Source organism: Argopecten irradians, chromosome 3 (genome assembly GCF_041381155.1).
Source record: "Argopecten irradians isolate NY chromosome 3, Ai_NY, whole genome shotgun sequence".
Classification (NCBI taxonomy): Eukaryota; Metazoa; Mollusca; class Bivalvia; order Pectinida; family Pectinidae; genus Argopecten; species Argopecten irradians.
In genome coordinates, this window is record NC_091136.1 from 67,974,664 (window position 1) to 68,106,182 (window position 131,519).

Below are 131,519 nucleotides of genomic sequence, written 5' to 3' on the forward strand. Positions count from 1 at the left end.
TATCTGAAAAAACTTGACACATGTCATCTACATTACCTGTTTGAGAAAAAAGTTCAGTCCAGTCAGTCGTCTCTAATTTATTGTTAAAAAGATCAAAATTTGCATCATTATAACACCAAATTTTACGCTTAAAGTTTTTAGTTATCGTTGTGCCTACAGTCAATTCGACACAAGTCGCCTGATGATCAGAGATATCACGATCTATATCAATAGTGTCCGCAAAGGTGTGACTACACGTGTCAGATAGAAGAATAACGTCAAGGAGTGTGTCGCACGTGCGCCCGATTCTAGTCGGTCGGTCTATTACATTGGTGAGGTGAAAGTGATTTATTATGCTTATGAAAGGATGATTTCTGTCTGCTGTAAGAAGGTCTACATTGATATCGCCTACAATGAGGATTCAAGGGAGAACCGGAAGGAATTCCAAAAAGCGTGTATGCAATTTGGAGGTCTGTATACTGTGCAGAGAAGGTATTTTTTATTTGGAAACTGGATCTCAGTCCACACAACTTCACCTATGTGGAATTCTAAGTCGGCTCTACGACTAGTGCACAGGACATTGGAAGTATATACAATAATCCCCCCACCCGGAGCCCCACGGTCTTTACGGAACATATCATACCTATCTAGAAGCATGTCGTCGTCTGCTATCGATATATCGAGGTGAGTCTCAGTAACACATATTATATCACAATCAGATGCTAAATTCTCTAGATATGCTAGCTTATTTCTAAGACTCCGAATGTTAAGATGAAATAAAGATATATCGTTAAAATGTGGGATGGGGCCTGGATTTGGATGAACATCGTTACAGGTGATCAACAATATCTGTATAATCAAGAAGAAGCATGGATTGTCGACAAGGGCAGATAAAGATAACTGAACCATAAGTGTTAATTTGATAGCATAGTACTTTAAATTAGAACATATTCCACTTAATAATCTATAAAGATTCATATGTAAAAGGTACTGACTATGTGTTAAAACATAATGTGTACACATGTAAAAACAACCAATCGCCGCTCGGTATGACTCTAGATCATTACCCATTATCAAAAACAAACACAGTTATATGTTGTGAGCGGCGAAAGGTCATGTTATATAAAATATACAAAAATAATATGATTAATACACACTCAGCAGGCAAAGTAGCTACATATAAATGGAAAGGAGAGAGAGAGAAGGGGAGAGAGAGGAGAGAGAGAAGGAGAGAGAGGGGTATAGAAAATGGTAGAGTATCTGAGGTTGAGTAAGAGATGGAAGGTGCAATTGCGAAGGGTTTTAACATTAAATGATACAGGTAATATGATAAATAATGTGATATCTATATTGTGTGAATAACACATAATAGCCAATTTCCATATTATACATATTGGCATGAACACAAACACAACATATATCAACATATATTATTGCTTATAGCTCATTACAAGCAGTGAAACTGTGCACATCTTATACATGATTAAGTAGAATTTCATCTACTAAATTATAAATAATTGATATGCTAAGAAATATTAATATAATATACAAGGAATTTAAAGTGTCTACTTTGTTTATAAATGCAGCTCATGTTTACAGTTTTCATATACTTTTTAAATGCTTTCTTATCTACAAAAAGAGATTCATAAAAAAGAAAAAAAAAACCTTTAATTTGAATGCAATGAATACCAGTAGACATGGAGTCTATATTTAAACAGATACATGTACATATATTCAACACATTGGACTACATCTTGTGTTCACAATTAATATATAGTCTGCATGTAGAATACCAGTTATTGATTTTGTACTTGAAATATATATATTTTCTATGGTTGAAGTTAAATTTGCTGGTGTTTACACATAAACAACACCTCATTTACCTGTTCTGAGTTTTACATACATATTCATCAATAAGTATTTACATCTGGCACATACATAGCACAAAGCCAAAGTCACTTTGAATCTTCATTAAATATCTTAGTATACTTGAACACTTGCAGATAACTTTGAATTTAATGTATACAAAACATTTTTAGCTTGGATCAACTTATATAATTGTAAGGCAAAATTACTTACACACATTACAGGTGTTTTTCTATAATACAATGTGTAAACACTAATATAAACTACATGTAATGTTAATGATAGGGAAAATATTGTATTAGGAACTTTTATAATATTAAACATGGACAAAGTACTTATGTTGTGAACAGCACATTGTTGATTTGCTGAACAATTTCTTATAAGATTACATTGTAGCTATAGTACAATAATTTTTCGATAAAAAAAAAATAAAAAAAATAAAAAATATTCAACAACAACTTACAACTCTAAATTCAAATGTAAATGTAGATCATATCTGCTATTTTAAATCAGAGTCTTCAAGTTCATGTTAAGTTCATTTAAGTATATCTTCAAATTCTAACTGAAATGCCTAAATTTTGGTAAAAGGTGCAAATATGAAACATATCAAGCATTTCCTGAAGAAAATGATCACAAGTAACATTGCATATCATCTTAATCATAAACAACTGAGTGTAAGCAATTTTTATAACCATAATTTTGTGAAAATTGTGGGTTACGTGTACAATTTTTTAATAAGAAACTACAATTGGAAATTCTACAAATTTCAAAGTTGGAGTTCTGATCCAAGCTTTAAACGTATACATTGGATGTTTACATAGTATTACAATTGTGAAGGGATGAGTGAATGTACTTGTATAGACTTATAATTGTCTTTTCATACCAACCCTTATAGATACTATTGTACATGTAGTATTACCTTAATATGTGGAGTTCAATGCAAATAACTCCAAATTTAACAAACAGTAAGCTATCAAATTTAATTTGAGTATCTTAATTGGATAAAAATAAAAACATATTTTTATATTCTATACTTGTATATATATATAAATGCCTTTTTTTTAACTCTTAAAGGTAGGTTTCGCCCAACCAAATAAATATTTTTTTGTGAAATGCGATAAGCGGAAGAAAAGATGAAAAAACATATCAAAATATCTCAATTTAATTTCTTTATGTGTTTGAGATTGAACAAATGTGTCTTGAATACAAAATTGAAGGAAATCCTTGATTTATTACGGTGTCCGTCAGACAAAATAATATGCAAATGAAGCTGCGATGGATTGTGTTGTCGAAGTTTGGCGCATGCGCATTGTCACGCACTAAAAGTAAACAAAATGGCTGAACGAAAGTGTGTGCGATGAAAAAAATATATCTGAATCGGCAACAAAGTGGAGGAAATTATAATGGATTCGGTAGCACCCTAGGATATCTATAGGGAATTAAATTCAGAAATGGCATGTAGCAATAAAAGAAACAGAAGCCACATTACTCGTGTAACGGCATTGCACGTGGTGAGTTAAATTTCAACACATATGCCAGCGCACAAACAGCCGCAGACTAACTACATGTATATTTGGTGTACAAAGTTAGCGAGCGTATGTAAGTAACATGGAGTGTTTTAGATTATATGATATGTATAAACAGTCCCTCGCACTTCGATTTGTTGTTGTTGTTTTTTAACTAAACATGCCGTGGCAAGACTGTCACTTCTATCTGACATTTTGTTGCACGCTTCCGTATGTTGCTGCGGCCTCGTTTTGGAAAAAATACGTCATGTTCTATGTACAGCTTGACTTCGCTCTATTTTTAGAGGAGTATTTTCCTGGTCAAGCTAGGCAACTGACCACCCATATTGTTCGCTGTATGCATTGAAAATGATCTGAAGATTATATCTATGTATAGGATAAATTTCAATTTCGTAGTCTTTATATTTCATTGGGCGAAACCTACCTTTAAGATTGCAATATTTACATAATTTACACACTAATAAAGGGTAATGACCAAAGATAAATAATAACTTCTTGAAATCTTATTTATCAATTTTCTTTGATTAAATATGATATAAATATACCAATTTTAATCCTATAACTTTGAGAATTCGAACTAATTTCAAATTCAAACTTTAGATTTTCAAGTCGAGATTTATTTTTCCTTTTTATTTATTTTTGATAGAAGAGAGAAAAATATTTATGAATATATACATTGTACATGTATGTTTGTATAATTGCATGAACCATTTACAGTACATGTTCTGATAATATATATACACTTTTACAGGGGGTGGGGGTGGGGGGTGGGGGGGGGGGGTGGGGGGTAATTGAAGTACTTTTGAACATGTAGTCCTTCACTTTTTGGTTTTAATACTACATACAATATGGTTTTTAATTACAATTGGTGAAAAATAATTACATGTACAATTATACACGTATAGCTTATGTATTTCATGTGTTTAGACTAAGTCAGAATAGATTTATTTGTACACATTCCTGAGACAGTTATGGTTCCATAGTATATTTATGAATTCAATATTTGTGCGATTTAAATGAAGTACATTATACACTGAAGGAGATAGTGTACACATTCACTTCAAGTTCGTGGTTTGGATTCAGTTCACAACACTAACTACACATCTGGGCGTAGGGATGGGATTACATCATACATGTGACCACGTGATTTGAGGAGGATTTTCCGTTCCTCGCTGCCTCGTTTGATGAAGATTCTTCCATCACTCGACCAATAGGAAATGATGTCACCTGATGATTTTGCTACTGAGAGGTCTTTCATAATAGCTTGCCTAACTCGCGTGAGATCTTCAGTGATAAATATACGATCTGGATTATCTTTCAGTTGTCTTTTACTTCTGAAGATCTTGTCTTTGATTTTCCAGTTTTTGAACCTGCATATGATTTGGTATTTGTTGTTTCTGGGTGTACCAATAATATGAGAGCGAAATATGTCATCTTCGTCAATATTGACCTTCAGGTGAGTTTTGCAAATATTAACAATAGCTGGATCAGTGTTGGAAATTCCCTCCCCTTCAAGATTCACATTATGAAACCGGAGTGAATTTCTCCTACCATATTGCTCCAATTGCTCAATCTGCCCCTCTAGGTTTCCAACCACATTTTCTAAGTAGTCACACCTATTGGTAAGAGTTTCATTATTTTTCTGAAGTTGTTCTATTTTGTTACATTGCTGTTCAACAGTATCTTTGAGGGGAGCAACGAGATCCTCAACGATTTTCCGAAAGGAATCTTGTAATAGAGGAGTTAAGGCCTTCGCTAAAGGTGAGGCTAAGGCAGGGGCCACGGAATCAGCGAAATCTGGGTTTATAAGAGTACTTTTAATAAGGGTGTTCAAGTCCACTTGTTTACCCTTACCAAGATGGAGTTGGAAAGTGGACGTACATGTAGACTCCGGGTCAGCCATGTCGGAAACAGATTGTCGACGTCTATGGGTAGGACGATTATCACTAGGACTTGGGGTATTGTTATCTGGCTGTAATCTTTTCCTAGAAGGGGTCTCTTCAGATGGTTTAGTAGGATTGGACATCGGTAAACAGCGATGGGCAGAATTGATATGTCAAAATGGCGGCCACGTTCATGTACACACAAAGGAATCCAGGTATACAATACGGAAAACAGTTCAAAAATAAACCTTAATCAGTTCATCATTGGTTTTTTGGGTTGTCACTATCAATATTCGGTGGAAAATGGTGACTTCATTCTATAGACACATCAAATAGTATAAAAACACAAACCCTTACTGCTGAGCCGATCACATATCACCTGGTCTCAATGGCGCCATCTTGATTCCCCTAGTTATAATGTCTATCCGTCTAATGGACATTCCCCTCTATAGCTACATGTCACGAGTTATATAACCTTTTTCCATCTGATTTACTGAAGATGCTCCACCGCCGACAGAGCATAAATGATATTTATCATTTGAACAATAAATGGTGTTCAATCCTTTACAAATGTCTAATTAACACAAAAATAGTATAAACTGATTTCTTTTGCCTTTGGTGCATGCGCAACCAGTGCTTAATTCCATATAAAATATAGTGCCACGGATTTTTCTCGGGATGCAATCAATTATTTTTCATATTTTTAACTTGAAGTAAAATTAGAAGCTCAAACTTTTCAATGGTGGTAATTGTGTAAAGTAAGCAACTTTTGTAACTGAAGAAAAACACTAAATCGTCTGCTCCTGTTTTTGATAGTGAAAAAATACCATTTGTCAGCGACGGAGCGTCTTTAAAAAATCAACCGAATTGTATATCTTCAAAGCAAAATATACCTTACATATACATATACATTGTAGACCTATGTAAAATGTATATGTTTGCTTAATAAAGTACATGTATACCTGTATATATATACATAATTAACGGGTGAAAATACCTTTCACTTCTTGTCATATTTTCATCACATACTCTAAAGTATCGGCTGTTTCACCGAATCAGGCCAATATAACCGATAAGATATAAGTGGACTCTTATAGTGGTGTTATTATATCTATATCCATTAGCCGGATGAGATTTTCAGCGATCCCGATTTTGAACTCAAAGCTGCACTCGGTTCTTTCCGTTATAAACAGCCAATGCCGACAGATACAGTTTCTTGTTGTGTTTGGCGATATTTTAACGTTGATAAACATTGCCAATATTTCAAATCAGATGTTGTAATTTTGAAAACTTTCTAATTTCAGGTATAAGATCGTTTGTAGGAAGTCAAAACCCCTAAGAAATGTTTGTAAATCTAATGATTTAGTATCTTTTATATATATAGATAATGGTAATTATAGTTATATTAGCTATATCTGCCGTAATTTTCATACTCACGAATCAAGACGAGTTTTTTAATATTTTATTCACCATGAAAAATTACCAATGTTTTGAGAATTATAAGTGATTTATGCAGGTAAGTTTCCATTGTTAAACCATATACAAACGCATGAAAACAAGACTTTTACCGTGCTGTTGTTACTTAGTGTTAAGGCATCACACATGTTGGTCTGTCTTTTTGAATGCTTTTCACAGCTTAATTGATTAAACCTGGTTGTTTTCAATATATCACTGAAGAAAAATAGCATGTCAAAATTCAATTTCGCCCATTTACGGCTTAGACAAGCGAATGCTCTATTATCCATTTATTAAAAAAAACCCAAGTGGATATGTCGCCTGTACAGCAGTTTAAAACATCACAAAAATATTTATTTACAGTTGAATATATTGTTAATAATTATGTGAAGTTATCAAGTCCTCTTGCAAATATACATAATTTGGTCGAAATCGGATAATAAAAACAAAAGTTATCGCCAAAAAGAAACCAAGACTTTATCTGTTTTGACGATTTTAAAGTCCCGTAAATATAAAGGGATTTTGACCATTATGAAACCAATCCGAGATCTCATTGGTGTAAAGCAAAATGGGAAAGGGAGATATAAGTTTGCAAGAGTTTAAAATCGTCAAAACTGATAAATCCATGGTTTCCGCCCAATAACATTAGTTATCGTCCGATTTCTACCAAATTTTGACGATTTTAAACTCTTGCAAATACCCCCCCCCCTTCCCCATTGTACAACAGCGAAGGACGACGCGTAAGACGTCATCGCAAATTTAGAGTAGCGAAACGTGAATTTTCGGTATAATAAACAATTTATGTCCCCGGTGGCAGTGTGATATGAAGGTTTATTTACCCTCAGATGTAATATTTCCCTCGGGTAAGCCCTCAGGAAATATCACACCTTCGGGTATATTAATTTACATTAATGAAATGACTGTATATACATTATTTAAGCAAATGGAAGTCCATAGCACGCGTTAGGAGTACACTAAGTCATTGTTTGAAGAAACTTTAATACATCTCCACAAGCTAGCCTCAGCTAGTTACCAGTGATGGCAACTGAGCGAATAAACCTTCATATCACACTGCCACCGGGGCCATATAAATGCATAAAGTTATTGAGCGGAAACCCCGAGTTTATCAGTTTTGACGATTTTAAAATCCCGTAACTCTTGCAAATAATAACAGATTTTGACCAGTAATAAAGCAACATACGAAATTTGGTTGAAATCGGACAAGAAATACAAAGATAAAGTGGGAGCTCAGGTCACGAGATGAACGAAGAACGAATCATTTAGGGGGCAAAGACGGGGCATGGACCGTAGAATGGGAACAGGAACAACAGAGAAAAAGAGAGGTGTACAGTTCCGATACAGTCACCATGTCTTTCTCGAACAGGCGTGTTACAGACATGCCCACGTGTCGTCGGATTGTTCCTCCCAGACCCTTACCTCAGCAAAAGGCAGTTGTACTCAACAACTTGAAGATCGAGCTAAGGAATACCACGCAGGATTACATAAACAAAAAATGTGATAAAAATGGTAGACCTAGGAGCTCGAATCTGACACAAGAGGAGCAGTCTGGGATAAAATCACTGAGGGATCGTGTCAAAAGTAAGGAGGTGGTAGTTATGCCGTCAGACAAAAGTGGGCGTATGACCATGAACAGTATGAGCAATTTCATTGAACTCATGCAGCCCCATCTCGATGATGATCCTACTATCAGCCATGAGGAACACGACAAACTCGAGAAGGAGATTGGAGCTCACGCTTTGCAATGGGGGAGGTTCCTCACAATGGGGGAAAGGTGGGATGACCCAGATGGTATTCAACACCGACATTGGGACAGGGTAAAACAGGCACTTCGCACTACAAATTGCATTGCACCGCCCTTGTATGGTTTACCGAAAGACCATAAAACCGCCAGTGAACGTGGTCATCCCCTAAGACCGGTATGCGGAGCTAACGAGAGCATCAATGGTCCTCTTTCGGACACTCTCTCTGAGATAATCTCAACGTTGGGAGACGTTGCCGACGACATCGGAGTCATCAGTCGATCCACAGAGGATGTACTTGAAGCGGTGACATCGTACAATAACAACACGGCTCATGGTGCCAGAGAACCAGTAGCCCTATCAATGGATGTTGCCGCCATGTATCCGAGCCTCAATGCCTTCGCCGTTGCGAAGGAAGTGAGAGAGGAGTTCCTTCGATCTGACCTGGAGGTAGTTGTGGATTCCGTTGAACTTGGTCTTTATCTTGCGATCATTTATCAGAATAAACGCAAGGACTTAGACGTGCTTGGCCTTGATGATAAGATACCCAAACGCAGGAGTCGTGGCAAAGACATCAAGATCACAACGGATGAAGTTACTTCAGCTAGGAGGAGGGGAGAAAGACCACCAGGCTCCGACAAGAGTCTATTTAGAGAACGTGAAAGTGTACCTAGGTCAGATGAGACACGTCTCATGTTCGCGTTGGCCTTGGAAGAGGGGATCAAAATAGTAATGAACCACCATACTTACACGTTTCAGGGAGACTTATACCACCAACAGAAAGGAGGTCCCATTGGTCTTAAATTATCTGGAGCGTTAGCCAAGATCCATATGATTTTCTGGTGCCGACAGTTCAGGCAGAAAATGGCAGCAGCCACGGTGTCAACCTTACTTAACCACCAGGTATACGTACACAAAGTTTATGTGGATGACCAGAACCTTGTTGTGGAGGCGTTACCACCAGGTAGTAGGTTTGTTGAGAGCAAGATCGTGATTGTGGATGAATTGGTGGAGAGGGATAGAATAAGACCAGCAGATGAGAGGACGGCGCAGATAATTAAAGAGGTTGCCAACTCAGTATGCCCCTATACAAGAATGGAGGTTGACTATCCATCGGCCCATGATTCTGGATGGATGCCGTTGCTGGACATTCAGGTCCCAAATTCGCGACGCGGATGGGTCTGTGGACTGGAAGTTCTACAAGAAAGAGGTTTCCAGCTCACAATTCATCCTCAATCGCAGTGCACTCCCTGTGTCCGTGAAACGCCAATCCCTAATTCAGGACGGCATACGCCGATTGCGTAACACCAGACCATCTTTGGTACCAGAACTGCGCCAAGAGCTTATGGAGGATCTTGCAGAGATGATGCTGATCTCGGGATACCCAGAGTCTTTTAGGGCCAATGTAATCATTGCTGCCCTCAAGAGGCTATGCCAATCAGGTATCCGCGAGCGAGCGTGGTAATACGCCACTATATCGGCATAGATCTTGGAAGGAGAATGAGCGCAGGTCTAGGAAGAACGTGAAAAAGGCTTCGTGGTTTCGACCAGCTGACACCGTAATTTTCGTACCATCAACTCCTGGTGCAGAACTTGCCAGACGTGTACGAGGGGTGACGGGTGACAGCGGTACAGGGGCCCAGACTTGACGTGAATATCAGGGTGGTTGAAACTGGTGGGCAGACGATCAAGCAGCAACTTGTTCGTACCGACACAAAATTTGGTGATGAGTGTCAACGAGGAGAGTGTGTGCTGTGTCAGAGCAACCCTGGTTCTGGTTGTGGGTCATTACATTTCCGGTCCGGTGCGCTGTACAAAGCCACATGCAAAATATGTGCCAAGCACAACACAGTGGCAGAGTACATTGGTGAAACCGGCCGAAATGCCTATACCCGGTTCCAGGAACACAGGCGCCAAGTAGAGAGTGGTAATCTCTCTAATGCTCTGGCTAAGCACTTGCTCGAAGAACACCCAGGAGACGAAGGTGACATTAGAAACTTCAGGTGTGAAGTCCTCAAGACCTTCTCCAAGCCACTCGAACGACAAGTTTCAGAGGCGGTCGCTATACACGGATCAGTTGCTGACAAGCTCCTCAATTCTAAGTCAGAATGGGAGCAACCTGCCGTAGAGAGATTGGTGGTCACTAGGGAACCACGACTGTGAACAGCAATATGTGATAGAGAATCTGATTAAAATACAGATCCTTATGACCACTCCGGTGATTAGAGGATCTGACAGCGTCCCATGGGGGGTCATGTCATGTTCAGGTGACCTTTATACCACGTGTAGTCACGACCACGTGTAGGTTCTGCACCTTGCTGCATCAAGTGTAAACAACATTTCGTCCCAGTATACATATACGGTAAGCTATGTTGTTCTTTTAGGGCGAGATGACCTTACGTGTGAAAGTTTTGGGGGCAGCAAATTTTTTTTTTTTTTTTTTAGGGGGGGGGGGCAGCAATTTGACTGGTCTTTATCAAGGATCACGTGGACGTGGCCCCTAGTGGGATTTTCTCTGATCCTTTTTATCTAACGTAATGATAATAGGAATCTGTGTTTTATTTTATTAGATTTGATGTAATAGGCACTGTCTTCAGAATAGTGTGAGGTACGAGTTGTCTCAAAACAATAACATACCCATAGTCGATTGTCAAACTTTTCTTTCGATTGCCACCTCGAAAAGCTGGTATGTCTGACGTTTCGACCGTGCATGTGATTGCATATAATATCCCCTTTTTGATACGTCAGTGTTATGTTTATGGCTACATGAGTCTATCTGATAAAGTATCATGCGGTCATAACCATTGTTCATAGCATGTTGGGTCGAAATAACCCGCCGTATACATCAAACGGGCCGAGACATTTCGTACCTGCACACAATAGATGTAAACAAACATGTAGACGAACACGTTGTGTTAGTGTTATTTCGGACTGAAGAAGGCCCTATAGTGGCTGAATATATATTCCATAGAAATGATTTTGATTTTACTTTGAATTTATTTTGGCCTTTTATTTCGGATTATTAATATACTAGCTTTATACCGTTTTTCCTCATTATGAATACTAAAGTTATCGCCCGGAAACTTTTCCCGGCACCTATGTCGCACGAGCATCTGCATACGTCCCAAAATGTCCCTTTTTCTATTTCGGGCTCGTGTTTTAGAACTTTACATACATGTTTTTTAGAGTTACAAAACAGAACATTGTTGGTAACCAGATTACGTAATATAGATCCGTAGGTATCTCATCATGGAAATGAGGAGAAGGTCGTGGTCCTCGATACGTGTTGTTAATTCGATGCCAGTTATTTATGGTATCAAACAACAAAGATGAAAGTACGACCATTACACTATGATTCTAGATTGGTTGCGAAATAATAATGATAATATTATATTTCTAATGATAATGAAAAAAATAAATAAATAAATGAACTAGGTCAGAATACCCTAGACATAGAATTTGAAAACAATGCAAGAGAAAGTGAGCAATTTGGTACAGAATGACGCACCATCGATTGTAAAACATGAGGGGAATGGCCACTAGTGAACGTGGTGCGTGCGATTATCTTGGGAACACCGAATACTGAAAATTGTGAAAACGGTACACTGATGTCCATAATAAAGATTGCCTATAACACTAACAAAGTTCACTGAAACCTATCTTTGTCGTGGACGGTGTATATTTCCATCAGATTCTACATTTCGTGAATGAGCTTCAGGTTAGCTCGATTCCGGTCCCTGTCCAAATCCAAACGATTCCAAAGTTTACCTTAACCTTGCACAGGCCAAATCGAGCATCTTTGTTTGCGCTGTGTAAACCATGCCAACTGTACCAGCAGTCCCATGTTTTAGTCTAAACCAATCCAAAGTACCTATAAGATATAGTCTAATCCATAAGTAACATGTGATGTTACAGGTACGAGTATCACAATACTAAGTTTAGTTCCTCGGAACTAAGTAAAGTTACTGAAGAGAGAAAAAACAAGAGGCCCATGGGCCTTAAAGATGCTCCACCGCCGATAGAGCATAAACGATGTTCATCATTTGAGCAATAATTTGTGTTTAATCGTGTGTATATACGTATGTCAAATTAACACAAATAGAAATATAGAATAATTTATATTGATTTTGGTGCATGCGCAATCAGTCGTTCATTCCATATAGGACATAGTGTCACGGATTTTTTTCGGGATGCAATTAATTATTCTTAATATTTTTATCTCGAAGTAAAATTAGAAGCTCAAACTTTTCAAATGTGGTAATGGTGCAAAGTAAGTAACTTTTGCAACTGAAGAAAAATACTAAATCGTTTGCTCCTGTTTTTGATAGAGAAAAAATACCATTTGTCAGCGTGGATCATCTTTAACGGTCACATGGGTTCGGAATAGAAATTAAACAAAGACACGTTTATTTACAAACACTATATACTGGCCCTTGAAGTCAGTCAGTGATTTTATAGATTTGACTTTTTAATCTGTGAAGAGTATTTGCCTCCATCAAACCTGAGAACTCAGAAGATTTTTTGAAATTTAGTCATTTTGACCCTATTTGCCCCCGCCCCTCTGGTCCCCAGGGGTCAGCAAGGACCGATATGCATGTTAAAAAGCTATATCTCAGGCATATAATTCAATTTTCTAAAGATAAAATCTTCAGTACTCAAAATTCATTTTGGGACTCTTGTCTATGAAATCATTCCGCCGTCATATCATCCGATCATAATCAAGCAACATCACAAACGGCGACACCATTTTTTTCCTTTATGGGCTGATAAAGTAAATTTTTAAGCCAATGGAAACGCTCGAAACAAGCAAAATTGAATTATTAAGAAATATCATTACAGAAGACCAAGTGTTTTTGAATTAGTTAAATTCTTAAGTGTGAACAACGTTAAAGAATTACAAAATGCTGGTAAATTTATTCATTTTGCTTTTAAGACAAGGTTTTCTAGTTTAAAAGTTGAGACATTTGGCTGGAAATTTGATATCTATTGTAATATCAATTTTATATTTTACACGATGTAATTTGTACTTATGGACCGTAAGGTCCACGGAATAAAATGAATTGAATTGACGTTGTATCTGTGAGTTTCAGTATTGATCAGTTACATCGTTGAGTTATTCAGGTTAGTTGGCTTGTGTACCATTATATAGACTTGTAGTTGTTGTAAGAACGTTATAATTAGTAAAAGTATTAGCCAGTGATAAACTAGTCTGTAGAAGATCTACCACAGCTACCAGGTGAGAGGGACTATTGTGAAGGTTTATAACGTGACGAATCTAATTCTATACAGCTACAGTTTGTGTGAGGTTACGTAAGTGGGTGTGATAATTGGATATGTACGACTCTTCCTCCTCATCAATATCGGCTTGCTGACTTAAACATTAGCCATTATGACACAGTGGCTTCACAGAAAATCTTACACTGAGACTATCGTATGCTCACGTTATCAGGTTATGGGCAGTGTGTTGGTGTCAAGCCCCTGTGTCTGTGGGGTCTTGGCCTCTCCGTACATTTCTAGATAGTTACTTTTGTAGACGATATAAATTAAGTGGAACCAATATATTATCTTCTGTATAATAACTACTCCTTGTCCCGAGTTATCGGCAATACTTCCTTGTATGGATATAATTCCTCGTACGTATGTGAACCAAGCATCCTACTCTACAGAAACAACTATTTTAAAACGTTCACAAAAACATACCCATTTTGTATGGATGTAATTCCAAAGGGTTAGATGCAAACACGTGAGTTTGGTGCAATTTTGGGGAATAAACTGAGAACATAATGGTGCTATTTACTGCTGTATATTTATAATCTGATGATAAGTTTCCGTATGACAAATAGATAACTCCTGGTAATGGACTACGGACTCCGTACATCCGTCTGTTTATCTAGGCCGTCATAGAGCAGGTAAGTCTTGTTTCTGTGTAACGTTCACACATTTTATTATTGGGAGTTTTACATAATCCCTATCATTTATGAAATTATTCAGAAAAAATATGAGAGAAGTAAAGCCTGGCGGAAAGTTTGTATGACAAGATAACTAAGATAGTTACTGTATTAGACTCATTAAGAGGTTGAAAAACATTGCTATTAATATATCATAAAATGTTACCCAGATCTTCTGGGGGTTACACTAAATCACTGTCTGTAAGTCCTAGACAAATGTTGTCAGGCCCAGATCTTCTGGGGGTTATACTAAATCAGTCTGTAAGTCCTAGACAAATGTTGTCAGGCACAGATCTTCTGGGGGTTACACTAAATCACTGTCTGTAAGTCCTAGACAAATGTTGTCAGGCCCAGATCTTCTGGGGGTTACACTAAGTAATCACTGTCTGTGAGTCCTAGACAAATGTTGTCAGGCCCAGATCTTCTGGGGGTTACACTAAGTAATCACTGTCTGTGAGTCCTAGACAGATGTTGCCAGGCCTAGATCTTCTGGGGGTTACACTGAATCACTGTCTGTAAGTCCTAGACAAATGTTGTCAGGCCCAGATCTTCTGGGGGTTACACTCAATTACTGTCTGTAAGTCCTAGACAAATGTTGTCAGGCCCAGATCTTCTGGGGGTTACACTAAATCACTATTTGTAAGTCCTAGACAGATGTTGTCAGGAAAACTAATCCTAAACAACTGTACATGTAGATATACAAGAAGACTTCATTCTTATTTTCAAAAAGGAAAAAATGTTGTCATGGTAATCCAAGTAAACATATCATCATTCATATTTTGTAAAATGGTTAACTGAAGTAACATATAGTTGCCTATCATTTACCACACATCACACGGTTTGATAACGGTTACCATAGCAATATAACAGGAATATGAATGGTCAAACTCTAGATATTATCCGATTATGATAAAAATTGATATATAGAGTTTTTACTGTCAGTAAAGGATGACAAACAGAATGGTTATGGTTTTCAAAATATGTATCAATTTGGTGATTTGAGTTGCCATAGTAACCAGGTAACTTTCAGTTTCTAAACATTTTGTGAAAAGGCCAATAACTCATTTGCCTTTGGATCAATTATGCCAAGGATTGACAAATATAAGATCCTATTGATTTGAATTTAACACATGCCATTTGGTTGCCATAATTTCAAATGTGGGCTGCTGGGGTATTAGTTGTAGGAAATAAAGCTATTGGCTTACAGTTGAAGTTAAACCTCTGTAGTTAGAAGATGACCTCTTACTGGTGCTGTAGTTGTACTGAGAACAACATATATACATTGTACCATGTATGGGCATTTTATAATTTCAGATTTCATAAGCAACATCAACAAAAATGGTAAGTTTCAATATTTATATTAAAAAACATGTCAATTTTAAGTCCTCTATTTGAGGTACTGAATCCCATTAGTATTTACAAATCCAAATGTCCCTCTCATTTCCTGATATTTTTCCACAAGACAGACCATTGTATGACCATTACAATAAAAGATGTCAGTTCACTAATATACATTAAGGTCAAAGGTCATTGATATTAAATCAAAGTTTACACCATTTAAGTGCCATACTTAAATGGTGTAAACTGTTGTGAAATTATGAATAAAAGTTGTTCAGAATGAAGCAATTAATAAATAGACCAATGATCAAGTTTGGTCACTGGGGCAAAGTTCAAATATGTAGATCTTCAATGGGAAGTTTTTTCTAACCAAAATTGGTAACAATTAAGTAAGGAATCAACAAGTCAAAAGTCAAGATTAAAACATCAAATTATTCAGTATTATGTTTGTTGTTCCAGTGACCCGAAGGTTGATTATAATCATTATAAATGATATGTTCTGTTTTTATTTAGGTTGAAAAGCTGACAGACTCTCAACTACGAGGTAAAGGAGGAAGGCTCACTTGAAAAGCTGGGGTTTTGTGTAAAATTGAAAGAAAGATAATTACATATGCCTAGAATATTTTCAATATCATTATTTGAAACTTTGAGCCCTAGGTTATAATATCTAACAAGTGCTTAATTGTACTAAGGTTCTGATAACTCACAAGATATTAATACCAAATGAATGACATAAAATGCAAAACGTATCAGATTAATATTAGTGGAGAACTCTATAGTAAACACAGACTACTAAGTTAGGTGTCCTGTTACAGAGGTAAAGGAAGCCTTCAGTCTGTTTGACTTGAATGGGGATGGTCGAGTCACAACCAAGGATTTGGGCTCACTAGTCAGGTCCTTAGGGATCAATCCATCTGAAGTGGAGGTTAAACAAATGGCAAGGGAAGCAGACATTGATGGTAAGATGTAGCTAGATATATGGACCATGAAAGGTGTAGCTAGATATCTGGTCGATGACAGGTGTAGCTAGATATCTGGGCCATGACAGGTATAGCTAGATATCTGGTCAGTGACAGGTATAGCTAGATATCTGGTCAATGACAGGTGTAGCTAGATATCTGGACCATGACAGGTGTAGCTAGATATCTGGGCCATGGAAGGTGTAGCTAGATATCTGGACCATGAAAGGTATAGCTAGATATCTGAACCATGACAGGTATAGCTAGATATCTGAACCATGAAAGGTATAGCTAGATATCTGAACCATGACAGGTATAGCTAGATATCTGAACCATGACAGGTATAGCTAGATATCTGAACCATGACAGGTATAGCTAGATATCTGGTCTATGACAGGTGAAGCTAGATATCTGATCTATGACAGGTGTAGCTAGATATATGGTCAATGGAAGGTGCAGCTAGATATCTGGACCATGAACGGTGTAGCTAGATATCTGGGCCATTGAAGGTGTAGATAGATATCTGAACCATGAAAGGTGAAGCTAGATATCTGGACCATGACGGGTGTAGCTAGATATCTGAACCATGACAAGTGTATCTAGATATCTGGTCAATGACAGGTGTATCTAGATATCTGGACCATGACAGGTGTAGCTAGATATCTGGGCCATGAAAGCTGTAGCTAGATATCTGGTCTATGACAGGTGTAGCTAGATATCTGATCTACGACAGGTGTAGCTAGATATATGGTCAATGGAAGGTGCAGCTAGATATCTGGACCATGAACGGTGTAGATAGATATTTGGGCCATTGATGGTGTAGATAGATATCTGAACCATGAAAGGTGAAGCTAGATATCTGGACCATGACGGGTGAAGCTAGATATCTGAACCATGACAAGTGTAGCTAGATATCTAGTCAATGACAGGTGTATCTAGATATCTGGACCATGACAGGTGTAGCTAGATATCTGGGCCATGAAAGCTGTAGCTAGATATCTGGTCAATAACAGGTGTAGCTAGATATCTGGGCCATGACAGGTGTAGCTAGATATCTGGGCCATGACAGGTGTAGCTAGATATCTGGGCCATGAAAGCTGTAGCTAGATATCTGGTCAATAACAGCTCTAGCTAGATATCTGGGCCATGACAGGTGTAGCTAGATATCTGGGCCATGACAGGTGTAGCTAGATATCTGGGCCATGACAGGTGTAGCTAGATATCTGGGCCATGACAGGTGTAGCTAGATATCTGGGCCATGGAAGGTGTAGCTAGATATCTGAACCATGAAAGGTGAATCTAGATATCTGGACCATGACGGGTGTAGCTAGATGTCTGAACCATGACAGGTATAGCTAGATATCTGGTCAATGACAGGTGTAGCTAGATATCTGGACAGGTGTAGCTAGATATCTGGGCCATGGAAGCTGTAGCTAGATATCTGGTCAATAACAGGTGTAGCTAGATATCTGGACCATGACAGGTGTAGCTAGATATCTGGCCATGAAAAGTGTAGCCAGATACCAAGGTGAAGGCCTGGTGTAATAAGATACCAGGGTGAAGGTCAGGTGTAATAAGATACCAGGGTGAAGGTCTGGTGTAACAAGATATCAGGGTGAAGGTCAGGTGTTACAAGATATCAGGGTGAAGGTCAGGTGTTATAAGATACCAGGGTGAAGGTCTGGTGTAATAAGATACCAGGGTGAAGGTCTGGTGTAACAAGATACCAGGGTGAAGGTCTGGTGTAACAAGATACCAGGGTGAAGGTCTGGTGTAACAAGATACCAGGGTGAAGGTCTGGTGTAACAAGATACATGGGTGAAGGTCTGGTGTTATAAGATACCAGGGTGAAGGTCATGTGTTACAAGATACCGGGGTGAAGGTCAGGTTATTCAAGATATCAGGATTCAGGTCAGGAGTTCCAAGATACCAGAGTGAATGTCAAGTGTATTAATAGTCAATTTACAAGAGTGACATACTGTAGTCTCCCAAAACACGCACCTGACACTAAAAACATGCTACACACCGCTTACATGACCCTGGCTGTTAATAGGAAGTTAATTAATGAAACAAACAAACTAGGGTCATATGAATGTGTAGTAGGTTTAAATATAGAAGACCATTACCATTATCAAATACACATACTGTGTTTCTAAATTTCAGCTATATTAAATGAGATCTGATTGATATGTCTTTTGAAAAATTCTCAGGAATGCTGTTACTGTTATTTTTGATGTTTTAATGCTTTTTAACATATTGAAACTGTTCTTTCAAGAGTTACAAAAATTTAAGAATCTTTGTTTTGACAGGGACTGGTAAGATTGAGTACCGTGAGTTTGTTGCCATGTTCACCAGACATGCCAACAATGTGAGTACAGAGGAAGAGATCATTGATGCGTTTAGAGTGTTTGACAAAGAAGGAAATGGCTACATCAGCGCAGCTGAACTACGGCATGTTATGTTAAATCTAGGAGAAAAGCTACAAGAGGAGGAAGTAAATGATATGATACGTGAGGCAGACCTTAGTGGAGACGGACATATTAATTACCAAGGTAATAGTACTAGTCTACTACCAAAGTAACAGTACTAGTCTACTAGTAAGGTAACAGTACTAGTCTACTAGCAAGGTAACAGTACTAGTCTACTAGCAAGGTAACAGTACTAGTCTACTAGCAAGGTGACAGTACTAGTCTACTAGCAAGGTGACAGTACTAGTCTACTACCAAGGTGACAGTACTAGTCTACTACCAAGGTGACAGTACTAGTCTACTACCAAGGTAACAGTACTAGTCTACTAGCAAGGTACCAGTACTAGTCTACTACCAAGGTAACAGTACTTGTCTACTAGCAAGGTACCAGTACTAGTCTACTACCAAGGTAACAGTACTAGTCTCCTACCTAGGTAACAGTACTAGTCTACTACCAAGGTAACAGTACTAGTCTACTAGCAAGGTACCATTACTAGTCTACTACCAAGGTAACAGTACTAGTCTACTACCAAGGTAACAGTACTAGTCTACTAGCAAGGTACCATTACTAGTCTACTACCAAGGTAACAGTACTAGTCTACTACCAAGGTACCAGTACTAGTCTACTAGCAAGGTAACAGTACTAGTCTACTAGCAAGGTACCATTACTAGTCTACTACCAAGGTACCAGTGCTAGTCTACTACCAAGGTAACAGTGCTAGTCTACTAGCAAGGTACCATTACTAGTCTACTACCAAGGTAACAGTACTAGTCTACTAGCAAGGTAACAGTACTAGTCTACTACCAAGGTAACAGTACTAGTCTACTACCTAGGTACCAGTACTAGTCTACTACCAAGGTAACAGTACTAGTCTACTACCAAGGTACCAGTACTAGTCTACTACCAAGGTACCAGTACTAGTCTACTACCAAGGTACCAGTACTAGTCTACTACCAAGGTACAGTACTAGTCTACTACCAAGGTACCAGTACTAGTCTACTACCAAGGTAACAGTACTAGTCTACTACTACCAGTAACATACCAAGGTACAGTCTAGACTACCAAGGTACAGTACTAGTCTACTACCAAGGTAACAGTACTAGTCTACTACCAAGGTAACCAGTACTAGTCTACTACCAAGGTAACAGTACTAGTCTACTACCTAGGTAACAGTACTAGTCTACTACTACCAGGTAACTACAGTCTATACCAAGTACAGGTAACAGTACTAGTCTACACAGTAACCATACTAGTCTACTACAAGGTACTATTACTAGTCTACTACCTAGGTACCATTACTAGTCTACTACCAAGGTACCATTACTAGTCTACTACCAAGGTACCATTACTAGTCTACTACCTAGATACCATTACTAGTCTACTACCAAGGTACCATTACTAGTCTCTACTACCAAGGTACCATTACTAGTCTACTACCAAGGTACCAGTACTAGTCTACTACCAAGGTACCATTACTAGTCTACTACCTAGGTACCATTACTAGTCTACTACCAAGGTACCAGTACTAGTCTACTACCAAGGTACCATTACTAGTCTACTACCTAGGTACCATTACTAGTCTACTACCTAGGTACCAGTACTAGTCTACTACCTAGGTACCATTACTAGTCTACTACCAAGGTACCAGTACTAGTCTACTACCAAGGTACCATTACTAGTCTACTACCTAGGTACCAGTACTAGTCTACTACCTAGGTACCAGTACTAGTCTACTACCAAGGTAACCGGGTACTACTTATATATTTATATGACTGACACTATTAACAACCCATTTGTTTTTGTTTCAGAATTTGCCAAAGTATTAATAGCCAAATGAACCAAGGGATCACTATCTACAGATTTTACTTTTTGTTGAAAATGTTTAGTTTTAATAAAAACTCAATACTCATTTGTTCAGTATTAAAATTATACATCATAACTGACCAGTTGGTAGAAGACTGGGCTTTACTCGACGATTTTCTGTATTAACCTGTATCAATCAACAGTTTGATCTCAGAAAGCTTTCTTTCGATTCAACCCTGTAACCTGCCACCAAGTATACCTTTATATATGTACTTTTCTAGAAGAGGTTGCTGCAACACTTGTTTGTCCTCAAAAGAAGTTCAAAGACATTGTTTCTTGTTCCATGCAAAAGTACATGAACCAACACAGACTGTCTATAGGCACAAACTATCTATACTTTAAATTATGTATAAAACAAGAGGCCCATGGGCCAGGCCCACTACCTTTCCGAGACGGTTTTTGATTTTTAAAATGGGAATGTAAAAAGGGATTAATAATTTTGTAGAGTGGCAAAAGTTATTAACTTAACGTTAATACTACAATTATTATCAATTCCTAAACAATTTAATCAAAATAAATAAAATGTTAATTTTCATAACATGGGTCGTCTTATGTTTTCCCTCGTCGTCCTAAATACCGTGGGGTAGTTGACTATCACTGCGGCAGACGGTAAAACAGCAAGAATGACTCTCCATTGTTATCATGTATTACGCAGGAAATCTTGCATATGTTTGGTGTTGTAACCTCATCTTAGGCCATCGGTATATATTTTCTGATATGTTTTTAAGAAATATTTACATTTTGCTCCAGAAAGGTACTGGGCCTTTAACGGTCACCTGATATTTGATTCAAATTAGTTATGTCATTTCTAGCCAACTGATGTCTTTTGTTCATGAAATAGGAACATCGATCTAATAGGTATACATACTAAATTCCATTAAGACTGGTGCATATTTACTCCCCTTATCATGTTCACAAGGTTCAATAATTATTATCGCAAAGGGCAATAACTCCGTAATTAAATTAAAGTCAAATCAAGCTGATTTTCGAACTTGTTCGAGATCTTTCTTTTATTAGTCTACATACAAAGTTTAAATTAAGCTGGCTGCATATTTACACAAGTTATCGTATTCACAGGGTCCACTAATAATTATTAATGCAAAGGGCAATAACTCTGTTAGTTACAATTAAATCAAGCTGATTTTCGAATTTATCCAAGATCTTTCCAATTTTAGACTAGTCTACATACAACATTTTATTAAGCTCGGTTCATATTTACTCAAGTAATCGCGTTCACAATGTCCCATAATAATTATTAGTGCAAAGGGCAATAACTCCGCAAATTACTGTCGAATCAAGCTGATTTTCAAACTCGTCAGAGATCTTTCCGATGTTAGTCTACATACAAAGTTTCATTAAGCTTGGTTCATATTTACTCAAGTTATGGCGTTCAAAATGTTAAATAATCATTATTAGTGCAAAGGGCACTAACTTTGTAGATTACAATTGAATCATGCTGATTTTCAAACTTGTCCGAGATCTTTTGAATGTTAGTCTACATATAAAGTTTCATTAAGCTCGGTTTATATTTATTCAAGTTATTGGGTTCACAATTTCCAAAAATAAATATTAGTGCAAAGGGCAACAACTCTGTAAAGTACAATCAAATCACACTGATTTTCGAACTCGTCCGAGATCTTTCCAATGTTAGTCTACATACAAATTTTCATTAAGCTTGGTTTATATTTATTCAAGTTTACACAAAGAAATGTTAACGGAAGGTGATGGACAAAAGACTATTGCAATAGGTCACCATGAACTATGATCAGGTGACCTAATAAAAAATAACTCAAGCACTGACATTAATAATACAAAGTTTTTTTGTGAATCTGTATCAAGAACACACTTATGTCTTGACCAGATCAAAATCTTTCTTTTAATGTTTTAATCACATGTACATTGTGTATGTTTACTGATTCATACCAAAAAGGTGTTTAGATCAAAACCCCCTTTGACTTCACAAAATTAATGAAATTCAAAAGTTATATGTGCCGCAAGTGGGCAAAAATTTTACATACTAATTTTCCCAATTTTTTCAGTGGACTAACTTGATATCATTGAGTTCTAGACAAGAAGTGTACAGATAGCACCCAAACCAACATTATCTTTATATCTACAACAAGAGGTCCATGGACCTTTACCTTCACCTTATCATGACCACAGAAATATGATGTACCAGTGTACCAGTATATCAATTTAATCCATCAGATAAGGTCAAGGTCATTCATTTGAACAAACTATGTAGCTCTTCATATCAGCATACTACAGGCCAAAAATAAGTGCCCTGGGCCTTCTGGTTATTGAGAAGAAGTCGTTTGAATGAAAAGTTTACACGTAGAATATCTGCTATGTATTTCCTCATGCCATGTAACCTTCCATCATTGGCCTTGTAAATCTGCTATGTATTTCCTCATGAAATGAAACCTTCCATCATTTGCCTAATATATCTGCTATGTATTTCCTCATGCCGTGAAACCTTCCATCGTTGGCCTAGTATATCTACTATGTATTTCCTCATACCGTGAAACCTTTCATCGTTAGCCTAGTATATCTGCTATGTATTTCCTCATACCGTGAAACCTTTCATCGTTAACCTAGTATATCTGCTATGTATTTCCTCATGCCGTGAAACCTTCCATCGTTAGCCTAGTATATCTGCTATGTATTTCCTCATACCATGAAACCTTCCATCGTTAGCCTAATATATCTGCTATGTATTTCCTCATACCGTGAAACCTCCCATCGTTTGCCTACTATATCTGCTATGTATTTCCTCATACCGTGAAACCTTCCATCGTTAGCCTTGTATATCTGCTATGTATTTCCTCATGCCGTGAAACCTTCCATCGTTTGCCTACTATATCTGCTATGTATTTTCTCATACCGTGAAACCTTCCATCGTTAGCCTCCTATATCTGCTATGTATTTTCTCATACCGTGAAACCTTCCATCGTTAGCCTAATATATCTGCTATGTATTTTCTCATACCGTGAAACCTTCCATCGTTAGCTTAATATATCTGCTATGTATTTTCTCATACCGTGAAACCTTCCATCGTTTGCCTACTATATCTGCTATGTATTTCCTCATACCGTGAAACCTTCTATCGTTAGCCTAGTATATCTGCTATGTATTTCCTCATGCCGTGAAACCTTCCATCGTTAGCCTTGTATATCTGCTATGTATTTCCTCATACCGTGAAACCTTCCATCGTTAGCCTAGTATATCTGCTATGTATTTCCTCATACCATGAAACCTTCCATCGTTAGCCTTGTATATCTGCTATGTATTTTCTCATACTGTGAAACCTTCCATCGTTAGCCTAGTATATCTGCTATGTATTTCCTCATGCCGTGAAACCTTCCATCGTTTGCCTACTATATCTGCTATGTAATTTCTCATACCGTGAAACCTTCCATCGTTAGCCTAGTATATCTGCTATGTATTTCCTCATACCGTGAAACCTTCCATCATTAGCCTAGTATATCTGCTATGTATTTCCTCATATCGTGAAACCTTCCATCGTTGGCCTAGTATATCTGCTATGTATTTCCTTATACCATGAAACCTTCCATCGTTAGCCTAGTATATCTGTTATGTATTTCCTCATGCCGAAACCTTCCATGAAACCTTCCATCGTTAGCCTAGTATATCTGCTATGTATTTCCTCATGCCGTGAAACCTTCCATCGTTAGCCTAGTATATCTGTTATGTATTTCCTCATACCGTGAAACCTCCCATCGTTAGCCTTGTATATCTGTTATGTATTTCCTCATACCGTGAAACCTTCCATCGTTGGCCTAGTATATCTGTTATGTATTTCCTCATACCGTGAAACCTCCCATCGTTAGCCTAGTATATCTGTTATGTATTTCCTCATACCGTGAAACCTTCCATCGTTAGCCTAGTATATCTGCTATGTATTTCCTCATACCGTGAAACCTTCCATCGTTAGCCTAGTATATCTGTTATGTATTTCCTCATACCGTGAAACCTTCCATCGTTGGCCTAGTATATCTGCTATGTATTTCCTCATACCGTGAAACCTTCCATCGTTAGCCTAGTATATCTGCTATGTATTTCCTCATACTGTGAAACCTTCCATCGTTAGCCTTGTATATCTGTTATGTATTTCCTCATACCGTGAAACCTTCCATCGTTAGCCTAGTATATCTGCTATGTATTTCCTCCCGCCATGATCTCCTCAACCTCACCGTGGTCTAACCCTGTGACCTCCATGTAGATTTTGATGAGCATCTCTGGTAACAATACCTTCATCACATAGTCTAAGAACTACAACACAGAACAAACACACTAGTATCATACAGCGTATAATCTAACACATAACCTATTGTTTGTTCTCTTGAACCCTTTTCTTATTCCTTTAACTTAGTTCTGAAATATGTCACAGTATAAAGCACATTACAGAAGCTGTTGAGTACAATATTCATCTCAAATTTACACATTTTGTAACCTAAAGCCTTCAAAATATGCAACTTTTACTTACCCCATGATTTTTCTTACAAAATATTGACATCAATGCTTCCATGACGACATCCTGCTGCTCGTCAGTGAATAGACTCAAATAAATCTGGTAGTTCAAACGATCTGTGAACAAAGATGGACATATGATAGGACTTGTGTGATAGATGTGTGATAGGACATGTGTGATAGAAAATGTGTGAGGACATGTGTGATAGGACATGTGTGATAGGACATGTGTGATATAAAATGTGTGATAGGACATGTGATAGGACATGTATGATATAACATGTGTGATAGGACATGTGTGATAGGACATGTGATAGGACATCTGTGATATAAAATGTGTGATAGGACATCTGTGATATAAAATGTGTGATAGGACATGTGTGATAGGACATGTGTGATATAACATGTGTGATAGGACATCTGTGATATAAAATGTGTGATAGGACATGTGTGTTAGGACATGAGTGATATAACATGTGTGATAGGACATGTGTGACATGCATGTCCTGTGTGATAGGACATGTGTGACATGCATGTCCTGTGTGATAGGACATGTGTGACATGTATGTCCTGTGTGATATAACATGTGTGATAGGACATCTGTGATAGGACATGTGTGATATAACATGTGTGATAGGACATCTGTGATAGGACATGTGTGATAGAACATGTGTGATAAGACATGTGTGATATAACATGTGTGATAGGAGGACATGTGTGATAGGACATGTGTGATAGGACATGTGTGATAGGACATGTGTGATAGGACATGTGTGATAGGACATGTGTGATAGGACATGTGTGATAGGACATGTGATAGGACATGTGATAGGACATCTGTGATATAACATGTGTGATAGGACATGTGTGATAGGACATGTGTGATAGGACATGTGTGATAGGACATGTGTGATAGGACATGTGTGATAGGACATGTGTGATAGGACATGTGATAGGACATGTGTGATAGGACATGTGTGATAGGACATGTGTGATAGGACATGTGTGATATAACATGTGTGATAGGACATGTGTGATATAACATGTGTGATAGGACATGTGTGATAGGACATGTGTGATATAACATGTGTGATAGGACATCTGTGATAGGACATGTGTGATAAGACATGTGTGATAGGACATGTGTGATAGGACATGTGTGATAGGACATGTGTGATAGGACATGTGTGATGACATGTGTGATAGGACATGTGTGATAGGACATGTGTGATAGGACATGTGTGATAGGACATGTGTGATATGACATGTGTGATAGGACATGTGTGATAGGACATGTGTGATAGGACATGTGTGATAGGACATGTGTGATAGGACATGTGATGACATAGGACATGTGTGTGATAAGACATGTGTATAAATGTTATAGGACATCTGTGATTGGACATGTGTGATATAGACATGTGTGATAGGACATGTGTGATAGACATGTGTGATATAACATGTGTGATAGGACATGTGTGATAGAACATGTGTGATAAGACATGTGTGATAGGACATGTGTGATAGGACATGTGTGATGTGTGATAGGACATGTTGATAGAACATGTGTGATAGACATGTGTGATAGGACAGTGTGATAGGACATGTGTGATATAACATGTGTGATAGGACATGTGTGATAGGACATGTGTGATAGGACATGTGTGATAGGACATGTGTGATAGGACATCTGTGATATAAAATGTGTGATAGGACATGTGATAGGACATGTGTGATAGGACATGTGTGATAGGACATGTGTGATAGTGATAGGACATGTGTGATAGGACATGTGTGATAGGACATGTGTGATAGGACATGTGTGATAGGACATCTGTGATATAACATGTGTGATAGGACATGTGTGATAGGACATGTGTGATAGGACATGTGTGATAGGAACATGTGATGATAAGACATGTGTGATATAACATGTATGATAGGACATGTGTGATAGGACATGTGTGATAGACATGTGTGTGATAGGACATGTGTGATAGACATGTGTGATAAACATGTGTGATAGGACATGTGTGATAGGACATGTGATGATAAACATGTGTGTGATAGACATGTGATAGGACATGTGTGATAGGACATGTGTGATAGGACATGTGTGATATAGACAGTGTGATAGGACACTGTGATATAAACATGTGTGATAGGACATGTGTGATAGGACATGTGTGATAGGACATGTGTGATAGGACATGTGTGATATGACATGTGTGATAGGACCATGTGTGATATGGACATGTGTGATAAAATGTGTGAAACATGTGTGATAGGACATGTGTGATATAACATGTGTGATAGGACATGTGTAAAGGACATGTGTGATAGGACATGTGTGATAGGACATGTGATAGGACATGTGTGATATAACATGTGTGATAGGACATGTGTGATAGGACATGTGTGATAGGACATGTGTGATAGAACATGTGTGATAGAACATGTGTGATAGGACATGTGTGATAGGACATGTGTGATAGGACATGTGTGATAGGACATGTGTGATAGGACATGTGTGATAGGACATGTGTGATAGGACATGTGTGATAGAACATGTGTGATATAACATGTGTGATAGGACATGTGTGATAGGACATGTGTGATATAACATGTGTGATAGGACATGTGTGATAGGACATGTGTGATAGGACATGTGTGATAGGACATGTGTGATAAGACATGTGTGATATAACATGTGTGATAAAGATAGACATGTGTGATATAAACATGTGTGATAGGACATGTGTGATAGGACATGTGATAGGACATGTGTGATATAACATGTGTGATAGGACATGTGATAGACATGTGTGATAGGACATGTGATATAGGACATGTGTGATATAAATGTGTGATAGGACATGTGTGATAGGACATGTGTGATAGGACATGTGTGATAGACATGTGTGATAGGACATGTGTGATATAACATGTGTGATAGGACATGTGTGATATAAGACATGTGTGATAGGACATGTGTGATAGGACATGTGTGATAGGACATGTGTGATAAGACATGTGTGATAGGACATGTGTGATAGGACATGTGTGATATAACATGTGTGATAGGACATGTGTGATAGGACATGTGTGATAGGACATGTGTGATAGGACATGTGATAGGACATTGTGATATAACATGTGTGATAGGACATGTGTGATAGGAATGTGTGATAGGACATGTGTGGTGATAGGACATGTGTGATAGGACATGTGTGATATAACATGTGTGATAGACATGGTGATAGACATGTGTGATAGGACATGTGTATAGGACATGTGTGATAGGACATGTGTGATAGGACATGTGTGATAGGACATGTGTGATATAACATGTGTGATAGGACATGTGTGATATAACATGTGTATAGGACATGTGTGATAGGACATGTGTGATAGGACAGTTTGATATGTGTGATATAACATGTGTGATAGGACATGTGTGATAGGACATGTGTGATAGGACATGTGGATGTGAACATGTGATAGGACATGTGTGATATAACATGTGTGATAGGACATGTGTGATAGGACATGTGTGATAGGACATGTGTGATAGGAACATGTGTGATATAAATGTGTGATAGGATATGTGAATGTGTGATAGGACATGTGTGATAGGACATGTGTGATAGGACATGTGTGATAGGACATGTGTGATATAACATGTGTGATAGGACATGTGTGATGATAGGACATGTGTGATAGGACATGTGTGATATAACATGTGTGATGATAGGACATGTGTGATAGGACATGTGTGATAAACATGTGTGATAGGACATGTGTGATAGGACATGTGTGATAGGACATGTGTGATATAAACATGTGTGATAGGACATGTGTGATAGGACATGTGTGATAGGACATGTGTGATATAAACATGTGTGATATAACATGTGTGATAGAACATGTGTGATACGGACATGTGTGTGATAGGACATGTGTGATAGAACATGTGTGATAGACATGTGTGATAGGACATGTGTGATATAACATGTGTGATAGGACATGTGTGATAGGACATGTGTGATAGGACATGTGTGATAGGACATCTGTGATAAAATGTGTGATGTGTGTGATAGGACATGTGTGATAGAACATGTGTGATAGGACATGTGTGATAGGACATGTGTGATAGACATGTGTGATAGGACATGTGTGATAGACATGTGTGATAGGACATGTGTGATAGGACATGTGTGATAGGACATGTGTGATAGGACATGTGTGATAGGACATGTGTGATAAGAACATGTGTGATAGGACATGTGTGATATAACATGTGTGATAGGGACATGTGATTAACATGTGTGATAGGACATGTGTGATAGAACATGTGTGATAGGACATGTGTGATAGGACATGTGTGATAAGACATGTATGATATGACATGTGTGATAAGACATGTGTGATATAACATGTGTGATAGGACATGTGATAGGACATGTGTGATAGGACATGTGTGATAGGACATGTGTGATAGGACATGTGTGATAGGACATGTGTGATAGGACATGTGTGATAGGACATGTGTGATAGGACATGTGTGATAGGACATGTGTGATAGGACATGTGTGATAGGACATGTGTGATATAACATGTGTGATAGGACATGTGTGATAGGACATGTGTGATAGGACATGTGTGATAGGACATGTGTGATAGGACATGTGTGATAGGACATGTGTGATAGGACATGTGTGACATAGGACATGTGTGATATAACATGTGTGATAGGACATGTGTGACATATAACATGTGTGATAGGACATGTGTGATATAACATGTGTGATAGGACATGTGTGATAGAACATGTGTGATAGGACATGTGTGATAGAACATGTGTGATAAGACATGTGTGATAGGACATGTGTGATAGGACATGTGTGATAGGACATGTGTGATAGGACATGTGTGATGACATGTGTGATAGGACATGTGTGATAGGACATGTGTGATAGGAACATGTATGTGATAGGACATGTGTGATAGGACATGTGTGATAGGACATGTTGCATGACATGTGTGATAGGACATGTGTGATAGAAACATGTGTGATAGGACATGTGTGATAGGACATGTGTGATAGGACACTGTGTGATAGGACATGTGTGATATAAAATGTGTGAGGACATGTGTGATAGGACATGTGTGATAGGACATAGTTGACATGTGTGATAGGACATGTGTGATAGGACATGTGTGATAGGAACATGTGTGATATAGACATGTGTGATAGGATAACATGTGTGATAGGACATGTGTGATAGGACATGTGTGATAGGACATGTGTGATAGGACATGTGTGATAGGACATGTGTGATATAGGACATGTGTGATAGGACATGTGTGATAGGACATGTGTGATAGAACATGTGTGTGTGATAGGACATGTGTGATAGGACATGTGTGATAGGACATGTGTGATAGGACATGTGTGATAGGACATGTGTGATAGAACATGTGTGATAGAACATGTGTGATATAACATGTGATATAGGTACATGTGATGATATAAGAATGTGTGATAGGACATGTGTGATATAGGACATGATGTGATAGAAATGTGTGTGATAGGACATGTGTGATAGGACATGTGATGATCATGTGTGTGATAGGACATGTGTGATAGACATGTGTGATAGGACATGTGTGATAGAACATGTGTGATAGGACATGTGTGATAGGACATGTGATAGAACATGTGTGATAGGACATGTGATAGAACATGTGTGATATAACATGTGTGATAGGACATGTGATAGGACATGTGTGATAGGACATGTGTGATAGGACATCTGTGATATAAAATGTGTGATATGTGTGATAGGACATGTGATAGGACATGTGTGATAGGACATGTGATAGAACATGTGTGATAGGACATGTGATATAACATGTGTGATAGGAACATGTGTGATAGGACATGTGATAGAACATGTGTGATAGTGTTATAGGACATGTGATAGGACATGTGTGATAGGACATGTGATAGGACATGTGTGATAGACATGTTGTGATAGGATAGTGATAGGAACAACATGTGTGATAGGACATGTGATAGAACATGTGTGATAGGACATGTGTGATAGGACATGTGTGATAGACATGTGTGATAGAACATAGGTGTGATGACATGTGTGATAGGACATGTGTGATAGAACATGTGTGATAGGACATGTGTGATAGGACATGTGTGATAGGACATGTGTGATAGGACATGTGTGATAGGACATGTGTGATAGGACATGTGTGATAGGACATGTGTGATAGGACATGTGATAGAACATGTGTGATAGGACATGTGATAGAACATGTGTGATAGAACATGTGTGATAGGACATGTGTGATAGGACATGTGTGATAGGACATGTGTGATAGGACATGTGTGATAGAACATGTGTGATAGGACATGTGTGATAGGACATGTGTGATAGGACATGTGTGATAGGACATGTGTGATAAGACATGTGTGATATAACATGTGTGATAGGACATGTGTGATAGGACATGTGTGATAGGACATGTGTGATAGGACATGTGTGATATAACATGTGTGATAGGACATCTGTGATATAAAATGTGTGATAGGACATGTGATAGGACATGTGTGATAGGACATGTGTGATAGGACATGTGTGATAGGACATGTGTGATAGGACATGTGTGATAGGACATGTGTGATAGGACATGTGTGATATAACATGTGTGATAGGACATGTGTGATATAACATGTGTGATAGGACATGTGTGATATAACATGTGTGATAGGACATGTGTGATAGGACATGTGTGATAGGACATGTGTGATAGAACATGTGTGATAGGACATGTGTGATAGGACATGTGTGATAGGACATGTGTGATAAGGACATGTGTGATAGGACATGTGTGATAGGACATGTGTGATAGGACATGTGTGATATAACATGTGTGATAGGACATGTGTGATATAACATGTGTGATAGGACATGTGTGATAGGACATGTGTGATAGGACATGTGTGATAGAACATGTGTGATAGGACATGTGTGATAGGACATGTGTGATAGAACATGTGTGATAGGACATGTGTGATAGAACATGTGTGATAGAACATGTGTGATAGGACATGTGTGATATAACATGTGTGATAGGACATGTGTGATAGAACATGTGTGATAGGACATGTGTGATAGGACATGTGTGATAAATGTAGATGATTTATCTTAAATTAATGATACCGTGCAGTTTTGGAAGTCTGGAAATGGAAACTTGAAGTTGTATCCATTTATTACAATCAAACATACGCGTTCTAGGTGCTTAGTACTTGTGTTGTTTGGTGCGTTAATATGAAGAAGACATAATTAACGACAAGATGGCTTTTTCAAGCTTAAACCAAAAGACACGCAAAGTCAAAGGACGACAGATGAAATATCGAAAAGTGACACCTCGCAAATTATAGTGAAATAGAGTAGATTCTACTTGGATAGTCCGATAAAACCTGCCTATATTAGGCTCTTTTTTTCTTTTTTTTTTCTCCCCCCCCCCCTAATATTAAGTCTACATATTAGGCAAAAAAAGCTCCCAAAAAACAGCAACAGCCTAATGATATAGGCAGGTTTAGGGGACTAGATTCTATTCAGTCATCTAAATAGGAATAGGCCATCTTATCTAGATATAGGATTATTGTTCCAAAATCCCAACCTAGAGTAAATGCACAATCTACTGACACACACTCTTGTTGGAACGATATGGGGGTGGTAAGGGGGGGATGTGTTTGCCCCCCTGAGCCTAGGCGGCCCCCAGACCCCTCGCCTGGGCTTGCACATATAAAAGCCTCTAGCTACGTCCCTGTCGATTAATAAAACAGCAGTAAAATATATGTGCAGTTACCTTTTCAATGGCTATAACACATAACACATTACCCCAGCTCTCTTATATGACTTTGTTACTTAACAGGGATTGAAGAAGATTGTATCACAGTGGTGTTAAATAAACAGATTGATACTACCAATTAAATATCTACTTAAATACCTATACATTACTTTTACTCTTAATTATTCTAGACATTACTTTTAAAACATCTCTTCATCATAGTTAACCTTTTCCAACTTGAGCTGTGAAAAAGACTTCTGTTCCAAGCATTCTGACTGTCTCCCACCACACAAAATATTGTGTACAATCAATCAAACTTATGTCTGTACTTTAGGTGAGAAACATGTAGGAAATATCAGGGTTTCACAGTAAAATTCCATCAGTGACTCACCTTGCCTTCAAAGATGTCTTTCAAGTAGCGTTTATTTTCTTTAACAAGATACCATACATGCTGTTCATTTAAATCCCTTACATTCCTGAAAAAAACAAAGATTCAAACAACAGTGAAGATAGTGTATCATCAACTCTTTAAGTCTAGGTAATGGACATTAACGCCAACAATGTAGTAGTTCAGCATCCTTACAGAATTCAGACATCTGTAATACTGATATATATTTAGCATCCTTACAGAATTCAGACATCTGTAATACTGATATATATATTCAACATCCTTACAGAATTCAGACATCTGTAATACTGATATATATATTCAACATCCTTACAGAATTCAGACATCTGTAATATTGATATATATTCAAATTCCTTACAGAATTCAGACATCTGTAATACTAATATATATATTCAGCATTCTTGCAGAATTCAGACATCTGTAATACTGATATATATTCAGCATCCTTACAGAATTCAGACATCTGTAATACTGATCTATATTCAGCATCCTTACAGAATTCAGACATTTATAATACTGATATATATTCAGCATTCTTACAGAATTCAGATATCTGTAATACTGATATATATATTCAACATCCTTACAGAATTCAGACATCTGTAATATTGATATATATTCAACATCCTTACAGAATTCAGACATCTGTAATACCAATATATATATTCAGCATTCTTACAGAATTCAGACATCTGTAATACTGATATATATTCAGCATCTTTACAGAATTCAGACATCTATTATACTGATTTATATTCAGAATTCTTACAGAATTCAGACATCTATAATACTGATATATATTCAGCATTCTTACAGAGTTCAGACATCTGTAATACTGATATATATTCAGCATTCTTACAGAATTCAGACATCTAAAATACTGATATATATTCAGCATTCTTACAGAATTCAGACATCTGTAATACTGATATATATTCATCATTCTTACAGAATTCAGACATCTTTAATAATGATATATATTCAGCATTCTTACATAATTCAGACATCTGTAATACTGATAAATATTCATCATTCTTAGAGAATTCAGACATCTATAATACTGATATATATTCAGCATCCTTACAGAATTCAGACATCTGTAATATTGATATATATTCAACAACCTTACAGAATTCAGACATCTATAATACTGATATATGTTCAGCATCCTTACAGAATTCAGACATCTGTAATAATGATACATATTCAGCATCCGTATAGAATTCAAACATCTGTAATACTGATAAATATTCATCATTCTTAGAGAATTCAGACATCTGTAATACTGATATATATTCATCATTCTTAGAGAATTCAGACATCTATAATACTGATATATATTCAGCATCCTTACAGAATTCAGACATCTGTAATATTGATATATATTCAACATCCTTACAGAATTCAGACATCTGTAATATTGATATATATTCAGCATTCTTACAGAATTCAGACCTCTGTAATACTGATATATATTCAGCATCCTTACATAATTCAGACACCTGTAATACTGATCTATATTCAGCATTCTTACAGATTTCAAACATCTGTAATACTGATATATATTCAGCATCCTTACAGAATTCAGACATCTGTGATATTGATATATATTCAGCATTCTTACAGAATTCAGATGTCTGTAATACTGATATATATTCAGCATCCTTACATAATTCAGACATCTGTAATACTGATCTATATTCAGCATCCTTACATAATTCAGACATCTACAATACTGATATATATTCAGCATCCTTACCAGACATCTGTAATACTGATCTATATTCAGCATCCTTACAGATTTCAAACATCTGTAATACTGATATATATTCAGCATCCTTACAGAATTCAGACATCTGTGATATTGATATATATTCAGCATCCTTACATAATTCAGACATCTACAATACTGATATATATTCAGCATCCTTACCAGACATCTGTAATACTGATCTATATTCAGCATCCTTACAGAATTCAGACATCTGTAATACTGATATATATTTAGCATTCTTACAGAATTCAGACATCTGTAATAATGATACATATTCAGCATCCGTATAGAATTCAATCTGTAATACTGATATATATTCAACATCTTTTCAGAATTCAGACATCTGTAATACTGATATATATTCAGCATCCTTACAGAATTCAGACATCTGTAATACTGATATATATTCAACATCCTTAGAGAATTCAGACATCTGTAATACTGATCTATATTCAGCATCCTTACAGAATTCAGACATCTATAATACTGATATATATTCAACATCCTTACAGAATTCAGACCTTTGTAATACTGATATGTATTCAGCATTCTTACAGAATTCAGACATCTGTAATATTGATCTATATTCAACATCCTTACAGAATTCAGACATCTATAATACTGATATATATATTCAGCATTTTTACAGAATTCAGACATCTGTAATACTGATATATATTCAGCATTCTTACAGAATTCAGACATCTGTAATTCTGATCTACATTCAGCATTCTTACCAGACATCTGTAATATTGATATATATTCAGCATCCTTACAGAATTCAGACATCTATAATACTGATCTATATTCAACATCCTTACAGGCCAATTCAGACATTTGTAATACTAATATGTATTCAGCATCCTTACAGAATTCAGGCATCTATAATACTGATATATATTCAACATCCTCACAGAATTCAGACCTCTGTAATACTGATCTATATTCAACATCCTCACAGAATTCAGACCTCTGTAATACTGATCTATATTCAACATCCTTACAGAATTCAGACATCTGTAATACTGATCTATATTCAACATTCTTACAAGACATCTGTAATACTGATATAATAACATTTGTAATACTGATATATATTCAGCATCCTTACATAATTCAGACATCTATAATACTGATCTATATTCAACATCCTTACAGAATTCAGACCTCTGTAATACTGATGTATATTCAGCATCCTTACAGAATTCAGGCATCTATAATACTGATGTATATTCAACATCCTTACAGAATTCAGACATCTGTAATACTGATCTATATTCAGCATCCTTACATAATTGAGACATCTACAATACTGATATATATTCAACATCCTTACAGAATTCAGACATCTGTAATATTGATATATATTCAACATCCTTACAGAGTTCAGACATCTGTAATACTGATCTATATTCAGCATCCTTACAGAATTCATACATCTATAACACTGATATATATTCAGCATCCTTATAGAATTCAGACATCTGAAATACTGATCTATATTCAGCATCCTTACAGAATTCAGACATCTATAATACTTATATATATTCATCATTCTTTCAGAATTCAGACATCTGTAATACCAATATATTACATATTCAGCATCCTTACAGAATTCAGACATCTGTGATATGTATGTCTTGCAGTATTAACCAATAACTGTTAGTCTGTTGTTAATTTATCTTGAAGTATATTGAAGTATCATTTTGTAATTCTTTTGACCTCTATACACTCACTCAGCATGTATGATTTCCCGTCGGAGATCTGAGCGAAGTTGTTTAGATTCTTCATCCTCTAGCATCATGAAGTCTACATCATCATCATCCTTCTGTGATGACTGTAGGGATTGTTTTTTTTTCACAGACAAATTCCCTCCCTGTAACGTCAGGGTGGCCTGTTTAAACTTTCGTGGAGAACGACACACATATTTACATCTCTTCAGCAATGGCAGGTCATCAATTGGTGGAGATATGGAAGCTGTTTGTACAGAACCTGATTCTCCTGGTGGCTCACATTTTGTTTCTTTGGCAGTCTTTTGACTTTTTGGCGAAACTTCTTCATCAGACTTTGTGTCATCTGGAAAATTTGGCAACAATCTTTTCCTGGACAAACGTTGCTTCAAAGCCATAAGACAAACTGTGCTATCCGAGTCATTCACAGAGCTATTATGTGGCTGTATGTTATCCTGCCTTCTATATTCCGTTCCAGGAGATTCACTTCTCCAAGCTTTGGATGAAACATCCTCATCACCAGAGGAATCTGAGTTACTAAATCCTATGTTGTTGACACAGACGTCGTCATAGTGATGAAACAGAGGATCAGTGTCTATGTCTGAATCCAGCTCACCATTGTCCTCACACACAGACCCACCATCTGTTTTCTGTTGTATAAAACTATAGGAAGGCAAAACACTGTCATTGGAGTCATCATTGATAGAATCAGACGGGCTGGGAGGCACATCCATCGGGGTGGGGATGGAGGGACTGGGGGCAATGTCTGCAGGGTTGAGGATGGAGTGGCTGGGGGCAATGTCTGCAGGGTTGGGGATGGAGGGACTGAGGACAATGTCTGACGAGGTGGGGATGGAGTGTGAGGGGCTGTGGACAGTCGTCACATTGATATCACAGTCAGAGGTCTGGTCCAGTAAGTTCAGCTCCTGTACCTGTTCAGCACTATACACAGTGATACTAGGCTCAGTAGAAGGGAAGCAGTCCAGGGATGATGAAGTATGACAAAGAGTTATGGTTCCTAAAGCACTTCTACCAGAGATACCCTTATCCTCTTCATCATGTGGTGTAGGGAGACTTTCTCCACTGATGTTTGCGGCCATGATGTTCTTTTTGTTAGTATCATTTTCCTTGGTTTTATGTTTAGTATCATTTTTCTTGGTTTTGTGTTTATTATTAGCACCACAGGAATCCAGTATGGCCAAGTTTCCTTCCGTACACTTAGTGTCCACACTAGCAGAGGTCTGAGGCGATGTACTACCACCACACTGTGATGTCTTTTTTCCTTTTAATGTGTTGGTTGCTGAGTCTCGCTTTGTCTTGACAGTATAGTTTTGTTTGAAAGTAGTGTCCGTGTCTTTATTTTCAGCTTCTGACTTCTTTTTCTTGCTATGTTTTGACATTTTTCCTCGTTTCATTCTGTCAATATTAAAAAGAATGACAGTTATTGGTTATTTATAAAATTCTAAAACTGTGAAAAGTTAGTTTGTATCAAGGCTTGATTAATATAGGAGTATGAACTTTAACCTTTTGCCTATTTTCCCAATATAACTTTGAATAAAGGTCAATATCAATCATTTCAACAAAATATTCACATCTTACATAATCTCATTAAACAGATAAACCACTGTCTGGGGGATGGCAATGGTAGAATGGTTAAAGTCTTACAAATATCACAGCAGCGGTGGCCTATTAGGTAAGGTGTCTGACATTTCACCACTGTTTGATTCTAGGTGGGCTAGTCTATTCACCTGCCTGTATTTCTGCATAGAGTCATTTACCTGAACTATTCACGCTGGCCTGTTATTTTTCTGTAGATGATCTGTTAATAGATGACTCATGTTACAATGTTATTCCCTGCCTGTTATTTTTCTGTAGATAGTCACTTGCTGGCCTGTTATTTTTCTGTAAGATGAGTCAATGTTACCATGAACTATTCACCTTGGCCTGTTATTTTCCTGTAAGATGACTCAATGTTACCATGAACTATTCACCCTGGCCTGTTATTTTTCTGTAAGATGAGTCAATGTTACCTTGAACTATTCACCTTGGCCTGTTATTTTTCTGTAAGATGACTCAATGTTACCATGAACTATTCACGCTGGCCTGTTATTTTCCTGTAAGATGACTCAATGTTACCATGAACTATTCACCCTGGCCTGTTATTTTCCTGTAAGATGAGTCAATGTTACCATGAACTATTCACCTGGCCTGTTATTTTCCTGTAAGATGAGTCAATGTTACCTTGAACTATTCACCCTGGCCTGTTATTTTCTGTAAGATGACTCAATGTTACCATGAACTATTCACCCTGGCCTGTTATTTTTCTGTAAGATGATCAATGTTACCATGAACTATTCACCCTGGCCTGTTATTTTCCTGTAAGATGTTCATGTTCATGAGTCAATGTTACCATGAACTATTCACCTGGCCTGTTATTTTCTGTAAGATGAGTCAATGTTACCATGAACTATTCACCTGGCCTGTTATTTTTCCTGTAAGATGACTCAATGTTACCATGAACTATTCACCCTGGCCTGTTATTTTTCTGTAAGATGAGTCAATGTTACCATGAACTATTCACCCTGGTCAATGTTTGAACTATTCACCCTGGCCTGTTATTTTCCTGTAAGATGAGTCAATGTTACCATGAATTTTCCTATTCATGAACTATTCACCCTGGCCTGTTATTTTCCTGTAAGATGAGTCAATGTTACCATGAACTATTCACCCTGGCCTGTTATTTTCCTGTAAGATGAGTCAATGTTACCATGAACTATTCACCCTGGCCTGTTATTTTCCTGTAAGATGAGTCAATGTTACCATGAACTATTCACCCTGGCCTGTTATTTTCCTGTAAGATGAGTCAATGTTACCATGAACTATTCACCCTGGCCTGTTATTTTTCTGTAAGATGAGTCAATGTTACCATGAACTATTCACCCTGGCCTGTTATTTTTCTGTAAGATGAGTCAATGTTACCATGAACTATTCACCCTGGCCTGTTATTTTCCTGTAAGATGACTCAATGTTACCATGAACTATTCACCCTGGCCTGTTATTTTCCTGTAAGATGAGTCAATGTTACCATGAACTATTCACCCTGGCCTGTTATTTTCCTGTAAGATGACTCAATGTTACCATGAACTATTCACCTGGCCTGTTATTTTCCTGTAAATAGAGTCAATTAATGAACTTTCACCTGCCTGAATGATCAATGTTACCTATTCACCCTGGCCTGTTATTTTCCTGTAAGATGAGTCAATGTTACCATGAACTATTCACCCTGGCCTGTTATTTTCCTGTAAGATGACTCAATGTTACCATGAACTATTCACCCTGGCCTGTTATTTTCCTGTAAGATGAGTCAATGTTACCATGAACTATTCACCCTGGCCTGTTATTTTCCTGTAAATAGAGTCAATGTTACCATGAACTATTCACCCTGGCCTGTTATTTTCCTGTAAGATGAGTCAATGTTACCATGAACTATTCACCTTGGCCTGTTATTTTCCTGTAAATAGAGTCAATGTTACCATGAACTATTCACCCTGGCCTGTTATTTTCCTGTAAGATGAGTCAATGTTACCATGAACTATTCACCCTGGCCTGTTATTTTCCTGTAAGATGAGTCAATGTTACCTTGAACTATTCACACCCTGGCCTGTTATTTTTCTGTAAGATGAGTCAATGTTACCTTGAACTATTCACCCTGGCCTGTTATTTTTCTGTAAGATGAGTCAATGTTACCATGAACTATTCACCCTGGCCTGTTATTTTCCTGTAAGATGAGTCAATGTTACCATGAACTATTCACCCTGGCCTGTTATTTTCCTGTAAGATGAGTCAATGTTACCATGAACTATTCACCCTGGCCTGTTATTTTCCTGTAAGATGAGTCAATGTTACCATGAACTATTCACCCTGGCCTGTTATTTTCCTGTAAGATAGAGTCAATGTTACCATGAACTATTCACCCTGGCCTGTTATTTTCCTGTAAGATGAGTCAATGTTACCATGAACTATTCACCCTGGCCTGTTATTTTTCTGTAAGATGACTCAATGTTACCATGAACTATTCACCCTGGCCTGTTATTTTCCTGTAAGATGAGTCAATGTTACCATGAACTATTCACCCTGGCCTGTTATTTTCCTGTAAGATGAGTCAATGTTACCATGAACTATTCACCCTGGCCTGTTATTTTCCTGTAAATAGAGTCAATGTTACCATGAACTATTCACCCTGGCCTGTTATTTTCCTGTAAGATGACTCAATGTTACCATGAACTATTCACCCTGGCCTGTTATTTTCCTGTAAGATGAGTCAATGTTACCATGAACTATTCACCCTGGCCTGTTATTTTCCTGTAAGATGAGTCAATGTTACCATGAACTATTCACCCTGGCCTGTTATTTTCCTGTAAGATGAGTCAATGTTACCATGAACTATTCACCCTGGCCTGTTATTTTCCTGTAAGATGAGTCAATGTTACCATGAACTATTCACCTTGGCCTGTTATTTTCCTGTAAATAGAGTCAATGTTACCATGAACTATTCACCCTGGCCTGTTATTTTCCTGTAAGATGAGTCAATGTTACCATGAACTATTCACCCTGGCCTGTTATTTTCCTGTAAGATGAGTCAATGTTACCATGAACTATTCACCCTGGCCTGTTATTTTCCTGTAAGATGAGTCAATGTTACCATGAACTATTCACCCTGGCCTGTTATTTTTCCTGTAAGATGAGTCAATGTTACCATGAACTATTCACCCTTGGCCTGTTATTTTCCTGTAAAATAGAGTCAATGTTACCATGAACTATTCACCCTGGCCTGTTATTTTCCTGTAAGATGAGTCAATGTTACCATGAACTATTCACCTTGGCCTGTTATTTTCCTGTAAATAGAGTCAATGTTACCATGAACTATTCACCCTGGCCTGTTATTTTCCTGTAAGATGACTCAATGTTACCATGAACTATTCACCCTGGCCTGTTATTTTCCTGTAAGATGAGTCAATGTTACCATGAACTATTCACCCTGGCCTGTTATTTTCCTGTAAGATGAGTCAATGTTACCATGAACTATTCACCCTGGCCTGTTATTTTCCTGTAAATAGAGTCAATGTTACCATGAACTATTCACCCTGGCCTGTTATTTTCCTGTTAATAGAGTCAATGTTACCATGAACTATTCACCCTGGCCTGTTATTTTCCTGTAAGATGAGTCAATGTTACCATGAACTATTCACCCTGGCCTGTTATTTTCCTGTAAATAGAGTCAATGTTACCATGAACTATTCACCCTGGCCTGTTATTTTCCTGTAAGATGAGTCAATGTTACCATGAACTATTCACCCTGGCCTGTGTTATTTTCCTGTAAATAGAGTCAATGTTACCATGAACTATTCACCCTGGCCTGTTATTTTTCTGTAAGATGAGTCAATGTTACCATGAACTATTCACCTTGGCCTGTTATTTTCCTGTAAATAGAGTCAATGTTACCATGAACTATTCACCCTGGCCTGTTATTTTCCTGTAAATAGAGTCAATGTTACCATGAACTATTCACCCTGGCCTGTTATTTTCCTGTAAGATGAGTCAATGTTACCTTGAACTATTCACCCTGGCCTGTTATTTTCCTGTAAGATGACTCAATGTTACCATGAACTATTCACCCTGGCCTGTTATTTTTCTGTAAGATGAGTCAATGTTACCATGAACTATTCACCCTGGCCTGTTATTTTTCTGTAAGATGAGTCAATGTTACCATGAACTATTCACCCTGGCCTGTTATTTTCCTGTAAGATGAGTCAATGTTACCATGAACTATTCACCCTGGCCTGTTATTTTTCTGTAAGATGAGTCAATGTTACCATGAACTATTCACCTTGGCCTGTTATTTTCCTGTAAGATGAGTCAATGTTACCATGAACTATTCACCCTGGCCTGTTATTTTCCTGTAAGATGAGTCAATGTTACCATGAACTATTCACCTTGGCCTGTTATTTTCCTGTTAATAGAGTCAATGTTACCATGAACTATTCACCCTGGCCTGTTATTTTCCTGTAAGACGAGTCAATGTTACCATGAACTATTCACCCTGGCCTGTTATTTTCCTGTAAGATGAGTCAATGTTACCATGAACTCACATGTTCCTGATGACATCTTTATGGTCCTGAGATGAGGATGCAGACGATGATGTAGAAGATGATGTAGAGACAGATGTGGCAGAGGACGGACAGGACTTAGCGTAAGATGTTGATGATGATGATGTTGATGTTGAAGTAGAGGAGGATGAGACCCCATTAGTAGACTGGCCTTGAGATCCTTCTGTCTTACTAAAGTACGAACTGATCTTCATCATCTTACCGCCACTCTCACTCCTGGTCATCGCCCTATGTAGCTGTAGACAAGGATAGTAAAGCTGAATGACTATAGGTATGTAGTTTGTAATAACAAATCTCTGTGTGTTTCAGCTATTACATAAAAGTTATAGTTAGATATTGTTAGGATTATGTATCAGTCTGGAAAACAATGACTAAAACTTTTGATTAAAGATGCTCCACCGCCGACAGAGCATAAATGATGTTAATCATTTGAACAATAATTGGTGTTTAATCGTGTATATATATGTCTAATTAACACAAAAAATAATATAAAATAATTTATTTCGCCTTTGGTGCATGCGCAATCAGTACTTTATTCCATAAAGGATATAGTGTCACAGAATTTTTTCAGGATGCAAATAATTATTTTTCATATTTTTAACTTGAAGTAAAATAAGAAGCTTCAATTTTTCAATGGTGGTAATGGTGTTAAATAAGTAACTTTTGTAACTGAAGAAAAATATTAATTTGTCTGCTCCTGTTTTTTATAGTGAAAAAATACCATTTGTCAGCGGTGGAGCATCTTTAACATCTTTTTTACTTTTAGTTGAAAGTAAAAATAAAACTTTTATACTACCTCTATTCCACAGTCTGGACTCCCTGGCTCAATAGGACATACATATACTATCAGTTTCAGTCCATACAACGATCTGGACGGAGATTCTAAATAAAAACAAGAGGTACAAGGGCTTGAACAGTCATCTCATTATTGGTACAATACAAAACAAGAGGTACAAGGGCTTGAACAGACATCTCATTATTGGTACAATACAAAACAAGTGACACAAGGGCTTGAACAGACATCTCATTATTGGTACAATACAAAACAAGAGGCACAAGGGCTTGAACAGACATCTCATTATTGGTATAACACAAAACAAGTGGCACAAGGGCTTGAACAGACATCTCATTATTGGTACAACACAAAACAAGAGGTACAAGGGCTTGAACAGGCATCTCATTATTGGTACAACACAAAACAAGAGGCACAAGGGCTTGAACAGACATCTCATTATTGGTACAACACAAAACAAGAGGCACAAGGGCTTGAACAGGCATCTCATTATTGGTACAACACAAAACAAGTGGTACAAGGGCTTGAACAGACATCTCATTATTGGTACAATACAAAACAAGTGGTACAAGGGCTTGAACAGACATCTCATTATTGGTACAACACAAAACAAGAGGTACAAGGGCTTGAACAGACATCTCATTATTGGTACAATACAAAACAAGTGACACAAGGGCTTGAACAGACATCTCATTATTGGTACAACACAAAACAAGAGGCCCAAGGGCTTGAACAGACATCTCATTATTGGTACAATACAAAACAAGAGGCACAAGGGCTTGAACAGGCATCTCATTATTGGTACAACACAAAACAAGTGGTACAAGGGCTTGAACAGACATCTCATTATTGGTACAATACAAAACAAGTGGTACAAGGGCTTGAACAGACATCTCATTATTGGTACAACACAAAACAAGAGGTACAAGGGCTTGAACAGACATCTCATTATTGGTACAATACAAAACAAGAGGTACAAGGGCTTGAACAGACATCTCATTATTGGTACAATACAAAACAAGTGGCCCAAGGGCTTGAACAGACATCTCATTATTGGTACAATACAAAACAAGTGACACAAGGGCTTGAACAGACATCTCATTATTGGTACAATACAAAACAAGTGGCCCAAGGGCTTGAACAAACATCTCATTATTGGTACAACACAAAACAAGTGGCCCAAGGGCTTGAACAGACATCTCATTATTGGTACAATACAAAACAAGAGGCCCAAGGGCTTGAACAAGACATCATTAGGTACAACAAACAGCCCATCATTATTGGTACAATACAAAACAAGTGGCCCAAGGGCTTGAACAGACATCTCATTATTGGTACAATACAAAACAAGTGGCCCAAGGGCTTGAACAGACATCTCATTATTGGTACAATACAAAACAAGTGGCACAAGGGCTTGAACAGACATCTCATTATTGGTACAATACAAAACAAGTGACACAAGGGCTTGAACAGACATCTCATTATTGGTACAATACAAAACAAGTGGTACAAGGGCTTGAACAGACATCTCATTATTGGTACAATACAAAACAAGTGGCACAAGGGCTTGAACAGACATCTCATTATTGGTACAATACAAAACAAGTGGTACAAGGGCTTGAACAGACATCTCATTATTGGTACAATACAAAACAAGAGGTACAAGGGTTTGAACAGACATCTCAGTCATTATTGGTACAATACAAAACAAGTGGTACAAGGGCTTGAACAGACATCTCATTATTGGTACAATACAAAACAAGTGACACAAGGGCTTGAACAGACATCTCATTATTGGTACAATACAAAACAAGTGGTACAAGGGCTTGAACAGACATCTCATTATTGGTACAATACAAAACAAGTGACACAAGGGCTTGAACAGACATCTCATTATTGGTACAATACAAAACAAGTGGTACAAGGGCTTGAACAGACATCTCATTATTGGTACAATACAAAACAAGTGGTACAAGGGCTTGAACAGACATCTCATTATTGGTACAATACAAAACAAGTGACACAAGGGCTTGAACAGACATCTCAATATTGGTACAATAAAAAACAAGTGGTACAAGGGCTTGAACAGACATCTCATTATTGGTACAATACAAAACAAGAGGTACAAGGGCTTGAACAGACATCTCATTATTGGTACAATACAAAACAAGTGACACAAGGGCTTGAACAGACATCTCATTATTGGTACAATACAAAACAAGTGGTACAAGGGCTTGAACAGACATCTCATTATTGGTACAATACACAAAACAAGAGGTACAAGGGCTTGAACAGACATCTCATTATTGGTACAACACAAAACAAGAGGTACAAGGGCTTGAACAGACATCTCATTATTGGTACAATACAAAACAAGTGACACAAGGGCTTGAACAGACATCTCATTATTGGTACAACACAAAACAAGAGGTACAAGGGCTTGAACAGACATCTCATTATTGGTACAATACAAAACAAGAGGTACAAGGGCTTGAACAGGCATCTCATTATTGGTACAATACAAAACAAGTGGTACAAGGGCTTGAACAGACATCTCATTATTGGTACAATACAAAACAAGTGGTACAAGGGCTTGAACAGACATCTCATTATTGGTACAATACAAAACAAGTGGTACAAGGGCTTGAACAGACATCTCATTATTGGTACAATACAAAACAAGAGGTACAAGGGCTTGAACAGACATCTCATTATTGGTACAATACAAAACAAGTGACACAAGGGCTTGAACAGACATCTCATTATTGGTACAATACAAAACAAGAGGTACAAGGGCTTGAACAGACATCTCATTATTGGTACAATACAAAACAAGTGGTACAAGGGCTTGAACAGACATCTCATTATTGGTACAATACAAAACAAGTGGTACAAGGGCTTGAACAGACATCTCATTATTGGTACAATACAAAACAAGTGGTACAAGGGCTTGAACAGACATCTCATTATTGGTACAATACAAAACAAGAGGTACAAGGGCTTGAACAGACATCTCATTATTGGTACAATACAAAACAAGAGGTACAAGGGCTTGAACAGACATCTCATTATTGGTACAATACAAAACAAGAGGCCCAAGGGCTTGAACAGACATCTCATTATTGGTACAATACAAAACAAGTGACACAAGGGCTTGAACAGACATCTCATTATTGGTACAACACAAAACAAGTGGCCCAAGGGCTTGAACAGACATCTCATTATTGGTACAACACAAAACAAGTGGCCCAAGGGCTTGAACAGACATCTCATTATTGGTACAATACAAAACAAGTGGCCCAAGGGCTTGAACAGACATCTCATTATTGGTACAATACAAAACAAGTGACACAAGGGCTTGAACAGACATCTCATTATTGGTACAATACAAAACAAGAGGCACAAGGGCTTGAACAAACATCTCATTATTGGTACAATACAAAACAAGTGGCACAAGGGCTTGAACAGACATCTCATTATTGGTACCATATACAAAACAAGTGACACAAGGGCTTGAACAGACATCTCATTATTGGTACAATACAAAACAAGTGGTACAAGGGCTTGAACAGACATCTCATTATTGGTACAATACAAAACAAGTGGCACAAGGGCTTGAACAGACATCTCATTATTGGTACAATACAAAACATGAGGTACAAGGGCTTGAACAGACATCTCATTATTGGTACAATACAAAACAAGAGGTACAAGGGTTTGAACAGACATCTCATTATTGGTACAATACAAAACAAGTGGTACAAGGGCTTGAACAGACATCTCATTATTGGTACAATACAAAACAAGTGACACAAGGGCTTGAACAGACATCTCATTATTGGTACAATACAAAACAAGAGGCACAAGGGCTTGAACAGACATCTCATTATTGGTACAATACAAAACAAGTGACACAAGGGCTTGAACAGACATCTCATTATTGGTACAATACAAAACAAGTGGCACAAGGGCTTGAACAGACATCTCATTATTGGTACAATACAAAACAAGAGGTACAAGGGCTTGAGCAGACATCTTATTATTGGTACAATACAAAACAAGTGACACAAGGGCTTGAACAGACATCTCATTATTGGTACAATACAAAACAAGTGGTACAAAGGCTTGAACAGACATCTCATTATTGGTACAATACAAAACAAGAGGTACAAGGGCTTGAACAGACATCTCATTATTGGTACAATACAAAACAAGTGATCAAGTACAAGGGCTTGAACAGACATCTCATTATTGGTACAATACAAAACAAGTGGTACAAGGGCTTGAACAGACATCTCATTATTGGTACAATACAAAACAAGTGGTACAAGGGGATTGAACAGACATCTCATTATTGGTACAATACAAAACAAGTGGACACAAGGGCTTGAACAGACATCTCATTATTGGTACAATACAGTGTAAACAAGTGGTACAATCAACAAGAGGTACAAGGGCTTGAACAGACATCTCATTATTGGTACAATACAAAACAAGATGGTACACAAGGCTTGGACATCTCATTATTGGTACAATACAAAACAAGCTTGGTACAAGGGCTTGAACAGACATCTCATTATTGGTACAATACAAAACAAGTGACACAAGGGCTTGAACAGACATCTCATTATTGGTACAATACAAAACAAGTGGCACAAGGGCTTGAACAGACATCTCATTATTGGTACAATACAAAACAAGTGGCCCAAGGGCTTGAACAGACATCTCATTATTGGTACAATACAAAACAAGTGACACAAGGGCTTGAACAGACATCTCATTATTGGTACAAAACAACACAACTGGGCTCTTGAACAGACATCTCATTATATGGTACAATACAAAACAAGAGGTACAAGGGCTTGAACAGACATCTCATTATTGGTACAATACAAAACAAGTGGCACAAGGGCTTGAACAGACATCTCATTATTGGTACAATACAAAACAAGTGACACAAGGGCTTGAACAGACATCGTCATTATAGGTACAACATACGAAAACAAAACAAGGGCTTGAACAGACATCTCATTATTGGTACAATACAAAACAAGTGGCCAAGGTCTAGAACATACATCTCATTATATTGGTTACAATACAAAACAATTGACATCGCATAGGGCTTGAACAGACATCTCATTATTGGTACAGACATACACAAAACAAGAGGTACAAAACACAAGGGCTTGAACAGACATCTCAATAATGGTACAATTACAAAAAACAACAAGGGCTTGTTACAAGACGGCATTAGAACAGACATCTCATTGGTACAAAACAGGCACAATGGCATGGAACAGACAACACATTATTGGTACAACATACAAACAAGCCTTAGGACACAAGGGCTTGAACAGACATCTCATTATTGGTACACAATACAAAACAAGAGGTACAAGGGCTTGAACAGACATCTCATTATTGGTTACAATACAAAACAAGTGACAACAAGGGCTTGAACAGACATCTCATTATTGGTACAACACACAAAACAAGAGGTACAAGGGCTTGGAACAGACATCTCATTATTGGTACAACGACACAAAACAAGAGGTACAAGGGCTTGAACAGACATCTCATTATTGGTACAATACAAAACAAGAGGCCCAAGGGCTTGAACAGACATCTCATTATTGGTACAATACAAAACAAGTGGTACAAGGGCTGAAACAGACATCTCATTATTGGTACAATACCAAAACAAGTGGGTACAAGGGCTTGATCTTTACATTACATCTCAGTATAAGGTGAACACAATATTTGTAAAAAAACTAGTGGTACAAGGGATTGAACAGACATCCCTAATTACTGGTTACAATACAAAACAAGAGGTAAAAGGGCTTTGAACAACATCTCATTATTGGTACAATACAAAACAAGAGGCCCAAGGGCTTGAACAGACATCTCATTATTGGTACAATACAAAAACAAGTGTTACACAGGTGGTACTTGAACAGACATTCTCATTATTGGTACAATACAAAACAAGAGGCACAACCATTGGGGGCTTGAACATGGACATCTCATTATTGGTACAATACAAAAACAAGTGGTACAAGGGCTTGAACAGACATCTCATTATTGGTACAATACAAAACAACGTGACCACAAGGGCTTGAACAGACATCTCATTATTGGTACAATACAAAACAAGTGGTACAAGGGCTTGAACAGACATCTCATTATTGGTAAAATACAAAACAAGAGGACACAAGGGCTTGAAACAGGACATCTCATTATTGGTACAATACAAAACAAGTGACTAGAGGTACAAGGGCTTGAACAGACATCTCATTATTGGTACACATACAAAAAACAAGAGGTACAATGGGCCTTGAACAGACATCTCACTCTATAGGTACAATACAAAACAAAGTGGCTCAAGGGCTTGTAACAGGACATCTCATATTATTGGTACAATACAAAACAAGTGGTACAAGGGCTTGAACAGACATCTCATTATTGGTATACAATACAAAAACAAGTGGTACAAGGGCTTGACCAGACATCTCATTATTTGGTACAATACAAAACAAGTGGTAACAAGGGCTTGAACAGACATCTCCTTATTGGTACAACACAAAAACAAGAGGCCCAAGTGGCTTGAACAGACATCTCATTATTTGGTACAATACAAAACAAGTGACACAAGGGGCTTGAACAGGCACTCCTCATTTATTGGTACTATAAACAAGAACAAGGGCTTGAAACAGACATATTCAATTGGTTACAATACAAAACAAGAGGCACAAGGGCTTGAACAGACATCTCATTATTTGGTACAAACCAAATACAAAGGGCTTGATACAAGAGGTACACATACAAGGTCTTGAACAGACATCGACATTATTGGTACAAAACAACAAGGGCTGAACAGACATAACAAACATACAAAACAAGTTGTACCAGGGCTTGAACAGACATCCTCATTATTTGTACAATACAAATACAAGTGGTCCAAGGGACTTTGAAAAGAAATCTCATTATTGGTACAATACAAAACAGGGTACAGGGCTCTTGAACAGTCCATTCTCATTATTTTTACAATATCAAACACAAAGTGTAAACAAGGGCGTGAACAGACATCCTCATTACTGGTACATAGACAAAACAAGAGTGGTACAAGGGCTTGAACAAACATCTCATTATTGGTCACAACACAAAACAAGAGGTATCCCTAGGCCTTGAACAGACATCTCATTATTGGTACAATAACAAAAAACAAGTGACACAAGGGCTTGAACAGTACATGCTCATTATTGTTGTACTATAACAATACAAGAGGCACAAGGGCTGGAATAGACTATCTCATTATTGGTACAATACAAAAAACAAGAGCCCAAGGGCCTTGAACAGTACATATCATTATTAGGTACAATACAAAACAAGTGGTCACAAGGGCTTGAACAGACCAGTACTCATTATTTGTTATGGTAACAATACAAGTAGGTACAAGGGCTTGAAAGACATTCATTTTGGTACAATAAAAAACAAGTGGACACAAGGGCTCATGAACTGACATCTCATTATTGTACAATACAAAACACGAGGCCCAAGGGCTTGAAGAACAGTACATCCTCAGTATTGGTACAACACAAAACAAGAGTGGCCCAATGGCCGCTTGAACAGACATCTCATTATTTGTACAATACAAAACAAGAGGGCCACAGGGCATTGAACAGAACATCTAATATTGTACAATACAAAAAATGTGGCCCATAGGGCCTTGAACACAACAAGAGGTACAAAGGCTTGATCAGACATCTCATTTATTCATTGGTACCATACAAAACAAGAGTTACAAGGCTTGAACAGACTTCTTTCTATTGGTACAATACAATACATGAGACACAGGGCGCTTGAACAGACATCGCATTATTGGTTACAATACAAAACATTGAGGTTACAAGGGCTTGGAACAAACATTCTCACGATTGGTTACAATACAAAACATGAGTGACACAAGAGATCCCTGAACATGCATCTCTCATTATTGGTATACAACACAAACAAGAGGTACAAGGCTCTGAACAGACCATCTCATTATTGGTACAACACAAAACAATAGGTACAGGGCTTGAACAGACATCCTCATGATGTGTACAACACAAAAAACAAGTGAGGCCCAAGGCTTCTTGAACAAAACATCTCATTATTATGTACACAACAAAAACAAGGTGGTCACGGGCTTGAAAAGACATCTCATTTATTTTGTACTATACCAAACAAAAGTGGGGTACAAGGGCTTGAAAAGACATTCTCATTTTTGGTAGACAATACAAAACAAGTGGTACAAGGGCTTGAACAGACATCTCATTAATTTGTCAATACGTCACAAGTGGTTTACAAGCTTGAAACAACATCCCTTTACTGGTACAAATCACAAAACAAGAGGTACAAGGGCTTGAAACAAACATCTCATTATTGGTACATACAAAAAGAGGCCATGGGCTTGAACAGACATATCATTATTGGTACAATACAAAACAAGAGACCAACAAGGGCTTGAAAACCAGACTATCTCAATATGGGTTACAATACCACAAAACGAGGCACAAGGGATTGACATAGACCTCTCATTTAAATTGGTACAACACAAAACATAGAGGTACAAGGGTTGAACTGACTCTCTTTATTGGTTACAATACAAAACATAGAGGCACACAAGGGCTTGAATAGACATCTCATTATTTGTACAAAACAAAACAAGAGGTTACACGGTCTTGAACAGACATCTCCATAATTGTTACAACACAAAACAAGTGACACAAGGGCTTGTTGAACAGAACATCTCATTCTTTGTACACGATACAGAACAAGTGGTACACAGGGCTGGAACAGACATCTCATTATTGGTACATACAAAACAAGTGGGACCAAGGGCTGAACAGGCATCTCATTATTGGTACAATACACACCAAGTGGCCCAAGGGCTTGAACAGGACATCTCAATATTGGTACATATACAAAACAAGAGGCCCAAGGGCTTGATCAGACATTCATTATTGGTTTACATACAAAACAAGAGGCAAAGGGCTTTGAACAGGAATCTATTATTTGGTACAACAGAAAACAAGTGGTACAAGGGCTTGAAAAGACAGTCGCATTATTGGTAAAAGACAAAACAGACAGGCGCCAGTGGCACAAGGGCTTGAACAGTACACTCTCATTAATGGTACAAATACAAAACTAAGAGGTTTACAAGTGGCTTGAATAGACATCGATCGTATTATTGGTACAATTATCAAAAACAAAGGTGGTACAAGTGCTTTGAACATACATACTCATTAGTGGTAACCAGCACAAATGCAAACAAGAGGCCAGGGCTTGTAACAGACATCGTCATTATTGGTAAAATAGCTAAAACATGTGAGTATCCTAGTACAGCAGTGAAAACAATATTGTGGATTAATATACGACATATAAATATAAACTTAAAATCAAAACATTCTATACTAATGAACTCTTCAGGAAAAAGTTAAGTTGCCAGAAAATATCATTTTATCAAGTTAAATTCTACAATTATTTAAATATGGGTTAAATTACTGATGTTGCCATTATCTAATATTGAAAAGTACATGATATGAGATGATCATTGAACCTTACATACCATCGCATGTCATCCCCCAGTAAAGGTCATTGAACTTGACTCGTCTTAACACATATCCGATCTTCACAGTGCTTCCTAACAATATCAATTTAATCATGATTAAAGCCCAATACACTATTTTATAAAACTATATTAATGAACTGGCACAGATTAAACTGGATTCCTGGACCAAACTTTAGTAAAACTAGATTGATAACTGGCAGGGAGATTCCTACTGGATCCTGGACCAAACTTTGTAAAACTATATTCTAATGAACTGCAGGGAGATTCCACTGGATTCCTGGACCAAACTTGTAAACTATAATGATGAACTCGGCAGGAGATTCCAAACTGAATCCTGACCAAACTTGAAACTAGTATGATGAACTGGCAGAGATTCAGACAGGATTCCTGGGTCCACAAACCTTGTAAAACTATATTGATGAACTGGCAGGAGTTCCACTTGATTCCTGGACCCAACTTGTAAAACTATATTGATGAACTGGCAGGAGATTCCACTGGATTCCTGGACCAAACTTGTAAAACTATATTGATGAACTGGCAGGAGATTCCACTGGATTCCTGGACCAAACTTGTAAAACTATATTGATGAACTGGCAGGAGATTTCTACTGGATTCCTGGGACCAAACTTTACTGTCATTGTAGGAGTATGATTTAAAATCTGCGTTGGGGGATGACGGGAGGACTGCTAAAAGTAGATTCTTGAAGTTTTATGGTAGATGACATGAATATTGCACACCTGCTTTTGCTAAATTCTCATCAAGATATCAACTTTACCATCTGCCAACTTTGAATTAGAGAGATAGTCTTTGTGGAAAAATATCCTTTTGTGGACAAAGGGACAGAGAAATATTACCCCATTTCAGTAGTGAGAGTTGGAATTAGCCCATCCTCAATACTCGAACTCCCAGGGGTCACTATCACCGACATTATTTCCTCCCCTGGACTATCTCCTAGTAAACTAAAGGCTATAGTTCAAGAAGTTATTAAATGTGATTCTTTGATGAACATCACAAGGTATAATGGTACACTTATGGTTGACTGTGGCTCAACCGTTGCATATCACTTCTCTGTAATATTCAAAGGGAGTCTTTCCAGGCCTGTCATATGTCTTCATGAATTGCCTGCCAGTAGTCCGGGGTGGATATAAAGTCAGTGATAGTAACCCCCTGGTCCTGGAGTATCGAAGATGGAATTAGCCAGTATTTTCTATAAATAGCAGATTGTTTCAGATTTTGCCAGGAACTTAACAAATTGTTACACCCTGATATTATCCTTCGATGTAAAGTGATTAAAAATGTATTATAATCAACAACACAACTCATTGTATTGGGTTAATTGCTCTGGAAGGGTGGAAAACTAAAGGAACCTTCATAAAAATGACTACATATTATGAACCTGGCTATTCCTCACACGGCTTGGTCAAATGCAAGTTCTGCCCAGCTATTATAACTTGTCTCGTTTCCGACTCTCTCTCTCTCAGCTATATTTACTAATTAACTATTATAATGCTGGCTCTATGGCTAACCAAACTATCATAGTGTGTTTTCTATAACATGATTTCTGTTATATTTTCTCTACAGCACAATGAAACCAAAGTTATTAAAATATCTTTATATCTACGGCATAGAAACTGTTGTAATGTCTTTCTTGATCTCATTTCACCATAGCTCCCCCTCTCTGTCATGTCACCATAGCTCCCCCAATGTCATGTCACCATAGCTCCCCGCAATGTCATGTCACCATAGCTCCCCCACTGTCATGTCACCATAGCTCCCCCAATGTCATGTCACCATAGCTCCCCCACTGTCATGTCACCATAGCTCCCCCTCTGTCATGTCACCATAGCTCCCCTCTGTCATGTCACCATAGCTCCCCCACTGTCATGTCACCATAGCTCCCCCACCTGTCATGTCACCATAGCTCCCCCCTCTGTCATGTCACCATAGCTCCCCCACTGTCATGTCACCATAGCTCCCCCACTGTCCATGTCACCATAGCTCCCCCTCTGTCATGTCACCATAGCTCCCCCTCTGTCATGTCACCATAGCTCCCCCACTGTCATGTCACCATAGCTCCCCCTCTGTCATGTCACCATAGCTCCCCACTGTCATGTCACCATAGCTCCCCCACTGTCATGTCACCATAGCTCCCCCACTGTCATGTCACCATAGCTCCCCCACTGTCATGTCACCATAGCTCCCCCACTGTCATGTCACCATAGCTCCCCTCACTGTCATGTCACCATAGCTCCCCCCCCACTGTCATGTCACCATAGCTCCCCCACTGTCATGTCACCATAGCTCCCCCACTGTCATGATGTCACCATAGCTCCCCCCACTGTCATGTCACCATAGCTCTCCCCCCCCACTGTCATGTCACCATAGCTCCCCCACTGTCATGTCACCATAGCTCCCCCACTGTCATGTCACCATAGCTCCCCCTACTGTCATGTCACCATAGCTCCCCCCACTGTCATGTCACCATAGCTCCCCCACTGTCATGTCACCATAGCTCCCCCTACTGTCATGTCACCATAGCTCCCCCACTGTCATGTCACCATAGCTCCCCCACTGTCATGTCACCATAGCTCCCCCTCTGTCATGTCACCATAGCTCCCTCACTGTCATGTCACCATAGCTCCCTCACTGTCATGTCACCATAGCTCCCTACTGTCATGTCATCATAGCTCCCCCACTGTCATGTCACCATAGCTCCCCCACTGTCATGTCACCATAGCTCCCCCTCTGTCATGTCACCATAGCTCCCCCACTGTCATGTCACCATAGCTCCCCCACTGTCATGTCACCATAGCTCCCCCACTGTCATGTCACCATAGCTCCCCCACTGTCATGTCACCATAGCTCCCCCACTGTCATGTCACCATAGCTCCCCCACTGTCATGTCACCATAGCTCCCCCACTGTCATGTCACCATAGCTCCCCCACTGTCATGTCACCATAGCTCCCCCACTGTCATGTCACCATAGCTCCCTACTGTCATGTCACCATAGCTCCCCCACTGTCATGTCACCATAGCTCCCCACTGTCATGTCACCATAGCTCCCCCCACTGTCATGTCACCATAGCTCCCCCACTGTCATGTCACCATAGCTCCCCCTCTGTCATGTCACCATAGCTCCCCCACTGTCATGTCACCATAGCTCCCCCCACTGTCATGTCACCATAGCTCCCCCACTGTCATGTCACCATAGCTCCCCACTGTCATGTCACCATAGCTCCCCCACTGTCATGTCATCACCATAGCTCCCCCACTGTCATGTCACCATAGCTCTCCCCCACTGTCATGTCACCATAGCTCCCCCTCTGTCATGTCACCATAGCTCCCCCACTGTCATGTCACCATAGCTCCCCCACTGTCATGTCACCATAGCTCCCCCACTGTCATGTCACCATAGCTCCCCCACTGTCATGCTCACCATAGCTCCCCCACTGTCATGTCACCATAGCTCCCCCACTGTCATGTCACCATAGCTCCCCCTCTGTCATGTCACCATAGCTCCCCCTCTGTCATGTCACCATAGCTCCCCCACTGTCATGTCACCATAGCTCCCCCACTGTCATGTCACCATAGCTCCCCCACTGTCATGTCACCATAGCTCCCCCACTGTCATGTCACCATAGCTCCCCCACTGTCATGTCACCATAGCTCCCCCACTGTCATGTCACCATAGCTCCCCCACTGTCATGTCACCATAGCTCCCCACTGTCATGTCACCATAGCTCCCCCACTGTCATGTCACCATAGCTCCCCCACTGTCATGTCACCATAGCTCCCCCACTGTCATGTCACCATAGCTCCCCCACTGTCATGTCACCATAGCTCCCCCACTGTCATGTCACCATAGCTCCCCCACTGTCATGTCACCATAGCTCCCCCACTGTCATGTCACCATAGCTCCCCCACTGTCATGTCACCATAGCTCCCGACTGTCATGTCACCATAGCTCCCCCACTGTCATGTCACCATAGCTCCCCCACTGTCATGTCACCATAGCTCCCCCAATGTCATGTCACCATAGCTCCCCCTACTGTCATGTCACCATAGCTCCCCCACTGTCATGTCACCATAGCTCTCCCCACTGTCATGTCACCATAGCTCCCCCACTGTCATGTCACCATAGCTCCCCCACTGTCATGTCACCATAGCTCCCCCACTGTCATGTCACCATAGCTCCCCCACTGTCATGTCACCATAGCTCCCCCACTGTCATGTCACCATAGCTCCCCCTCTGTCATGTCACCATAGCTCCCCCTCTGTCATGTCACCATAGCTCCCCCACTGTCATGTCACCATAGCTCCCCCACTGTCATGTCACCATAGCTCCCCCACTGTCATGTCACCATAGCTCCCCCTCTGTCATGTCACCATAGCTCCCCCTCTGTCATGTCACCATAGCTCCCCCACTGTCATGTCACCATAGCTCCCCCACTGTCATGTCACCATAGCTCCCCACTGTCATGTCACCATAGCTCCCCCACTGTCATGTCACCATAGCTCCCCCACTGTCATGTCACCTAGCTCCCCCACTGTCATGTCACCATAGCTCCCCCACTGTCATTCACCATAGCTCCCCCACTGTCATGTCACCATAGCTCCCCCACTGTCATGTCACCATAGCTCCCCCACTGTCATGTCACCATAGCTCCCCCACTGTCATGTCACCATAGCTCCCCCACTGTCATGTCACCATAGCTCCCCCACTGTCATGTCACCATAGCTCCCCCACTGTCATGTCACCATAGCTCCCCCACTGTCATGTCACCATAGCTCCCCCACTGTCATGTCACCATAGCTCCCCCACTGTCATGTCACCATAGCTCCCCACTGTCATGTCACCATAGCTCCCCCACTGTCATGTCACCATAGCTCCCCCACTGTCATGTCACCATAGCTCCCCACTGTCATGTCACCATAGCTCCCCCACTGTCATGTCACCATAGCTCCCCCACTGTCATGTCACCATAGCTCCCCCACTGTCATGTCACCATAGCTCCCCCACTGTCATGTCACCATAGCTCCCCACTGTCATGTCACCATAGCTCCCCCCACTGTCATGTCACCATAGCTCCCCCACTGTCATGTCACCATAGCTCCCCCACTGTCATGTCACCATAGCTCCCCCACTGTCATGTCACCATAGCTCCCCCACTGTCATGTCACCATAGCTCCCCCACTGTCATGTCACCATAGCTCCCCCACTGTCATGTCACCATAGCTCCCCCACTGTCATGTCACCATAGCTCCCCCACTGTCATGTCACCATAGCTCCCCCACTGTCATGTCACCATAGCTCCCCCACTGTCATGTCACCATAGCTCCCCCACTGTCATGTCACCATAGCTCCCCCACTGTCATGTCACCATAGCTCCCCCACTGTCATGTCACCATAGCTCCCCCACTGTCATGTCACCATAGCTCCCCCACTGTCATGTCACCATAGCTCCCCCACTGTCATGTCACCATAGCTCCCCCACTGTCATGTCACCATAGCTCCCCCACTGTCATGTCACCATAGCTCCCCCACTGTCATGTCACCATAGCTCCCCCACTGTCATGTCACCATAGCTCCCCCACTGTCATGTCACCATAGCTCCCCCACTGTCATGTCACCATAGCTCCCCACTGTCATGTCACCATAGCTCCCCCACTGTCATGTCACCATAGCTCCCCACTGTCATGTCACCATAGCTCCCCCACTGTCATGTCACCATAGCTCCCCACTGTCATGTCACCATAGCTCCCCCACTGTCATGTCACCATAGCTCCCCCCAGTCATGTCATGTCACCATAGCTCCCCACTGTCATGTCACCATGTCCCCATGTCCATAGCTCCCCCACTGTCATGTCACCATAGCTCCCCCACTGTCATGTCACCATAGCTCCCCCACTGTCATGTCACCATAGCTCCCCCACTGTCATGTCACCATAGCTCCCCCACTGTCATGTCACCACCATCATGTCACTCCCCCACTGTCATGTCACCATAGCTCCCCACTGTCATGTCACCATAGCTCCCCCACTGTCATGTCACCATAGCTCCCCCCACTGTCATGTCATCACCATAGCTCCCCCATGTCACATGTCCCATGTCACCATAGCTCCCCCACTGTCATGTCACCATAGCTCCCCCACTGTCATGTCACCATAGCTCCCCCACTGTCATGTCACCATAGCTCCCCCACTGTCATGTCACCATAGCTCCCCCACTGTCATGTCACCATAGCTCCCCCACTGTCATGTCACCATAGCTCCCCCACTGTCATGTCACCATAGCTCCCCCACTGTCATGTCACCATAGCTCCCCCACTGTCATGTCACCATAGCTCCCCCACTGTCATGTCACCATAGCTCCCCCACTGTCATGTCACCATAGCTCCCCCACTGTCATGTCACCATAGCTCCCCCACTGTCATGTCACCATAGCTCCCCCACTGTCATGTCACCATAGCTCCCCCACTGTCATGTCACCATAGCTCCCCCACTGTCATGTCACCATAGCTCCCCCACTGTCATGTCACCATAGCTCCCCCACTGTCATGTCACCATAGCTCCCCCACTGTCATGTCACCATAGCTCCCCCACTGTCATGTCACCATAGCTCCCCCACTGTCATGTCACCATAGCTCCCCCACTGTCATGTCACCATAGCTCCCCCACTGTCATGTCACCATAGCTCCCCCACTGTCATGTCACCATAGCTCCCCCACTGTCATGTCACCATAGCTCCCCACTGTCATGTCACCATAGCTCCCCCACTGTCATGTCACCATAGCTCCCCCACTGTCATGTCACCATAGCTCCCCCACTGTCATGTCACATAGCTCCCCCACTGTCATGTCATCATAGCTCCCCCACTGTCATGTCACATAGCTCCCCACTGTCATGTCACCATAGCTCCCCCACTGTCATGTCTCATAGCTCCCCCACTGTCATGTCACCATAGCTCCCCCACTGTCATGTCACCATAGCTCCCCCACTGTAATGTCACCATAGCTCCCCGACTGCCATATCACCATAACTCCCCCACTGTCATGTCACCATAGCTCCCCCACTGTCATGTCATCATAGCTCCCGACTGTCATGTCACCATAGCTCCCCCACTGTCATGTCACCATAGCTCCCCCACTGTCATGTCACCATAGCTCCCCCACTGTCATGTCACCATAGCTCCCTACTGTCATGTCACCATAGCTCCCGACTGTCATGTCACCATAGCTCCCCCACTGTCATGTCACCATAGCTCCCCCACTGTCATGTCACCATAGCTCCCCCACGGTCATGTCATCATAGCTCCCCCACTGTCATGTCACCATAGCTCCCCCACTGTCATGTCACCCATAGCTCCCCAACTGTCATGTCAACATAGCTCCCCCACTGTCATGTCACCATAGCTCCCCCACTGTCATGTCACAATAGCTCCCCACTGTCATGTCACCATAGCTCCCCCTATGTCATGTCACCATAGCTCCCCCACTGTCATGTCACCATAGCTCCCCCACTGTCATGTCACCATAGCTCCCGCAATGTCATGTCACCATAGCTCCCCAACTGTCATGTCACCATAGCTCCCGACTGTCATGTCACCATAGCTCCCTCACTGTCCTGTCATCATAGCTCCCCCACTGTCATGTCACCATAGCTCCCCCTCTGTCATGTCACCATAGCTCCCGACTGTCATGTCACCATAGCTCCCGACTGTCATGTCACCATAGCTCCCCCTCTGTCATGTCACCATAGTTCCCCTACTGTCATGTCACCATAGTTCCCCCACTGTCATGTCACCATAGCTCCCTACTGTCATGTCACCATAGCTCCGCCATTGTCATGTCACCATAGCTCCCCCAATGTCATGTCACCATAACTCCCCCACTGTCATGTCACCATAGCTCCCCGACTGTCATGTCACCATAGCTCCCCCACTGTCATGTCCCTATAGCTCCCCCACTGTCATGTCACCATAGCTCCCCCACTGTCATGTCACCATAGCTCCGCCATTGTCATGTCACCATAGCTCCCCCACTGTCATGTCTCACTCTTTCTCATTGGCTACCAAACTGTCATGTCTCACTCTTTTTCATTGACTACTAAACTGTCCTGTATCACTCTTGCTCATTAGCTTCCAAACTGTCATGTCTCACTCTTTCTCATTGGCTACCAAACTGTCATGTCTCACTCTTTCTCATTGGCTACAGAACTGTCATGCCTCACTCTTGCTCATTAGCTACCAAACTGTCATGTCTGTCTCACTCTTTCTCATTGACTACCAAACTGTCATGTCTCACTCTTTCGCATTAGCTACAGAACTGTCATGTCTCACTCTTTCTCATTGGCTACCAAACTGTCATGTTTCACTATTTCTCATTGGCTACAAAACTGTCATGTATCACTCTTTCTCATTAGCTACCAAACTGTCATGTCTCACTCTTTCTCATTGGATAACAAACTGTCATGCCTCACTCTTTCTCATTGGCTACCAAGCTGTCATGTCTCACTCTTTCTCATTGGCTACTAAACTGCCATGTATCACTCTTTCTCATTAGCTACCAAACTGTCATGTCTCACTCTTTCTCATTGGCTACAGAACTGTCATGTCTCACTCTTTCTCATTGGATAACAAACTGTCATGCCTCACTCTTTCTTATTAGCTACCAAACTGTCATGTCTCACTCTTTCTCATTAGCTACCAAACTGTCATGTCTCAGTCTTTCTCATTAGCTACCAAACTGTCATGTCTCACTCTTTCTCATTGGCTACAGAACTGTCATGTCTTACTCTTTCTCATTGGCTACCAAACTGTCATGTCTCACTCTTTCTCATTGGCAACCAAACTGTCATGTCTCACTCTTTCTCATTAGCTACCAAACTGTCATGTCTCACTCTTTCTCATTGGCAACCAAACTGTCATGTCTCACTCTTTCTCATTGCCTACCAAACTGTCATGTCTCATTCTTTCTCATTGGCTACCAAACTGTCATGTATCACTCTTTCTCATTGGCTAAACTGTTTCTCCTAGTTGTAATCTCTCTCTCCAAGGCTTCAAACAGTTGATATGATAACCATAGCTTCATGATCTCTTACCGGTTATAATCTGACTAGACTTTTCTGTCTTCTTCTCTGTCTTCTCTTTGTCAGTCATGCATTTCTGAATGACATCATGTAATAAATCTTTAATTTCCTGGAAAAGAAAACAAAAGAATAAATAAATGCTGCTATGACAAAACAAAGAAGACAATAGTTACTACCCTTTATAGTAAATCCAAATAGGGGAGTTAACAAGAGAATAGTATAAATCTATATTCTGTTCAGCGCTCAGCAGTTAGATTTGAGGGAGTTGGATGACTGTTTCGTCCTTTGTCAGTATAATGGGTGGTGTATGTTGCTTGGTGTCTTCAGCAGCATTCTTCAGTGATATTATCACCTTAAACAAGAGGCCCATGGGCCTTAGGACAGTCATCTGACTATTGGCACAATCCAACACCTAAAAGTATATAGTAGTGGCAAACAATTATGGCGATACAAAAAACCTCTTTTAATTGAAGGTCCCTTGCAATGGATCCCCACCATGTTACAAGTTCCAATATCCAGTCTCTAGGCCTCTTAGTTATTCACCAAAAGATTTTAGCCTTTTTAACCCCTGTGTCCTTGAATGAAGGTCATTCAATCGAACCAACTTGATAGTCCTTCATCGCAGCATGCTATAGGCCAAATAATATCAGTACCCTGGGCCTTTCAATTATTGAGAAAAAGTCGTTTGAATGAAAAGTTTACACATGGTGGACAGGGCATAGCGCACGACGCATGGCGCACGACAACGTATGATGCATGATGACAATAGGTCATCCTGTCCTAAAAAGACAAGTGCCCCATTATACAAGAAGACAAAACATAAATAAACCAGTCTCTAACAAGAGATCCTAGAGGGATCTTGGCGCCCACCAAAGAATGATCTAAGTCTGACAAAGGAAAGAGGGATCTTTTCTCTGCTTTTCAAACTTTTACTACATACGGAATTTGAGAATGATCCTTTAAGTACTTTCTGAGATATATAACAGTAACAAACTTCAATAATCAAAAAACAAGATGGCTACCTGTCGGCCATCTTTTTGACCAATCTGAATATGCAATATGCACAACTAAGGTCCTAGGGGAACTTACATATAAAATTTTAGACGGATCATGTCAGTACTTTTCTGAGAAAAAATGTAACAATTTTAAACAAGAGATCCCAGAGGGATCTTGGCGCCCACCAAAGAATGATCTATGTCTGACAATAGAAAGAGAGATCTTTCCTCTGCTTTTCAAACTTTTACTACATATTACTACATATGAAATTTGAGAAAGATCCTTTCAGTACTTTCTGAGATATATAACACTAACAAACTTCAATAATCAAAATCAAAGATGGCTACCTGTCGGCCATCTTGTTGACCGATCGGTCCCAATATGCAATATGCAGGTCCTAGGAGAACCTACATATAAAATTTGAGACAGATCGCTTCAGTACTTTCTGAGAAATATAGCGGTAACAAACTTCAATTATCAAAATTCAAAATGGTGGCCTGTCGGCCATCTTATTGACCGATCGGACCCAAAATGTAATATGCATAACTAGGGACCTAAAGGAACCTGCACATGAAATTTGACACATATTTCTTCAGTACTTTCTGAGAAATAGCGGTAACAAACTTAAACTATCAAAATCCAAGATGGCGGCCATCTTGTTGACTGAACGGTCCCAAAATGCAATATGCACAACTAAGGCCCTAGTGGAACCTACATATGATATTTGAGAGAGATCCCTTCAGTACTTTCTGAGAAATAGCAGTAACAAACTTTAAATATCAAAATCCAAGATGGCGGCCATCTTGTTGACCGATCGGTTCAAAAATGAAATATGCACAACAAGGGCCCTAGGGGAATCAACATGTGAAATTTGGGAGAGATCCCTTCAGGACTTTCTGAGAAATACCGGTAACAAACTTTAACTATCAAAACCCAAGATGGCGGCCTGGCGGCCATCTTGTTAACCGATCGGTCCTAAAATGCAATATGCACAACTACGGCCCTAGGGGAACCTACATATGAAATTTGAGAAAGATCCCTTAAGCCCTTTCCGAGAAATAGCGATAACAAGAAATGTTAACGGACGGAAGGACGGAAGGACGGATGGAAGGACGGACCACGGACCACGGACAAAAAGCGATTTGAATAGCCCACCATCTGATGATGGTGGGCTAATTAAGCTTCAACTATCAAAATCCAAATGGCGGCCTGTCGGCCATCTTGTTCACCTTTCGGTCCGAAAATGCGATATGCACAACTAGACACTTTGGGGAACCTGCACATGCAATTTGACACAGATCCCTTCAGTACTTTCTGAGAAATAGCAGTAACAAAATTCTATTGTCAAAATCAAAGATGGCGTCCTGTCAGCCATCTTGTTCATCGATTGGTACCAAAATGCAATATGCATAACCAGGGACCTAGGGGACCATGCACATGCAATTTGAGACAGATCCCTTCAGTACTTTCTGAGAAATAGCAGTAACAAACTTTAAATATCAAAATCCAAGATGGCGGCCATCTTGTTGACCGATCGGTTCAAAAATGAAATATGCACAACAAGGGCCCTAGGGGAATCTACATGTGAAATTTGGGAGAGATCCCTTCAGTACTTTCTGAGAAATAGCGGTAACAAACTTTAACTATCAAAATCCAAGATGGCGGCCTGGCGGCCATCTTGTTAACCGATCGGTCCTAAAATGTAATATGCACAACTAAGGCCCTAGGGGAACCTACATGTGAAATTTGAGAGAGATCCCTTCAGGAGTTTCTGAGAAATAGCGGTAACAAACTTTAACTATCAAAATCCAAGATGGCGGCCTGGCGGCCATCTTGTTAACCAATCGGTCCTAAAATGTAATATGCACAACTAAGGCCCTAGGGGAATCTACATGTGAAATTTGAGAGAGATCACTTCAGGACTGATGATGGTGGGCTAAAAATATGCACCTCACAAATCAATCATGTAATACACCAAATATACAGGAGACTGTCATTAACTGACCTTGGCTGTTAATAGGACGCAAATATAATAAATCAAACCAAGTATCACATGTATGGTGTGCTACTCAAAGACAACTGACTGTTGTATTATGTGTACTACTCAGTGACAACTGACTGTTGTATTAAGTGTACTACTCAAAGACAACTGACTGTTGTATTATGTGTATAACACAGTGACAACTGACTGTTGTATTACGTGTATAACACAGTGACAACTGACTGTTGTATTATGTGTATAACACAGTGACAACTGACTGTTGTATTATGTGTATAACAGTGACAACTGACTGTTGTATTATGTGTATAACACAGTGACAACTGACTTGTATTATGTGTATAACACAGTGACAACTGACTGTTGTATTATGTGTATAACACAGTGACAACTGACTGTTGTATTACGTGTATAACAGTGACAACTGACTGTTGTATTATGTGTATAACACAGTGACAACTGACTGTTGTATTATGTGTACTACTCAGTGACAACTGACTGTTGTATTATGTGTATAACACAGTGACAACTGACTGTTGTATTATGTGTATAACACAGTGACAACTGACTGTTGTATTATGTGTATAACACAGTGACAACTGACTGTTGTATTATGTGTATAACACAGTGACAACTGACTGTTGTATTATGTGTATAACACAGTGACAACTGACTGTTGTATTATGTGTATAACACAGTGACAACTGACTGTTGTATTATGTGTATAACACAGTGACAACTGACTGTTGTATTATGTGTATAACACAGTGACAACTGACTGTTGTATTATGTGTATAACACAGTGACAACTGACTGTTGTATTATGTGTATAACACAGTGACAACTGACTGTTGTATTATGTGTATAAACAGTGACAACTGACTGTTGTATTATGTGTATAACACAGTGACAACTGACTGTTGTATTATGTGTATAACACAGTGACAACTGACTGTGTTGTATTAGTGTAACACAGTGACAACTGACTGTTGTATTATGTGTATAACACAGTGACAACTGACTGTTGTATTATGTGTATAACACAGTGACAACTGACTGTTGTATTATGTGTATAACACAGTGACAACTGACTGTTGTATTATGTGTATAACACAGTGACAACTGACTGTTGTATTATGTGTATAACACAGTGACAACTGACTGTTGTATTATGTGTATAACACAGTGACAACTGACTGTTGTATTACGTGTATAACAGTGACAACTGACTGTTGTATTATGTGTATAACACAGTGACAACTGACTGTTGTATTACGTGTATAACAGTGACAACTGACTGTTGTATTATGTGTATAACACAGTGACAACTGACTGTTGTATTATGTGTATAACACAGTGACAACTGACTGTTGTATTATGTGTATAACACAGTGACAACTGACTGTTGTATTATGTGTATAACACAGTGACAACTGACTGTTGTATTATGTGTATAACACAGTGACAACTGACTGTTGTATTATGTGTATAACAGTGACAACTGACTGTTGTATTATGTGTATAACACAGTGACAACTGACTGTTGTATTACGTGTATAGTGACAACTGACTGTTGTATTATGTGTATAACACAGTGACAACTGACTGTTGTATTATGTGTACTACTCAGTGACAACTGACTGTTGTATTATGTGTATAACACAGTGACAACTGACTGTTGTATTATGTGTATAACACAGTGACAACTGACTGTTGTATTATGTGTATAACACAGTGACAACTGACTGTTGTATTATGTGTATAACACAGTGACAACTGACTGTTGTATTATGTGTATAACACAGTGACAACTGACTGTTGTATTATGTGTATAACACAGTGACAACTGACTGTTGTATTATGTGTATAACACAGTGACAACTGACTGTTGTATTATGTGTATAACACAGTGACAACTGACTGTTGTATTATGTGTATAACACAGTGACAACTGACTGTTGTATTATGTGTATAACACAGTGACAACTGACTGTTGTATTATGTGTATAACACAGTGACAACTGACTGTTGTATTATGTGTATAACACAGTGACAACTGACTTGTATTATGTGTATAACAGTGACAACTGACTGTTGTATTATGTGTATAACACAGTGACAACTGACTGTTGTATTATGTGTATAACACAGTGACAACTGACTGTTGTATTATGTGTATAACACAGTGACAACTGACTGTTGTATTATGTGTATAACACAGTGACAACTGACTGTTGTATTGTATTATAACACAGTGACAACTGACTGTTGTATTATGTGTATAACACAGTGACAACTGACTGTTGTATTATGTGTATAACACAGTGACAACTGACTGTTGTATTATGTGTATAACACAGTGACAACTGACTGTTGTATTATGTGTATAACACAGTGACAACTGACTGTTGTATTATGTGTATAACACAGTGACAACTGACTGTTGTATTATGTGTATAACACAGTGACAACTGACTGTTGTATTATGTGTATAACACAGTGACAACTGACTGTTGTATTATGTGTATAACACAGTGACAACTGACTGTTGTATTATGTGTATAACACAGTGACAACTGACTGTTGTATTATGTGTATAACACAGTGACAACTGACTGTTGTATTATGTGTATAACACAGTGACAACTGACTGTTGTATTATGTGTATAACACAGTGACAACTGACTGTTGTATTATGTGTATAACACAGTGACAACTGACCTTTGTATTGTATTATGTGTATAACAGTGACAACTGACTGTTGTATTATGTGTATAACACAGTGACAACTGACTGTTGTATTATGTGTATAACACAGTGACAACTGACTGTTGTATTATGTGTATAACACAGTGACAACTGACTGTTGTATTATGTGTACTACTTCAGTGACAACTGACTGTTGTATTATGTGTATAACACAGTGACAACTGACTGTTGTATTATGTGTATAACACAGTGACAACTGACTGTTGTATTATGTGTATAACACAGTGACAACTGACTGTTGTATTATGTGTATAACACAGTGACAACTGACTGTTGTATTATGTGTATAACACAGTGACAACTGACTGTTGTATTATGTGTATAACACAGTGACAACTGACTGTTGTATTATGTGTATAACACAGTGACAACTGACTGTTGTATTATGTGTATAACACAGTGACAACTGACTGTTGTATTATGTGTATACACAGTGACAACTGACTGTTGTATTATGTGTATAACACAGTGACAACTGACTGTTGTATTATGTGTATAACACAGTGACAACTGACTGTTGTATTATGTGTATAACACAGTGACAACTGACTGTTGTATTATGTGTATAACACAGTGACAACTGACTGTTGTATTATGTGTATAACACAGTGACAACTGACTGTTGTATTATGTGTATAACACAGTGAAACAGTGGTGTATTACTTAGTGACAACTGACTGTTGTATTATGTGTATAACACAGTGACAACTGACTGTTGTATTATGTGTATAACACAGTGACAACTGACTGTTGTATTATGTGTATAACAGTGACAACTGACTGTTGTATTATGTGTATAACACAGTGACAACTGACTGTTGTATTATGTGTATAACACAGTGACAACTGACTGTTGTATTATGTGTATAACACAGTGACAACTGACTGTTGTATTATGTGTATAACACAGTGACAACTGACTGTTGTATTATGTGTATAACACAGTGACAACTGACTGTTGTATTATGTGTATAACACAGTGACAACTGACTGTTGTATTATGTGTATAACACAGTGACAACTGACTGTTGTATTATGTGTATAACACAGTGACAACTGACTGTTGTATTAACAGTGACAACTGACTGTTGTATTATGTGTATAACACAGTGACAACTGACTGTTGTATTATGTGTATAACACAGTGACAACTGACTGTTGTATTATGTGTATAACACATGTGACAAAGTGACAACTGACTGTTGTATTATGTGTACTACTCAGTGACAACTGACTGTTGTATTATGTGTATAACACAGTGACAACTGACTGTTGTATTATGTGTATACTACACAGTGACAACTGACTGTTGTATTATGTGTATAACACAGTGACAACTGACTGTTGTATTATGTGTATAACACAGTGACAACTGACTGTTGTATTATGTGTATAACACAAGTGACAACTGACTGTTGTATTATGTGTATAACACAGTGACAACTGACTGTTGTATTATGTGTATAACACAGTGACAACTGACTGTTGTATTATGTGTATAACACAGTGACAACTGACTGTTGTATTATGTGTATAACACAGTGACAACTGACTGTTGTATTATGTGTATAACACAGTGACAACTGACTGTTGTATTATGTGTATAACACAGTGACAACTGACTGTTGTATTATGTGTATAACACAGTGACAACTGACTGTTGTATTATGTGTATAACACAGTGACAACTGACTGTTGTATTATGTGTATAACACAGTGACAACTGACCTTTGTATTGTATTATGTGTATAACAGTGACAACTGACTGTTGTATTATGTGTATAACACAGTGACAACTGACTGTTGTATTATGTGTATAACACAGTGACAACTGACTGTTGTATTATGTGTATAACACAGTGACAACTGACTGTTGTATTATGTGTATAACACAGTGACAACTGACTGTTGTATTATGTGTATAACACAGTGACAACTGACTGTTGTATTATGTGTATAACACAGTGACAACTGACTGTTGTATTATGTGTATAACACAGTGACAACTGACTGTTGTATTATGTGTATACACAGTGACAACTGACTGTTGTATTATGTGTATACACAGTGACAACTGACTGTTGTATTATGTGTATACACAGTGACAACTGACTGTTGTATTATGTGTATAACACAGTGACAACTGACTGTTGTATTATGTGTATAACACAGTGACAACTGACTGTTGTATTATGTGTACTACACAGTGACAACTGACTGTTGTATTATGTGTACTAACAGTGACAACTGACTGTTGTATTATGTGTATAACACAGTGACAACTGACTGTTGTATTATGTGTATACACAGTGACAACTGACTGTTGTATTATGTGTATAACACAGTGACAACTGACTGTTGTATTATGTGTGTATAACAGTGACAACTGACTGTTGTATTATGTGTACTACTCAGTGACAACTGACTGTTGTATTATGTGTATAACACAGTGACAACTGACTGTTGTATTATGTGTATAACACAGTGACAACTGACTGTTGTATTATGTGTATAACACAGTGACAACTGACTGTTGTATTATGTGTATAACACAGTGACAACTGACTGTTGTATTATGTGTATAACACAGTGACAACTGACTGTTGTATTATGTGTATAACACAGTGACAACTGACTGTTGTATTATGTGTATAACACAGTGACAACTGACTGTTGTATTATGTGTACTACTCAGTGACAACTGACTGTTGTATTATGTGTATAACAGTGACAACTGACTGTTGTATTATGTGTATAACACAGTGACAACTGACTGTTGTATTATGTGTATAACACAGTGACAACTGACTGTTGTATTATGTGTATATACAGTGACAACTGACTGTTGTATTATGTGTATAACACAGTGACAACTGACTGTTGTATTATGTGTACTACACAGTGACAACTGACTGTTGTATTATGTGTACTACACAGTGTGACAACTGACTGTTGTATTATGTGTATAACACAGTGACAACTGACTGTTGTATTATGTGTATAACACAGTGACAACTGACTGTTGTATTATGTGTATAACACAGTGACAACTGACTGTTGTATTATGTGTATAACACATGACAACTGACTGTTGTATTAGTGTATACACAGTGACTGACTGTTGTATTATGTGTATAACACAGTGACAACTGACTGTTGTATTATGTGTATAACACAGTGACAACTGACTGTTGTATTATGTGTACTACACAGTGACAACTGACTGTTGTATTATGTGTATAACACAGTGACAACTGACTGTTGTATTATGTGAGTGACAACTGACTGTTGTATTATGTGTATAACACAGTGACAACTGACTGTTGTATTATGTGTAGTAACTACACAGTGACAACTGACTGTTGTATTATGTGTATAACACAGTGACAACTGACTGTTGTATTATGTATAACACAGTGACAACTGACTGTTGTATTATGTATATAACACAGTGACAACTGACTGTTGTATTATGTGTATAACACAGTGACAACTGACTGTTGTATTATGTGTATAACACAGTGACAACTGACTGTTGTATTATGTGTATAACACAGTGACAACTGACTGTTGTATTATGTGTATAACACAGTGACAACTGACTGTTGTATTATGTGTATAACACAGTGACAACTGACTGTTGTATTATGTGTATAACACAGTGACAACTGACTGTTGTATTATGTATAACACAGTGACAACTGACTGTTGTATTATGTGTATAACACAGTGACAACTGACTGTTGTATTATGTGTATAACACAGTGACAACTGACTGTTGTATTATGTATAACACAGTGACAACTGACTGTTGTATTATGTGTATAAACACAGTGACAACTGACTGTTGTATTATGTGTATAACACAGTGACAACTGACTGTTGTATTATGTGTATAACACAGTGACAACTGACTGTTGTATTATGTGTATAACACAGTGACAACTGACTGTTGTATTATGTGTATAACACAGTGACAACTGACTGTTGTATTATGTGTATAACACAGTGACAACTGACTGTTGTATTATGTGTATAACACAGTGACAACTGACTGTTGTATTATGTGTATAACACAGTGACAACTGACTGTTGTATTATGTGTACTACTCAGTGACAACTGACTGTTGTATTATGTGTATAACACAGTGACAACTGACTGTTGTATTATGTGTATAACACAGTGACAACTGACTGTTGTATTATGTGTATAACACAGTGACAACTGACTGTTGTATTATGTGTATAACACAGTGACAACTGACTGTTGTATTATGTGTATAACACAGTGACAACTGACTGTTGTATTATGTGTACTACTCAGTGACAACTGACTGTTGTATTATGTGTATAACACAGTGACAACTGACTGTTGTATTATGTGTATAACACAGTGACAACTGACTGTTGTATTATGTGTATAACACAGTGACAACTGACTGTTGTATTATGTGTATAACACAGTGACAACTGACTGTTGTATTATGTGTATAACACAGTGACAACTGACTGTTGTATTATGTGTATAACACAGTGACAACTGACTGTTGTATTATGTGTATAACATGACAATGTGTGACACTGTTGTATTATGTGTATAACACAGTGACAACTGACTGTTGTATTATGTGTACTAGTCAGTGACAACTGACTGTTGTATTATGTGTATAGTCAGTGACAACTGACTGTTGTATTATGTGTATAACAGTGACAACTGACTGTTGTATTATGTGTATATAACAGTGACAACTGACTGTTGTATTATGTGTATAATAACAGTGACAACTGACTGTTGTATTATGTGTATAACTCAGTGACAACTGACTGTTGTATTATGTGTACTACTCAGTGACAACTGACTGTTGTATTATGTGTATACACAGTGACAACTGACTGTTGTATTATGTGTATAACACAGTGACAACTGACTGTTGTATTATGTGTAACACAGTGACAACTGACTGTTGTATTATGTGTACTACTCAGTGACAAAAGACTATTGTGTTATGGTGAAGTTTAACTTACAGAGAGCTGTTCTTCTAGGAGCCACTTTCTAGGGCCTTTCTTTGTGTTTGAACCTACTGGATGGAACTCTACCTGAAGCGCTTTTTTCTCATCAAGCTGAAAAGGAAAGATTACAACATTTTCAAAGACATCAAAAAATAGTATTTTGTCAGACCACATGAGTTTGACCTTCTGTTAATAAGATATAGTAAAAATATATAAAAAATACCCCTATATAGTATATAAGAATATATAGGGTTAGTTTTTATATATTTTACAATATATTATTGACAGAACGTCAAACTCTCGTGGTCAGACCACAGGAGTTTGACGTTCTGTCAATAGTATAAATTATATAACTATATAAAATACCCCTATATACTATATAAAAACATAGTATATTGGGGTATTTTACATATATATGTAGCGTGGAAATTTATGTCACGCTTATTTTTTATTAGTTGTTAAAGTTAAAGGGACAATTTAGTCTAAGAGAACATTAAAATGTGTACATATATCGGAAACAAACCAGTTCTAATGGAGATTAGATCAGTCTTTTTTTCTGTGATATGCCAGAAAAGCCCATGGTTGTGAAATGCGTGTGAAATGTTCAAACTCGCTCGCTGTCCGCCATTACATGTTGTGGTCGAACATCTTGTATGCCGATACCTGTCCCTTGCCCGTAGAGTAATGCAACTTTTGTCTAGACCTGCTCAAATCGCTCTGAGAGTAGTGTGTTTACCTTATTAAGTGAATTGTCTTGCCTAAAAAATCATTTTATCGCCTCCTCAGTGGTTATGTAGTTCGTTTGTTTAACGTACGTGACTTTGGCTCGGGTATGGGTACAGCGTACATGGATGGAAGTAGGTAGAAATACGTAATCGTAGTAAGATTCAGCCAATGAACATGAGAATGAAGATGGAATGAGTGAGGTTTTAGCCAATTAGAGGATAGTATGAAAGTGGTATAAAAGGGGGTGCACGTGACGAAACGACAGATTACATGAAATTTTGGGACTTACTCCACGCATCTCAGGGTCAGTTATTTCAATTCGGATTACTTTACTACACTTAGTGTGTTTGTGACTATGGAATTTATACTTGGGATGTACTGTACGGATATTTCCTACATGTATCAGTGATGTGATATATACGGATTACTATATCATTCTTAGTGTTTGTGACTATGGGATTTATACTTGGGATGTACTGAATACTTTGCCATTATGGATATTTACTAAGAGTGAACCTAAGTGAAACAGTGTACCAGTGTGTGCGTTCCTGATGGATTAGCTACTGTTGTAGCGGAAAAGATATCACCTTCTGACTGACTTTTCAGAAGGTGATATCTTTTCCGCTACAACAGTAGCTACTGATGGATATATTGTGAACTATATTACGTGGATGTTAATGTGAATAAATAGTGTGTGCGTTCCTGATGGATTTATTGTGAGCCATATTACGTGGATGTTTATGTGAATAAATTATGTGAATTTTAAAGTGATGTTTTCTAGTTTTCCCTGCCGTAGTCACCTTCCATCACGGACTTACGATATACAATAGCGTCTCGTCATAGCCTAAGTGCTATCATATTTTGGAGAAACGCTACATATATATGTATATATATACTATATATTTTGGGACAAGGAAGTAATTCCAACCGTACGGACAAAAAAATTGTCAAATTTTCGAGGCGATCTGCCCCTTTATTATTGACAGAACGTCAAACTCCTGTGGTCAGACGATGCCCTATGATGATAAAGCTTTCATATTTGCTTTGTTAAATATTCACATATAGGCCTACTGGAGAAATTTGGCGGATAGACTAGTTAACGTTGTTAAGATGAAGCAAAAATACCTTGAAGAACTTTGATATTATTCTTCTCAGCACCATAACGTCAACTTATGTTTAGCGGCAAACTTACTCGGAATGCCTCGGATATTATTATGAACGATGGGAATACCGAAAATAAACAAGAGCCAGCAAACGCTTCTCCATATAATGGAATTCGAGCGTAATATTAAGATTTTCTGTAACATTGAGGAACACACGACTAGCAGATTGCGTTCAAGGTGAGAACATATATATACAGTAGAACAAGATAGGCCTTTATGTCCTTCCAAGCACAATACATTTAGTGCAACTTACAAATAAAAAATCGTCTTACTATTCAGAATCAGAGGATCCCCTGACTGTATATTTACTTTACTTGTTTGGTGATCCGATTTGGTACTTACTACTAAGGGCATGTTTCATAATTGCTGAATATTTACTCCAACAATGTTTGAGGTACTAAAGCACAACGAGACACTTTTGATCATTACGTGTCTCGATATTTCCCATCAGAAGTTTCTCAATATCGACGTTTAATATTATTGGAATAGGCCAAGTTTCATAATGTGAAGTCTACACACCCGCTCTACACTGTTGCAGGTTGGGCACAACCCTGCATATGGGTAATAGTCCTGCATAATCAATAAGTTACCCAAATGCAGGATTCTGTAAAAGAAACATGCACGGAGTTGTTTTAATCATTTTTATCAAAAAAGGGCGTCATAACTTTTACATTGCAACATTACTTACATAACTTAGTACATTAATGTGACTGAAGGCAAGGCCTTAAAACGGCGCAGCCAGATGTTTCAGTAACCATTAATTATGCAATGTTAAAAAGTTTAATTTATGGAAATAATGAAGCCAAATTTTCTGTTTATTTTTTATTCATATATCTCACTCTATCCTTGTTCCAAAACGCCCATTTGAGAAGGAAATCCACATAAGAGAAAGAAGAAATTTTTATTTCCGTAACAGATATTCCGTTTTGGGTCTTCAAAGCATCGCATTCGCGCAGATGGGATTTTTTACAGTGGGTAAAAAAATGGTGACTGCAAACTGAAGCTGTCAGTGTGTAGGATTGAATTTTGAAGATTGCAGGTTTTTTTATATTTCCATGTATGCATTACCTTAGAAGTGCTTTGCACTTCAGGCACGAAGGGCTGGGGCCGTATTTATCAAAATGGGACAAATTTCCTTGTCTCAATTTTGGTAAAAGTGACAAACTAACTCAACTCCATTGCTTACTATGGGGCTAAAATAGAACACAGGTAAAACTCATTCAACCATGATATTACTTTACACTGTAGTCAATGGAGAACACTTAAATTGTCATCTTACAACAAAGCTAGACTACAGAATTTAATAGTTCATGTGCAGAAATATAGAGTCTTAGATCAGTTTTAATGCATTCTAAAAATTATGACATCCCTTTTTGATAAAAAAATTTTAAAACAACATTATTTGTTTACATTTCACAGAATCCTGCATTTGGGTAACTAAATGATTACTCAAATGGGTAACTGTTACTCAAATTGGAAACTGTTACCCATATGCAGGGTTGTGCCCAACCAGTGTAGAGCAGGTGTCCATATTTCGCCATTTTTTACATGTTTTTCCAAGAGTAGATTTTTATTGTTTGTAATATGAATAACTGTAACATTCTCACAAGCAAAAAGTGTTTGTCCATATCCAAATATCATTATCATTACAAACTTTTTCTAGTAACACCACTGCAAGGAAAAATGCTTGTTTCTTAAACAGTCCCTCAGTAAAACTCTTTACCATCAGAAACCAACTATTTCCTTCTTTGAATCTACTAATTGTTCTCTCAGCCAGTGCACACACATATCTTAATCTTGTACATGTATCTATATATATAAACTTATGATCATCTTTCATGATGTTGGTGGTAGAATTAGGCAGACTACTTAGTGGTAGAATTAGGCAGACTACTTAGTGGTAGAATTAGGCAGACTACTTAGTGGTAGAATTAGGCAGACTACTTAGTGGTAGAATCAGGCAGACTACTTAGTGGTAGAATTAGAGCAGACTAAATACTGGAACTTGAGGTCAGGACTCGGGAGTGACTTTAATTGATGTTTTACTTTATTTTAAAGGGACAGAAAGTCTGATTATTCCAGTATGAAAGAGGCAAAGACAGTCAAACCTTTATTGAAATCAGCAAGAAGCAAGAACGAGCGTATTCTCCTGGCTTATGGTTTGTTTGTGGGTGTTGGATTATATGCTATATTCAAACATGGCCAAGAGTGGTTTGGAACTCCTAAAGAGTATGAAGAAGTGCTAGAACTACAGAAAAGAGTTGATGCAAAAAGAAGGAAAGAACGACAAGAACAAGCTGAAAAGAATTTATGAATGCTGAAAGGAGTCAACTTTACAATGTAAACTTGTACATTTATTATTTAGTGTTCCTAATTAGTCAGTGTTGATTCTGGCTCATTGCACATATATATTTAAACAGAGACTTTAAAAGTGTCTGTCAAAGTTATTCCTTCAAATAACTCTTTTTTTTCAAATTGTCTTTCACCTGTTGTTCGTCCATCCTTCTGTAAACAAAGTACTCATGATATAACTGACATAGGTTCCCTTTTGACAAGTTGTGCATATTTGCATTTAGGACTGCATGATAAGTTAAAAAGATGACTGACAGACAGCCATCTTGAATTTGAACGTTCACAGAAAGTACTGGTCATTATCAGTGCATTAGTGTGTAGCCACATGGTACGGTTTGATCAACGCGCATGTCTGTGTTGTAGTTTTTGAACGCCATGATTAAATGTCTTAATGTTACCTGCAGTGGTGCGTGTTCTTTTACCCTGAATTACCCACAAAAAACACAACAGTGGCGACGAGGATCAACATAAAATTACATCGGAACAACGCCTGAAACAGAAAAACTGCAAGGTATGGCTGTAAAACACGGAAACATCGAAGAATTTGACATAAATTCTCATAACTGGGACGAGTACGTCGAACGCTTAGAACACTATTTTGTAGCTAACGAAGTCGACGAGGAAAATCAACAACGTGCTATATTACTAACCGTCTGTGGTAGTAAGACGTACGGGTTGATAAGGAACATTGTTAGTCCGGCCAAGCCCAGTGACAAAATCTACGATGAGCTGATAACTGCGATTCGCAGTCATTTGAAGCCCAAACCATTAATAATCGCCGAAAGGTTCAAGTTTCATCAGCGGAAACAGAAGGAGGGAGAAACGGTGAGTCAATTTTTGGCTGAACTTCGAAAACTTAGTGAACATTGTAATTTTGAAGGGTTTTTGAATGATGCCCTACGTGATAGATTCGTGTGTGGGCTGACGTCAGCTGCTACTCAGCGTAAATTACTATCCGAGGCTGATCTAACATTGAAAAGAGCGATGGACATTGCCGTCGGTATGGAGTTGGCAGATTGTGAATCCCGCAAACTTAAGGAAAGCTACACCGTAGATGAAAGTAAAAATGAGGAAAGGGCACACAAGGTATTTTCACAATGCTTCCGTTGTGGGAAAAGCAACCACAGTGAAGAGAAGTGTTATTACAAGAACAGTAAATGTCATAAGTGCAAGGAAACGGGTCATCTTAGCAAAATGTGCAAGTCTCGTCATCATGTAAACAAACAGCGCGGACATCAAAGTACTGAAAGTACTGTCAGCAAAAAGGGACACAAAGTAAAGAAAAAGAATCCGAAAGTGAACTTTGTAGACTCCGACACAGATACTACTGATATTCAGGAAACAGAACTGAAATATGCATGGCCGTTGTTTTCTATTAAATCTGGCCGACAAAAGGAAATCAAAATTGATTTGATTATCGACAACAAGCCATTGAAAATGGAGTTGGACACAGGTGCTTCAGTAACCTTAATGTCAGAGAAGGAGTATAAACAGAAGTTTGGTGGAAAGTTAAACAAAACATCCACAGTTCTAAGGACTTACACTGGTCAGATATTACCAGTAGTGGGTGAGAAGTTGGTGACTGTGAATTATGAAGGACAAAAGTTGCCTTTATCATTACTAGTTGTCAAAGCGGACGGACCAGCACTGTTGGGAAGGAACTGGTTGAGTCAATTGAAACTAAATTGGCAGTCTATCAAGTACACCATTGATGGAAACTTAGAGGATGAACTATTCCAGAAATATGAGGTCTTCAACGAGGAACTGGGTACTGTCAAAGGGGTAACTGCTACGCTCAGACTACAAGAAAAGGTCACACCCAAGTTTTTCAAGCCAAGGCCAGTGCCTTTTGCACTTAGGGACAAAATCAGCAATGAGCTTGAACGACTAGAAAAGGCAGGAATCCTGAAACGTGTGGATAGCTCTGATTGGGGCACACCGATTGTACCTGTTTTGAAACCCGATGGGTCTGTGAGGATCTGTGGTGACTATAAGGTCACACTAAACCCGTACCTGGATGTTCCGGAGTATCCATTACCAACAAGTGAAGAGTTGTTTACCAAGTTAAATGGTGGTGAGAAGTTTTCTAAACTTGACCTGACTAGTGCTTACCAGCAAGTACTGTTGGATGAGGATTCACAAAAGTTGGTAACCATTAACACTCACCAGGGATTATACCGATACACTCGCCTTCCGTTCGGAGTGGCCGCAGCCCCCGCTATTTTTCAGCGGACCATGGATCAGGTCCTGCAAGGAATTGTGGGAGTAGGATGTATTTTGGATGATATCCTAATCACAGGAAAATCAGAAACGGAACACCGAAAAAACCTGAATACAACGCTTCAGCGACTCGAAGATTTCGGTATTCGCCTGAGGAAAGACAAGTGCTACTTCCTCCGCGATGAAGTTGAATATTTCGCTTTCAAGGTAAACAAGGACGGCATTCACCCTTCACCTAAGAAAGTTGAAGCTATTCTGAAACTTGCTGATCCAGAAAACAAACGCGAGCTCCAATCTTGGCTTGGAATCGTAAACTATTATCGGAAATTTATTCCGAACATGGCTACTGTACTGGAGCCGCGCGCACTCATTTGCTGTCCAACGATGTGGAGTGGAAGTGGACTCCAGCATGTGCACGTGCTTGTGAGGAAATCAAGGAACTTTTAGTTTCGTCTGAAATCATGGTTCATTATGATCCCCAAAAACCATTGACATTGGCAGTAGATGCTTCAGCTTATGGACTCGGCGCTGTTATTTCGCACACCATCGAGTCAAGCGACAAGCCGATTGCATACGTCTCGCGTACTCTTACATCTGCAGAGCGGAATTATTCGCAAATCGAAAAGGAAGCATTAGCTATAATTTTCGGAATACAGAAATTTCATCAGTACCTATATGGGAGGCGTTTCACGTTATTGACGGATCACAAACCATTGACCACCATTTTAGGACCAAAGAAAGGAATTCCTGTTTTGGCCGCGTCGCGACTGCAGCGATGGGCTATACAATTGTCCGCATATCAATTTGATATCAAATTTCGTTCTACAAGCAAGAACGGAAACGCTGATGCATTATCACGTTTTCCAGTAAAAGGGGAGGAAAATGAAGCTGATGACCATTATGTGTTCTATGAAGAAGCACAACAAGTGAATAGGATGCAGGTAAACAGTTTACCTGTCACTGCGTCGCGCATCGCAGCAGCGACCAAGAATGACCCAGTGTTGGCGAGAGTAGTGCAGTTTACAAGGAGTGGATGGCCAAAGGTTCAGGATGGGGATGATTTGCATCCATATTACAAACTCCGCGATGAACTGACTACTGAGGAGGGATGCTTACTCCGAGGAGTTCGGGTAATTGTACCTGATCAATTTCGTAAGGAAATCTTGGATGAGCTACACCTCAACCACCCTGGCATGGTAAGGATGAAATCTTTAGCAAGGTTGCATGCCTGGTGGCCTCGCATCGATGTTGATATTGAGCAGAGAGTGTCAACCTGTGAAGATTGTAGGAAGGTTCTACCGAATGCACCCAAATCACCTGCCAATCCTTGGAGGTGGCCGTCATCACCATGGGACCGTATACACATTGACTTCGCCGGCCCATTCATGGGTGAGATGTTTATGATCGTGGTTGACGCACACTCAAAATGGTTAGAGGTAGTACGCATGTCATCCACAACCACGACATCAACCATTAGTGCTTTGAGATACATATTCTCTTCCTATGGATTGCCACGTGAACTCGTGTCTGACAACGGACCACAGTTTACAGCGGCTGAGTTTTCAACATTTCTACGTGAAAATGGCATTCGTCACATTCGATCTGCCGCGTATCACCCCAGCTCTAATGGCGAGGCAGAGAGAGCTGTACGTACTTTTAAGCAAGCGATGAAATCAGTGTCAAGTGAGGTAGGAAATTTAAATCAGAAACTGGCTTCTTTTCTCTTAACCTACCGTACAACACCGCATACGTTGACAAAAATGACGCCCAGTGAACTGTTCCTCGGACGGAAATTAAGGACGCGACTGGATGTCATGCGCCCAGACCTATCTGGACATATACAGAGGAAAACTACACCAACAAGGTTTGAAACTCGTGTGTTCGAAATAGGCGATGTAGTTATTACTCGTGATTATCGCAGTAACCCAAAGAAACCTTCTTGGATCAAGGGTATAGTTGTCCGAAAACTTGGACCAATGACCTATATTATTCAGGTGGACGAACTGAATTGGAAACGACATGTGGATCAAATACGCGCATGTAATCCAAACTGTAACATTGAACCACCAGAAACCAATACTTCTGGTGTACCATTCTTTGTCAGTGCGCCATCTGTAACTTCCGTTGTACCAAATCCTGTTGTTACCACCGAGAGAATGACCAACCCCGGTATTAACTCTAGTCCAATTGATGGTACAAGTACACCAAAGACTCTCAGTGTACCACCAACGCCCACCAAATCCATGTCCAACACGACTAGTGATCGTCGCTATCCGCGTCGCAATATCGTGAAACCATCGCGTCTTATTGAGAACTGTTAAATGTGTTAAATTGTGTTCAGATAATAGTTCAGTTTTATTATCCTATTGACATTTTATAAGTGGACAATAACTTTAATTCAGTGTTTCTGAGCTAAGAAAGCTTTATTGATAAGGTAAAAGTTAACCATTTTTTCTGAGAGAGGGGAAAAGTGTTATGTTCATGTCAGATCTGGTCATTATCAGTGCATTAGTGTGTAGCCACATGGTACGGTTTGATCAACGCGCATGTCTGTGTTGTAGTTTTTGAACACAAAGTACTCATGATATAACTGACATAGGTTCCCTTTTGACAAGTTGTGCATATTTGCATTTAGGACTGCATGATAAGTTAAAAAGATGACTGACAGACAGCCATCTTGAATTTGAACGTTCACAGAAAGTACTGAAGAGGTCCTCCTCCAGTTAAACTTGTAGGATTTGCTTGGTCCTTATTTTTGCATGCATACATGTATAAATCCATTTGGGGGAAAAAACTTGGCCATATTAAATTTGACAGTGGAAGGATATTGCTGCTTACAGACTTTATGTGAAGTTTTGCTAAGTGTATTCAATATTTTCAATGAACGAGGGCAAAGACTGACATAGATAATTTATTATGGGGAACATCAACATCTCTCTCAGAGCTCTTGTAATTGACATAGATCATTCTTGGTGAACACCAAGATCTCACTGGAAGCTCTTGTCATTGATGTAGATCATTCTATGGTGAACATCAAGATCTCTCTGTGAGCTCTTCTAATTGACATAGATCATTCTTGGTAAACACCAAGATCTCACTGGTAGCTCTTGTCAATGACATACATAGATCATTCTATGGTGAACGCCAAGATCTCACTGGTAGCTCTTGTCAATGACATACATAGATCATTCTATGGTGAACGCCAAGATCTCACTGGTAGCTCTTGTCAATGGCATACATAGATCATTCTATGGTGAACGCCAAGATCTCACTGGGAGCTCTTGTCATTGACATACATAGATCATTCTATGGTGAACGCCAAGATCTCACTGGTAGCTCTTGTCAATGGCATACATAGATCATTCTATGGTGAACGCCAAGATCTCACTGGGAGCTCTTGTCATTGACATACATAGATCATTCTATGGTGAAGACGAAGATTACTCTGGGATCTCTTGTCATTGACATATGTAGATCATTCTATGGTGAATGCCAAGATCTTACTGGGAGCTCTTGTCATTGACATAGGTAGATCATTCTATGGTGAATGCCAAGATCTTACTGGGAGCTCTTATCATTGACATATGTAGCTCATTCTATGGTGAATGCCAAGATCTTACTGGGAGCTTTGGTCATTGACATACCTAGATCATTCTATGGTGAACACCAAGATCTCTCTGGGAGCTCTTGTCATTGACATACGTAGATCATTCTATGTTGAACACCAAGATCTCTCTGGGAGCTCTTGTCATTGACATACGTAGATCATTCTATGTTGAACACCAAGATCTCTCTGGGAGCTCTTGTCATTGCCATATGTAGATCATTCTATGGTGAACGCCACGATCTCTCTTGGAGCTCTTGTCATTGCCATATGTAGATCATTCTATGGTGAACGCCAAGATCTCTCTGGGAGCTCTTGTCATTGACATACATAGATCATTCTATGGTGAACGCCAAGATCTCACTGGGAGCTCTTGTCATTGACATACATAGATCATTCTATGGTGAAGATGAAGATTACTCTGGGAGCTCTTGTCATTGACATACATAGATCATTCTATGGTGAACGCCAAGATCTCACTGGGAGCTCGTGTCATTGACATACATAGATCATTCTATGGTGAAGACGAAGATTACTCTGGGAGCTCTTGTCATTGACATATGTAGATCATTCTATGGTGAATGCCAAGATCTTACTGGGAGCTCTTGTCATTGACATAGGTAGATCATTCTATGGTGAATGCCAAGATCTTACTGGGAGCTTTTGTCAATGACATACCTAGATCATTCTATGGTGAACACCAAGATCTCTCTGGGAGCTCTTGTCATTGACATAGGTAGATCATTCTATGGTGAACACCAAGATCTCTCTGGGAGCTCTTGTCATTGACATACGTAGATCATTCTATGGTGAACACCAAGATCTTACTGGGAGCTCTTGTCATTGACATACGTAGATCATTCTATGGTGAACACCAAGATCTCTCTGGGAGCTCTTTTCATTGACATGGAGATCATTCTATGGTGACGCCAAGATCTCTACTGGGAGCTCTTGTCATTGACATACGTATATCATTCTATGGTGAACGCCAAAATCTTTCTGGGAGCTCTTGTCATTGACATAGTAGATCATCTTGTGACGCCAAGATCTTACTGGAGCTCTGTCATTGCATACTATATCATTCTATGGTGAACGCCAAATCTTTCTGGGAGCTCTTGTCATTGACATAGTAGATCATTCTATGGTGAACGCCAAGATCTCTCTGGGAGCTCTTGTCATTGACATACGTAGATCATTCTATGGTGAACACCAAGATCTCTCTGGGAGCTCTTTTCATTGACATAGGTAGATCATTCTATGGTGAACCCCAAGATCTTACTGGGAGCTCTTGTCATTGACATACGTATATCATTCTATGGTGAACGCCAAAATCTTTCTGGGAGCTCTTGTCATTGACATAGGTAGATCGTTCTATGGTGAACACCAAGATCTCACTGGGAGCTCTTGTCATTGACATATGTAGATCATTCTTGGTTAACACCAAGATCTCACTGGGAGCTCTTGTCATTGACATATGTAGATCATTCTTGGTTAACACCAAGATCTCACTGGGAGCTCTTGTCATTGACATAGGTAGATCATTCTATGGTGAACACCAAGATCTCTCTAGGAGCTCGTGTCATTGACATACATAGATCATTCTATGGTGAACACCAAGATCTTACTGGGAGCTCTTGTCATTGACATAGGTAGATCATTCTATGGTGAACACCAAGATCTTTCTGGGAGCTCTTGTCATTGACATAGGTAGATCATTCTATGGTGAACGCCAAGATCTTACTGGGAGCTCTTGTCATTGACATACGTAGATCATTCTATGGTGAACCCCAAGATCCTACTGGGAGCTCTTGTCATTGACATAGGTAGATCATTCTATGGTGAACGCCAAGATCTTACTGGGAGCTCTTGTCATTGACATAGGTAGATCATTCTATGGTGAACGCCAAGATCTCTCTGGGAGCTCTTGTCATTGACATAGGTAGATCATTCTATGGTGAACGCCAAGATCTCTCTGGGAGCTCTTGTCATTGACATAGGTAGATAATTCTATGGTGAACGCCAAGATCTTACTGGGAGCTCTTGTCAATGACATACATAGATCATTCTATGGTGAACACCAAGATCTCACTTGGAGCTCTTGTTTTATCTATTGTTTCTTAGTAAACCAGATACACAACTTCCTCTCAGAAAGAAAAATCTGAAATACTATAACAGACACGATACCAGGATAAAAGGCTGCTTGTAATGATAATTGATATACCATTCTATACTTCTTAGTTCTAATCCAGGTTACAATTAATTGCCTATTATTCTCATTTTCTCTTTTGTTGCAGTTGACATGAGTGAATGAGGTTATAATTGTTAAATCAAATTATCATCAAACAAGTTTTCATCAAAATGCAGTCACATTTAGAGACGACATCCCGTTTGGATGCTAAGAAACAGGCCTGTATAAATCATCTTACACTGGAGAATGACCAGATATTGAGAGCTTTAGTTCTAATGGAACAGATGATATCTTCTTCAAGAGGACCTTTCGGTAAAATCAAAATGGTACAAAACTCACATGGAGGTCATTTGACTATGACCTCTACATCATCAAGGTTACTCAGTTCAATGTCCTTCTCTAATCCTATTGCGAAATTGGTTGTTAGTTCAGCACAAGGACATTTACAGACTTTCAGTGATGGTGGACATTTGTTGATGTCTTTTAGTCTAAATTTGATTTTGGGATCATTAAGACTAGACATCAGCAGGAGAATACTAACTGATCTCTACGAAATCTTTCTGACAATGTGTGTAGAATATCTCACCAATTTTAGTAACATTGTCTCGTTTTCTGATTTAAAACAAATGTCATCAATGGTTATGAGTATACTAACATCCAAGCCGTTATGCCGCTTCACACTGAAGCACGTGAGACTTTATAGTAGCCTTATTCTGGAGTGTTTCTTGTCATCCCTACCAGATGGGAATGCCATGGGGGGACAGGTGACGGATGGTGTCACCATAGTGACTGTGGAGGGCGAATCAATGGAGAAATCCACTCTCCTTCAGGGTCTCCTCCTTCAGTGCCCAGAAGTAGCATCACATTCCAAACAGAACATGATTACATTAAGGACTAAAGCCCCTTACATTCTGGTTGCCTTGGTAGCAATGTCAATGTCTGGTGATACAGAGGAAACTGGTAGCATGCAGTTTGAATCTGACATTTCTGTAGACACGGAAAACATTTTTCTGCAGAGTTTGGAAGAGTTTTGTGACAAACTGGTCGTAGCTAATGTCAGACTTTTACTATGTCAAAAAGTGGTCCATCCTTGGCTGAAGCAGTATCTACGGGAAAGGTCTGTTGTTGTGGTGGAGAGGCTCGGTGCTACCATGATACCCTATATCCAGGATGTGTCAGGTAAAAACCTCATATGGTTCTCATAATTACATATAGCGATCTTATTTACTATACAAAATGAAATATTCTATAGTTCTTTCTTTCACAGTTTGGAACTTGCCTACCAATAATTATTTTGTTTGTAGAAATATTCATGGCTCATCTTTGTAGCAATGATTCCACTTTAATTGTATAAAACAATAAAAATCTACAGAAACATAATATAGATATATAGCAAGCAACAAAAATGTCCATAAACATTGTTTTGTGAAGGAAATTAAATGTATGCAATATCCTTATTTAGTTTAATATGATCTTGTTTGAAAATATTGTTATTTAGGTGCTGTGCCTATCCGATGCATTGGGGCTGTGGATGTGGATTGGTTAGGGAAAGTGGCACATGTGGAACATCGGATAATACAAGAGAAGAGTTACCTGCTCCTGACTCCATTAGCAGAACAGCATGTGATGACCCTCGTCCTTTATAGTCCAGACGAGGAACAGCTGTCGGAGCTCAAGGTAAGAGACACCATTCACATCAGAAATGTTATATATTTCTACATATATTGCATTTTTAAATCTTCATGATTTTAAATAAAATATCTGATTAACCCATTTTTCTTTTAGGACACCATCAGGTCATTTTTCATAACATCTCTCTCCAATTGAAGAACCAATGTAATTCGTTTCTGTACAAGGTTGTTATCAATTACATTCACTATCTTGGAAGGATATATACTTGCTAAAGCAGACAGAGTACTTGTGAGAAGCCATTCTTTATATGTATAAAAGTGTTCTGCTAATATTATTTGACAAAATTGAGAAATGCATGTATCTACCTACCTTAAAAGTATTATCTTCTTACAGAGTCTGTGCTCTACATGTCTGATGTCGCTGCGGCACCTACTCCGTTCACCTCATGTCCTGTTTGGTGGTGGATGCTGGCAGACACGCCTGTCCGCTCTTCTCAAAAACAAGGTAATTAAATCTACTAAAGTAACACAGAAAACCACAGACACAGATCAAAATACCTGTGTCAACTTTGTTGTCTCCAGGATGAATATAATGTCAGTGATAGTAACCCCTGGAGTATTTAGGATGCTTGTGAAATGGTTTAGGATAATTATTTCACAAATACTTGAACCAAGGACATTATATCTATATAACAGAGGCGAAATCAGACCTGTCTTCCTGGACACTCTTGCAATTTTGATTGACACCATTATTACACTTTATCACGAGTGTTATTACCAATGTGTCTTACAATATTTATGACACAGCTGAGACCAGGGCCGTTTTCGTTTATTCGGAACAACCGGTTCAACCGTTTTTAAAGGCCCACTACCTTTCCGAAACGGCTTTGAATTTTTAAAATGGGAAAGTAAAACAAGAACGATAATTTTGTAGAGTCGCAAAAATTATTAACTTACCGTTAATACTACATTTATCATCAACTTCTGAACGATTTGCTTAAAATAGATAAAATGTTTATTTTTATATTGCGGGTCGTATTATGTTTCCCGCCGTCGTCCTAAATACCGGGCGGTAGTTGACTTTCACTGCGCCAGACGGCAAAACAGCGAATTGACTCTCCACTGTTTTCATATATTACGCAGGAAATCTTGCATATATTTGGTGTCGTAACCTTATTTTAGGTCATCGGTACGCATTTTCTGATGTTATTAATGTTTTTTTAAGAAACCTTTATATTTTGCTCCGGAAAGGTAATGGGCCTTTAAAAGTCCTTATTTTAAGTATTAATCCTGACGGACCTGCAGTTTATGATACAGGCCTGTGAAGGCTTTGTCAAGACTCGTCTGAAAACTATATAAAATCACCAGGTCCGTTTTTAGTTCATAAATGAACAACTAGGTCCAACCAGTCAAATCGCATAATTGAAAAAGGCCCAGTTAAATAAGCTTACTCCTTTGTGATAGGTCTACATCATTATTAAACATTATCACTATAGTGTTATTACACGTGTCGTACAATATTTATAACACGGCTGAGACTAGTTAAATAAGCTTACTGCTGTGTGATAGGTCTACGTCATTATTAAACATTATCACAATAGTGTTATTACACGTGTCGTACAATATTTATAACACGACTGAGACTAGTTAAATAAGCTTACTGCTGTGTGATGGGTCTATAACATATTGTTGTTAGTGTTATTACACGTGTCGTACAATATTTATAACACGGCTGAGACCAGTTAAATAAGCTTACTGCTGTGTGATAGGTCTACATCATTATTAAACATTATCACTATAGTGTTATTACACGTGTCGTACAATATTTATAACACGACTGAGACCAGTTAAATAAGCTTACTGCTGTGTGATGGGTCTACATCATTATTAAACATTATCACTATAGTGTTATTACACGTGTCGTACAATATTTATAACACGACTGAGACCAGTTAAATAAGCTTACTGCTGTGTGATGGGTCTACATCATTATTAAACATTATCACTATAGTGTTATTACACGTGTCGTACAATATTTATAACACGACTGAGACCAGTTAAATAAGCTTACTGCTGTGTGATGGGTCTACATCATTATTAAACATTATCACAATAGTGTTATTACACGTGTCGTACAATATTTATAACACGACTGAGACCAGTTAAATAAGCTTACTGCTGTGCGATAGGTCTACATCATTATTAAACATTATCACAATAGTGTTATTACACGTGTCGTACAATATTTATAACACGGCTGAGACTAGTTAAATAAGCTTACTGCTGTGTGATAGGTCTACATCATTATTAAACATTATCACAATAGTGTTATTACACGTGTCGTACAATATTTATAACACGACTGAGACTAGTTCAATAAGCTTACTGCTGTGTGATAGGTCTACATCATTATTAAACATTATCACAATAGTGTTATTACACGTGTCGTACAATATTTATAACACGACTGAGACTAGTTAAATAAGCTTACTCCTGTATGATGGGTCTATAACATATTGTTGTTGACCTCTGCAAAGTGAACTCTCTAATACTGGTTAAATATTATATCAACATTTAAGAAGTATGATTAAAATAGGCTGTGTATATTTTGATTTATTCTTTTCTATGATTGTTTTGATGTATATATATTGAATGATGTTTATTGTGGTTTTGACATTTGTTCAGGTGAAAGCTGACCAAGGGGATATCATTGAGAAGACAGGCTGTACCAGAGGGTGTCTGATGGAGGCATGTAACATCTTCACCAACACTCTGGAAAAGATCGCCATAGGAACAGATGACAAATATCATCACATGTCAGACTTTGAAAGCGGCCATCTTTGGCACCTACCAAAGTGCAGTAATCCTGACACTGATGTTGTTCTCAAGTGTTCCTGTGGAGCTTTCAAACAAAACATATCTAAACTGTCTTATATTGGTGAAGATACTGTTAAGATTGATAGAGATCTTGCCCAATCTCCTCCCAGTTTCCCTGTGGTGGATTCAGATGTAGTCTTGGATTTGTCGGCAACCTGTGTATCAGCTTTGACATCAGGTGTCCTCACAGCTAATACAGTACTATCTATTGGACAGTCTATACAGGATATTAATTAACCTATTAGTATTTATTGAACTGGTCGCTTGGATGTATAAATCTTTGGTAAGAATCCATCATTATCATTGTGTGCATATTACGTATATTACATATAATAAAACCACAGTTTTTAACTTGGTATTGTTGATTTTATATAAATTTACAGGGTTATCTTGTAGTTGCTAGGGAAAGATAACTGATATTTCACAGGGTTATCTTGTAGTTGCTAGGGAAAGATAACTGATATTTCACAGGGTTATCTTGTAGTTGCTAGTAAAAGATAACTAATATTTTACAGGGTTATCTTGTAGTTGCTAGGGAAAGATAACTGATATTTTACAGGGTTATCTTGTAGTTGCTAGTGAAAGATAACTAATATTTTACAGGGTTATCTTGTAGTTGCTAGGGGAAGATAACTAATATTTTACAGGGTTATCTTGTAGTTGCTAGGGGAAGATAACTAATATTTTACTGGGTTATCTTGTAGTTGCTAGGGAAAGATAACTGATATTTCACAGGGTTATCTTGTAGTTGCTAGGGAAAGATAACTAATATTTTATAGGGTTATCTTGTAGTTGCTAGGGGAAGATAACTAATAATTTACAGGGTTATCTTGTAGTTGCTAGGGAAAGATAACTAATATTTTACAGGGTTATCTTGTAGTTGCTAGGGAAAGATAACTAATATTTTACAGGGTTATCTTGTAGTTGCTAGGGAAAGATAACTAATATTTTACAGGGTTATCTTGTAGCATCCTCATTACTCCAGGGGTTCCGATCACTTAGGATCTCTACACCACTGGACTATCTCATAGTGAAATTGAAGGCAGCTCAGCTGAAAACATTTGACCAATCATAAGCCAGCAAAGATTTCCTGAGGATTTCCTTTGAAGACTACAGAGAGAGCAACACCTAACATCAAAGCCACACAGTCAACCAGTGTACCATTATACGGCTCTTTTGATGTACATCAAATGACTAAATTAACTGTTCTGTTCTGTTGCCTCAAGTTTTACTATGAGATAGTCCAGAGGTGTAGATATCATAAGTGATTGGAACCCCTGGAATGTCGAGGATGAACTTGTAGTTGCTAGGGAAAGATAACTAATACTTAACAGGGTTATATCTTGTAGTTGCTAGTTGATAAATATTTTCCAATTTCCATGCTTCATAGACACATTGAATGAGCTAAATCAGATTGATCAATCAGAAGATTCAGCTAGATGTAGTTTCCTCTCTCCATGGCACGTACATTACACCATACTTGGAAGTTCAGAAAAAGGTAGGACTTCGGAATATGTATTGAATTTCATCTCTACACTATCCATTGATCAGTCTAACGCAAATGTCTGTTTAAATAAGTGTCACCCGACACTCATCTCTATTTTCATTATTTTGAAGAATACTCGTTCCAGATATTATAGAAAACAAATTAAATACAAAATGATAAAATAATATACATTCTGTAGATGGCTTCCCAAAAATATACAATTTTTTTCTTTACATTATGGTATACATTGCATTTTGTGCATTATAATACAATACACCGATTCCGGGATACAAGGAACCCTTCTGGGAAGGAGATAGAAAACATTGATTTGGTCATGTGACCACAAAAAAATTTAGGGCACAATTTTCCGTCATGGCGGTGACATTTATAGGCAGAAAATACTAATGTCCGAGTAAAGGTCATTGTCGGTAATGCTTACCAAGTAACGCAACTAAGATAAACTGTTAGGTTTTGGGTGTCTTATTTGTTATTGATTTTTGGAAAATATATGCAGGTAAGGTATACAATATTTGAACCTTGTGAACATGATAACTTGAGTAAATATGATCGGAGCTTAATGAAACTTTGCATATAGACTAACATTGGAATTATCTCGCACATGTTTGAAAACCAGCTTGATTCGACTCTTTAACTTATCTTCAGAGTTATGCTCTTTGCAATAATATTAAATGAACCTTGTGAACAAGGCAATGCGAGTAAATATGCACCAAGCTTAATGAAACTTTGTATGTAGACCTATTAGATGTATGTTCCTATTTCGTGAACAAAAGACATCAGTTTCCTTGTAAATTACATAACTAATTTGTATCAAATATCATGTGTCCATTAAAGCCCATGGGCCTCTTGTATTTAATACAATATGTTTTGATAATTAATGTTAAGTGTTCTGTCATAATATGTGATTTTCCACCAGTGTACAATTATTACATATGCTGCCATTTTGTTTCAAATATACCCTCAATAAAGTCACATGACTAAACTGCAAGTGCATGTTGTATTCTGAAAACCGTGTTTCAACAATTCCTTATCAGACAGAAAACTAAATTGGAAAGCTGATAGCAGACCAGTGTGATTCTGTTTGATAAATAATTATAACACAAACGGGATCCATTCAGCCCTTTTAAATGAATTACCAACCAAACCACAGATATAGAGAATACATGGTTAGTATTTTTCAATACAAGGTTTATTTTGGTGCGAGATTTAGGAAAAGCAGAGATGACGAGACTTGTATTGCAATCTTGTACTGTAAGATACTAACCGGGTATTCTGTTTATCATGCAACCATTAATATGACATTCAAAATGAAAGCAAATTGCCAGTTATTTACTTGAAGCGAGACCCATTTTTGATGCGGAGGAAATTATGTCATTCCAGTGAATGTGACATCACTTTTAGCAGGATTGAATGACATTTTATTCAGTAATTAGGTTAAAGTTCTGGGTCAAGTTAGAAAAAGTTCCATCAGATTTGGAACAAATTCACATGATCATATTGACGGATAAAGCATTAATTTGGTTGAAGGATAATTAAGGCACAAGTTTATCCAGCAGTAGTTATCCGTCAGTATGTGGGACAGTTGCAGGATAAAATAATTTTTAGATATTCATGATGTCATACAGCAATGTTTGGTAACAAGGTACATTGTATAATATAGGCGATTCAAATGAAGAAGTTTTCCACTCCAAATTCTCAACCCACATAAGTAATTACGATAATTTTATTGGAAATTATAAAACAACTGAAGATAATATCCATATATTAATATTTCTTTTTAATGCTATTTTGTACACATTAAATTGCCTTTTTTCCATTAAGTTACCAGTTGAGCACGTTCACATCTTTTATTCCTTTTGCCATATTGCAAATTCAGAATCCAACCTGGCAAGCCATAAAGGGCAACCATGTTTGTTCAATGGAATGGCCTTGGACTTGATTCAAGGTCACGGGTGATGATTAGCTGAATGTCATTGCATTATTTGTCAATGTCGCGCTATCGGCATCACGGTTCACCAACAAATACAATGGCATATAATGATATTACCATTTTCACCATAGAAGTGCAAGAGACTCAGAATTCATCATTGTAATACATATAATGTATCACCAATGTCCATTAGTCCACCCCATGAAATCGAAGCAATGGAGAGGTGACTCAGGTCACAGTTCGTCAACAATTACAATGTACGTCCAAAGGTGGACAGTACGGGAATCCGTCAAGGACCGTCCAACGTCCCTTCAAGGAACGAATAGGAATCCCTGGTGTCTACCACAGTATCCAAGTCTTTACGCTGCAGTGTTTTTCTTTTACTCTGCATGGTGCTGTTTATGGCATCTTTGGATAACATTTGTATAAACATTTCGGTTGCTTTGGCCAAAGCCACTACCGCCTCAGAGCTGGCTAAATTAACGTCTGGATCGCTCTTCATAATGGCCTTAACTCGAGACATCGGCAGTTTTATTGATCTCTCATGAGAGCTAGACTCTTGAACAGAAGAATCGCCGATATCAGTGTCTTGACTTGGCGTCTCATCCTCGTTTTCTTCAGTGTTTATCATGTCAATGTTTTCTCCTTCTCCCGCCATTTTCTCAGGTTGATATACTTCCGGTTTAGAGTTATCTCCCCATTAATATAAAAGGTAGCAGTGTACAGTAGATTTGAAAAGTTTAGCAAAATAATGTGCAGGCTTAATTACGTACACACAGCTTTTTAACCTTAAATAACACTTACATATAAGTATATTTATTTTTAATCTACACAACATTTGCAATTGTCATGCAGAGTTCATTTTTGGACAGGTCTGCTTTTTGTTGTATTGTGAGCCTGTAAAAACCATGGTAACCAAAGTTTTTTTTCTGAAAAATTGCAAAAAATTGGGATTTTCAACCCAAAATTACACCCCTCTACTAGATTTTTTTTCTCTTGAATACAGTTTAAAACCAAGCATCATTGTCGCGATAGCAGAACTGAGCCTATTTCGATATAGGTTTTAAATCAAACTTTTGAGCTATCTTACCCCGTACCGCGGCTATCAATTTCTACTGCTACAGAATTGAGATTTTCCGTCTTAGACAACAGTGTCAAACAGCTGAGCTGGCGCTCATCAGGACCGGAGCTGACTGGGTCCGGTGTTGGCTAGGACCATGGTGCTGTATTTCGCTTAAAACAATTTTCCTCAACATTATGTCTTAACCTTGTAGCAATATTTGCCTGAGATATAAATGCCATGCTAGATGATTTACCTAATTATAAACCAAAATAACTGAGAATTTTGATATATATTTTTATTACAATTTTTAATTTTTATTTATTCTTGATTTTTTGACAGCATTTGCCTCCCTTTAATCGTTCATATAATCTCTGACATACATGTTTGGCTCAGTTCTTGGTAGTAAACCATATGCATTATGTACACATTATTCCAAATGCTTAAATGCTTATATTTTTAAACTATATTTTAAATGTCGCAGTCATCATAATCACGGTGTCAGCCATCTACATTAATAATTGTGTATTTGTAGTTATATATATATATGCTGCGGTATATGATAAACGGAACATAATGGAGTTTAGACACTAGCTGTGGCTTCCAAGGGTGAAAAATACCCTGTATACCAACAGAAACGTAAATATATAATTAGATATATGTTTCTGATACCAAGACTATTCGCAATTATTCTTAAACGACCCGTGTACTGAGATTTTCCCAGTGAGGGACAATTTGAATCAGGGAATGTGAAAATATATAGTATTGATATTATTTGCATTAATTAATACTGACATTCTTATAAAAAAAACAAATGTATAAAAGACCCACTATCTTTTCCAAACAAAAAATGTGAATTAATTAAAAACAATAATAACACAATAACACAAGAAAATGTATCTTGATATGCCTAAAATAAGACTATAACACATAACAAATGCAAGATTCCCGCAGAAACATATATACATAGAGATTGGAAACTCCTTCTTTGTCTATATTGACAGGCAGAGGGACCTCCAGTTTATAGGTATTTTCCCTTGGCTAACTTCTTTTTAGTGTATTCCTTTAAACATGATATTTTTGCATCAACACAAAGTTTAAATATTATATCATGGTTTGATGTGATCAGTTTTCCCAATTGATGTTATTTAATATGATTTTTGAAAGTATTAAAATGAGCAATTTTACCTGATTTTTCAAAAATCAGGCATTCAAAACCGGAAGTGCAATTTGTTTTATTAATATATAAGTAAAATATTATTTTTTCTTTCCAAAATCTTACTCAAACCATCTGAAAATTACTGAACTTTTATAACATATCAAAGTTATTCTGCTGTATTTAACTATTTAAGAGTTTATCTAAAAGCCCATAGGGACATACAGAGGTACATCTGCCTATCGTAAAAATGGCGAAGTTGCCAATCTCTATGTATATATGTTTCTGATTCCCGTCATAATCCATACTGTCTTTATTTTTACAAATGAATTAGCTAATGAACTTGAATCAACAACACGTTTATTTGCTGATGACACTTCTCTTCAGAAGTAACCATCCTCATGTCATGAAATAGAAGTAGTTTAAACAGAGATTTAGAAATATTACTGGTAAATCGATTGGCAAACACTTAATTGGCTTCAGATTATTTTTAATACTAATAAAACTGAGGTAGTTTTATATCATTCTGATTTAGAGATTGTGACTGCGGGTGCCGCAGTCACAGTAAATAATTCATGGGCCGAGCAGGCTTGCAGTTCTGAGTTAATAAAGTTTGCGCGCCATGTGCTTCTAACATGTGTTTCTGCACCGGAAATGTTAAAAATACACTAACAAACAGATTCGTATAACTGACCAAAATGTCCGGAACGTACAAACTAAAATACAATAGGTAAAGGGAGATAACTCTGGCGAAGACAGCACACTCCCCGCCATGATGCCCACAGCATCATTAATAACAAAGAAAAGAAATGAAAAAAAAAACTGCACAGTTTTCAATAAGTAATACAAGTTCGGTGATAGGTCGAACGAAACATGTGGTTTGTTTTCCTTGGTCCGTGACACACTTTCCGTCAGTTTTTCGCGCCACGCGGATCTCTGCTTTGCGGACTCGACCATCATTTCCAGGGAATACCCTTGTCACTACACCCAAAGGCCAATGAATTCTAGGGGTCTGACTGTCCCGCATTAAAACCACATCACCTGGTGAGAGATTTCTTTGAACATTTTGCCACTTTCTCCTTTCTTGCAGGTTCTGCAAGTATTCAGAACACCAGCGACGCCAGAACATATCCGCAAGAATCTGTACGCGTTTCCACTGAGCTCTGTACAGATCTTTCCCGTTCAGCGGCAAATTGATATTTTCTATGCGGTTAGGTTTCTGTGTGAGTAACAATGACGGACTCAGTGGGTAAGGTTCTTCAGGGTCGGAAGAAATTGTAGTGATGGGTCTAGAGTTTATGATCGCGCTGAAGTATTCTTTTCTTTGTGTCTGTTTATGTCGATGATGTATATGGTGTAGGGTAAAGTTGAGTATAAGTCAAATGCTGAGTTGTGGTTTCAGTACTTTATTCCGCATGGCAAAGTATGGCCCAGCACCCATGGTCGAATGCTGGGGAAAGTTGACACTGTTAACTTGTGAAATCTTGGTTTATATAGAGGTACATGGACATTCAACATCAATCAGTTTTATAATAAATGTCAGAGTACATATCCTTCTTAAGTAATCTGACCACTTCTTGTCACGAATACGCACTTAAGTAATAGTGTATCGAAATCTGTTGACTTGGTCATGATAGCTACAAGGCATATACATATAACCGTCTATAACCGTCTGGTTACTGCGACCTGATGCCTAAGGCTATATGTGTACCTATAGTAGACTAAGTGTATTCATTGAATTATACATAAAGTTAATTTTCTAAATATTTAACATTTCCATATAATGGCACATTCGTCTCTATGTTATAAATTATAACAATTTAGCTATAAATTGGTATAATATATTATGAAATTTTCTAAATATTTAACATTTCCATACTCTATATTATTGTCATTATAAATTATGACAATTATTAAAGAATTTCAAAACTTTTGTACAAACAACATATGTGTGTAAATAGCATACCATGATATTAAGATTTTAAAATGAGAATAAGAATAATATACTCTTCCAAATCATTTCCAATATTTTGAAAATGAAATATATACATCATAAAACATAATTGATTATGATAACATAGTGAAAGGAAAACTTCATTTGAACAACATACATTATAGTATGTAAAACGCAGTAAACATATGAAATGTGAAAACACAGTATTCAAATATAAAAACAACTTTAAAATGTCAAACGTAGATATATAAATGTTTATCATATGCCGTCACGTGATGAAATTTAATGGGTGTTGACAACGATGTACAACCATCTTGAAATCAACGATGAAATCTCCCACAACAAGGCTGAGAAAAATAAAATGAATGAGTTCCATTTAAAATGTTAGATATAAATTGAGTGTAGTAGTGGATCCTCTTCGGAGATGAAAATATAATACATGTTTCCCCTGGCATTAGACTGCATCAGGTATTTCCAAATCCGTTGAGTCTGTAAGTGATGAATGTTGATGTGTTGATGTTCATGTCTTCGAGTACAGAGATATATAATATAAAATGTGCGTGAAATAACACGTCACAGTCTCTGTACTCTGACATAGCCTGGCATAGTCCTAATTTACGATAACAACCTGGTGAGGAATCACATCAGGGGGACTATCCAGAAGATGTAAAATATGTTTGATGTGTTGGTATTGATGTAGAAGTTTCTTCCATGAATGTTGAAAATGTAGTAAAATGTTGTAAAAGTTTCTTCGTGAAGATGTGTAGAAATGGAACTCTGATGACTAAATGATACGGCATACACAAACAAGTCAATACACAACGAAGACAATTTAAAGTCAAAGTATACTGGATTACTGCATATCCTCTTCTATCACTGGAGGCTGTACTAAAGATGATTTTTCTGTGGCTTGGATGAAGATTTTTCACTTTTGAATCAAGAGCGACAAGTTTTGATAGATTTGCCTTTTCACTCTTTTCTTTGCAAATAATTGTACCAATCACAAATATATTACTAATAATACCATGACATCACCAGAAATATAGAAAAACTATTTTGAAGAATAAAAGATAATAAATTAATCACTCAATAACTTTATACGTATCAATAAATAGTTGTATTATGATTGTTTATTTGTCATAGAGACAATGGGACCTGTCATCTAACATTTTAACTAATAATTAGTTTGTATTTCAACTGGTAGAAAACAAAATATCCAAAGGAATATATATTATAATGTGTTAAGAAGCCAATTAATTCAAAACAAACTATCATGAACTTGTAGTGTTCTATTGGCCTATATAAACTGCTGTTGTGAATAGTATAAAAATAAACATGTAAACTGCGCTTTCAAGCGTTAAAATTAATATAACCGTATGTAAAATGTAACAATATAGTTGTCTCTTTATCTACGGGAATTACCTACGGGTAAAACATTTGATACTTATAACAATTTCATATATGCAACACTTATTGGATAATTATTACTTATTAATCAATATTTATTTCTTTATGTTGCAAAAGCACAGATATTGAATATGTGCAAACTATATGAAAACATATAACAAAAGTATAGCATACATGTATAGTTTATGAGTTACTTTCCTTACATTTCTTTTTTTTTAACACTGTGGCTTTTTTTTTCTTTAAGTAAGTAACTTTGTGAATTGTGTTAGATAAAATGTATATGTTTTGTTGTGTATGAGAAAAAATATGCCTATACCTGCAAAATTTCATAAAAATGTGTAAGTAAATATATATAATCAATGTTACTTTATTGATTCGACTAGCTTAACCTTGCATATGATTGGATTGGAATGCTTTAGGCAAAAAAAACCTATAAAACTTATGTATAAGCTAATAAGTACTAATTCCGACCTCGAGGACATGTTCACGATATGTTATTGCCAAAGGGTAAATGACAAGTAATTAGTAAAGCGTCTGGCCGACGTACGTATTTGCGGCTTAACTCAGACATAATGTAATCTAGATGACCACTCATCAAAGAAAGTTCCATAAGTTTAAATATTGTATATGTGTAAAATGAATAATGCAGGAGAAAACTATTAAAAATAAAACCTTGCATTCAATTGCATCAGGTAATACTTTCCTCCAATAATGAAATAAATAATATAATCATCACGTGTATTATGTGGTATGAAAAATTGTTATGTATATAAAAAGTATAATGTACGTATTACGTTATATGAGGATATTCAGAGCAACTACAAATTAACGTGTGTGTTTAATTACATCACTACTCTGCCCCTAACATAATAAATGGAAAGTTACTAATTCATGTATTTCTCCGTGAGTAATCACGTGAGATAAAACTTCCCATTAGGTAAAAATATGTAAAATGTGTATTTGTGTAATAGAAAAATAGTATATGTATATAAACATATAGGAACCTCTTAAATTTATGATGAAAACAATTAACATAATTCATGAACATGTCACTGGAGAGAAATAGTAGAATCAATGATAAAAATGATAAAAGAGTGAATATGTTAAATGTGGCAACTTATCATAGTAAAAAAAAACTAGCAAGGTTATTAATAAATGTATAGTATCAAACGTTTCCATAACACTATGATGAGTTGTTTATTTTGATGTATATGTGTGCGTTAGATGTATTTATGTGGTCAACTCCCTGTGGTGCATGTCTGTGTTTTTGTGTACGTTTTATGTGTGTACTTCAAAGTAAAACTACATACTGGTTTTAGTTAGCAAAATTTACTTTATATATAAAGTTAACAATAATTCTCACTAAGAATAAGTATGGTTCTCAGTGGTGAAATAGCCATGGTAAAACGGTAATATGATTTTGTGCAAGGAAAAATTTGTGGTACAAATAATTGCTTTTAAAAGAGTTTAGACAAATCCACGTACCTGTGAACCAATGATCGTTAGTGGCAGTAGTTTCGCGAAGTGTCCAAACCCAGGTTGTTTTTCTCTGCACAGCGCCAGTGAAGTATTCTTTTCTTTGTGTCTTTTTATGTCGATGAGGTGTAGATGTTGTAGGAGTAAAGTTGAGTATAAGTCAAATGCTGAGTTGTGGTTTCAGTACTTTATTCCGCATGGCAAAGTATGGCCCAGCACCCATGGTCGAATAACTGGGGAAAGTTGACACTGTTAACTTGTGAAATCTTGGTTTATATAGAGGTACATGGACATTCAACATCAATCAGTTTTATAATAAATGTCAGAGTACATATCCTTCTTAAGTAATCTGACCACTTCTTGTCACGAATACGCACTTAAGTAATAGTGTATCGAAATCTGTTGACTTGGTCATGATAGCTACAAGGCATATACATATAACCGTCTATAACCGTCTGGTTACTGCGACCTGATGCCTAAGGCTATATGTGTACCTATAGTAGACTAAGTGTATTCATTGAATTATATTCATAAAGTTAATTTTCTAAATATTTAACATTTCCATATAATGGCACATAGTATGTACTAAACGGTAAGTATCATTATGAAATGTGAAAACACAGTATTCAAAATAATCTGAAACAACTTTAAAATATGTTTCAAACGTAGATATATAAATTTTATCATATCAAAATCACAAACTTAGATGAAACAGAATAGAGTGTTTTTACAAACGATGTACAACCATCTTGAAATCAATCGATGAAATCTCCCACAACTTGATCTGAGAAAAATATTTAATTGAATGAGGTATTCCATTTAAAATGTTTTTGAGATATAAATTGAGTGTAGTAGTTATCCCTCTTCGGAGATGTGGAAAATATATAAAACATGTTTTTGCGCCCTGGCATTAGACTGCATCAGGTATTTCCAAATCCGTTGAGTCTGTAACAGTGTGAATGTTGATATGTTCATGTCTTCGAGTTACAGAACAGAGATATATAATATAAATTGTGCGTGAAATAACACGTCACAATCTCTTTGTACTCTGACATAGCCTGGCATAGTCCTAATTTACGATAAAACCTGGTGAGGTGAATCACATCAGGGGGACTATCCAGAAGATGTAAAATATGTTTGATGTGTTGGTATTGATGTAGAAGTTTCTTCCATGAATGTTGAAAATGTAGTAAAATGTTGTAAAAGTTTCTTCGATGAAGATGTGTAGAAATGGAACTCTGATGACTAAATGATACGGCATACTCAACAAACAAGTCAATACACAACGAAGACAATTTAAAGTCAAAGTATACTGGATTACTGCATATCCTCTTCTATCACTGGAGGCTGTACTAAAGATGATTTTTCTGTGGCTTGGATGAAGATTTTTCACTTTTTGAATCAAGAGCGACAAGTTTTGATAGATTGCCTTTTCACTCTTTTCTTTGCAAATATTTGTCCAATCACAAATATATTAACTAATAATACCATGACATCACCAGAAATATAGAAAAAAAACTATTTTGAAGAATAAAAGATAATAAATTAATCACTTCAATAACTTTATACGTATCAAATAAAGAGTTGTATTATGATTGTTTATTTGTCATAGAGACAATGGGACCTGTCATGTAACATTTTAACTAATAATTAGTTTGTATTTTTAACTGGTAGAAAAAAAATATCCAAAGGAATATATATTATAATGTGTTAAGAAGCCAATTAATTCAAAACAAACTATCATGAACTTGTAGTGTTCTATTGGCCTATATGAAACTGCTGTTGTGAATAGTATAAAAATAAACATGAAAACTGCGCTTTCAAGCGTTAAAAATTAATATAACCGTATGTAAAATGTAACAATATAGTTGTCTCTTTATCTACGGGTATTATCTACGGTAAAACATTTTGATACTTAAAACAATTTCATATATGCAACACTTTATTGGATAATTATTACTTATTAATCAATATTTATTTCTTTATGTTGCAAAAAACACAGATATTGAATATGTGCAAACTATATGAAAACATAAACAAAAGTATAGCATCATGCATACATGTATAGTTTATGAGTTACTTTCCTTACATTTCTTTTTTTTAACACTGTGGTTTTTTTTTTTTTTTTTTTTTTAAGTAAGTAACTATGTGAATTGTGTTAGATAAAATGTATAATGTTTTGTTGTGTATGAGAAAAAATATGAACCTATACCTGCAAAATTTCATAAAATGTGTAAGTAAATATATATAATCAATGTTACTTTATTGATTCGATTAGCTTAACCTTGCATATGATTGGATTGGAATGCTTTAGGCAAAAAAACCTATAAACTTATGTATACAGCTAATAAGTACTAATTCCGACCTCGAGGACATGTTCACGATATGTTATTGCCAAAGGGTAAATGACAAGTAATTAGTAAAGCGTCTGGCCGACGTACGTATTTGCGGCTTAACTCAGACATAATGTAATCTAGATGACCACTCATCAAAGAAAGTTCCATAAGTTTAAATATTGTATATGTGTAAAATGAATAATGCAGGAGAAAACTATTAAAAAAAATAAAACCTTGCATTCAATTGCATCAGGTAATACTTTCCTCCAATAATGAAATAATAATATAATCATCATGTGTATTATGTGTATGAAAAATTGTTATGTATATAAAAAGTATAATGTACGTATTACGTTATATGAGGTTATCAGAGCAACTACAAATTAACGTGTGTGTTTAAATTACATCACTACTCTGCCCCTAACATAATAAATGGAAAGTTACTGATTTCATGTATTTCTCCGTGAGTAATCACGTGAGATAAAACTTCCCATTAGGTAAAAATATGTAAAAAATGTGTATTTGTGAAATAGAAAAATAGTATTTATGTATAAAACATGTAAGGAACCTATCTAAATAAATTTCAGTGATGAAAACAATTAACATAATACATGAACATGTCACAGTAAGAGAAATAGAGAATCAATGATAAAAATGATTAATTTTGAATATCCGAAATGTTGCAACTTATCATAGTAAAAAAAAATTACTGAGGTTATTAATTTGTACTATTAGTATCAAACAGAGAGATCCATAACACTATGATGAGTAATGTTTATTACAGATGTAAGTATGTGTGCACAGATGAAATATTGGTCACTTACATGACTCCCTAGATGGTGCATGTTGTGTTTATGTTACAGTTTTATGTGTTACTTTATAAGTAAAACAGAATACTGGTTTTAGTTATCTGTAAATTTAACTAATTGGATATTATGTTAACATAATTGCATCACTAAAATAAGTATGGTTCTCAGTGTGAAATAGCCATGGTAAAACGGTAATATGATTATTGTGCAAGGAAAAAAATTTGTGGTACAAATAATTGCTTTTACAAAGATTGTGTAAAGTTGTGTAGATGTGTCTGTGTGTCATCTTTAAGTATTGTAAAGTTGAGTATAAGTCAAATGCTGAGTTGTGGTTTCAGTACTTTATTCCGCATGGCAAAGTATGGCCCAGTACTCATGGTCGAGTACTGGGGGAAAGTTGACAATCTATGCATGGGTTGGTGGCCTTAAATAGCCCTACATGTTTGTGTTGAGTAATATCTATAAATCAATGTTAAGCACAGTAGTCATTCTGAGTTACATCGAAATGCTGACCATTAGCAGACATGATAAATCATAGTCATGTATAACTGTTTGGTTAAATAGCTTTCATCAATGTCTCGACAAACATGTTACGCTACACGACGACAGGTCCCTAAGGCTAGACCACATTTACAGACATGGACTGTGACTACATATATGTACTGTTAAAACATATATGTATTTCAATGGTACAAACTAATATAATTTAAATTTAACTTTTCCATTATTATATTACATTCGTCATATTGTTATAAATTAGATCAAATCAGCAATGATTTGATATAATAGATCATTACATTTCTAAAAAATTAACTTTTACATATTTTATCCATAATGGAAATAATTGATACTGATAAAAATGTTGAAGGGAAATTCATATGAGCAACAAAAAAATTGTAGTATGTAAAAACGTAGACTTCCACATAGAATATGAAAACACAGTACTCAACATATAAAAACAACTTTAAAAATGTCCAACGCAGATATATCAATGTTTATCATATGCCGTCACGTTATGAAAGTTAATGAGTGTTGAAAACGATGTACAACCATCTTGAAATCAACGATGAAATCTCGCACAACAAGGCTGAGAAAATATATATATAATGAATGTCAGAGTTCCATTTAAAAATGTTAGATATAAGTTGAGTGTTGATCGTGGATCCTCTTCGGAGATGAAAATATAACACGTTTCTCCTGGCATTAGACTGCATCAGGTATTTCCAAATCCGTTGAGTCTGTAGGTGATGAATGTTGATGTGTTGATGTGGTATGTTGATGCTCATGTCTTCGAGTACAGAGATATATATAAAAATGTGCGTGAAATAACACGTCACAATCTCTGTACTCTGACATAGCCTGGCATAGTCCTAATTTACGATAACAACCTGGTGAGGAATCACATCAGGGGGACTATCCAGAAGATGTAAAATATGTTTGATGTGTTGGTATTGATGTAGAAGTTTCTTCCATGAATGTTGAAAATGTAGTAAAATGTTGTAAAAGTTTCTTCGATGAAGATGTGTAGAAATGGAACTCTGATGACTAAATGATACGGCATACACAAACAAGTCAATACACAACGAAGACAATTTAAAGTCAAAGTATACTGGATTACTGCATATCCTCTTCTATCACTGGAGGCTGTACTAAAGATGATTTTTCTGTGGCTTGGATGAAGATTTTTCACTTTTGAATCAAGAGCGACAAGTTTTGATAGATTTGCCTTTTCACTCTTTTCTTTGCAAATAATTGTACCAATCACAAATATATTACTAATAATACCATGACATCACCAGAAATATAGAAAAACTATTTTGAAGAATAAAAGATAATAAATTAATCACTCAATAACTTTATACGTATCAATAAAGAGTTGTATTATGATTGTTTATTTGTCATAGAGACAATGGGACCTGTCATGTAACATTTTAACTAATAATTAGTTTGTATTTCAACTGGTAGAAAAAAAATATCCAAAGGAATATATATTATAATGTGTTAAAAAGCCAATTAATTCAAAACAAACTATCATGAACTTGTAGTGTTCTATTGGCCTATATTAACTGCTGTTGTGAATAGTATAAAAATAAACATGTAAACTGCGCTTTCAAGCGTTAAAATTAATATAACCGTATGTAAAATGTAACAATATAGTTGTCTCTTTATCTACGGGTAAAACATTTGATACTTATAACAATTTCATATATGCAACACTTATTGGATAATCATTACTTATTAATCAATAATTATTTCTTTATGTTGCAAAAACACAGATATTGAATATGTGCAAACTATATGAAAACATAATAAAAGTATAGCATACATGGCATACATGTATAGTTTATGAGTTACTTTCCTTACATTTTTTTTTTTTACACTGTTTTTTTTTTTTTTTTTTTTTTTTTTAAGTAAGTAACTTTGTGAATTGTGTTAGATAAAATGTATATGTTTTGTTGTGTATGAGAAAAAATATACCTATACCTGCAAAATTTCATAAAAATGTGTAAGTAAAATATATATAATCAATGTTACTTTATTGATTCGATTAGCTTAACCTTGCATATGATTGGATTGGAATGCTTTAGGGAAAAAAACCTATAAAACTTATGTATCAGCTAATATGTACTAATTCCGACCTCGAGGACATGTTCACGATATGTTATTGCCATAGGGTAAATGACAAGTAATTAGTAAAGCGTCTGGCCGACGTACGTACTTGCGGCTTAACTCAGACATGATGCAATCTAGATGACCACTCATCAAAGAAAGTTCCATAAGTTTAATATATTGTATATGTAAAATGAATAATGTAGGAGAAAAACTATTAAAAATAAAACCTTGCATTCAATTGCATCAGGTAATACTTTCCTCCAATAATGCAATAAATAATATAATCATCATGTATATTATGTTGTATGAAAAATTGTTATGTATATAAAAAGTATAATGTACGTATTACGTTATATGAGGATATCAGAGCAACTACAAATTAACGTGTGTGTTTAATCATATCACTACTCTGCCTCTAACATAATAAATGGAAAGTTTCGAAGGATATATATTTCTCCGTGAGTAATCACGTGAGATAAAACTTCCCATTAGGTAAAAATATGTAAAATGTGTATTTGTGTAATAGAAAAATAGTATAGTATATTAAACATATAGGAACCTCTTAAATTCGTGATAAAAAACAATCGACCTAATTCATGAACATGTCACTGGAGAGAAATAGTAGAATCAGTGAAAAAAATGATAAAACAGTGAATATGTTAAATGTGGCAACTTATCATAGTAAAACAAAATATCTAGCAAGGTTATTAATAAATTTATAGAATCAAACATTTTCATAACAAAATGATGAGTTGTTTATTTTGGTGTATATGTGTGCGATAGATGTATTTATGTGGTCAACTCCCTGTGGTGCATGTCTGTGTTTTTGTGTACGTTTTATGTGTGTACTTCAAAGTAAATTTACATACTGTTTTAGTTCATAAAATTTACTTTATATATAAAGTTAACAATAATTCTCACTAAGAATAAGTATGGTTCTCAGTGGTGAAATAGCCATGGTAAAACAGTAATATGATTTTGTGCAAGGAAAAATATGTGGTACAAATGTTTGCTTTTAAAAGAGTTTAGACAAATCCACGTACCTGTGAACCAATGATCGTTAGTGGCAGTAGTTTCGCGAAGTGTCCAAACCCAGGTTGTTTTTCTCTGCACAGCGCCAGTGAAGTATTCTTTTTCTTTGTGTCTTTTTATGTTTTGGTGTGTTGTTGTTGTAAAGTTGAGTATAAGTCAAATGCTGAGTTGTGGTTTCAGTACTTTATTCCGCATGGCAAAGTATGGCCCAGCACTCATGGTCGAATACTGGGGGAAAGTTGACAATCTATGCATGGGTTGGTGGCCTTAAATAGCCCTACATGTTTGTGTTGAGTAATATCTATAAATCAATGTTAAGCACAGAGTCATTCTGAGTTACATCGAAATGCTGACCATTAGCAGACATGATAAATCATAGTCATGTATAACTGTTTGGTTAAATAGCTTTCATCAATGTCTCGACAACATGTTACGCTACACGACGACAGGTCCCTAAGGCTAGACCACATTTACAGACATGGACTGTGACTACATATATGTACTGTTAAAACATATATGTATTTCAATGGTACAACTAATATAATTTAAATTTAACTTTTCCATTATTATATTACACATGATAACATCGAATCAGAATGGATTTAACATACAGTTTATAGTATAATTAATACACACAACGATCCAAAAACGTTTCTGTGAATTTTATTCTTGTGGATATCAAATGAAGATTTAAACAATTTTCAGTAATATTTATGATGAGGAAGATAAAAATTCCAAAGGAGCAAAAGTGTCTTGGAATCGAAATCATGATTGGAACGAAACACCTTTAAAGATGAGTTGCAGATGATAACTCTAAAATTGGATATTGGATCTTATTCGACCCATTTACAGCTTCACTTACAGACACATGAGGTGTCATGCAGACACAAACGAAATAGAGTAACGATTCTAATACCTGGAATATGTTAAGTTCTAACGTGACATCATATTGAAATCCTTGATACTCCAAACAAAAAAACATTTTGGATTTGTACCAAGTGTTCATTGTGCTTGAAGAGTCAAATAGAACACATCTACGGGAGTAAGGAATGATTTATTAACAGTTGATTAATTGATTTTTTTTGCATACGTTATTTTTGGGTATTTTTTTTTCAAACACAATATCTATACGTACATGTATAAGTATGTTATATTTACCACAGTTAAATGAACTTTCGTTTCATAGTCTTATTGTTCTCAATGATTAAAAAGCATGCAGATTTATCACTAGATTTGAACTGTCGGATATTTGACTATACAACGGTAATACTGTTGGGTAGTAAACTATCCAACTGGCCATCATTGAATAGTAAAACTATACATCTGTTGTACACCATGGATGATGTCACCGGCTTAGAATCAACTGCTGGGGACGATTTGAAAATGTTAGATGGGGACGAATCGAGCTATTGCAACAACTATGAATTATGAATTATCTACCAAATCCACTTATTCTAGGTTTACACTATGTTCTCGGCGACCACAGCCCCGTTTGCCCGAAACGTAGTGCGCCGTGGAATTTGGGCTATTTTTGTATTTATGTTTTAGGTCTTGCAAAGTTCTGCCACGGTCTTTAACGGATTACGTGACGAGCCGTAGGTATATAGGGAAAAAGCGTCCGGTCTACCAAGGATGCCACAGGTAAACGGACTAAAAAACAGATGAAATAAAGTAAATAGTAAAAAATGATATACACATTAAATACCCAAGGACTAGGGATAAAGGAAAGATACATCTGACTATACCAATGGATGAAATATTAGATATATGTTCACTACAAGAAGCACATTTGACGCCTAATCTAAGTTAATTTGATAGAATTAAAAACAAGTCTTTTGCTTTCTGTTATCATAGCTTTGAAGAACAAAACAAAAAAGTGTTAGCAATTTTTTTATATGAAAACAGCTAAACCCAAATGTGATAAGTGAATATAACTACGAAAGTGGGATATCCATTTTACTAAATGTTGAAATTGCAGATAAAGTGCAAACTATTGTATATGTTATACGCCCCAAACATGAAATGAATGTTTTTTTTAAAATCCACTATAAATGATAAAAAATCAAGAGGTTCCGACAATTATGGGCGGGGCTTTTAACAAAGTCCTTCAAAATTGCGACAGAAAAAGTACAACGAAAAGAAATTAAAGATAACATTTGGTTTAAAACATCTAAAAGAATCATTGAAACTGACAGATATTTGGGATAAAACAATAAGAACAAAACACAATTTATACTTGGAGACGAGATAGAAATTCTTGGAAAATTAATAATAGCATACTGGTTGATATAGAATTTCAGAATATCATATAAAGTGCATAAATGATGCAAAAGCAATATAAGCAAACGACAGACATGGGATTATTAAAAAATAATGATAAAAACAAATCTGTTAATTACAGTTCATTAAAATAAACAAGAGAATCCCAGAGGGATCTTGGCGCCCACCAAAGAATGATCTATGTCTGACAATAGAAAGACGGATCTTTTCTCTGCTTTTCAACTTTTTACTACATATTACTACATATGAAATTTGAGAAAGATTTTCAGTACTTTCTGAGATATATAACACTGACAAACTTCAATAATCAAAATCAAAGATGTTGTTGACCGATCAGTCCCAATATGCAATATGCAGGTCCTAGGAGTACCTACATATAAAATTTGAGACAGATCACTTCAGTACTTTCTGAGAAATAGCGGTAACAAACTTCAATTATCAAAATTCAAAATGGTGGCCTGTCGGCCATCTTGTTGACCGTTCGGACCCAAAATGTAATTAGGGACCTAAGGGAACCTGCACATGAAATTTGAGACATATCCCTTCAGTACTTTTTGAGAAATAGCGGTAACAAACTTCAACTATCAAAATCCAAGATGGCGGCCATCTTGTTGACTGATCGGTCCCAAAATGAAATATGCACAACAAGGGCCCTAGGGGAACCTACATGTGAAATTTGGGAGAGATCCCTTCAGTACTTTCTGAGAAATAGCTGTAACAAACTTTAACAATCAAAAATCCAAGATGGCAGCTTAAAGGCCATCTTGTCAACCGATCAGTTCAAAAATGAAATATGCACAACTAGGGCCCTAGGGGAACCTACATAAGAAATTGGAGAGAGATCCCTTCAGTACTTTCTGAGAAATAGCGGTAACAAACTTTAACAATCAAAATCCAAGATGGCGGCCTGGCGGCCATCTTGTTAACCGATCGGTCCTAAAATGCAATATGCACAACTAGGGCCCTAGTGGAACCTACATGTGAAATTTGAGAGAGATTCCTTCAGTACTTTCTGAGAAATAGCAGTAACAAACTTTAACTATCAAAATCCAAGATGGCGGCCTGGCGGCCATCTTGTTGACCGATCGGTCCTAAAATGCAATATGCACAACAAGGGCCCTAGGGGAACCTACATGTGAAATTTGAGAGAGATCCCTTCAGTACTTTCTGAGAAATAGCGGTAACAAACTTTAACAATCAAAATCCAAGATGGCGGCCTGGTGGCCATTTTGTTAAACGATCGATCCTAAAATGCAATATGCACAACTAGGGCCCTAGGGGAACCTACATGTGAAATTTGAGAGAGATCCCTTTAGTATTTTCTGAGAAATAGCGGTAACAAACTTTAACTATCAAAATCCAAGATGGCGGCCTGGCGGCCATCTTGTTAACCGATCGGTCCTAAAATGCAATATGCACAACTAGGCCCTAGGGGAACATACATGTGAAATTTGAGAGAGATCCCTTCAGTACTTTCTGAGAAATAGCGGTAACAAACTTTAACAATCAAAATCCAAGATGGCGGCCTGGTGGCCATTTTGTTAAACGATCGATCCTAAAATGCAATATGCACAACTAGGGCCCTAGGGGAACCTACATGTGAAATTTGAGAGAGATCCCTTCAGTATTTTCTGAGAAATAGCGGTAACAAACTTTAACTATCAAAATCCAAGATGGCGGCCTGGCGGCCATCTTGTTAACCGATCGGTCCTAAAATGCAATATGCACAACTAGGGCCCTAGGGGAACATACATGTGAAATTTGAGAGAGATCCCTTCAGTACTTTCTGAGAAATAGCGGTAACAAACTTTAACTATCAAAATCCAAGATGGCGGCCTGGCGGCCATCTTGTTGACCGATCGGTCCTAAAATGCAAAATGCACAACAAGGGCCATAGGGGAACCTACATGTGAAATTTGAGAGAGATCCCTTCATTACTTTCTGAGAAATAGCGGTAACAAACTTTAACTATCAAAATCCAAGATGGCGGCCTGGCGGCCATCTTGTTAACTGATCGGTCCCAAAATGCAATATGCACAACTAGGGCCCTAGGGGAACCTACATATGAAATTTGAGACAGATCCCTTCAGTACTTTCTGAGAAATAGCGGTAACAAACTTTAACAATCAAAATCCAAGATGGCGGCCTGGTGGCCATTTGTTAAACGATCGATCCTAAAATGAAATATGCACAACTAGGGCCCTAGGGGAACCTACATGTGAAATTTGAGAGAGATCCCTTCAGTATTTTCTGAGAAATAGCGGTAACAAACTTTAACTATCAAAATCCAAGATGGCGGCCTGGCGGCCATCTTGTTAACCGATCGGTCCTAAAATGCAATATGCACAACTAGGGCCCTAGGGGAACATACATGTGAAATTTGAGAGAGATCCCTTCAGTACTTTCTGAGAAATAGTGGTAACAAACTTTTACTATCAAAATCCAAGATGGCGGCCTGGCCGCCATCTTGTTGACCGATCGGTCCTAAAATGCAAAATGCACAACAAGGGCCCTAGGGGAACCTACATGTGAAATTTGAGAGAGATCCCTTCATTACTTTCTGAGAAATAGCGGTAACAAACTTTAACTATCAAAATCCAAATGGCGGCCTGGCGGCCATCTTGTTAACCGATCGGTCCAAAAATGCAATATGCACAACTAGGGCCCTAGGGGAACCTACATATGAAATTTGAGAAAGATCCCTTCAGCCCTTTCCGAGAAATAGCGGTAACAAGAAATGTTAACGGACGGAAGGACGGACGGACGGACGGACTGACGGACGGAAGGACGGACGACGGACCACGGACAAAAAGCGATTTGAATAGCCCACCATCTGATGATGGTGGGCTAACAAGCAAAAATACTATAGACTATATAAAAAGAATTACAGAGAATAAAACATAAAAGCTTAGGAAAAAAGATCACGAGATGGGAAATTTACTGAAAAAGATCACGAGATGGGAAATTTACTGAAAAAGATTACGAGATGGGAAATTTACTGAAAAAGATCACGAGATGGGAAATTTACTAAAAAAAGATCACAAGATGGGAAATTTACTGAAAAAGATCACGAGATGGGAGATTTACTGAAAAAGATTATGAGATGGGAAATTTACTGAAAAAGATCACGAGATGGGAAATTTACTGAAAAGATCACGAGATCGGAAATTTACTGAAAAAGAATGCAAAAATGTACTAAACAATATGAAAAAATAAATAAAAAAATTGGAATCAATTAATATCTTTACTAATAAATTCGTTTAAATGCCAAATACCTTTCCGAAACGACTTTTGACTTTTAAAATGTAAATTTTGTAGAGTAGCAAAAAGTTATTAGCTTACCGTTAATTCTATACTTATCATTGCCTTATGAACATTCTAATTTAAATAAGTTAAAGGTTTATTTTCAAAACGCGGGTCGTATTATGTTTCCCGCCGTCGTCCTAATTACCGCGCGTTAGTTGATTATCACTGCGCGGGACGGCAAAACAGCGAAATGAATCCTCATTGTTAACATAGATTATGGAGGGAATCTTGAATTTATTTGGTGTTGTAACTTCGTCTTAGGCCATCAATATGCATCTCTTATTGTTGTTTTTAAGAAACTAAAAATTTTGGTTTCGGAAAGTTAGTGAGCCTTTAATGAGGCATACAATCACAGTGAATTAAGTGAAACGCAGAATTATGGTTCGGTCACACTACCAAAAAAAAAAAAAAAAAAAAAAAAAAAAAAAAAAAAAAAATAAATAAATAAATAAATAAATAAAGCTATTGCTATTAATTTAGGAACTGGCGCAAAATTTACGGCATAGTCTATAGCCATAAGATTAAAATTAGCAATGCCAACTATTATTTACACAGATCAAAATGGGTACATAAAAATAGATTTATAGGTTACAATATAAGACAATTTCAATATATAATCGACCGTTCTGAAAAGTTTCATATCGATAGCAATATAATATTCACCAATTTTCAGAAGGCTTTTGATACTATATAATGGAAATTCATGTATGCTTGTCTCAGAATAGAAAGTTTGGTTTTTGTGAGTATTTTATCAATTGGATTTGTTATGTATGACACTAAATACATGTAGTCATTAGATAAGGGAGATAACTCCTATAGCGCTATTATCAATACATTCCAGGTTATATAATTAATTTAGGTTATAGAACTTTCTAGAATAATATCATGTATAAACATACATGTTTGTAAACATGTTGATTATAAGTAGGGATCTAGAATGATCTATTTCCAGAAAGTTCTGTGTGTTTATTTGTATACTGTTTTTAGTTAGATATTGCTAGACGTAGAAGGTTCTCCAATAGGGTTTAGCTATATATACTCCAGCTGTCCAAGGCTAATCAGAACTGTAATGAGAACTGTAATGAGACCTGTAATTAGACATATCAAGAATTGTACAGCGCCATATTAGATTATATTGGGAGAGCTATTGTGACTTTATCCTTGGATTGTTACAACGCATTGTGAGGATTTATTAATATTGCCTGGAACTTTACAAATATCTGTGGACATTCATTTTCCTCGTGGAGTTGTGAACAGTGTTAATTAGGAACCTGGAAGGATTAAGGATTATACCAGAACATTCACATACAGATAAGTAACATTTTAAATTCTCGTATTACTCTTATACCACCACCAAATACTTTATATATTGTAAACCATCTCTGTAAAATATTGTATATATAATTAAATTGTGTTTTGAATTTAGCTGCTGGTTTCTCATTTCTGTTATTCTTGGTCGTAACAGATTGTGGGCTCGTCCGGGATCAATATTTAATTTGTGAAATCTAACTTTGGAAGTTTAATTAGTTATTTTCAAAATTGTACAAACTTTGAATTTACGTTTGAAACCAACAGCTAGATAAACATGACTACTATGCAGGTAGAACAGTTTGTTAAAGCGCCATCCCTGGAAGAGCAAAGGCGTAAACAGTCAGTTCCTTGTGTGTTAGCTATGTCAAAGCCTAGTCAGAAACTTACTGATATTGTGGAAGATTCTAAAGTGTCTGTTGACATTAAGAGCTCAGAGTCTGTTAAGGTCTTGGAGAAGTACTCTCCCTTCATTTCTGAAGGTTTTGTTTCACTTACTAGTGATATCACCAACTTGAAACCTGTGAAGATTTTGAGAGATACTGGGGCTTCTCATTCTTTGATTCTTTCAAGATGTAGAGTTAGGTTTTGTTAATGTGCCTCTACATTGTGTTTATTCAAAGTCAGACTTGGTTACTGGGCCTGTCACCATTGGTGTTAGACCGGAACTTCTCATAGAGGGCGTGTCGTTCATTTTAGGCAATGACTTGGCTGGAGAGAAAGTTAGGGTAGATCCCTTAGTGTCCAGTATTCCTGATAAAACAGATTGTGCTGAGATTATTTAACAGGAATTTCCTGATATTTTCCCTTCTTGTGCTGTAACTCGTTCAATGATTAAGAAGGTTTCTGATGTTGCAGTAGTTGAGGATCATTATAGTCCAGGGTTAGGTGACACTTTCTTGGCTCATGATATAGAGGATGTCGGGGACAAGTGTGATCTTTTGAGCAATCCTGTAGACTTTGATAGTGATAGTGTTGTTCCTAACAAAGGTACTTCTTTGGCTGACATGATGAGTAAATCATCTTTATCTAGAGAGGAACTTATAGTAGAACAGGAAAAAGATCCCGAAATCTCCTTATTGTGTAATTGAGCTTTGAGTGAGGAAGAGGCTGAGAAAGTCCCAGTTTGTTACTTCCGTAAGTCAGGTGTGTTGATGCGCAAGTGGCGCCCCCCTGACGTGTCTCCCGAAGAAGACTGGAAGGTTGTCAATCAAATAGCTGTCCCACCGAGGTATAGGCAGGATATTCTGAATTTGTCTCATGACGTACCTATGGCAGGGCATCTAGGTGTGACCAAGACTTAAAACAGGATCTTAGATCACTTCTTTTGGCCCAAGTTGAAACGGGATGTGGCTGATTATTGTAGGTCTTGTCATACTTGTCAGGTGGTAGGGAAACCTAATCAGAAAATCTGTGTGGCACCTCTGCACCCCATTCCAGCATTTGAGGAACCATTTAGTAAAGTCATTATAGACTGTGTAGGTCCTCTACCCAAAACTAAGTCTGGCTGGGAATGAGTCTCTTTTAACTATTATGTGTGCTTCCACATGCTTCCCTGAAGCCATTTCACTCAGGAAAATTAAGGCCCCTAACATAGTCAAGGCTTTGGTTAAATTCTTTACACTGGTTGGTCTTCCAAAAGCTGTCCAATCGGATCAAGGTTCGAATTTCATGTCTGGTATTTTTCAACAAGTCATGTGCCAGCTCCAGATCATCCAGAGTCTCAGATTGCTTTAGAAAGTTTTCATCAACCATTGAGAATATGATGAATTCTTATGTTTTGAAAGCACAAGAGATTGGAACTAAGGTATACACATGTTGTTGTTTGACGTTAGAGAATATGTACAAGAATCTCTTGGCTTCAGTCCCTTTGAACTTGTGTTTGGGACACACTGTACGTGGTCCTTTGAAAATTTTGAAAGACAAAATTTTGGATGAAGATTCTACAGTGAATCTCTTAGACTATGTGTCTAACTTTAAGCAAAGGTTGACAAGGGCATGTGAATTTGCAAAAGAAAATTTGGCCGTTACTCAAACCAAAATGAAAACATGGTATGATAAAGATGCCCGTGCAAGAAGTTTTGATCCAGGTGACAACATTTTGGCTCTTTTACCAATACCGGGTCAGCCTTTGCAAGCTAGATATTTTGGACCTTATGTTGTTGAGAAAAAGGTCGATGATGTTAACTACATTGTACAAACTCCAGGGAGGCGCAAGAAAACTCATTTAAGTCACATTGATATGCTTAAGAAATATGTAGATAGAGAAGAGAGCAAGACCTCTCAACCTATTGCTACTTTGGCCTCTGTACCATCATAAAGTGAAAGTACAGCTGATATTTGTAAATTAGACTTAGATGGTGGTGTGCAAGATGTAGGTTTAGACTGTGGTGTTATGTTACGAAACTCAGATGTGCTCGCGAACTTGGACATTCACATACAGATAAGTAACATTTTAAATTCTCGTATTACTCTTGTACCACCACCAATTACTTTAGATATTGTAAACCATCTCTGTATAATATTGTATATATAATTAAATTGTGTTTTGAATTTAGCTGCTGGTTTCTCATTTCTGTTTTTCTTGGTCGTAATAGATTAAAATATTTCATTAGAATATTTATGGTTAAAAGTTAAAGGTGACAGAAGAATATGAAATATCGTGTAGAATTAGGCAGGTTTGTCCTTTATCTTGTTTGATTTTGGTAATTTCAGTAGAAATTTTAACAACAGAGAAAACAGCATGAACGTTGAAAAACTTTCAGTGATCCAACGTAACGACGAGCCAACCAATGAAATGATGCGATATAAAAACTTACGGGAGCAATAGCCAATGAGGGCCTTCGAATGTGAGTATTATAAAAAAATATCCACACGGTTGGAATTACTTCGTTGTCCAACATTTACCATTTGAAGTAATTCGTATCCTACAGACTTACGTTTGATGGGATCCCGTGTCATCTGGAGAATCATGTTGATACTACTTCTTTGACCCTTTTTTTTTTAGGTTATGTCTGCATCACAAACTAGTTCCCACTTTTTTGTGATCCAGTTTTTCCATTCTGTTTTCTGCTGTTTGTCCTATTGTTGTCCTCACTTTGTACCCTTATTATACTAACACAGTCTGATCACATTGGCTTTGGTAAATATTTATCTACTTTTATTGTCCTGTTTTACTCTTCGTGTCAAATTATGTAATCGTGTTCGTTTTGTGTGTCTTGATAATGGGGCAGATCGCCTTGAAAATTTGACATTTTTTTTATTTCAACCACACGGTTGGAATTACTTCATTGTCCCATATTATATAATCTACTACATTTCATAAACAAAGATATCAGCACTCATGAAGTACTATGATAAGATAAATATACCTCAGGTGTATTATTCTTCTAAATAGAGCCAATTGTTTATAAACACAATACACTTAAATGGAAATCGTAACTGAAGCAGCTCAGTGCGACAAAATGACCTAGATATCACATATACATATTTTCGTAACACTGTAATCTAAGGTGAGTCCACCACTGGTAAAGATCTGATTACAAATGTCCAATGTTAAACATACCCTGCTTTATACCGTATATATATGTATTTCCATTGTTTTGTAAGTTACCAGCGCTATGGCTTCTGTTTAAAAGTAAATGGACATACAAACAATGAATTGGCTTGAAATACCATTGGTGGTTGATGTAAGTAGGGTACAAACTAACTGTTGTAAATAAAGATTTCATACTCCAAATATCATCCAGATACACAATGGAACTGAAGTCAAGAAAATAGTCTATCTGCATCGAGGAAAACTTATGTGGTGATTACTTTAAATATATTATTATTATTTAATTTCATATATTTACTAATGTGTTGTAATGGAACAATTACTTTGCGTGTGATAATATGACGTTATGACAGTGTTATTGCGCGTGTGATGATACGACGTTATGACAGTATTATTGGGCGTGTGATAATATGACGTTATGACAGTGTTATTGGGCGTGTGATAATACGACGTTATGACAGTGTTATTGGGCGTGTGATAATACGACGTTATGACAGTGTTATTGGGCGTGTGATAATGCGACGTTATGACAGTATTATTGGGCGTGTGATAATATGACGTTATGACAGTGTTATTGCGCGTGTGATAATACGACGTTATGACAGTGTTATTGGGCGTGTGATAATACGACGTTATGACAGTGTTATTGGGCGTGTGATAATGCGACGTTATGACAGTATTATTGGGCGTGTGATAATACGACGTTATGATAATTATCTATTATGGCCTGGTTGAGAGGGCACAATTGCCTCATAGTGTTGTCGAGGGATGGAATAGTGTCCGAGCCGAAGGCGAGGGCACTATCCCATCACGAGACAATACTATGAGGCAATAGTGCCCTCTCAACCAGGCCATAATGGGTTTAGTACATCACCCTCACATGAGACCCGTTCTAATATCACCGTATCAAAAGCACGTCAAGCGACACTTCGCAAAGCTATCTTCAATTCAACGCTACAATGTTATATTGAAGGTATATAACATATGAATTATCGCAGAAACCTGTTTCTATAAACCGGGATTCAGCTTCATTAAGATTAAAAGAAGATCAACGAGTGATCTGTCTTTGTATAAAAGCATCATTTTTGTTTCCATCCCCGCACACAACAGTCGGTCCGCCATCTTGACGTCTTGGTTGAAGCGCAACGTTATAATTACGTCATGTAATGGTGACGTCACAATACATTCACGTTCAATTTCGCGCCACTTCAATAGTGCCCGCTTGCCCGGGCACTATTGCAAATAGTACCCATGTGTGTAGCCAATCAGAATCAAGTATTCTGTCACGTGATGTACTAATACGACGTTATGACAGTGTTATTGGGCGTGTGATAATATGACTTTATGACAGTGTTATTGGGCGTGTGATAATCCGACTTTATGGCAGTGTAATTGGGCGTGTGATAATATGACGTTATGACAGTGTTATTGGGCGTGTGATAATATGACGTTATGACAGTGTTATTGGGCGTTTGATTATATGACGTTATGACAGTGTTATTGGGTGTGTGATAATACGACGTTATGACAGTGTTATTTGGCGTGCAATAATATGACGTTATGACAGTGTTAATAGGCGTGCGATAATATGACGTCATGACAGTGATATTGGGCGTGTGATAATATGACGTTATGACAGTGTTATTAGGCGTGTGATAATATGACGTTATGACAGTATTATTGGGCGTGTGATAATATGGCATTATGACAGTGTTATTGGGCGTGTGATAATACGACGTTATGACAGTGTTATTGGGCGTGTGGTATGACGTTATGACAGTGTTATTGGGCGTGTGATAATATGACGTTATGACAGTGTTATTGGGCGTGTGATAATATGACGTTATGACAGTATTATTGGGCGTTTGATAATATGACGTTATGACAGTGTTATTGGGCTTGCGATAATATGACGTTATGACAGTGGTAATAGGCGTGCGATAATATGACGTTATGACAGTGATATTGGGCATGTGTGATAATATGACGTTATGACAGTGTTATTGGGCGTGTGATAATATGACGTTATGACAGTGTTATTGGGCGTGTGATAATATGACGTTATGACAGTATTATTGGGCGTGTGATAATATGACGTTATGACGGTGTTATTGGGCGTGTGATAATATGACAGTGTTATTGGGCGTGTGATAATATGACGTTATGACAGTGTTATTGGGCTTGCGATAATATGACGTTATGACAGTGGTAATAGGCGTGCGATAATATGACGTTATGACAGTGATATTGGGCATGTGATAATATGACGTTATGACAGTGTCATTGGGCGTGTGATAATATGACGATATGACAGTGTTATTGGGCGTGTGATAATATGACGTTATGACAGTATTATTGGGCGTGTGATAATATGACATTATGACGGTGTTATTGGGCGTGTGATAATATGACGTTATGACAGTGTTATTGGGCGTGTGATAATATGACGTTATGACAGTGTTATTGGGCGTGTGATAATATGACGTTATGACAGTGTTATTGGGCGTGTGATAATATGACGTTATGACAGTATTATTTGGCGTTTGATAATATGACGTAATGACAGTGTTATTGGGCGTGTGATAATACGACGTTATGACAGTGTTATTGGGCGTGTGATAATATGATGTTATGACAGTGTTTTTGGGCGTGTGATAATATGACGTTATGACAGTGTTATTGGGCGTGTGATAATATGACGTTATGACAGTGATATTGGGCGTGTGAGTAGCTACACATTTATTTATTTATTTATTTATTTCAAGAATTTTCAAATATACTGTATAAGGAACCTGCATAATAATACTGAATAATTCATAAATCAACAATAATTTCGACATTCCTATGTACACAGTAGGCCTACTTCAATACGTCATCAACTTTCAAACTGGTGTAGGGGAAGCAACTCGTATTTAAAAAAGGCATTTCATTATTTTTTTCGTCAAGAACTTAAATCATACTGGCACGAATGATAACAAACAATCGCCACTTTTAAAATAATTTGCCTAGGCTAAATATTTATCTATGTATTTCTTTCAAGAATTTTCAAATATTCTGTATAAGGAACCTGCAGAATAATGATGAATAATTCATAAATCAACAATAATTTCGACATTCCTATGTGCACAGTAGGCCTACCTCAATACGACACCAGACCGTCTGTATATTGAAAGCATCACAAACAAGAGTGACACAAACATCCATCTAACATTTTAAGCACAATATCCTTGATCATCTGTGCATTCTCGCTGAGATAATCACTTAAACGTTATGCCGATAAATTGGTTGTAGAGTGAGGATTGATCTGTGGGTCCGAACACCTCCATTTGTTTATAATCACAGTCTAGAAAACGCTTGAATTGCTACGTTTGACTTTCGCCGCGTCATCAACTTTCAAACTGGCGTAGGGGAAGCAACTCGTATTTAAAAAAATGCATTTCATTTAATTTGAAGTATTAAAACGATTAAAATTATTTTTACACAAAAATTAACAAGTAATATATAGTTTTACGGTAATGAAGTGGTATATTTAGTTGAAGAGAATGTGTTTAAATTTTGAAGCGAGGGCGACAGCCGCCATATTGCACCATAATAAAATTTACTGACCCCCTATAAAGAGAATACACGGTTAGTATCTTACAATAATTCAATTTTGCTTGTTACGAGCATTTTCATTGGCTTAAAAATTTACTTTATCAGCCCATAAAGGAAAAATTGCGTCGCCGTTTATAACGTTGCTTCTGATTGGCTAAGATGACGGCGTAATGATTTCATAGACAAAAGAGTCCCAAAATGATTTTTGAATATTGAGGAGATTATCTTTAGTAAATTGAATTATAAGGATTAATTTGAATATATTTTTTATGTTATGGAGATATAACACAAAAATCTGAGTGTACTCTCATCATAAACCGCTTCGCGGTTTATTTAGAGTACACTCAGATTTTTGTGTTATATCTCCATAACATAAAAAATATATTCAAGTTAATCCTTAAATACAAGGTTTATTTTGGTGGGAGACTTAGGAAAGCCGAGATGACGAGGCTTTGCCGAGTCATCTCGGCTTTCCGTGTCGAGCACCAAAATAAACCTTGTATTGTAAGATACTAACCGTGTATTCTGTTTATCCTGCAACCATTATGGCTTTCAAAACGAAAGCAAATTGACAGTTCCTTACTTTGTTTCGCTCGAAGCGAGACGCTTCTTTGATGCGGAGGTAAAGATTCATTCACTTAACCGAATGAGAGTGTACTCCTTTTTACTGCCGTGGGAAATAAATAAGCGCATTCACAAACAGTAACCGTAATTCTATTCAGGGTGATATATCACTGAAAGGAAATGAAAAATACTCAAATAAAAACCAATATTCATTTAAGAATTACTTAACAATACATACCTTTGTCATGAGCCAAGAAAAAGACGACACCGCCATACGAGATTTTCGATATCGTAAAAATGACGTCATTTCGATGAATGTGACGTCACGTTTTAGCGGGACTGAATGACGTTTCATTCACCGGAAGGTTCAAGTTCTGGGTCAAGTTAGAAAAAGTTCCGTCAGATATGGAACAAATTCACGTGATCGTATTGACGGATAAAGCATATCGTATTGACGGATAAAGCACAAGTTTATCCGGCAGTAGTTATCGGTCAGTATGTGGGACAGTTGCAGGATAAATAGAGAATACACGGTTAGTATCTTACAATACAAGGTTTATTTTGGTGCGAGACTTAGGAAAGCCGAGATGACGAGGCTTTGCCGAGTCATCTCGGCTTTCCGTGTCGAGCACCAAAATAAAACTTGTATTGTAAGATACTAACCGTGTATTCTGTTTATCCTGCAACCATTATGGCTTTCAAAACGAAAGCAAATTGACAGTTCCTTACTTTGTTTCGCTCGAAGCGAGACGCTTCTTTGATGCGGAGGTAAAGATTCATTCCTTAACCGAATGAGAGTGTACTCCTTTTTACTGCCGTGGGAAATAAATAAGCGCATTCACAAACAGTAACCGTAATTCTATTCAGGGTGATATATCACTGAAAGGAAATGAAAATACTCAAATAACAACCAATACCCATTAAAGAATTACTTAACAATACATACCTTTGTCATGAGCCAAGAAAAAGACGACACCGCCATACGAGATTTTCGATATCGTAAAAATGACGTCATTTCGATGAATGTGACGTCACGTTTTAGCGGGACTGAATGACGTTTCATTCACCGGAAGGTTCAAGTTCTGGGTCAAGTTAGAAAAAGTTCCGTCAGATATGGAACAAATTCACGTGATCGTATTGACGGATAAAGCATATCGTATTGACGGATAAAGCACAAGTTTATCCGGCAGTAGTTATCGGTCAGTATGTGGGACAGTTGCAGGATAAATAGAGAATACACGGTTAGTATCTTACAATACAAGGTTTATTTTGGTGCGAGACTTAGGAAAGCCGAGATGACGAGGCTTTGCCGAGTCATCTCGGCTTTCCGTGTCGAGCACCAAAATAAAACTTGTATTGTAAGATACTAACCGTGTATTCTGTTTATCCTGCAACCATTATGGCTTTCAAAACGAAAGCAAATTGACAGTTCCTTACTTTGTTTCGCTCGAAGCGAGACGCTTCTTTGATGCGGAGGTAAAGATTCATTCCTTAACCGAATGAGAGTGTACTCCTTTTTACTGCCGTGGGAAATAAATAAGCGCATTCACAAACAGTAACCGTAATTCTATTCAGGGTGATATATCACTGAAAGGAAATGAAAATACTCAAATAACAACCAATACCCATTAAAGAATTACTTAACAATACATACCTTTGTCATGAGCCAAGAAAAAGACGACACCGCCATACGAGATTTTCGATATCGTAAAAATGACGTCATTTCGATGAATGTGACGTCACGTTTTAGCTGGACTGAATGACGTTTCATTCACCGGAAGGTTCAAGTTCTGGGTCAAGTTAGAAAAAGTTCCGTCAGATGTGGAACAAATTCACGTGATCGTATTGACGGATAAAGCATATCGTATTGACGGATAAAGCACAAGTTTATCCGGCAGTAGTTATCGGTCAGTATGCGGGACAGTTGCAGGATAAAAAGGCATAGAGGGTCAGTAAGATTTATAGTGGGCGAGGGCGTAGCCCGAGCCTCCTAGACTTCTTACTGACCCTCGAGCTCTATGCCTTTATAGGGGGTCAGTAACTGACTTTATAACGAATTTATCGCATTGAGGACCATTTATTTGTTTCATTAGATCTTTGTTTCCTATTTGTTTTTCTCCAGAATCCGATATTAAACCTGAACCATGCTGGCGAAGTATAAAACAATCGCTGCATTTTTAAATATTTGGCCTACAGTAGGCCTACGTATTTATTTACATGTATGTATTTTTTTCCGGAATCTGCAAATTTACTATATAAGGAACCTGAAGAACAATACTGAGTAATTCATAAATCAACAATAATTCGACATTCCTAGTGCACAATAGGCCTAACCTCAATGCGACATCAGAATTGTTGTATATAGGAGATTTCAGAAAAGATGGCGATGACGTCACACAAAGGTACATCCGGGCGCTCAAAGGTACAACTCCGTATATCTGTGAAAGGATTGATATTTGTAAATTGTATGACCGGCCGGTCGTGTGTGAAAGTGGTTTTGTTTAATATAAATAATATTATGTCATCTGTTTTGTAATGCCTAATTGCTGGTGTTATATTTCCGTATTGTTTATTGCCGCTGGTTTCCTGTTGTCATCCGGGTATCTCAATTTGGTTACTTCCTTTACTTTCATTCAATTTGTAACAAGGTATCTTATTGGCTAAATTTGTCCCATTGTGTAATCGCTATATAAACCCGCTGTAGTCCGTGTAACTTCAGCTGCATTAGCACTGACCTGCTGGTAGGCTCACTCTCTGCTCTCCTTCTCTCGTGTCTGTCTCTTTATTGTTGTCTGTGGGGTTGGGGGATCTGTGTCCCTTTATAAAGTTAGTATACGTAGTTGTGTAGTATATAGTTCCGTAAGTTTAAACCAGCGGTAGGGTCCTCCTATGTTCATATGTATACTTTGTTGTTGTTTACATGTTGATTGTTGATATTTAAGCATCTGCGGGTGCAATAAAATACCCTGTACCACAGTTCTGTGTTGTTTACTCTCTGACCACGCTATATCTCTACGGAACCCCGGGTTGAACGACATTGAACCTGGGTACAACGTAACATTACACATAGTAGTGACACTAGTATTCGTAGTGACAGACGAACGTGACTACACTCCTATTACAAAATGGTGCTGTGATAAGAGCCTGGGTAATCCGTTTTTATATAGCGCTAGTTATTAATTAATTATTTCCAATATGTTTGGGGGTACATTCACAGCTCCGACAAGTTTGTCTGGTCCTAGACTGCCGTCTCCGGTTATACCTTGTACACAAACTGTGTCCACTGTCACAAACACTTATTTATCTCACATAGGTCCACGGCATATTTCATCTACTGCTGGTAATTTAAGACCTTTTGGCGGTAGCGTAGGGGTTAACACAAACAGAAATACGCAAGTTTATGATCTTATCCAGCTAGGTGACGGTAATGGAACGGACGCACGTGCAGATTTACCGGGTTGGCTTACTTCACCTTTGACCCCAATGACCCCAGTCACTCCAAGGGCCCCGATAGAGCATATTAGAGGTTCTAATGTAAACACTAACACGCTGACTGACACGTGGCTGGATGGGGCGTTAAACAGTAAAGCTGTTTCATTTAATGTGCAGTCAGGAGACTTGGGTACAAGTACGCCTATAGGGGTAAGGTCAGAGGGACAATATATTCCTTTTCCTAACACACACACCTATAACAGCTTGTCTACAGAGATACCCAGAAACTTAGGTGGTTCTGTTAACCCTACTTATGAGGGACAGGGGGTGTTAAACACAGGTGTTCCTAGTATCAGTACACACATAGGCCCTAGCCCTTCTCAGGCTACATGTAAACGGAAAGAAAAAAAACCTCAAACCTTTGATGGAAAATACAGTTTTCAGGACTTTATTATTCAGTTTGAGCATATCTCTATCTGGAATGGGTGGGATGATTTGGATAAGGCCCAGCAGCTAATTATGTGTTTAAGGGGTCCCGCCCAACGCATATTATCAGAACTGACAGTTAGTCAAATGTCCAGTTATATAGCTGTAAAGAATGCTCTGTTTAGGAGATTTGACCCACCTGGTAGGGAATCTGCTTACAAATCTGAATTCAGGAACAGAACTAGAGGGGATGGGGAGTCACTCGTAGATTATGGAGAGAGATTACGGGTTCTAGCTAGGAAAGCTTTTCCTTCTAAGGATACAGCACAATTAGAGGTTGATACAATAGACCAGTTTGTAGATGGTGTACATAACTTTGAGTTAGAGAGACATGTACAGTTTAGTCATCCTACTACTCTAGACCAGGCTGTAAGTGCAGCAATAGAATTTGAGGCTATTACCAATAGGCATACACAGGGGAGAAAACCTCATGTATTAAACCCAGAGGCACCTGCCTTTGTTCACGCAGTGAATAGTGGAAATAGTGCTAAACAATCAACAGGCAATACTATTGACAAGGACTTAGCTAGTCTCATTTTAGAGCAATTTGAGCAGTTAAATAAACAGATAACTCAACTCAAGGGTTTTAGTAAGAACTATGTCCCTGTGTCACAGAGAAAATGCTATAGTTGTGGGGAGACGGGCCATATGAGTTATTCATGTCCCAAGAAAACCAGTTCACACGATAATGAGAATCAGGTCCAGGGAAAATAGATCGGGCTGAACTCGGGCCCAGAGTTTCAGCCCCTGTTTCTGAGGAGATATTTCAGGAAGTAGGGCCTACAGTTGTTGTAAATATGGTTCAACCAAGTCTGTTTTCTACTGTTACAGTTGCAGAGTCTGATGTTAAGTTCTTGATAGACTCCGGTTCCTCTGTCACCATAGTTGGTGTAGATATGTATCAAGATATGTTAGAAGATAAGAAACCACCGTTGTCAGTTTCAAACATTAAACTGTTGACTGCTTCGGGCAATAATCTCCAAGTTTTTGGGAAAGCAACATTTGAGTTTGGGTTTGGCAAATCAAAGTTCAGACAAGTAGCTATTGTGGCTAAGCTTGAGGGTCTTCAAGGTATAATCGGTATTGATTTCCTTACTAGTCACGAGGGAAAGTTGAATTTTAGTAAGAAGACCTTAAGTTTGGGCAATAGAGTAGTGCAGTTGAGTCAAGGGTCAAAGGTAGATCCTAAGTGTGCACATATTGTAATGTCAGAAACGATTTCCATTCCCAGTAACTCAGATTGTTATTTCTCTGGTCATTTAGATGGTGATGTTGAGCGAGACCTAGGTTTGGTTGGGCCTGCTCAGTTGTTAGCCAATCGGGGCTTACTGTTAGCCAGGACACTAATCTCTCCTCGGAAAAGGAAGGAATTCACATTATCTGTTCTGAATTTTACCCATTCTAGTATGTTGTCATCATTAGAAAACCCTGTAGGAAAACCCCAGAAAGATTGTCCATCTGTAGGGGTGAATCGTGACGGAAATTCTGGCAACCTTCACATTCAGGTCCAGTCAATGGTGTGTAGCGTAGCGAACCCTTGTGATCCCCAGAAAGATATTGATATATCTGTAGGGGTTAACCAGGTAGTAGATTCTGGAGATTTGGGGCTTAGTGATTGGCTGGATACTGGATAATTGAAATGGTCAGATATTTCCGTTTCCAGTGGGATACCTGGTCTGGGTTCTAGTTAAACCAAGGGAGATCTACTCACCATAACCCCCAACTCCACAGACCTGTTTCTGTCATTTCTTGTCTTTGTCCTGTCTATACTGTCACTTGTGTAAATTGTCTGCTATACAGTTAAAAGTATAATAACATAAAAGAAATATGTCAAATTATCTGTATTTGGAAATATTGGTCACAAACTGAAAAAAGTCTATAAATATAATGAGTAATATCTCTTTAAATTAACAGTGACTAGTGTAAGGGAGATAACTCCCTAGTGTAATGGAAATTTTAACTTTATTCTACAAGCAAAGTTTTTTTTGTAGTAAATGATTAACGTTAGTTATTTGATCACCAGGTTTTGTGCTTATTAAACCGTTTACTCATTCCAACATTTGTATATTTTTCTTAGCAGAAATGGATGTTCTGGATCTAAATGTGCAGGAGTTAGATGAGGACCTCCGTCCTGTGTGACAGCCACAGGGTATACGTATGGCATGCCCTGTGGGAGGGTGCAGTGAGACCCTACGCGGGAATACCGATCAAAATAAAAATGTTTTCCTGAAAATTAAGATGAAAATTGTTACAAGACAATATTTTGGTTGTGTGTATGATGGAATAATTGTGATCCAGTCGCATGTGTTTGTGTTACGTATTTAATTATATATATATGGAAAAAAAAACCTGGTACAATAATTTAGGGTATACTTTGTTTATATGCATTTTATATGTGTGACTGGACACAGTTTATCTCCTCTGGAACAAATATACACTGGGTGTGACAGTCACACTCATTTCATTATTTAATTATTTATCTACTCGTTATTGTTATTGTGTGTTACATTTTGAATGATCTATATTTTAATAAAATTTTTGTATTTATTTTCTTAGTGCAATGGATAGCTATAGGAGAATGAGATGCTCCCTTGCACTCGCCTCCCTTATTTTGGGTGATATTTTTTTGTGTTATGTATGTGTGTACTTTTGTTTGGCAAATTGGGTATGATTGTTTCGTATATATATTTTTTGTTCTGTAGTTCCCAATTTGTTTGTATTTTCAATATATTTTTGGGATACAGTATATTTACATTTGTTTATAGACTTGGATTTATGTGCGTTAATGAGGCACCATGTATATATATATATTGTTATCTGTGCATAATGTAGTTGTTGTTAGTATTACTTCCGGTGCGGAAGTTGTAATTTTTTTCTCTCGCTTTCATTTATATTTTTGCTGCAGACAAATGTTGTGTTTTGTTTTAACATTTGTCTATTTTTCATAGGGGGGAGGAGTGTGAAAGGATTGATATTTGTAAATTGTATGACCGGCCGGTCGTGTGTGAAAGTGGTTTTGTTTAATATAAATAATATTATGTCATCTGTTTTGTAATGCCTAATTGCTGGTGTTATATTTCCGTATTGTTTATTGCCGCTGGTTTCCTGTTGTCATCCGGGTATCTCAATTTGGTTAACTTCCTTTACTTTCATTCAATTTGTAAACAAGGTTATCTTATTGGCTAAATTTGGGTCCCATTGTGTAATCGCTTTTATAAAACCGCTGTAGTTGCCGTGTATCACTTCAGTCTGCAATAGCGACTGACCTGCTGGTAGGCTCACTCTCTACTCTCCGATTCTCTCGTGTCTGTCTCTTTATTGTTGTCTGTGGGGTTTGGGGGATCTGTGTCCCTTTATAATAGTTAGGTAGATACGTAGTTGTGTCATAGTATATAGTTCTCCGTAGAAGTATGCTGAAACCAAGCGGTAGGGTCCTCCTATGTTCTTCAATGTGTATACTTTGTTGTTGGTTTACATGTTGATTGTTGATATTTAAGCATCTGCGGGTGCAATAAAATACCCTGTACCACAGTTCTGTGTTGTTTACTGCTCTGACCAGTTGTGTTTGTTGGGCCCTGACCGTAGACGTTGGGCGACACGCTGATTTTCCTTTGTATCGCCGGCGCAGCCTTTGGTTGGGTTACCACTTACTTTCTGAAGCGGGGCCGTCATTTCATGAGCTGTCGTATTTTGTGTTAACCGAAAATTGTAAGGCCATACATGTATTCTATTTTTTGCGTTCCTTAAAGCATGTCGTTGAAACTGTTGTGAAATTTATAATAAAACGTATACAGTTGAGGTGTTTCGAACGGTTGCCACTGTTAAGTGTCACAAGCATATTTGTTGAGAAGAACGGGTATTTTAGTTTCATCGGTTCATAGGGCCGTCTCGCGTGGGTGTTTGGTTAGTGTAGAAAGAAGACAGTGACGAATCTTCTCACTTATAAAATGTCTTGGTTTAAGATAAAAATGAAATTTTCGATATAGAGTTGGACAATTGTAAAATTGAAGAATTAAATCGGTTTGCTATTCGATCAATATAATCTGAAAGATAATCGACCACGATACATACTGTTTACAATGTATAGCTGTCTGATTGAACCCCTGCTTTTGACAAAATTAGCTACAAATTGGAATATAACTGTATCTCTGGGTGTCTCCGGATGTCATCCACGTTTCTAAGTTCTGCCGACACGCCCTTAGGGCCTAAATGACCCCGGTTGTTACCCAAGGATTGGATAGGATACAAAAACTAGATTACGGCTAGTAACACAATAACCTCTGCTTGACTGAAGTATGTGATTTCCAAAAAGCTTGACTGACGTATATATATAGAGTGCCTATACCATTTTACAATGTACCACAGAAAAGTGGCCCATGATTGTTGTTGGTGTGTCTGAGAGCAATACAACATTTTGATGCAGTTTTCAGCTTAAAACACTAGGGGAAGACCGGGGGCTCGTCCGGCTTCGGGCATGTTCGGCACCCCGACGCTAAAATTTTGCGCGCATAATGCTTGGAAATGTAGAGTCGAATTGAAACACCTATACATTTAAGCAGAAATACACCATGTAGAACACGTGAACGAATTCATAGATTGGTCTACATGGCAGTGCAGTTTGATCGGGGATTTTTTTTTTTTTTTTTTTTTTTTGTGGATTTCATTTTTAGTGATGATAATTCTGTAAGTAATAAGTAATGCGCCCATGAATGGGGTGCCATGGCGATTAGCCCCAGTCCTGGTTGTTGGTTTCGGTTCTGGACTCGATAGGTCGACACCTCGTCATGTCACTCTATCGTAAATAATTATGTATGCGGATACAAACTGTTTTATCCCAAGATTATTTCAGTGTTTCAATCCGAATTGCAAATTTATTGAAACCTGTGAGAGGTGATCGATGACTTGGGTGGGCTGTGGTGATTGGTCCTTTTGTCTAATTACTCTATCTCTAGCATCCTCGATATTCCAGTTGGTTTGCGATTGCTTGCCGTAGAATACCTACCCCTGAACTCTTTCATAGCTAAATTTGGAGGCTTTGTTTGCGACAACCGATGGACAAAATAATTTGGGTCCGTTGATGTACATCAAAGAATAATCAAGTAACGGCAGCTGTGTTGAATGACACTTTTAGGCTTTGAAGTTGGGCGTCGCTCAATTTATATCTTCAAATTAAGGAAATATCTGCGCGATCTGTG

The 131,519-nt window shown here is 37.7% G+C and overlaps 4 protein-coding genes across 5 annotated transcripts; 2 read left to right on the forward strand and 2 right to left on the reverse strand.

Annotated features, from left to right (window-relative positions):
- The first annotated feature begins 554 nt into the window (after positions 1-554).
- Positions 555-21,584, forward strand: LOC138319413 (uncharacterized). Of its 2 annotated transcripts, none has more exons than XM_069262529.1 (6): positions 555-663; positions 15,732-15,758; positions 16,269-16,299; positions 16,571-16,714; positions 19,024-19,266; positions 20,992-21,584. In XM_069262529.1, exons 2-6 carry the CDS (start codon positions 15,756-15,758, stop codon positions 21,018-21,020), a joined length of 450 nt encoding a protein of 149 aa, XP_069118630.1. In that variant the 5' UTR covers positions 555-663; positions 15,732-15,755; the 3' UTR covers positions 21,021-21,584. The 2 variants fall into 2 exon arrangements, with proteins under 2 accessions (XP_069118630.1, XP_069118629.1); XM_069262528.1 differs by lacking the exon at positions 555-663 and adding an exon at positions 14,174-14,378.
- A 1,264-nt stretch (positions 21,585-22,848) lies between these two features.
- LOC138319827 (serine-rich adhesin for platelets-like) lies at positions 22,849-75,685 on the reverse strand. The gene is given in 11 exon segments (XM_069262957.1): positions 22,849-24,614; positions 24,677-25,339; positions 25,554-25,654; positions 33,809-33,888; positions 37,332-38,741; positions 43,475-43,728; positions 44,289-44,374; positions 53,887-53,970; positions 62,999-63,095; positions 73,776-73,871; positions 75,612-75,685. Coding segments are annotated over 10 exon segments (2,361 nt in total). The 5' UTR covers positions 75,648-75,685; the 3' UTR covers positions 22,849-24,614; positions 24,677-25,222.
- Positions 75,686-75,693: 8 nt separating this feature from the next.
- LOC138319412 (molecular chaperone MKKS-like) lies at positions 75,694-90,872 on the forward strand. The gene is made up of 6 exons (XM_069262527.1): positions 75,694-75,826; positions 77,708-77,989; positions 86,120-87,192; positions 87,512-87,690; positions 88,039-88,149; positions 90,330-90,872. The coding sequence occupies exons 3-6, from the start codon at positions 86,184-86,186 to the stop codon at positions 90,756-90,758; spliced, it is 1,728 nt and encodes a 575-aa protein (XP_069118628.1). The 5' UTR covers positions 75,694-75,826; positions 77,708-77,989; positions 86,120-86,183; the 3' UTR covers positions 90,759-90,872.
- Positions 90,873-94,244: 3,372 nt separating this feature from the next.
- On the reverse strand, positions 94,245-94,613 carry LOC138319828 (DNA polymerase epsilon subunit 4-like). The gene has a single exon (XM_069262958.1). The coding sequence runs from the start codon at positions 94,611-94,613 to the stop codon at positions 94,245-94,247; it is 369 nt and encodes a 122-aa protein (XP_069119059.1).
- Between the last annotated feature and the right edge of the window lie 36,906 nt (positions 94,614-131,519).

What these genes read in the sequence shown, in the direction of transcription:
- LOC138319828 (XM_069262958.1), bottom strand. Translation starts at nt 94,613, where the DNA reads ATGGCGGGAGAAGGAGAAAACATTGACATGATAAACACTGAAGAAAAC.
- LOC138319413 (XM_069262529.1), top strand. An exon ending in GACAGACTCTCAACTACGAG is followed by an intron (nt 16,300 to 16,570) that starts GTAAAGGAGGAA and finishes GTCCTGTTACAG; the next exon opens with AGGTAAAGGAAGCCTTCAGT. An exon ending in AAGGGAAGCAGACATTGATG is followed by an intron (nt 16,715 to 19,023) that starts GTAAGATGTAGC and finishes TTGTTTTGACAG; the next exon opens with GGACTGGTAAGATTGAGTAC.
- LOC138319412 (XM_069262527.1), top strand. Translation starts at nt 86,184, where the DNA reads ATGCAGTCACATTTAGAGACGACATCCCGTTTGGATGCTAAGAAACAG. An exon ending in CTATATCCAGGATGTGTCAG is followed by an intron (nt 87,193 to 87,511) that starts GTAAAAACCTCA and finishes ATTGTTATTTAG; the next exon opens with GTGCTGTGCCTATCCGATGC. An exon ending in AACAGCTGTCGGAGCTCAAG is followed by an intron (nt 87,691 to 88,038) that starts GTAAGAGACACC and finishes ATCTTCTTACAG; the next exon opens with AGTCTGTGCTCTACATGTCT.